The 144,179-nt window shown below is 33.0% G+C and overlaps 2 protein-coding genes and 1 pseudogene across 3 annotated transcripts; all 3 read left to right on the forward strand.

Moving 5' to 3' along the window:
* Positions 1 to 10,487: 10,487 nt before the first annotated feature.
* Positions 10,488 to 10,629, forward strand: LOC145278587 (U2 spliceosomal RNA; annotated as a pseudogene).
* Positions 10,630 to 11,032: 403 nt separating this feature from the next.
* Positions 11,033 to 37,072, forward strand: LOC145278104 (ER membrane protein complex subunit 4-like). The gene is made up of 5 exons (XM_080130375.1): positions 11,033 to 11,167; positions 19,269 to 19,386; positions 31,200 to 31,353; positions 34,065 to 34,222; positions 36,947 to 37,072. The coding sequence occupies exons 1-5, from the start codon at positions 11,118 to 11,120 to the stop codon at positions 36,980 to 36,982; spliced, it is 516 nt and encodes a 171-aa protein (XP_079986501.1). The 5' UTR covers positions 11,033 to 11,117; the 3' UTR covers positions 36,983 to 37,072.
* Positions 37,073 to 46,474: 9,402 nt separating this feature from the next.
* LOC145278103 (neuroguidin-like) lies at positions 46,475 to 110,374 on the forward strand. 2 transcript variants are annotated; one of them, XM_080130373.1, is made up of 14 exons: positions 46,580 to 46,611; positions 47,967 to 48,037; positions 56,376 to 56,510; positions 63,019 to 63,156; positions 63,411 to 63,492; positions 67,491 to 67,543; positions 71,061 to 71,154; positions 73,587 to 73,711; positions 80,711 to 80,766; positions 89,194 to 89,242; positions 92,094 to 92,183; positions 99,140 to 99,181; positions 103,337 to 103,355; positions 110,317 to 110,374. In XM_080130373.1, the coding sequence occupies exons 2-14, from the start codon at positions 48,011 to 48,013 to the stop codon at positions 110,337 to 110,339; spliced, it is 933 nt and encodes a 310-aa protein (XP_079986499.1). In that variant the 5' UTR covers positions 46,580 to 46,611; positions 47,967 to 48,010; the 3' UTR covers positions 110,340 to 110,374. The 2 variants fall into 2 exon arrangements, with proteins under 2 accessions (XP_079986500.1, XP_079986499.1); XM_080130374.1 differs by lacking the exon at positions 47,967 to 48,037 and having other exon boundaries at positions 46,475 to 46,611.
* The last annotated feature ends 33,805 nt before the right edge of the window (positions 110,375 to 144,179 follow it).

Here is a 144,179-nt window from a genome sequence, read left to right on the forward strand (position 1 = left end):
TGCAAAAAAGTAAGAGCCTTCTCATTAGAGGAACTTCGCTGGTCTGTATTTTTAATATATAGAAATCTATATACATACAGGGCAGTGAAAGAAAAAAAAATTATGCAGTCGAATTCACCAACAAGTTTGGAGAAAAAACGTTGTAGCTTTATCCGTGTCGCCGGTTTCGTAAATACATCAGCGATATTTTGTTCTGATGATATGTAATTCAAAATAATGGATTCCTTTTTTATCTCGTTTTTTATGAAATGGTATTTTATATCTATATGCTTAGATCTTTGGTTGATTATCGTGTTCTGTGCTAAGACTATACTGGCTTGATTATCACAATTAATTACTACGGGGCTTGTAATCAATTCTGGCTCTAAAATAGTCTTCAGGATATTTTTAAGGTAGAGTGCTTCCTGGGTCGTGTGTGTGAGCGCGATAAATTCTGCTCCACACGTAGAGAGAGATACAATCTGTTGCTTTTTAGATTTTCATGAAATAATAGGCCCATTTTCTGAGAGTCTGAAACAATATCCAGATACACTCTTGCGATCTTCGTCGTTTGCCCAGTCTGAATCCAAAAAACCTTCTAATTTTAGGGGATTTCTTGATTTTCTAAATACTAACTTCTGTTCTTTGGTTCCTTTTAAATAACGTAGGACTTGTTTAGCTCTGTTTAAATCCTTCATTGTCGGTCGTGATAATTTTTGTGACAGTTTTGTTACTGTATAGCATATGTCGTTAGGTTTGTGGTCGGTGAAAACGTAGAAAAGTATTCTTTACCGTAAATCTGAGAGCACCCCTTAGCAACAAATCTTGCTTTGTACTGTTCTACGCCTGATGCTGTACTCTTTTTTGTAAAGACCCATCTGGTAGAAATAACATGTTTATCTCTTGGGAGAGGCACTACCGTATAGGTATCATTTTCGGTTAAGGCATCTATTTCTTTTTTCATGGCAATTTTCCATTCATCACAATGTTCTGAATTAATTGCTTCGTTGAAGCTTTTTGGCGCATTTTCCATTGAATAGCAATAGTCGATTTGATAATCTTTTATATTGTCGACCACAAAAAAATCGGGTCGTCTTCTATTTCTTTTGGGATATCTCTCGACTTTATCATCATCATCATCATCATCATCATGGACACTCTCATCTCCGTCATTTTTATTGTTTTCGCTTGTTCTAATTATTTGAGGTAATATAATTTCATCCTCTTCATATGACGGGTTTTCTTCTTTAAAATTAAACGTGTCTGTGAATTTTACACACCGGATTCTTTTTATTTTATTTTTTTCGGGAAAAAATATTAAATTGGCTGGACTGTTTTTATCGTATCCAAGAAATATACCTCTGTCGGCTTTAATATTCAATTTACTCTTTTTCTCTATATAGCGAAGCAAGTTGAACCAAATATATGCATTCTGCTTAAATTTGGTTTTTTACCGCAGAAAGATTCATATGGAGTTTTAGATAGTGTTTTGTTAAAGCACCTGTTGTGTATATAGGCTGCCGCCATAAGTGCATACGTCCAGAGGTTTTTAGGGAGTTTTGATTCAATGAGTAGGCATCTTGCCATTTCAAAAAGTGTCCGCCACGCACGTTCAGCAGTCCCGTTTTGGTGTGGCGATCTAGGAGCTGATGTTTCATGCCTGATATGATGGTTAATTAGTAAAAGTTCAAAGTCTTTATTGGTGAATTCCGTACCGTTGTCAGAGCGAATACACTTGATTTCACCGTAGGGGGCCATGTCGGCTAGATATTTCTTAGTTGCTAGCAGGGTATCAGATTTGTTCTTTAAAAAGTAAACCATTATTAAACCTGAATGGTCATCTACGAAATTCAACACATATCTATAATGTTCTCTGGCCATCGGTTCTACGGGACCGTTCAAGTCACAATACACCATTGATAGGATTTTTTTGGCCTTTTTGTCTGGTATCTTATTTTGATAGTTTGTCATTTTCCCTTGCATACAGACGTCGCAGTTGAAGGTTTTTGATGTTTGTATTTGCATTCCATCAACTACAGTCGGCAACTTTTTGATATCAGGAATATTGCAGTGTCCAAGAATTTTATGTCATGTCTGTAGATCATGGCAGGCGGTTTTTGATGGGACTACGCTATTTAAATAATATAGTCTTCCATTTTCTTTAATGTCGAATACAGTTCCATTCGAGTATACCAGTTTTGATTTATTGGGGCTAAAGTTTATATTTGCACCTTGTTTTGTGGCAGCTTGTACAGAAAATATATTTTGTTTAAATTTTGGGATTAGAAGAGCGTTTTCTAGAATACAGAAACACAGTTCACCTTTATTGTTCTTTAGCGAGATTTTCGCATTGCCTCTTTTCAAAACGATATCATTTACTCGACTCCCGTCAGCTAGTTCTACAAAATGATTTTGTGGCTTAAAGTTGGGATCAAAATTAATAAAATCAGATTCCTTTGTAATCACATGTGCCGTGGCCCCACAATCGACAAGAAAATTATTATTGTTTGTTGAAGCATCAAATGTACACGAAAATAAAAATGTATATTCGCTAACAGAGCTCTCTACATTTTTAATGTAGTCGCCATTTTGAGTCCTGTATCTACATTGGAAACTCTTGTGATTAGGTTGTCCACAATTATAGCAAATAATTTTTGTACTTTTCTTAGGAAAAAACCTGCTTTTGGCAAAGTTGCGTTTTTTTTATTCCTGGCATGGGTATAATTCAATTTTGGTGTTTTTATGTGTGTATTTTTAAATTTCATGATATTTGTGGATTCGTTTTTTTCTGTGATCATTTTTTCAGTTTCTTCGTAACTTCTGAGTGCTACCTTGAATTGGCTAAAAGTCATGGGTTTTTCTTTCTGGGTTATCACGGTGGTAAATGACTTGAAATCACTCAGTAATCCCTTAAGGACCATGGAAATTAACAGACTGTCACTTATAACTTCACCAGACATTTTTAAAGAATTTGCAGTTGTCTCAGCTCTTATAATATAATCAGTAATAGTTTCGGCTTCCATTCGTTTTAGAGAGGTCAGTTCCATGTATAAAGAAATAATTTTGGGTTTTCCTTTCGATAAATAATGCTCTCTCAATATGTTTAATACTTTGCAGCCATCGTCCAGGGCTTCTCTCATTATCAGTGATAGACTTCGGTCATCTAAACACTGTATTAATTCTGCAAAGACAGTTGCGTTCTTTTCAATGAAGTCGGGGTCGTTTCTGTTTTCAGGTTGTGTTTGTAGTACTTTGTGTAGCTTTTGGATTCGTAGATATTCCAGAAATTTAACTTGCTACCATTCGAATTTTGATTCGGATCCATCGAAATAAAGACGCACGCTGGGCCCATAACCTCTAGAAGTGTAAGCCATTTTGAGTTTCAGAACAGTTTCAGATGGTTCGCTGTTACACACAAGTCCTGGGAGGTGACTTGTTTGTAGTAGACAGTTCCACAGAACAAAATATTCTTACCGTGTCGAAACCCAGGAAAAGAACATGTGAAATTGCTCCAGAAAAGTTTTAATATTTATGAAGCAATTCTGGTTTCTGATTAGTTGGTAGCAGAACGTGAATTAATTTGATTTGTCAGTTCTTATCAGCATCGTTTATAAATACAATCGTCCGACTGTGTGGGATCATACCCCATTATAAGCCCAAAATATTGCAACAGATATGACTAACACACATTCATGACAACACACCGAAGTCTTTGCCCTTTATTTCTTTTAACTGGCTTCCTTTGTACCGACGGCTACTAGCTATAAGCACTATTGTCTCCCTCAACATGCCAGCAATATATTACTTCTATCTTTAAATACATGAAACACTTTTCTCTCTATCAACGAACTCTTCACTATTATAATACAAGTGCATACGAACACTGAACTCTCGTACTAATACGTTTCTCTCTTGTACTCTTCTAATAAAGCTACTAACGAAGATAACAAATAAAGTTTATTAATATAGAATGAAATTTCCATTTTGTCGTTGTCTCATTCCTATACCCTTCTCTTGAGACATGCTTTCAATCTGTCAGAAGATGGAGTTTACCTTCACTTCAGATCAGATGCCTTTTCAATATTAACCGCTTTTGGTCCAGGACCAAAGTCCAACAAGTTAACATCAGGAATCTGTTATTTGCTGATGATGCGGATGTAGCATCTCACACTGAAGAAGGACTTCAAAAACTCATGGACAGGTTTTCCAATGCGTGCAAAGAATTCAGCCTCACCATCACTCTGAAGAAAACCCAGATTATGAGCCAAAGAACCTCATCTTTTCTCATCATCACTATTAAACAACAATGCTTAGACGTAGTCCATTAATTCCAATGCCTCGGGTCTACAGTCTCAGACAACCAATCTCTTAATGTAGAACTTAACAAGCGCATCGAAAAGGCATCAACCACACTTGCAAAATTGACAATTACGGTGTGGGAAAATAAACATCTCACCATCTCCACAAAAGTGAACGTTTATATGACTTGTGTTATCGACACCCTTCTGTATGGCAGCGAAGCATGGGCAAGCTACAGCCACCAAGAACGAAAACTGAACACATTTCACATGTGTAGTCTACAGAGAATTCTTGGAATTTCTTGGAAAGACAACGTTACAAACAATGCTGTGCTCGTAAGGTCTGGTATCCCTTCCATGTTCACCGTCCTTTGCCAAAGACGCTTATGCTGGATAGGCCATGTGCCTCGCCGGTACAATGGGAGAATCCCAAAAGACATTCTCTACGATAAACTGGCAAAAGGAAAATTAGTCGTCCTTACCTCTGTTACGTCGACGTGTGTAAACGCAACATGAAAGCACTAGCTAGGAGCCCAAAGCTAAAATCTGCAACATCTGGAGACAAATGGTAACTAAAAGCCTGATCACTAGCAAAAGGTCTATCGCAGAATGGACGGAGACTAAAAGAATATTCAGGAAGGCCAGTCAACAAAATTCAACAAACTACCAATATGATTCACCGACCTACACCTGCAATGTCTGCAATCAACAATGTAGATCAAAAATAGGTTTATTCAGCCACAGAAGACAGTGTTTAACCAACTTTTAGAGGCACAACCCCATAGCCAACAAAAAAGTCTGTTTATTATACAAACATTATTCGTTACATATGATGTACATACATGTTTCAGTAGAATCCCAATTCAAGGAGACCATTTCATCAGACCAAATAAGGGGCGATATGTATATGGTACATTTATAAATAAACAACCTCAGCTAAATCACTCACTTCCCAAAAATGATCTTCACACATAATTGTTTAAAAAAAAATAGAATCTTTTTTTTAGTTTGAGAAAGATAGCTGAAGGTGTTAAGCTACAATAATATCGTGATAGAGTGTGGTTTAGTTCCTATGTGGGAAGTGGCTGCGTTGAGAAGGGTGAATTGGAGAGAACAGTAAGTCAGCTGTTTGGCAACTGAGGGGACAGTAACACCTCAAAGTTAAAAGATTGTCTGAATTACAGCATCAGTGAAGGCAAATACCTTCTAAATGGAGTACTGTTGTCACATCTGGGGAAATGTTTCCTGCCTTGACAGGGTACTAAACCACAACTATCGTAATAGATGGCCTATTAACTAATGTAATTTAGTTTGCTGACTTCATGAACCTTAGTTCTATGAAATCTAGTCAAATGTCCCACGGCTTAACCAGAAATAGGTAAATATATATATATATATATATATATATATATATATATATATATATATATATATATTGGTTAAATTTGCAACATACCATGACTAATATGACTCTGTGAACAATGTATTGTTCCAAATTGCAAAGGGAACTATGATAAGGGATCGAAAGTTACCGTTTTTTTTCATTTCCGAAAGACAAGGAATTAAATTACATACGGATGAATGCGATAAAAAAAAACTTTCTTATTAGTACATATTTTTTTTTCAGGACATATTTAAAAAAAAAAATGAAACTACGGATATAAAAAAAATCTTATGTTTATCACATCAGAGACGTCCCATGGGGAAATATCTTTTCTCTTTCAGCAGAACAGCATGCAAATAAGATTACTGAATGGTTCAAAGCAGCAATTGAAGCACATGTTTCTACACGGAAGTTCTTTAGCAAACCCCATTCTCCCCAATGTTTTACTTCTACTTGCGCAGCTTCCATTGCTCAGAGGCAACATGCATACCATAGATTTATCCAACATTAGTCCTGTACAAACAGACAAAAGCATATAGAAGCAAGAAATAATTGCAAGAAAGAAGTAGCAACAGCTGAAAGTGAATATACTGAAACCACCATGAAACGCATTGAAGTGCAGAAATTAAGAACTCGTGATTTCAAGAAAATCTACAATAGTAATAGATGGTAACATTCAACGCTGCCAAAACAAAGCTCGTTTCCTTTAATAATTACATGAAACCTGCTACCAATAGCTATGGCTAGAGATACTTTATCTGAGAGCACTTCATTCAAGCTCCTTGGCTTAACATTCACAGGAAATATGAGTTGGAATAGATACATCGAGATCATTGCTAAGGCTGCTGCAAAGAAGATGGGCTCTCTCTATTGTACTAGGAAGTTACTTATGCCTGAAAGTATCCTGTACCTCTACAAAGCCACCATTCGCCATGTATGGAGTATTGTTGTAACATTTGGGCTCGTGCATCTACTACTAGTCTTTCGCTCCTGGACAAGGTTCAAAAGAGAGTCACCAACCTAATAGGTCCTGAACTGTTATCTAAGCTTCAGCCCCTGTCCCATCAGTGAAATGTTGCATTCCTCTGCCTGTTCTACAAGTATTTTAATGGTGGATGCTCTGACAAACTACAAGCCCTTGTACCCCCTCGACAAAAATACTCCCGACAAACCCAACAAGCAGTAAAATCCCACCCTTACACGGTAGAGATCCCTAGATGTAAGAAAGCCTTTTCATCTAATAGCTTCTTCCACAGAACTGCTAGACTTTGGAATTCTCTTCCGGTTTCCTGCTTCCCCAACTGTACTGACATGCAGAAGTTCAAGTGTAATGTGAACAGACATCTTGCTGCTAAACTCCCTATATAGTACGCCTGCAACTTAGGTCCCTGATAATAGCCCCCTACATCAAAATGGCAATGTACCTTGTTTGGGGTGAAAATGTAATAAAAAAAAGTAAAAAAAAGTATATATTTAGGTTACAAGCTAACAAGAAAATAAAGTTGATGCAACTAGTTGCGATTACATTGAAAGAAAAAGAAAAGGGATTAAGTTGATGCTGTGATTTGAAGAATTGCTTATATAATTTGAGAGTCGAGCTTTTAGAAGGTCCATAATTTGGGGGATCCTCAGTTTTGGAAGGTTTCTTTAAGGATTTCAATTTTGTCGAAGTAATTTTGGGATGAGCTGGTTTCAGAGAAATATTTTCAGGTTCATAATTAAATTTGAGAAAGCAAGAAATATGATAAACAATAAACAAACAAAATAATGCATTCAAAGGCAAACATTCACAAAAGAGATGTTTTACATATGTTTAAAATGGAAGTTTACAGCAATAGGAAAACATAGAATGTTTGTGAATATTTCAAAGTCTTTGTAAAGCAAGCAAGATTCTTTAGCTGAGATATCGAAGAAGTTAGAATCGATAATTGCGCAGGTTTGATATCGTCATCAAAACTTCTCCATTCAATAATACTGTAATCGAAAGGCGTTAAAAAAGATTAGTAAACACCTCTTTCTTGTGTGGCTCCATGCAGACAAAAGAAAAGAAAAAAATGGCTGCCTTTCCGGTTTTATGCTAATCCAACCAATCGCTTTATGCAAATGAGATGCTGCTGGCTGATTGTAGTATAAAAGCCCGACTATTATAGAGACTCAGGGATTTAGGATTTGGTAACAGAAGGAGCGAGCCTCGTGAGCAGAGAGTTGTGTTTTTGCAGTTGGAAGAAATTAGACAGCCAATGTTATTTGTTTTCATATTATAAAGAAAGTTCAGTGAGAAAGGTTGGGAATATTTCAATGAGTAAGTTTATACACATTGGTAGACGATAATGAATTAATGAATTGTGTGTCAGTGTGTTTGCTAATTTTGTGGGTGATTTTTGTATGAGTTGATTCAAGGCTCAAAGGAGGGGTGCTGAGGGATGTCGGTTAGGGGATTCTGGTTCATTGACTTAAGTGAAGAAAAATCTGGCTTTTAAAGGATTGAGGTGGCTCCCAGAAAGGCCATTTCGAATAAATTCAGAAAATCCTTTGATTGGTCGGAAATTTAATTACTGGTATTTAATTGCTTCCCTATGAAAGCAATATATGACACAGGATCGTTTTTAATGTGGGAGAAAACCAGCTCCCCAAAATGAGGCGATTTGGAAGTATGTGAAAAATAAAAATTGATTTAGTATAGAAGGGTTTCCCTTATATTGACTAAGGACAGATAAATTTAGGTGTAGCATCAGAACACATACTACACTCAAATTCAGGTGGATGCCTGTGCAAATTCGGTTGCAAAGAAATGCATTTAAGCATTTTCATTTTGAACGCTGAGTTGTAAACTTTGCTGCCATAAGCTTTTTAAAAGTTGGCATCATGTTTTAGGGAATTGTTTATTATTATTTGAGAGTCAGACTTTTTGAGAGTTGGTTAATTATGCCTGCCCATGTATGAAGTGCTAATTATGTTTGGTTGTGTATGAAGCATTAATTATGTCTGGTCATGTATGAAGCGGTAATTATGTCTGGTCGTTTATGAACTGCTAATTATGTGTGAATTGAGTGTCGAAGTGTTGCAGGAGCTGGTTACCTGGGTGATCTGTCTTTGAACTAAGAAAGGAGACATAGGCAATAACATTTTAAAGAATGCAGAAAGGACAAATGCAGGTAAACAGTTTAAAAAATTGTGCGTATTACACCAGAAAGAATTACGGAGAAGAAGTGGGGGAATTGGTTTGGTGATGTCTCTGAAATCTGGAAGGCAGGAAAGGTTTAATGGACAGCAATGATGTAGAGTTGGTGAAGTTTACTCTCTGACGTCTAAAATGAAACTACATAAACACATTTCTGAGCAACTGGTTCAACGCATGCACAAACCTAAATTAATAAAAACAAATAAAACATTCCGAGCCAATCAAATGCATTTCTTAGAATGTATAAAAATTGTTATTTTAATCAATCCTAAATGCATAAAAAGCCAGATTTTTCTTCAATAAACTGTTGAGCTAAAATCATGATAGAGCTAACATCTATTTTGCCACAGCTCTCCCTCGTCCCTCTGTTGAACTGAGGGTTACTATCTTAACTCACACATACACACGTAAGTATAAGCATGTAGACACTGTCGACTAACAGAATAGTCCATCAGGCATGTGTACATAATAGAACATGTATGGAAGTTAAATCTGGCTAGTGAGAGTTGAGTACATGCGTTGCATGAAGAGAAATGATATGAGAATGATACAATCAATGTGTTATGTGAGTCTTAAAGGTAGGCTAAGTTTTAATGATGTGAAAGAAAGATTAGATTTGAACAGTATTGAGAAATGTGTGCATAAAAATAGACTTTAATGGTATGGCAATTAAAAAAATGGGTGTCATTGCCTTAGGACAGTTGAGTTTATTGCCTTAACAGATGTAGAACAGTTAAGTTTATTGCATTAAAAGATGAAGGACAGTTAAGTTTATTGCATTAAAAGATGTAGAACAGTTAAGTTTATTGCATTAAAAGATGTAGGACAGTTAAGATCGCAGGTTTAGTTCACAGAAAAGCCAAGAAAAACATTGGGAGAAAGTGATAAAAATGGAATTAAGGAAAAGAGGGATAAGTAAAGACCTGGGCAGAGATAGGTTGCTTTAGAAGCCAATTTCTTAAAGTTTTCCAATGTATGCTAGAATCTAAAATGAACGTAGGTATTTACTTTCTTTTCACCACAGGAAGATGTGACACAAGGTCGGAACGAGGGGAAAATCAAGCTAGCATCTCTAAAAGAGTAGAATTGTCTTTTAAAAATTGTCTGAGCAGCCCTGTCAACATTTCCCGGTAGGGGTGCATCAGATAGTAAGCAATAATCTTACTCTACCCAAAAGACCGGAGGCAACAACCTAGGAGAGTGGACCTCCTAGGACTACTCAGAACCACACCTCAATCCTACAAGAAGAAGAAGAAGAAGAAGAAGAAGAAGAAGACGGTATTTGTTTCTCATCCCACATGAAAAATGTGACACAAGGGTCGGAAAGTAAAGTCAGAATCCCCAAGGAGGAGCTTTCTGACTTGCAAAAGATGCCTGGGCACCCCTGTCAGCATTCCCCGGTAGAGGCGCCTCAGGCAATTAACAATAAACTGACTCCTTTTCAAAGAGAGATGGCAAAGCCTGAGAGAGTGACCTCCTAGAACTGCACAATACCAGCAATATGCCACAAACAACAGGGAAAACCATCTCAGAAATTGCACGGACTGTGTTGATTTTAATGCAAGGGGGAAAAAATCCCTGGAAAAAAAACCCGCTCGGCTATCATAGGTCGTGACCCCATATGCGACAGTAATGACCACATAACAGCACTTGGCCTTTTGGCTAGAAACAAAGTGTAGTATCTGTTCTGATTCTACACTTAATTTTTCCTGTACTCAGTCAATGAAGGGGAAATCCTTCTAGACTGAGACAATTTTTAGATTTGTTCTTATCCAGAGTGCCCCTTTTTAGAGAGTTGAATTTTCTCCTCATAAAAAACCGAGGTAAAACTATACAAACACCGTGACAGCGAATTAACCCTACCCCTAACCCTAACCCTAACCCCTAACCCTAACCCTAACCCTAACCCTAAACCTAACCTTAACCCTAACCCTAACCCTAACCCTAACCCTAAACCCTAACCCTAACCCTAACCCTAACCCTAACCCTAACCCTAACGCTGTCACGGTGTTTGTATAATAATACCAAAACGGACCTTGTGTCTTACTCTGCCCTCGGAGGGAGACAAGTAAATAGGAATAGCACTGTGAGTGAGAGAGAGAGAAAGCGAAGGAGAAACGAGAGAAAGAGAGAGAGAAAGAGAAAGAGATAGATAGAGAGAGCAACAGAGAGAGAGAGAGAGAGAGAGAGAGAGAGAGAGAAAGGGATGCAACTTCCAAGGGAGATAATTCAATGTAACTCTTTTTAGTTGACTTTCTTCTTCATTCAACCAGCAATGGCGTCTAGAACTAAACGACACAAATGGGCTTTAGATTTTTCTGGAAGGTAATCTCAATTTTTTTGTTTTTTTTCTAATAATTTTTCGAGAAAACTTATTCATAAACTGAACTATCTTGACAAATTATTCAAATGTTTCTTTTTCTACTTTCTTTTCTGTTGACGAATCCTGAAATTAAGTTCGTACACCATGTTGAAGTTCCTTTTCGCTTTTGAAAACAAAAATAAAGAATTTTCGGTAATTAAATATTTAAACGATTTTTTTTTACCCTAAACTAACCTCAACCTAAGTTTAATTTGGCAAAAAGTCGGTTTAGTTTGCTTAGTATTGTATAGAAGCACCAATCTTTACTATTACCGACTTGCGGAATGTTTTTTAATTAAATCGTTAGGTGAAAGTACAGAATAGTTACAAAACACCCTCCCCATATTAAAAATGGCTTTCTAAAGAATAACGTTATTATATCAGCACGGTAACAGATACACAAGTACCAAAACATTCTGACAAACCTGAAGAATCTTGCTCCCTTCCTTTTTTTTTTTTTTTTTTTTTAATTTTTCCCGTCTTTTCAATTTTTTTCAGTGGATTCTAAATTGAATGGACACTAGTCCATCAGATTATCAAAAAAAAAACAAAAAAAAAAGTCAATATTAAAATATTTGTAAGGGTGCTTAATGCAATGTTCTACTTAAATCGATGACCCATTTTAGAACCATTCGACGTTTTTAGGCAAAATTTCGCGAATTTACCCTTTTTTTTTCTCCAAACAAAAGGCTAAACTACTTAAAAAAAAAAAAAAAAAAAAAAAAACCTGGTAAATTCACAAAATTTGGCCTAAAAACGTCGTGTGGTTTTAAAAGGGTGGTCGATTTACTGGAACGTTGCATTAGAAACTGAGTACCCCTACCATATTTACTTTTTTTTTTTTTTTTGTTTAATAATCCGCTGAAAAAAATTGAAAAGCAAAAAACGAAAATAGAAGAGGGGGCAAGATTCTTCCGGTCCGCCTATATTGTTTTTTTTTTATTTTGACTTAATGCACAACTGTATTTCTGGTAAATGTGTAGTTTAGCGGCGTAAATTATTTGACAGACAAAAAATTATAAAATTTATTTATTTTATGTAAAACACATTAGATCCTAAGGTTGAAATAAAAGCAGAGGGGAGGTTGTAAATAAGGGTGCTAGTACACTTACTGATTCGCGCTATTTTTAAAATCGTATTTCCAAGTTTAATTAAAGTTTTATGTTTTTTTATTCAATTGTAAGGCTAAAGTATAGAGTAGGCTCAAAACACCCTCCCCTCCCCATGTTAAGAATGGCTTTTTAAATAATAACGTTATTATTTCAGCACGGATCAATAAGTGCACTAGTACCAAAATAAGAAAATGCCTTTCAGAATAAATACATCCCCCCAACACCCCCCATTTTAAGAACGGCTTTCGAAATTGCACTGAAAAAAAATTGAGGGTTTGCCGCTTTCATATACCACCTGCTCAAACATGGCCACCAGTGATTTACATTTCAAAATATAGGTATTTATATCGCGAAAAGTATTTGTCTGCGCTAATTTCTCGTGCAGTATTCCTTTCAGGATATCCAGAAACCAACAAAAGTCGTCGATTTATCGAAAAATGTTGAGGTGTTTTTACTTGGTGTAACGGAGTACATTGACCAAAATGATGAAAAAATAATACAAATGAAATTTTTTTTTCTGGTTTTTATTTCAGTTTTTGAGTCTAATAATGTTTTCTATAAAAATAGTTTTTATAATTTTTTAATAGTTTATGTTGATATTAGTAATGAGGCAATGTCGCATATTTTCTTTTCTTTTCTTTTTTTTTTCAATTTTCACCCCAAACAAGGCACAGTGCCACTTTGAAGCAGGGGGCTACTATTAGGGACTTAATTAGCGGGGTCATTATGAAGGGAGATGAGTAGAAAGATGTTTGTTAACATTACACTTGAACTTCTGCATATCATTGCAGTTGGGAAAGCAGAATCCCGGAAGGGAGTTCCAAAGACCCGCAGTTCTGGAGAAGAAACTATTGGAGTAAAAGGCTTTCTTGCATCTAGGGATCTCTACTGTAAAGGGATGAGACTTAGTAGCTTGTCGGGTTTGTCACATCGGGGAGGTACAAGTGTTTGCAGTTCGTCAGAGCATTCACCATTAAAGTATTTGTAGAACAGGCAGAGGGATGCAACATTTCGTCGATGGGACAGAGGCTGAAGCCTAGATGACAGTTCAGGACCTATCAGGTTGGCGACTCTCTTTTGAACCCTGTCCAGGAGCGAGAGACAAGCAGCAGATGCACCAGCCCAGATGTGACAACAGTACTCCATACATGGGCGAATGGTTGCCTTATAGAGGTATAGGATACTGTCAGGCGTAAGTAGTTTTCTAGCACGGTAGAGGGAGCCAACCTTCCTTGCAGCAGCCCTGGCAATGCTCTCAATGTATCTATTCCAGTTCATATTCCCTGTAAACGTTAGGCCGAGGAGTTTAAAAGAAGTAGTTTCAGGCAATGTGTTCTTGGCCATTGCTATTGGTGGTAGAGAAGGTTTCTTGTAGTTATTGAAGGAAACAAGCTTAGTCTTAGCAGCATTGAATGTGACCAACCATTTTTGTCCCCATTCCACTACGGATTGGAGGTCATCCTCTAGAGTTACTGCCATTTCCTTGGATATATGTTCATTTGTTTTCCCCTCATATCTGTTATAGAGAGTGGTGTCATCGGCAAATATACCCATCTCCGAAACAATTTTATCAGGGAGGTCATTTATGAATATCAGGAATAATAGAGGTCCAAGGATAGACCCCTGAGGTACTCCCGCATTTATGTCATATTGTTTGGATGTACGACCGTCGAGGACAACTTTGATTTTTCTATTACTTAAGAAGGATTTAATTACATTATGAATTCTTCCAGTGATTCCATATGATCTAATTTTCCTTAGAAGACCATCGTGCCATACCCTGTCAAAAGCCTTAGATATATCAAGGGCCCGCTCTACCCTCCCCTGTTTTATCCAATGAACGGTATATACATTCAGAAACTACAGTTAAGATATCTGTTGTTGAACGGGCTTGCCTGAATCCATATTGTTTGTCAGTCAGGAGTTTAGCAGCTGTTAGGTGCTGGACTAGGGCTTGATTAACTAAGGACTCAAATATTTTGGCGAAAAGCGGGAGGAGGCTAATGGGGCGATAATTTAGTGGATCAGTTCTTTCACCACAATTCTTGAAGACTGGTACCACAGAGGCGGTTTTCCAGCAGTCGGGAAAACAAGGTTCGTTGAGGCATTTATTGTAAAGTTTGGAGAGAACTGGAGCAACCTCGGCAGAGCATTTTTTTAATAGCACAGCCGGGATGAGATCTGGTCCACATGCTTTTGAAGTGTCTAGGTTTTTTATAATAGCATGTACCTGAGAAGGGGTGATTTTCAAATCGTCTAGTGTGGCGTCTGTTCGCAGAGGAAAATCAGGGAGTGAGTGGTGTACCGAGTTCAGTGTGGAGTTTGAGGCAAACCGACTGGCAAGCAGATTAGCCTTGTCAGTTGCCGTGCAAGCAACCTCATGATTGTTTAATAGTGGGGGAATAGCTGACTGTCCATTATTTACTACGCTGTTATAGATTTTCCAAAAATCCCAGGTTCCTAATTTCTGTGCTTCGATGCGTTTTCTGGTGGTTTCAGAGTAATCTGTCTTAGCTGTCTCTATCACTCTCTTACAATTATTTCTAGCTTCTATAAACTTCTGTTTATTTGAGCTGGACTTATGTCGGTTGAATCTGCGGAACGCATGCTGCCTTTGACAAATGGCAGCTGCACAAGCAGAAGTAAACCATTGGGGAGAGTGGGGCTTGCTATAGAATTTCTGTGCGGGAACATGTGCTTCAATAGCAGTTTTGAACCATTCAGTGATCTCATTTGCACACTGTTCCGCTGGAAGAGTAAAGATATTTTGCCATGAGGCATCTCTGATGAGCTCCCTGATGGCTTCCCAATCAGCCTTTTTGTAATACCTCGTTGTTTTGAGTAGTGGGTATTCAGTTTCAGTTCATTCCCGAGTGGGCTGTGGGCATTTGTTGTACAGTCATTGGGAACCGTTGTCAGAAAGAGATCTAGAAGTGAGGCATGTTGATCTTGCTGGTCTGGGAAACGTGTCGGAAATGTAACCAACTGAGATAGGGAATGGGATATAGAGAAGCTATGTGTTGCGCTACCAGCTACGTCTGTGTGATTAGAGAATCCTAGCCAGTTACTGTGGTGGACATTGAAGTCACCAAATACATGTATTTGTGCGCTAGTATCGAGGGAGAGTGCTATATCTATGCTGTCTGAGACTTTGTTTATTAGGGTACAGTCTTGGTTTGAGGGAGAGCGGTAGAGAAAATACAAGTAGCTAATATTGTGTTGCATATTTAGTCTGAAGCACATAAAGGCCTGGTCCTCTGATTCTAGTTTTATTTCTCTAGTCAGGGGGAGGGTGTTACGAATATAGACTCCAAGCTCATGCATATGTCTGTCCGAGTCCTTACGGTAGAGTGGGAGATAAGCAGGCATGTTAAAGTGGTTAGAGGGAATGGAGGAGTGAAGGTTAGTTTCACTTAATGCTAAGATATCCGGGGTGTTTACAAGGAGAAATGACTCAACATCATCTAAGTTAGTTCTAAGCCCGCGGATATTAGTAAATGCAAGCCTCAAGGGAGGAGGCAGATTGGTTTTCTTTGAGTTTGGTCCTGGTTTAAACGTAACTTTTGCTTGAGCTGTCATTATTAACTCATTCACGTCATTGCTCCATAACACTTCATGGGAAATAAACGGTAGCAGCATATTTCGCAACGGAAAAAGGTTTCACAAATTTTTGTTTGACAATCTCGAAACAAACAATGGTAAATTTTTACTTTCTTTCCGCCTTAATAATCATCTTTAAAATGACAACATATATGGTTTTCAAGTATGCTGATAATGAATATCACAAATTTTTCACAGACAAGTTTTCTGGTTCTTAAATGTTTCCAATGTATTGCTGAATAAATGCCAATGGCGTTCACCATTATTAGCATGGGGAGGAGCGGGTGTTTTGTGACACGCATGTGCATTAGTGCTTTTCAGTTGGAAAAAAACATGGCTACCAGTAAAAGTAATAGTTTACAGTGGATAATAAGTCTTAATATCCAGAAAGCTACTTGTTTGTGCAAAATTTAAATGATATTCGTTTTCAGCATACTCAAAAACCTACAAAGCTCATCATTATAAAGGCGAGTGGTAATGTGAAAAAAATAATCTTTTAAATACTCAAACAAGTGTTATCTTGACAATCATAGGTTGTATTTTGAAACATTGATAACATAGCTGCAAATTATTGTCTGAAGAAAAAAAAGGAACATTTGAACATTCAATTTCAGGCGGATTGCTATTAGACGAAAATGTTTCAAACTGGTTGCTATTTACATCAAACGGTAAGATGAGAAGTAGATTAACAAATGGATTAAAAGGACGTTGGATGAAGAGTGAACCTCAGCAGATTAACTCGTAGAGCTCCTCTTATTGACAAGTAAAGAAGCTTATGTTGATAAAAGCCCATGAAATTAACATGAAAAATTTTAATTGATTTGTAAAACAAAACAAAAACTAACGGGTACTTGTTCAGAGATATGGCAACATTAGTTACGGGTGACAGGGGATCGCATGTGAATTTAATGTCTCCTTGTGTGAGGGAAAGGGTGTCTATAAATATAGCGTGTCAATATTTGCTTTTATGGCACATCAGCCCTCTTGAGGAGTTTATAAAAATGAAGCAGAACGTACCTTTTATATCCTCTTAGCATCTCTTGACCGTGTCTCGACGTTGGCGCACCTGGAACAAAAGCTCTCTCATGCATAGAAACAGATGCAAATCTCATTTCTCTGGACGATTGGATCTTTATTCAGTTTCATGGCCGAAATTACATCCCTGTTTCTCTGCTCATCCTTAGGAGGAGGGTGGGAATTTTTCTATTAATTTATCTGCCATTCATCCCCCATCTCTCATCACCCCCACGAAAAGTCTTTCATCATCTCAGAATCGTGAAAGACTAGCTGTCTACGATTAACTAACTCTCCGACTCTAGATTGTCGAACTGATTAGAAAAACGCATGTGCATCCCTATTTAAAGTGTGTATGAGGGTGGTAACACCCCATTAACCGGTTTGCACTGTAAATGTATCAACCTGCCTCGTGACCTTTGCTAGCATGCAGGTGCATGCGTTGTCAATGAGTTTGAAGCCTGTCGGCCTCAACTTCTCGATCTCTCAGCACTTAACTTGACATAAGCAAGTGGTTCAAACCAGTACCATGTTATTGACACACAACACTTCCTCCTTCAGAGGAAGTTGGTTCAACCCACCTAGGGTGAATAACATACAACAAACAAAAACACAAATATTTCTTTAAATGAGTTACACGAACAGCCAAAAATCGACGATATACAAGAATCGTCTAACAAAGCGAAAACTGCGAATATGCTAAAAGACATATTTGGATTCTTCAGATGACTGTTCTCATCTTGAGTTTTCGTTTCACAATGCTTTAATCTATGTAACCTCCAACCTTCTTCAGGTGTCTCTTGTTGAACTCTGGAATCCACACATGATTTTGATCAGAACTCTTTATTTAATCCACGAGTGTTGCGTGCACTTGTTCCATCAACCATGACTGAATAGAAATTCTAAGTAAGTCACAATTATATTTTCCAGTGTTACCCACATTGAACCTCTAACTTCCAAAAGAGTTTAATTTAAAACTGAATTTTACTTTATCCATTATGCCGCAGTCCTGATCTCAAAACTTGAGAAATACTAAAAGACCCCAAATTCTGAAACAGTCCATCGTGGGTATAACATAATTAACATTTTAAATAAATACGATTCACAGCGATTGCCTTTATAAACATGTAATGTTGCATGTTTATTATCGTGCATCTTGTGGACGACAGGCTGGTGATGAAGAAGGGGGGAATATCTGAGACTTTTTGCAAATGGTGTGTTCATACCAGATAATAAACCTCCATAGTCAGTTTTTGTGTCTGTAGATTAACAGCTGATAAATCTCAAGTGGTCTTGTAACGTGGTCCCATTGATGTCTTTATCTATTACAAGTGTAAAGTAAGGTAGAATTTAATTGAATCTAAGGAAGCACTTATCAAAATGTAGTATGAATTAGTATAAGGATAGCAATAAAATAAGCAGTTATGCAAAAATAATTTTACTTTTTAAAGAAGTTTGAAGTGAGGAGAGTCAGAGGACAATGGCTTGAGTAAAACTGTTTGCTACTTTTTTTTTTTTTTTTTTTTTTTTTTTTTTCTAGAATATGTATTTGAGTGTTGCAGTGTGTTTGGAATAAGTGTAATAATTTTCAAGTGGAGTTGTAATGTACACAGCATTTAGCGGAACTCGCTTTTGTAAGTGGTGGATGTGAAAAGTTTGTTTAGAAAATGTTCTGGTTATTTTCCTGTTGAAACTGTAAATGGGAGGAGTATCAGAATGGACAGGTGTCTCAGTTTGATTTTATGTGAGATTGGTCTTAAGCTGATCATATTTTTGTATTTGGTTGGAAGATATGTTTTTCCTGATTTGCAAGACTGTAGTTCACTTGCGAAAGTAAATGTCATCGTAACCTCCAAATAAAACATTTTTGCAAGTTGTAGTCTTATTTAGTTAGAAAATCAGTTATAGCAGTAATAGAGCCCACATGACTGACACTACGACTATTGTCAGAATCAAGCATTGAATTTAGTTGAAGATAATGAATGAAGGATCACAGCCTGTGCGATCAACGTGCACAAATGCAACATTGTGTGATTCAATTTTTGGTTCATTCTTATAAGATATTCGCAGTGATTTGACGTGAAAAATCGTTGATCAGTCGGATTGGGAAAGGGAATTCTAAAATTGTGGCATTAGATTCTAATGTTATTTTGATATGAGACACAGACAACTTTATATATATATATATATATATATATGATTTTGAATTGAAAGCCATGTTCAATTTTTAAAGAATCATACTCACATTGTATAAAACATTATTGATTTCACGATTTGTTGAGCACAATTAAGCACTTGGAAATAAGCAAATGCACGGTTATTTCTTTTTCTCTTTCAGGTCGAAGGTGGATCGCCAAGTGAGTTTGGTCACTGATTTGCGTCCACCCGTTGGCTACAGTGAAACTGCCATGGTTTCAGATCGGGTTAAAGATATTGATCCAGATTTAATAGTAAAGGTAAAATAATCAAAATATTTGTTTTTAAACCAACAAAATTTTCTGCTATAAACTTAATACTTTTCTCTTTTTTTTTTTTTTTTTTTTTTTTTCATTTTCAACCACCTGCCCCCCCCCACCTTCTAGTGTTTCTTGAATTGTGCTGTTAACTTTCTTAGATTTGAATTAAGAAAACTGAACCTCATATCTAAAAATGTCAGAAATTCACAAAAATGTAAAACAAAAAGACAAAATTAATGTTAGGTATTTATTGAATTCAGTTGAATTTAATATATAGAGACATTGCAAGCCTATCTCTGCTCTATTGTTATTTTCATGGCAAGTGCTCGTCTGAGCTCCAATCTGTGATGGCACCCTCCCTTGCCAAACAAAATACAATTGACTAGCTACAACTACTATCAATAATTTTCCCCCCACTCTGTATCTGTGCCTAAATCTAAATGCAGGCTCTCTGAACAAAGCTTATTTTCTAGAACCACCTACCTGTGTCACACGGTTCCACTGGCCTGCTTCCCAGTCGATTACAACCTGATAGCCTTCAAGTCCAATGTAAACAAGTTTTTGGTGAGCCGTCCCCGATAAATAATCAAATTCTATCCAATTTACACCATTAACGATTACTAAACTACAACCTTACATTCATTAACCCTTATTCTTGAGTGACCTTCAGGTCTTGGTAAGTGGTGACGCCTTTTTAAAAAAATAAATGAATAAAATAAGATTTGATTCAAAATTCCATGTACATTACCAAGTTCAATAGAAAGATTCCAAAGTTTAACCAGATACATCTGAAACGTTGTGCAAATAACACTCAATATGAGAACAGATGTCCAAAGAATCCAAATATGAGCTTAAATGCTATTTAGGTTTAACTTTTAAAATTTCACAATAAAATTTTATGTTAGACTAGTGGGGGAGGGCAGAGGCGTCTGGCTTTGGTCATAAAATACACTTAGATATTTTAATTTGTCCAGATTTTGTATAGATTATTATAGACATAATTTCAAAAGTAAAAAAAAAAAAAAAAAAAAATTAAAAAAGTACTTGAGTTCCATCAGCTAGAATTGAAACTGAAACCCAAACTGTAGCATTCAAAGCTGGTGACGTTACCACTGTACCAACGTGACGTGCATATCAACTGATTAATAAGATAAATATACAAAATTATATAACAATTTTTTTTTTTTTTTAGTTTTGACCCATTTTTGACCCCTTAAAAACTATTTTAACCAGCTAAAGACCCATAAAAGAACGGTCTGTTAATCCAATCATTTGAGGCCCCTAATGCCGCTTTGCGACTCTTAGTTTCGGAGGCGATAGAGTTTGAAAATATGGAGACAGATAGACCTATAGCCTTTTCTATATTCGATGTAATTCTACTTTGCACAAAAGAATATTGTCTCAACTTCAATTGTTAAATTTATCTAAAATAGTTATTAAAATGACTTGATATTTCTCAACAGACTCCATGTTTACACTTGGAAAAAAACTTTTTTCTTCTTCCAGTTCATGCCAGAAATAAAGTTTTTAAATTTAATCAACTTTAAATGCTTCTTCCTATGATGAAAATAATAATATAAAAAATTGCTGGATAAAATAAAATTACTAATATTATAATGTGTTAGCTTTTGTGTTGGGACGATTAATCGGAATCGTTAATCGTAAGAATCGTGTATTTTGGGAGGTATTGGAATCACATCGTTAAAAAATACCTTAATTTTCCGATTCTTTCATTACGATTCTTTTAGTCTGATGTTGAAAAAAAGAAAAAAATTTCCTGATATTCCTAACCGCAAGAGAGAAATGTAGCATGTTATAAAAAGAAAGAAATTCATTATTAACAGGGCAATGCTTAGTGCCCCCTCTCTTACAAGGTTCATTCATTCAGATCTATTGTAATCAAAACTACAAAAGAGTTAACTTGAAAAGAAGTATGCAGGGCTCTACATTGCGAGTAAAAATAAAAAAAAAACGCTCATCTCTTTGACAACTGTTTTTTTTACTGACAAATTTTCTAATAGTGAATAAAAATGCTTTTTCAATTTATATTTTAAAATAAAACGAGCAAAGTCAAATTATTTAAACAGTAAAAGGTTTAGAACAATATACTTTTTTTTTCTTTTTTTAAAAGAAGGCTTTTGAAAGAAATATCTCTAAAATGAAATTGATCACGTATTATTTCGCAAAATTTTGACAGTAGTCGGCTTCTTTTGAAGTTTCAAAAAGAATATCATTGGAATAACATTAGAACTACACATGCTAAATGGTGGTTTGCGGTTAAGGTAGTAATACACACGGACGAAAAAACGCTTTGGATCATCACAGATTTCAAGGTAGTTCTACTAAAATAGCCATATTTTTTAAACCAAAGCACTTCAAGTCTTCAAATTACTACTGTTTTGTTCGGAAATGAATATACTTTCAAATGAATTAATAAATATGAATGTACATTATATATTTTAAGAGTTTTAAGCAAATAAAGTGATAAAAATGTGAACGTCATAAAATGGCGTTTTCGGTAAGGTTTTGTAATGACCCCCCCTTTTCTAAAGGTCCGTACCGTGATTGTATGAAGAATTTCGTCATGCAATTTGGGAACCAATTAAAAGAGGTGTTAATCTTAATACTGTCAAGTGTCCGAAATATTTTTGACCATTTCTTTTTTTGTCGTGTTAAAAATAAGACTTTAATATGACGAGTATTGAACATTTTTAAAAAAACATTCTTCGGACACCCAGTAGTAAGTAAATCAATCTTTTTACTATCTTTATCAATTAAAAGTATTATTTTATGTTGAGTAGGACCACGGTAATTGATAATTTAAAAGGACCTACCCGAAAAAAAAAATTGTTTCTATTTCTCGAATTTGGTCAAATGAAGTTAGTATTACTAGAAGCAGCAGCAGCAGCAGCAGCTCCAGCCTGTAGAATCAACAATAGCACAGTGTATAAACAACATGCGTTCTGTAATTTTTATTCGAGAATGAATTAAGAAAAACATGAAAATATGAATATAAATGTTCTTATATGTTTAATGAGAGCTATTTTGTTATCAGAATAACATTAGTTTAGAACTATTCGGTTTTCAGAATGTATAATAACAACAATCCCAACCAATTCGGCATTATGAATCTGTTGCAATTTCTCACATTGCTCATCAAATTTAAAAACATGGTTAAAAAAACAAAAACTTTTGTAGATATATAGCTTGCATGCACTTTTATTCTTTAAATTAGTTTTGAACAGCGAATTAAAACAATGTTTTACTGCGAACAGCCACAAATGTTTTTTTTTCAAAATCAAAATAAGTATCAAAATCTCGTTTATACATAGATTCGAAAAAGTTGTCAAAAAACAAATATATAACAAATAAATGTTATCAAAGGCAAGATAAGTTACTTTTCTACCAAACTGGATATATTTTTTGTGTTTTTATTTAATGTAACATGTTTATTCAGCTCGAAAAACATACAGTGTTTACCGATGTATTGGAAAATTAAAAATGGCGCCGGGCCCGACTCTCTTTGACACGGTAAGTTTGAGAAAAGGAGTTAAAAATAAAAAAAACTATACAAAATACTGTTAAAAACTCACCGAATATATGTCAGCCTATGTCACGGTAACATATATTGAGTGAGTTTCTAGCAGTATTTTGTCTACTTTTTTATTTTTAACTCTTTTCCCCAAAGTTACCGTTTCAAGAGAGTCGGGCGCCATTTTAAATTTTCCAAAACATCGGTAAACACTGTTTTCAAGCTGAATAAACATGTTACATTAAATAAAAACACTAAAAAATTATCCAGTTAGGTAGAAAAGTAACTTGCTTTTGATAACATTTATTTGTTATATATTTGTTTTTTTGACAACTTTTTCGAATCTATGTGTATAGTAATACAAACCCTCAAAATCTATATCAATATTCTTGAAATTTTAAAAGCAGTTAGAAAACACATCAAACTACAATTAGAAAGCTTTTTATTTCGTTATTTTTTTTTCTACTTATTAAGCGAAAGATATTTTTACAACCTGCTCCAGCGTAGTATAAACGGCCTATGGAATTAACACCTTCAACCTCGAAAATAGAAATCAACAAATTTTTGAACGCTCTCTTTGAAAAAAAGCTCTCTTAACTTCACCTCTAATACAAATTATGTGTGGCAAGTCTCCTCCTAAAACACTCTTTAACCCTAACAATAACACTAAGTTCGAGTGGCAAGCCCCCCCCCCCCAACAAAATACCTCTGTAAGCCACATACAAGCATCTAAAACAAACAAACAAAAGATAGATCCTTCCTTAAAGAAAAATACACATAAAAATAAATTGGTTAACTGTCCTAAAATGCTAGAATGGCCAGGAAATGGTGAATTATTTTACATTAAATTTTTGTGAAACTAACCGCTCCCCCCTCTAATATTGTTTTTGTTAGCTTTGTCTCTGTCAAGTTTTCAGTATGTTCACACATAATTTTCCTTAGCCCCTACAATTAATTCAAAGTCCGAATGGCAACCCTCCCCATATTCTCATTGCATAGAAACCCTCTTAAAACTACACATAATCATCTTAAAAAAAAAAAAAAAAAAAGCATGCATATTTTCCCATAGAAAAAAAAACCGTTAACTGCCCTAAAATGCTAGAATGACCTGTAATAGGAAATTATTTTACATTCAATTCTAAAATAATTTGTTTATCTTTCATTAAAGTTTTTCATGGCATTTTATACATAATTTCCTAAAAAGGTAGAATCACATTTTGGAGGGGTGGTCAGAAGGAGTTGAGTGGGGTTAAACAGAAGGTGTTAATCTACAATAATACCAAAGAAATATTGTAATATATTCATTTTTAAATGGTCTTATGTTTAGATTTAAGTTTTTTGTACATAAAGCACATTACAATTCAACTTTGAGTTCTCCAACTTCTTTTCTGTTTATGGATACATGGCATTTTTAAGGAATTGCTGCATATTTATGCACATTTACTGCAGATTATTTGGAAACCATAAACTTTGGGAGATTTTCAGTTGCATATTCTGATTCCTTGTACAAAAATACACTTATATGGTAAATTTCATTTCTTAGTCTTGTGTTTTAACAAAGATATGACATTTTTACTGAAAAAGTAGTGTAAAAAATATGACGAAACGCATATGGTCTTAAAGAGGGAAAAATATCCAAACGTGTGAGGCACAAAAATAGCCATAACTTCCTTAATTTTAATCAGATTTTAAAAATTTAAAAAGATTCTTTCTTAGCTCATCAAGCTCTTTCTATGCATACCAATATTGAAATATTTCAAGCTATTTCAATTTTTTCATGTGTATTGCTAGGTTAAGGTCTTCAGAAAATGAAAAAACAAAAACAATTATTTTGCTATCTCTTAAATATAACTTTATATTTAATTTAAGCTTTCACAAGAAACACTCGTCTAGCTGTAAACACTATCAATAATTTCCCCCACTCTTTATCTGTGCCTAAACCTAAACGTAGATTCCATGAACAAAGCTTCTTTCTTAGAACTGCTCGCCTGTGGAATTGTCTTCCGTTTTCCTGCTTTCCGGCTGACTACAATATGGTTGTGTTCAAGTCTAAAGTAAATAAGTTCTTGATGAGCCATTCCATATAAGTTATTAAATTTACCAAATTTTCATTACTAATGATTACTATATTGACCAATTTCTACTGTACACTCTTTAACCCTTATCCTTGAGTGGCCTCTGGGCCTTGATAATGTGGTGATTCCTTTGTAAAAAAAAAAAAAAAAAAAAAAAGCTACTACTGGGTAAGTCAATTTTCAAATATTTTTTTTTTTTTAAATTTACATTCTATTAAAATATTCAGCTCATGAAAACGCCACCCCATTCTCGAGTAACTCTTTATAAAATACCTATTTCAAATTTTCTTTTTATCCCGAAAAAAAAAAAAAAAAACTTATTCTAAAAAAGACATGGGGCCTATGTTTTTTGTACCCCCCCCCCCAAAAAAAAAACACGATGAACTTTATAAACAAACAAAAACACGCGTTAGATGCTTCCTTCCATATTTTAAAAACTATTTGCCGGCCCCAATTTTGAATGCAATATTTGTTTATAACACACCCGAAATTATATGAAAATTAAGATTTTAAAGGCAAGTCATGGTAGTGTATTATCGACATTTACAAAAAAAAAAAACAATTGCCTTTCCAAAATTATCCGCAATTTTTAAAAATTAATTTCCATCTAATTTTAAATTGTCCGCGAAAGATTACTACGCTTATGTCACTTTAATACAAGTGTGGGTGCACATATGGCACACAAATAGCCTTAGTGTGCACTTGAGCGTACCTTAACGAAAGCTGTAAAATGGCCGAAAATAGTCTGAGGGTTCAGGGGCTCATACCCACTAGCGTAGCTGCGGGCGGTCAGCCCCGGGTGACAGCCATAGAGGGGTGCCAATCCTCCCCCCCCCCCCAACAAAAAAAATTTTTCAGCCAAGCTTAGGTGCGAAAATAGTCGGAAATAGAATTTAGTTATCATATATTATGGAATTTTTAAGTTTTAATTTAAAATCTTTTTTAGAATATTATAAACTCTTAAAAAAGTTAGTCATTGCAAAATCTTTTGCCGATTTTTATTGAAAACTTTAGTTCTTTTGAAATCATTTGATGACATTTCATTTTTTTAACTGTGGAAAAATGAGAAAGAAACGAGAGATATATATATATATATCTCCGGGGGGGGGGGGTCACCTAGCAAGCATTGGCAAGCCAATGGTAACAAAGTGTGAAAAAATCTAACAATTTCAAAGTGTTATGGACAAGTAAAGTGGACATTAAAGGGATTAATGAATTCAAAAGTTTTCACACCTTTATGCAAAAACACTGCTGTATGGAGCAATAAATAGCCATAAATCCCAAACTACAGATAGAAATTATTTCTGCTAATTGGTATCTTTCATATCGTTTGACAATTTAGTTTTCACATTTCTCAGCTACTGACAAGACACACAAAAGACAGTGTAAATTTTCCAAGATAAAAATGTAATGTGTTTCATGAATTGAAAATTAATTTAATTTTAACTAGTCTGTGCTTGTAATGAATATGCTAATTATGAAATGAAATAACTAAAATTGTTTTTGTGGTTTCAACTATATTCTAGTTCTAATAACTTTTTAATCTTCAAATATAAAAATATATTTATTGAATAAATAAGATAGTTTCTTATAATAATTGCACGATACGTTCACGTTTCTTTTGAATAATCTTTGAGAATAATAATGGCAAAAAAATGGGTGAAACAATAAATAAACAAAAAAGCAAATGTTATTAAAGACAAACTAAGTTACTTTTTTACCCAATTAGATATATTTTTTGGAGTATACCCGAACGAGCATCATCCCGTCTATATTTTTTTCTGTTTGTTTTTTTTGCAATTTTGAAAAATTGTAAGAAACCGAACAGAACAGTGGATTATTATTGATTGGACACTTACCAGATTATCTCACAAAAAACAAGCAAAAGTATTTTGACATTTGAAAGGGGTGCTAGTTTTTAGTTACGTTATAGCAAACCGATCCCATATTGGAACCACTCGACGAGAATTGGGATTTTACTTTGGTGCTTGTGCAGTGTACGTACCGTGTTATATTTTAGATGGGATTTCCAAGTTGAATTAAATTTTTATGGTATGTTTTATTAAATTGTTAGGTGACAGTGCAGAACAGTTAAGGAATAGCTTTTTCAATAATAACATTATTTCAGCATGGTTCGTATTTCTCGCAATATCAAAAATGTGGTGCTCGGTAAAAATGGCACAAGTGAATAGTAGGTAAAAATGGCAACAAAAGGTCCTACTGAAGCGATGGGGTCCCAAATTCTAATCTCATTTTGGGTTTTGTAAAATAAAATTTTTTTTTTTTTTTTTTTTTTTTAACTTTTTTAGGCGGACGTTGGCGTTCACCGCCTGCCCTTATAAATTCTATAATTTTCACTTTTTGGAACTTTTTTTTTGTTAATATCCTCCAATAGAGACTTCTGTATCAGATAATTAAAAAAAAAATTTTTTTAAACATTTTTTATGACTTTTCACGCCTTGTTCAATATTCTTTTACAATGTAGTAGTAAACGGGACCCGCATTAAAAATCCATGCGGAAGTCAGCCTTTTTACCGGACCTGCCTTAAAAATCCATGTGGAAGTTGCCCTTTTTTTTCTCTCTATAGAGAAACGTTCAACTTAATAGCCAGTCACCAATTTTCAATAAAAACAACTTGATTAAGAAACGGGGAAAAAAAAGCAGTTTTACAATACACACATTTAAAACTATGGCGGACGTTTAATTCCCCCAGTTCCATTCTTCTACCAACGAATTATGCAGATAAATTGCAAAGTAACTTTTATTGACAATGTTAACATTTATTTGTTGTATATTTGCTTTTAACTACTTTTTTTCGAGGGTCTGTGTATTGTAAAACGTACCCTGTTTTTTTTTTTTCCTGTTTCTTAATCATGATTAAAATGTAAATGTCTCGTGTAAAATAGCTAACGAAAAATTCACTACCGTCTCCTCCATTTTCCCCAAACTCAAACGAAGCTGATATGTGCTTTCATTACAGACTGTCGACATTTTATCATGGCAAAGTTTAAAATGCCATAGAAAGAGTTAATACTTGAAATGTAATAAAAAGCATTTAAAACTACGTAAAATACCAACTTTCTTCAAAGAAAACCAATTAAAAAAATATTGCATTTTTATTTTCAATTTAAAAATCTATCAAAATTTTTCTGAAAAAAAATGGAGAATGGAAACTGGGGGAATTCAACGTCCACCGTAGTTTTAAATGCGTGTATTGTAAAACTGTTTGTTTTTTTCTGTTTCTTTATCAAGTTGTTTTTATTGAAAATTGGTGACTGGCTATTAAGTTGAACGTTTCTCTATAGAGAGAAAAAAAAAGGGCAACTTCTGCATGGATTTTTAATGCGGGTCCGGTTTACTACTACGTTGTAATAGAATATTGAACAAGGCGTGAAAAGTCATAAAAAATGTTTAAAAATTTTTATTTTATTTTTTTTAATTATCTGATACATAAGTCTCTATTGGATGATATTAACAAGAAAAAAGTTCCAAAAAGTGAAAATTATAGAATTTATAAGGGCAGGCGGTGAAAGCCAATGTCCGCCCTTTTTTATATTTGTTTGTTTTTATGAAAATAAAGTATCGATTTTTTTTTTTTTTAAAACAAAAGTTTCGTACCACATGATAGCAGACAAGGGGATGGAGAATTTCCAAACATTTCTCCAACATATTAGTGAAATGTATAGTACTTAAAATCATTAACAAAAAAACAAACTAAGTTAAAAAAAATCGAAACTTTATTTTCATAAAAACAAACATAAAATAAAAAGGTTAAAAAAATATTTTCATTCATTGTTATAAAAAAAAAATCGATACTTTATTTTCATAAAAAAATATAACAATAAAAAGTTAAAACAAATATTTTCATTCATTGTTTTCTTTTTCCTTCATTTTTTAATCATTAGTTACCAAATGGGTGACTGATTTACCAGAACGTTGTAAGTAAAAAGTGAGCACCCCCTCCAAATGTCGAAATAATGATAAAAAAATTTTTTTTGTTCATAATCTGATAGATTGGTATCTAATCAATAAAAATCCATCGAAATAATTAATTAAAACTATCGGTATAAAATATTATTATAACCGAATTCCTGTATGAAGACTGGATCTACTTTATTGGACGTTAATTTGTGAGATAAGTAATTTTTCAATGTTTAATGTTTTTAAAATTTCAATTATCAATTAAATTTTTTTTAATTGCGTTTTTTTTTTTTTTCAATTTATTTAAAAAAAAAAACGGTTTAAAATGTATTTTTCAACGCAACAAGCTTCGAAAGAAGTCTAATTAAAAAAAAAAAATCATTTAATTTTTAATTTCGACAACCCTGAGAATTTAATTATTAAAAAAATATTGAAACGTGACATTTTTTTATTTAACATTTCTATTAGTTCAATTAATTTTCTTTCAATAATTCATTTCACTCAACAAACTTCACCATTTTTTTTTTTTTTTTTTTTTTTAAATCTTTTTTCTGTAATTTTGGTAATTATTTTTGCTCAATTTTATCTAGTATTTCATTTGTTTTTTACAGTGGTATCATTTTTATATGTGTTCCTTTGATATACCCTATTTCAAAATTAGTTTGGCTAAACTTATTCTTCACGTTAGAAACAACGTGTAAAAGCAATGAAAAAGTAAGAAAAAACAATAGGTGTTAACTACTCTTTGTGAATTATGGAGGTCTGAAGAACTGCCGTCACAAATACAACTATCTATAGCCAAACAAAAAATCGTTTTTGAAATTCCTTTAATTGTAACTTTTCGTTATACCTACCTTTTGGTATAAAACACAAAAACTTTCGATTAATGGTATTTCTCAAATATGGTCGTTAACTTTGGAAGGGTTATTTTGTATCTACAGTGCCATGTCATGTGGTATATTGTTTTTTTCATTACGCACGTTCATTTATAAATTATTAAATTAAATATTTATCTTTTTTATATTTAATTAGTATATTTCTTTCTCTTCCACTATATTTTTTTATTTAATTCATTAAATCTGTTAATTATGAGGACCAAAATAATGAATCGTGTTAATTTATTCTCTAATTTTCTTGTTTTTGTTCTGTTATATAAATTCTATTTTATTTGTTTTTGCTCTGAAGGATAAATTCTATTTTCTTTGTTTTTTTTTTTCTGTATTCCAATTAAGTAAAATAAATTTTCTCTAAAATAAATTTTGCTAATTTTTCCATTTAGTTTACTATATAATAATTTTATTTAAACCAAAACACAACGGTATAGACATAAAATATCTCTTCCAAAGTTAGAGAACATTTTTGGGAACTACCCGACCATAAGTATAAAACTACCTGGTATATTTCAAAACAATAATTCCCTAGGAATCGGAATCGTACTTGGTATCGGAATCGTTAATCAATATTTTCCTGGAATCGGAATCGTATAAAAATTAGGAATCGTCCCAACACTAGTTAGCTTTTCTATGAACAAAATTGCATGACAATGTCACAATGCGATTAAGTTAACTACTTGCACTAGTTTTGAGGTGAACACCAAAACTGTTGGGCCAACTCCATCCGCACAATTTATTGGATTCTGAATAAATGCTGACTAGTTGTGATGGTCCACTGCAGTAACAGAAATAGGTATTACCCAATGACAGTTTCAGCAGCAAACCCCATAAAGCAAAGATCCAGGATCAACTCAGTATCATGTTTCATTGTTCTGAATCTGGGTTTCAGCGGAACTCCACATCGTTTTTTTTTTTTTTTTTTTTTTTTTTTTTTTTTTTTTTTTTTTTTCCAACCTTGAGGAGAGGCTGGTTCGATGGCTTTACTGATGACGAAGAATGTGATCAAACCAGCGAAGACGTGTCAAGAGGAGAGCTAGTTGTAGAGAGGGTACGTTGTAGTGAGAATAAACACCTTCATTAGAGATGAACTGCTCGCAACAAACACAAAGGATGTGACGCGAACAATAATGACCGCACACCTCAAGCTTTTGCACGTCGCTTGCATTGGCCAAATTGCACAGCCATGCAGTAAAATGGTGCGGACGAGAACTTGATATATGCAAATTTTAGAATTAAGATTGATATCGACATTTCTAATTTCCAATGAGATTAGAATTAAATATTTTAACAAATCCAACATGTTTTAAACAATCAACAGTAAATGATTTTTTGTAATTTTAAAGTTAACACATGACAAATGATGTTGACATTCAAATGTTTCTGTGTTTCAGCGCTCATGGGATGTTGCTCTTGGTCCTGTCAAACAAGTGCCAATGAACATCATCATCATGTGGATGGCCGGCAATTCAATTTCCATCTTCCCGATCATGATGGTTGGCATGATGTTCTTTCGACCGATCCAGGCCCTCATCAGTATACAAAACAGTGAGTATCACAGCACAAAACGCTTTTATTTTTGTTTCCTCATAATTATTTGCGACTAAAATCTTTTGACGATGATGACGACGACGATAATGATGACAAAAATAAAAACATCTTTTTTCTCTACTTCATCAATTGTTGATCTAACAACACACAATTTTTAAAGTCTTTATGTTCATTCCTGTCATTGTTTATTGATCCAATATTATTATCGATATTATTTAAATATCGATTATATAAATTATGGTTGTTTGTCTGTCCAGCTAAAAGTCAAAAGCTACAAAACAAAGAACCATAACAACGTTGCGCTGGATAAATTTAATTTATAAAACTCACTATGTCTGCCTATCTGTCAACATTTTTTTTTTTTTTCCAAAGCGCATCTCTTCAGAGACCCAATGTTATAGTGTGGTGCAAGGCAGGTCAAATGATTGCATATTTTGGTTTAGCGTTTTTTTTTTTTTAGCCAGTTGAAATACCTGCTAAGGGATCAAAATTGTCAAAAAATTGGAACTTGGCAGTTGTTAGTCAACTAAACATGTTATTTGTACGCATGAACAAATACATTTAAATGTTAAAGTTCATTATTTCTTATCCATTTGATGATAGCTCAAACAGTAACAACTAGGGCTGGAGTGCTATATGTTTTGGTTTGAATTCCAGCTGATGGCACACAATTTAAAAAAAATTTTTTTATATATATATAAATCACTATTATATATATATTGGGTATAATATAATAAGTGATAGAGAATTTACTATAATAATAAATACAAAATCTGCATAAATTATATTTAAGAGTATTTTATGACTGGGCAACATTGGGCGGCCAGCTAGTAATATCCAAAATTTATCAACTCTGCCAGATTATTATGTACTAATTGGGAAGAAAATTCTGACTCCTTGTCTGTGTGTGTGTGTATTTATATATATATATATATATATATATATAGACATATATTTATATCCAGCTACAGAGGAATAAGCTGAGAGGAGGTTGGGAAGAGGAAAAAGAGAAAGACTAATACAACGTTGAGTATCCTTGCTAGTTTTGAATAAATCTCTTCACATCTCTAATCATTTCCGACTCTCTTGTGTCCGTGACTATACTGACATACTCCACATAAGTAATGCCTCATCATGATATTAAATAAAACTCTTTTAATGAAATTAGAGACCCACAGCCTGTCGGGTTATTGGAGTATAGGTGACATTATTCTTACGTTTCACATCATGTGTGACAACTGTGCCTCTTGACCTCTTCTTCACCTGCCGAAATGGCTCTAGGGTAACACACAGTAACTGTGATTTCAGATGAATAATTTTGGGTTGTGGGGTGTTGTACTAATTTGGGGTCTTTATTTTTCTTCTCCAGTGTGTGTATATATCGGTTTAATAAAATATATTGAGAAACATTTTAGTAAGAGTTAAAAACATTTATTATTCAGAAAGGAAATGCAAATAGAGGTGATAGTCCTGAATCTGCAGAGTTTCAAAGAAATACTTTCCTTCTCATTAGAGCAGTTAGCAAAATGTGTAAGGAAATTTTGCTTGTAAAGCATTTAATAAAACTAGATATGAACTTATTTTGATACATATATACAATACCCCCTAATCTATACCCTATATGCAGGTGGGAGTAGTTGTCTCAAAATCAAACACTCTTTTTTGTGTTCCATCCACTACATGTCACTGCTGATTTCCTGCTTGTAATGCAATATTCTGACACATATCTCTAATCATGTCCGCTAATGGAAAAATCCATTTTCTTTTTTAAACTAACCTTACATAGAATTTCCTTTTATTTTCACTTTTTCTGTGCTATCATCTAACCTTGTTACTTGTTCACCTGCAAATGATGACCAATTATTAAAAATATCCAGAAAAATCATGGTTTATAAAAAAAAAATTTTGATTATTCAAATTTCTCATTTTGAACATTTTCTCGCATAACGTTTCAACTGATGTAACCTCTGACCTTCTTCAGGTGTGTATTGTCGAACTTTGGAAATCCATACAAGATTTCAAATAGAACCTTTTATTTAACTCCAGAGGTAGCATATTCTCGTTCTATCAGCGAAGACTTGATAGAAGTTTGAAGTAATTTGCAATCGTATTTTTAATATCGACGCACTTCCCACCTATTACAGATGTAAGATTCAATTTAAATTTATTCATTAAAAAAAAAATGCTTTTCAAACTGAAGCGTGACATGCAGACAGATGTTTATATTTTGATGCATTTATGAACAAATCATTTTGATTATTTTGTTTACTCTACATGGAATATTGCTGCTAAAAAGAAAATAGAACAATATGTATTTACCTGTTAGGGTAAAAAAAAAAAGGTAGTACATCAAAATTCATATTTTGTTTTTTAAACAAATTAAATATTTTGTTTAACACTTCATTTCGGCATTATTAAGATGAAGGGAGATAATTCAGATTTAAATTCAACTTTAATTGGTTTTAAACTTCACATAAACATTGTAATAATGGCAGCTATAAAGCGATTACCAATAAAACTTGGATTTATTTTTTAAAAACAAAAATACTGAATGAATTTTTATGTACTGTATTGTTTTACCATAACAAGTAAGTACAACAGTTTTGTGTTTATATTTTAACAGTAACATTCTGTATAATTGTTCATTTGGTGAATCATAGCGTTTTCTCTTCCCTCTCATCACTTTCCATCTTGATTCTGTGTTTCAGCTTTTAAAATGATCGAAGGCTACCAAGGTCCTTTGCAGAAAATTGTCTATTTGATTGGCAATGTCTTTTGTTTGGCTCTGGCTGTTTACAAATGTCAGGTGATGGGCTTGTTACCAACGCAGCCGTCTGATTGGTTGGCCTTTGTTGAACCACAAAAGGTGAGTTAGCAATACTGAATCTAGTTAAAAATAAACTAGATGGATTTAGAAATAATGGGAGAAAATTAAGATGCTTGTCTAGAATTTCCTCCTTTATTAAAAATGTAAGACAAATGTATATGCTGTATGTATCCATAATGAAACGAAAATATCATATTCCAAAAATCAGATAAATTGAATAGTTTTATTTATAAATAAGAAAATCAGATTTTATGAGTAACAGAAGAGCAGCTGCCATTTTGAAAACAATCTAAAAAATAAAAGGTAGATAACTCAACGATTCAAACTTGCGAGATTTATGTTGTAAAGCATGTGAATTTCCATTAATCACTTAATGATTTTCTTTATCAAAAATAAAATTAATTTTACATGATTTTTTTCGGAATATATTTTTGTTTCAGCACGGATATCTATATCATACAGATTTGTTTTTTTAATATTGGAGGAATTCTGTACAAGAGATAAAAATTTGTAAGAGTTTTTGTCCGTTATTCGATGTTGATTGAAACAAGCTCATTTGTCTGTTCATCTATTCCACACAGTGGAACGATAAAATTGTTGCTATGAAAAAGAAAAAAACACTACAGCTTTATTTTAAACTTTTATTGAAAACAATCAATTCATTTAACTTGATTATGTAGTAGGACTGACATCTATTTATGTAGCCAACTTCAGCCTCAATCACTGCCTCGATACAAGTCCAGAACTGCGAACATACCTTTTCCATAAGAGTTGATTGGAGCTCGGTGGCTTTGATGTTGTGGGAGAACATGTTCTCTACGTATGACCAAACAAAGTAGTCCAGCGGGTTCAGGTTGGTGGGGGGGGGGGGGCAGTGAGAGAAGGTTACAAAGTTGTTGCACTCCCTCTGAAATCCAGCCTGGGTTTCTTGGGACTTGTGGGCTGGCACTAAGTCCAGCTACCACACCCAAGATCTGCCAGCGGCCACCTGATTGCACCAGGGGATAACCACACTCTTCAGCACATCCAGGTACACTTTGGTGTTGACTTTCAAGCCAACTTTGAAAATGTGAGGTGACATGATGTGACCCTCACTTGAAACCACATCAAAGACCATAACCGTGGCCGGAAACTTTGTTGAGCTGTGCTGAGTTGAACTGTCCGGATTTGCATTTTGAGGATGCTGGCAATGGTCCTGTTGCCATAACTTGCATCGGTAGAGAACATGAGTTGTACAGTGGCGCATCTTCAACCTCACTCATTTAACAGTCACTTTCAAACATGATAGAAGGCTTCTAATGTTTTTCGGATTCGTACACAATTGTCCAACTAGCAGATGGTCTGCAACAAAAAAAGAAAACTGGTTTTTATCAAACAGAAATGGAATCATGTCTTTTTTAGGGCAACAATTTTATTGTTACGCCTTGTATATAATATTCTGCATGTTCCTTAGTCTGTACGTTACACTTTGAAAAAAATATATATATAATTTTTTAAGGCCAAATTGCTTTAAAAAAGGCTAAATTTTCAAGATTTAGCTTTAAAAGTATCAATCTGGCAACCTTTCAGTGAAACTACATAAAAAGGAAACATTTGAAAGAAAAAAAAGAAGCATTGTCTGCCAAGAAGTGCTGAACTGAAGAAAGTAAATTAAAAATTGTCTCTTAGAATGTGATTTCATTATTTGTATTTATTAGTACTTATTAATTTATCTCATTTGGCTCAGTTTTATGTTTAAAATAATGGAAACTATTTTCTTAGAAATGTTGTTAAACTCATGTGCTGCGTATTACTTTTTTTTTTTTTTTTTTTTTTTTCACAAAACCATTTTTTTTTTTTTTTTTTTTTTTTGCGTTATCCAGAAAAGTATCAGCTTTATCAAAACATATTTTGTTAATTAAATATATTTCTTGTTCCGTGAAATTTCAATGGTTTTTTCTTTTTGTAAGAAAATATTATAACAAGGTAATTCATATATGTTATCACCTTTCACATGTATTAAAAGGATGAGATATTGATTGGTGATGATTTTGATGTCATTAAGGTAAAAAAAAAATGATTTTAAACCATTTTAAAATGAATTGTTCCAATATCATATGTCGTTCTAACAATTAAAACTATAATTTTAAGTACATTTCAAAAAGTAACTTTTTCTTTTTCACTCAAAAAATATTGAACGCACAACAATTGTTTTATGAAGAACTAAATTTTTACAATTTTAGATAAAGAGATTTGTATGCTTAATCTAAATAAAATTGATAAAACAAATTTATTAAATAACTACTTGCATATTTTTAATCGCAGTCACAAAATCTTTATTATAATAAGATATATATTATAGATATTGTCTATTATTAAAGAGAGAGGAAGGCTTGTTTAGTCAAGAATTTCATGTTTTCTTCATCCTTGCTCAACTGCAAAATATTTCATCCATTAAAAATTGTTTTTTTTTAAATTTTTTTTTTCATCAAATTCTATAATCCAAATGTGTGAAGAATTTTTTAAAAGTATGGTTTTAGAATTTATAAATTGACTTTTAATTATGATAGTCTTCTACCTCTGTCCTGAATATGATATTGAACTGGAGAACTTGAGGGGGGGGGGGGGGGCTTGTTATTGGTCTCGAAGCCAGAATAATAATACCTATTAGTCTCTTTCTTTTTTTTTTTCCTTTTTAAATAATGCATCATCATTCGTCAAGGGTAAAGGATATACAAGAATCTTTTATTTCTGCTTTAATTATTTCATTTTCTTTCTTTCCAGAGAATGGAATGGTCCGGTGGTGGCATCTTTTTATGAAAATAATCCTCTACATTAATCAAACTTCCCATGTTCCTTTTCACTCTTTCAAACATGTTAACAAATTATTAATAAAAATTTTTATCCAAACTTTTTCTTTGTTGTTAATGCTTTTCTTATATATACACGCATACACAGAACTGATTAATTTAAGCTATCTTATGTAAATCAAAATTTGTTAAATAAAAATTTGCTGTACTTAAACAAATTATGGCAGAAACATACAAGAGGGTTGTATGTTTTTTTAGTAACAAATATAAACATGCACCATGCTACATGTTTATCGGGATGCATAACTACATGTTTATCGGGATGCATAACTACATGTTTATCGGGATGCATAACTACATGTTTATCGGGATGCATAGCTGCATGTTTGTCAGGATGCATAGCTACATGTTTGTCAGGATGCATAGCTGCATGTTATGAATGACAGGCGTGGGGAGGGGAGGTAGCTGAGTCTAGATTGCAACACCCAGAAAATTAAATGCAAAAAAAAAAAAAAAACGTAATTGACTCTTAAAAACAACGTTCTATGCTGAGATAATGAGACACTTGAGATCCAACAAAAGTTATGTCCATTTCAGATTTCTTTTATTGTTCACCCCAAACAAGGTATATTGCCACTTGGACATAAGGAGTTAATATTTAGGACTATGCCTACAGGAATAGTGTAGGGAGTTGAGTAGCGAGATCTCTGTTCGCATTACATTTAAACTTTTGTATGTTAGTAGTCAGGGAAGCAGGAGACTAAGAAGAAATTCCAATAGTCTATTAGTCCAAGAGAAGAAGCTATTAAAATCTAGAAACCTCTACAGTGAAGGGGTGAGATCTTGCTGCTTAACAGGTTAGTTGGGTATTTATGTCGAGGAGGCACAATTGTTAAGACGGCTTAGTTCGTTTTTATGTCCATGGATTAAGAGTCTTATTAGTGGTCTAATTTATTTATTTATATATATATATATATATTTATTTATTTAGAGAGTGACATATAGAAGAAAAATTTCTGTAGTCCCAATAAATAATAATAAAAAAATGTTTTGGTAGGTGAGTATGAGAATCGAACCCGTACCCTTGAGTTTGAAATTAATGTGTGAAAAAAAAAAGTGCGATGTTAACATCGGGCCACCGCGACATACAGCGTAGACATGTTTGAATTTATTTATCTAACTATAAAAACAGGCGTACGTAATAAAAGTTAACTTTGCTACTTCCATTTGACCTAATTAAGAAGGTCAAATAGAAGTCACGCAGCGTCAGCGTCTGAGTTTGTTTATCGAAATTTGACTATCTGATATACAAGATTGATCAAAGCTGATTGCTTCTGGACGTTTTTCCCGGTGCAATGCCGAGAAGACATCATTTGAGTTTAGTTTCACATATTTATACTAAAAAGCCCAATCAACACGCGAGAAGCCAAAATAGCAATAATTTTGTAAAAGTCGACATAAATAAATCTATAAGCTACATGCGTTACCAAATCCTACATATTATTATCTAGGACCTATATACACAGTTTTAAGCGATAGTAACGACCCTGTGAGCGTGTGCTCGAAAAGCCTTTTGAAGACATACACGAAATGGTCGCACACATTTTGCCTTTTATATATATAGATTTAAAGTTTTATCTTATTTGTGTATAAGGATTTTATTCTGTCTGTCACTTCAGCAGCTTATTTTGATGTACGTTGTTTTATTGACGTTTGGTGTGTTACTATTTGTCGCCTCCCCTCCTAAGCCTTTTTTGATTTAGGTGGTAAACTGGAAAGAGTTATTTTTTTTTAATTATGACGGTTGGGTCTGCTTTCAGATTCTCTTTTAGAAACAATGGACATACAATGAATCTTTATTTCTTTATATTTTGTGAAAGTGATATTTTAGTAATGTCATTGGTTGAAATGAAAAAGTCAGTCCAGAATGGTGGAATTCATAAAGATTGCATACATTTTCATATTTAGCTTCATGCAACAAAAAAAATAAATAAATAAATAAACTAGGTGGGATTTATTTATTTTTTACTTGGGAGTCACCACTTATCAAGGCCTAAAGGCCACTCAAGGATAAGGGTTAATGAATGTAAAGTAATAGTGTAGTAATCGTTCATGGTATAAATTAGGTAGAATTTGATTATTTATGGGGACGGCTTAGCAAGAACTTGTTTACATTGGATATGAAGATTACCGTGTTGTATTCAACTGGAAAGCAAGACAGCGGAACCATGTTCCACAGACGGCAGTTCTTGGAAAGAAGCTTCGTTTATGGAATCTGTGTTTAGATTTAGGCACTGGAGGAAACCGGTTATAGTGGTTGTAGCTAATCAAGTGCTTTTTTTTTTTTTTTTTGTGTGTGAAAGTTTGGCAAGAGGGAACGATATATTATAGTTCAGTTGAGCATTTGTCATGCAAATAATGGTAGACCAAAGATAGGCTCACAATGTTTCTTCTGTGGTTCAACCATTTTTCAAGCAATCTTGTCAACGGATTTGATGCATGTGTAGGAGTGAAGATCAGTCCCAGAAGCTTGTCCGGATATGAAGCTTCTCTAAGACGAGAGCCATTCTATTCAATTTTGATACTATTGCCCCTCCCCACCCCCCAAATAAGTGTGTTAGGAATTAAAAATCTATAACAAAAAAGAAACTAAGTTGATCAGCAGAACATAAGTATAGAAATGAAGTTAGTAGAAAAACAATGGGGAGAAAATTGTTCACCAACAAACACAAAAGGAAGCTGAAATAGAATTGTTAATCAAGGTGTGGCAAGTGACTGGAACAAAACAGAACATATTTAGGATTATTGTGAATTTTGTGACAGAGACAATTTTTAACGTAGCATAAATAGGTCCGACAATTCTACTCATTTTCTCTTAAACATGTCAATTGGACTTATTATAAATACAATACTTACTATTTATTTATTTTTTAAAATGAAAAGTAGACAATGCATTTTGGATGTGTTATCGGCAGCTCCCGTAACTCTTGCTTCTCCTAATTTGTTCCTCAGTCCTCATTTATGGGTGATTTTTTTGATAAAGGGAGAAGAAAAGTTGTATTCTAGTTCAGCAGTATTTTTGCATGAACAGTAGCCTGAGATGTCGGAAATTTTCTCTTTCTATGTCTGTCCTTGTGGCCATGTCGCTAGTAAGAGTGCTGGAAATAAACATTTTATCTGGGCTGACATCTGGCTGATAGACAGGGACCCGAACCTGGGATTAACTATGAAGGAGGCTGTCCTATCAGCAGGTGCAAAGTACTGGGGCTGCTGTATTGGCATTTGATGAATGGATTCTGGACCATGCAGTAGCTTCTGGTGGGGCCTCTCGATGCCATATTAGTGGGTAATTGTTACAGCTTTACCGTTTAAATATGCTATAAAAAATGTTTCTTTGTTTCTTTTTCTCTATTACTTTCCCTCTCTTCCCTTGCTTTAACCAAGTCTGTCGACCTGTTCCACAAATCCCAAAACTCCATCATGAAAAGTCTCCAGAAAGAACAAATCTGAGAACATTGACCGCAACCTATCTGCTCATCCTTCAGCCAACATTCACATCTGTGGAGACTTCAATGTTCACAATATGGAATGGTTAACCCACTCAAACAAGACAGATGATGAGGGGAGGTTCTGTCACGATTTCTCTATTACTTATGACCTACTCAGATTGTTCAAGAACCCAATGTTGAAATTTTTAATAGAGAAATAATTTTTATTTATTTTTTTATTGGTACACATTCAACATCTCGCCATTTGGGTCAAGGAACGCACTCCTTGACCGGCATGTCACTTCCATCATCATCAGCATCGGTATAGAGGGGAGGAGTAGGAGGAAAGGGCTTTTTGCCCAATTTTCGTCAGTTCGAACCTAGCCGGCCAAGAAGAAGGACACTATTCGGCTCCGTCAAAAAAGGATTCTTGACGTTAAATTCTACGTTTTTTTTTTTCTCTCCTCCTTTGGAGAAAGACGTTTGTTTAGAACTCCATTGGGTGGTACTAAACTGTTAACGTTAGTTTATTCTCAGTCATTATAAGACAACTAGGTCTTACAACTGGAAGATTAATACCGGTTATTAAAAGACAAACGAGTCTTACAACTGGTAAATTATTCTCAAAGGATTAACGAAGAAACAGCCGTGTGTTGTGGAGTTCTTTTCTAAGAAGAACAAAAATTAATTTCGCCGACGAGACGAGCAGAATATCGCACCTAGAAAGGAAATCCCCTCTTTGAAAGATTTTTCAACCGAAGTTTCCTTCAGAAATGAAATCTTCCATAATTCAGGAATTTACCTCGTATTTGTACACATAAAGCCTACCAAAGCGACTTTATGGTCTTTTCTCCCCTTTGAATTAAAAGGCATATGAGCCTTCACAAAGGGAAAATAATTCTTTCTCCCATTTTAGGTCGAAACTTTTTGGTTGTGATTCCTTTCGGAAAAGAAAAAAGAAAGAACATTTTGTCAAAGAAAGACTGAACATTTCATTAAAAGGACTGAATTCAAAACAAGGACTGTTTTCTGTTTTTTTTTATATGTTCTTTTGTTTCCGCCTTTCTTGCAAGTAAGGGTTGACGCCTTTTTTTTGTATTTTTTTTTAATGTATTTTTAAATGTTTCCTTAAGGGTTTTTTTAACCCAAACCTTCTATCATCACTTGAATCTTCCGACTACTTGGTTGTATCAGTTGGTTTTTTTTTTTTTTACACAGTGATCACCACTTATCAAGGCCCGGAAGCCACTCAGGGATAAGGGTTATTGCAAGTACATTACGTTAGTGTCGAGATTTGATGAAGTGTTTACTTAAGGGGGCGGTTCATTAGGAATTTGTTAACGTTGGACTTGAACACATTCAAGTTGTAGTCAGGTGGGAAGCAGGCAGACGGAACAGAGTTCCACAGGCATGCAGTTCTAAGAAAGAAGCTTTGTTCATGGAATCCACGTTTTGATTTAGGCACAGATAAAAAGTGGGGTAAATTTTTCACAGTGGATTCAGCTAGACGGGTGTTTTTGTGAAAGATTGGCGAGGGGGGACCAGAGATTGGAGTTCAGACGAGCACCTGCCATGGAAATAACGATAAAACAAGGATAGGCTTGCAACGTCTCTTCTGTGGGAGAGAGGTTGCAGGGTAGAGAAAAGGGCATCCCCCACTAAGCCACGAAGTCTATTTCGTACTCTGTCAAGGCAGGATAGGCTGTTTTTTGCAGCTCCTGGCCAGATATGGCAGCAGTATTACATCCTTGGACGTACTTGGCTTTTATATAGATAGAGAATTGCATCAGTAGTGAGATATCTTCTGGAGCGGTAGAAAGATCCCACCATCTTTCCAGCGACCTTAGCAACAGACTTGATGTACATGTTCCATTTCAGATCAGGAGTAAAGGTCAAACCCAGAAGCTTGTCAAAACACGGGGCCTCTCCCAGATGAGAGCCATCCATCACAATTGATGCCAGATGGGGATCAGCGTTGATGATGTAAGGATAGGAGTTTGGTTTTAGATGCATTAAAGGTAACCAGCCACATCTTCCCTCACTGAACCACACGCTCAAGATCAGAGGAGAGAGAATCAGAGAGAGCTTTGTCATTTACAGCCTTTGATGTGTTGCCATAGATGGTCGTGTCATCAGCATAGATATCAACGAATGATTTAAGTATGTGTTTAGGGAGGTCATTGATGTAGATCAGGAAGAGAGTTGGGCCCAGTATTGACCCCTGAGGGACTCCAGCATTTATATTGCAGGCCTCCGATTTTTGTCCATCTACCACTACTCTTATGAGCCTATCGGAGAGAAATGATTTAATGATTGAGAAAACATTTCCAGTTATACTGTAGCTGGAAATCTTGTGAAGTAGACCCTTATGCCATACCTTGTCGAAGGCCTTTGATATGTCAAGAGCAATTGCCCTAGAAAGGAAGCCTTTGTCAAGAGATTCACTAATCCTGTGGGATATAACCGTTAGTACATCTGCGGTAGATCTTGCAGAGCGGAAACCATATTGTGTGTCACTAAGAAGGTTATTCCTGCTGAGGTGGTTGACTATTTCTCTATTTAATATGGATTCCAGCAACTTATTCATAACACACAGGAGACATATTGGTCTGTCCCGAGAGGGAGATGACTTATCACCTAAATTCTTAAATACAGGGCAAACTGATGAGGTCTTCCAGGGAGTCGAAAAGCACTTCTCCTTAAGGCAGCGCTTAAACAGTTTTGTAAGTATGGGAGCAAGTTCTGGGTGAAGCTTTTTTAACACTATAATTGGGATGCCATCAGGGCCAGTTGCTTTACTGGAATCTAGGTTCTTGATTAGCTTGGCGACCTCATGCATGGATATTTGTATGTTACCTAGCTTGTTCTGTGTTATAGGAGGAAATATGGGGAGTTGATGGCCTTCGTCGCATAGGGTAGAATTAGCTGCAAAGTTCTTTGCAAATAGTTTGGCCTTGTCTGACACTGACGAGATGACCTCTGGTCCATTGATAATGGTTGGGATAGAACGCACACTTCTGTTCAGGATCCTATTTGTTATTTGCCAAAACTGGTGAGAACCAAGCCGCTGATCAGCTACCTTGGATTTAACAGACTGGGCATATAGCTCTCTTGCATTTTTTATTACTCTTTTACAGTGGTTGCTGGCAGTCCTGAAAGCAGCTTTAGTCTCAGTGCATCTATTACGTTGGTAGCTATGGAAAAGTAATTTCTGTGCGCGATAGCAGCAGCACATTCTGGGGAGAACCATGGCTGGCTGTTGGAATTTTTTAGATGGTATGAATTGGTCTATGCCTACAATTAACCATTCAGTCAAATCTGATACTATAGAGGACACTTCCTTTTTAAACATGGAGTGCAGAGGTAAATCAGATATGAATGTACGGAAGCTATCCCAGTCAGCCATAGAGTATCGTCTGGAGGCTTCTTACATTTCGTTTTTATCTTAACTGATATGACAGAGTGGTCGGAGGATCCTAGAGGAGAATGAACGGAACATGAACATAGCTCAGGGGAAGTTGAGAGAAAAAGGTCTAGGAGGCTTGCATATTGACCGGGTGTATCAGGCACATGGGTGGGTTCATGAACAATCTGAGTGAGGTCATAAGCAATGGCAAAATCATGACAAAACCTCCCCTCATCATCTGTCTTATTTGAATGGGTCAGCCATTCCACGCTATGGACGTTGAAGTCATCACAGATGTGGATGTTAGCCGAGGGATGTGAAGACAGTATGTGGTCTATTTTCTCAGATATGCTCTTAAAGATAGTAACTCCGCTGTTGTGGGGCCTATAGAGGGCAAATATAAATGCAGTGGTGTTAGCAAGTGCAAGCCTGAAGCACATATAAGGTAAATTAGGATCTTCTCTAGAGATATCCCTGCCACACGGGAAGCCATCCTTAATGTAGGCACATATTCCATGCCCATGGTGATCTTGGGTGTCAGATTTAGCTGTTAAATTAGAGTATCCGGTAATTATGAACTCATCTAGGGAAATGGTCGGCCCTATTCCAGTTAAGATAAAAACAAAATGTAATAAGTCCTCAGACATACCTCTCCATCGTACTGTATATTGATACTCTATGGCTGACTGGGATAGTTTTCGTACATTTATGTAAAAAAAAAAAAAAACAAAAAAAAAACTACTTGATGAAATTAAGTGAAATTTCTTTTCAGAGAACTTCATTCCAAAACAGATACGTATAATATAACCTTTTTTCGATATTTTCATTTTTTAATGTCTTGATTCAACTGTGCAAGTATCCTAATTTCAACTGTTCATTAGGATATCAACACTTGTATAAAAAAAAAATTGGTACTTCTACACTTTATTGCTGAAACTGAGAGACGCCATTTTATTTCACGCACCTGCCATTAAAATCCAAGGGAGAAATCAGTATTTTCAACTATGGCCGAAGCATGAAATAAATAACAAAAAAATTAAACTTGTAGAGGACCAGGATATATAAATCTTAATCCCGTTACAAAAGAAAATAATGAAACGAATGGAATGAAGGAAACATAAACTCAATTGATGGATAAGATAAACGTGTCGTTTATTTACTGTTGAAAAGTGAATGTTTTATGTGTAACACGTGTTCATGTCCGCGTTCGGGTGTAACCATCGTTTGTTGCGGGACTTGCAGTATAGAAGGAAAAAGGAAATGTGTGTTCATCTCACGTTCGGGTCACTATCGTTTGTTCGCGCGTCGGAAGAGAAGTGAGTAATGTGGTGTAAAATGGGAATGATAGTCCAGCGTGTAGACAAAGAAAAGGGTAGAGGGTTGAGATCAGTTAAACTGCGCGCCATGTTAGCAGTCAGCTACGTGAAGATATTCTCAGGGACAAGTTGTATATATATAGAGAGAAAGAGTGAGAATGTCAATCCAGTTCATGGAGAGAGAAAGTGTACGTACTGTCTGTTAGCTTTTTGTCCCACATAGTAGCAAGTGGCATAAGGCACACGCCTCCCTTTCAGGAGGCGGCTGGTTTATCGAACTTCTCAGCTCGAGAGCTGGTCCGAAAAGAGGGCTGGAAACAGCTTGTCTCTTGCTTTTATAATTGTTTCCGGTGGTCTTTTGCGGATGTGTGGATTTCCTTTGAAAGGGGAAGTGACGTCGTCCATGTGTGTGTACGTTAGCGTGTGTGTGTGTGTGTATACACGTGAATGTGAGTGTATGTACGCGAACGTGAATATATGTACGTGTGTGGACGTGGTTGCGTATGTTTGTGTGCGTGTATGTATATGACAAGTAATATGGTTTGAAATGTGGACGCATGCTTTTGTGTGAGACTAGAAAAGGCTCGCGCAAACTGGATAACGATTGCTTCCGGAAAGAATAAATTAACCTAAAATTAAATGAAAAACTTTCCCGTTTTCATTTAATCAAAACATTTCCAATTAAACAATTATGGATATATGTTCGCTTTCACTTTCTTTATTTACTTTTTTTCATAGTTCTTTCCGGAAATTTATCTAGTTTATTTTTTTTTAGTTATTTATTTCTAACTCCGGACATAGTTTAAAATACTGATTTCTCCCTAGGATTTGAACGACAAGTGCGCACGATAAAACGGCGCCTCCAGTTTCGACGATAAAGTGTAGAAGCACCAAAAAAATTTTACGTTTATTCTTTTTGTTTGTTTAATGTAAAATAATTGTAAAAGATCATTTTTTTTTAAGTGCTTAAAATTTTGAATTAAAGTCATATTTATTTTTAAAACATTAAAAATAAAATTTCATATCATGACTAAAAATAAGGGTAAAACTATACAAACACCGTGACAGCGAATTACCCCTACCCCTAACCCTAACCCCTAACCCTAACCCTAACCCTAAACCTAACCCTAACCCCAACCCTAACCCTAACCCTAAACCCTAACCCTAACCCTAACCCTAACCCTAATCCTAACCCTAACCCTAACCCTAACGCTGTCACGGTGTTTGTATAATAATACCAAAATAAGTAAGACTAACCGAAACTTTCTGCGAAAAACAAGCGAAATAGATTAAATTGTTCCACGGTTCTTATGATTTTTGTGACCTTGTGTGAGTTGTAGACTCATCGATGTAATACTATATATTTTTTCCTAAGGAAGCCAAAGCGAGTTATCTCCCTTGATTCAAAATGGACGACTCAAACAGCGTGGTAAGTTTGATTTCTTTTCTTGTCTAATTTTTCATCTTAAACAATAAATAATTACCATTCTAGTCATTACGATATTTATGTTAGTGTTTAGAATTATCTAAAAAAAAAATGAACTTGCATATTTTATTTAAAGAATAAGTGTTTACATCTTAGATAGCATTAAAAATTCGCTAAGAAAAAAATCAGCACGTGTCATTTGAAACCAATCATTGTTATTTTTTTATTGTAAAATTTTCAGTGCTTATTAAGAATTGCACACATTAAGTAAAACACAAAAATCCAGAAATAATTTTCATATTCCTAAAATCATGTAAATTGATAAAGTAGTTTTTGTTATGTTTTTTTAACTAATAAAATCCCAGAGTGATCCGGACGTAAATAATAACGTTATTATTTAAAAAGCCATTCTTAACACGGGGAAGGTGTTTTGTACCTATTCTATACTTCAACCTTACAATTGAATAAAAAAAAAACATATCATAAAACTTTAATTAAACTTGGAAATACGATTTAAAAAATAGCGCGGCAACGCGGCAGTGCGGCACTCTCTGCCTGCACTAGCACCGACATTGCGAGCCTGTCTCTGCTCTATCGTTATTTTCATGGTAAGGGCTCGACTGAGTTCCGATCTATGCCCCCCCCCTGCCAAACTTTCACCAAAAACACTTGACTAGCTACAACCACTATAAACGATTTCCACCACTATCTGTGCCTAAATTTTAACGCAGATTCCATGAACAAATTTTCGGTATTATTATACAAACACCGTGACAGCGTTAGGGTTAGGGTTGGGGTTAATTCGCTGTCACGGTGTTTGTATAGTTTTACCAAATTTTCTTTCTTAGAACTGCCCGCCTGTAGAACACTGTTCGGTACTCATTGGGCGTTGTGTTCCATGGCGACCAGCAGAAAAATTTAATGAGTAAATATTTACTTTAACTACAACAGAACACCGACCAATAAATTTTTTTTTTTTTTTTTTTATATTGTTTTTCGGGGTCGCTGACAACGAATCTGATATTCAAACCCGTCGCAAATTTATCGTTTGCATGGTATTAACCCCTGAACCCTCGCACTATTTTGTGCCAACTCATCGCCTACTATTCTTACGTTGGCGCAAGGTACGCGCGTAGTAAGATGACTTGTCACATCGCGGAAGAATTTTTTAGCAGGCATTTAAAATAAAGTGTTCAAAAGCAAATGTTGGGGTTTGTATTACTGTACACATAGATTCGAAAAAATTGTCAAAAAACAAATATATAACAAATAAATGTTATCAAAGGCAAGATAAGTTACTTTTCTACCCAACTGGATATGTTTTTCGTGTTTTTATTCTATGTAACATGTTTATTCAGCTTGAAAAGCATACAGTGTTCACCGATGTATTGGAAAATTCAAAATGGCGCCGGACTCTCTGTTTAACACGGTAAGTTCGGGAAAAAGTGTTATAAATAATAAACTAGACAAAATACTGTTATAAATTCGCTCAATATATGTTACCGTGACATAGGTTGACTTCCAAATCACATCCTTACATAATTCATAGACATTTATGCTGATGACACTACTATCTATGGTAGCACATCTAAGACCGTAAACGACCAAGTTCTCTCTCCTCTAATCTTGAGCAGGTGGTACACTGGGGAAAGAAGTGGCTTGATACTTTTAATACATCTAAAACCAAGCTTCTGTCTTTACATCATCAATGCTCTAATCCCCATCTAGCATCAATGGAAAGCTTCTGGGCTTGACCTTTACTCCTGATCTTAAATGGAACACATACATTAAACCTGTTGCCAAGGCCGCTGGAAAAATGGTGGGATCCTTCTATCGATACAGTAGATATCTCACTGCTGATGCAATTCTCTATCTATATAAGAGCCAGGTATGTCCAAGGATGGAGTACTGTTGCCACATCTGGGCAGGAGCTGCTAGAGAAAGGACTTATCCTGCCTTGATTGAGTTCAAAGTAGACTTTGTAGCCTCGTAGGGGATGTCCTTTTCTCTTTCCTGTAACCTTTTCCTCACAGAAGAGATGTTGCGAGTTTGTCTTTGCTTATCGTTATTTTCATGGCAAGTACTCGATTGAGCTCCAATCTATGGTCCCCCCCCTTGTCAAACTTTCGCAAGAAACACCTGTCTAGTAGAAAAGATTATCAACAATTTCCCCCACTCTTTATCTGTGCCTAAACCTAAACGTAGATTCCATGAACAAAGCTTCTTTCTTAGAACTGCATGCCTATGGAATTGTCTTCCGTTTTCCTGCTTTCCAGCTGACTACAATATGGTTGTCTTCAAGTCTAACGTAAACAAGTTTTTGATGAGCCGTTCCATATAAGTTAACAAATTTACCAAATTTCCATTACTAACGATTACTATATTGTCCACTTTAACCCTTATCCTCGGGTGGCCTCTTGGACTTGATAAGTGGTGATGCCTTTCTCTTTCTACCTCGCCTACTTCCTTACTGGTTTCCTAACTTAAAATGTACCAAACATTAATACTGTAACTCTTTTCCGTCTCTCATTGCAAAACTCATTCATGTTCTGCAGGGCAGGGAACAAAAACGATAAAACCACTTTAAAACAACCCTTCCTGATCTACTTCTTAATCTACATTAATGATCTTCCAAATCACATCCTTAGATCATTCGTAGACATTTATGCTGACGACACTACCATCTATGGCAGCACATCAAAGGTCATAAACGACCAAGTTCTCTCTAATTCTCTCTCCTCTGATCTTGAGCATGTGGTACAATGGGGAAAAAAGTGGCTGGTTACTTTTAATGCATCTAAAACCAAGCTTCTATTTTTACATTATCAACGTTCTGATCCCTATCTGGCATCAATTGAAATGGATGGCTCTTGTCTTGCGAGGCTCCATGTTTTGATAAGCTTCTGGGCTTGATCTTTACTCCTGATCTAAAAAGGAATGCGTATATAAAATCCATTGCCAAAAAAAAATGGTGGGATCCTTCTATCGATCCAGTAGATATCTCACTGCTGATGCAATTCTCTACCTATATAAGAGCCAGGTACGTCCAAGGATGAAGTATTGTTGCCATATCTGGACAGGAGCTAATAGAAAGATCTTATTCTGCTTTGACAGTTCAAAATAGACTTCGTAGCCTAGTGGGGGGGGGGGCTTTTCTTTTTCCTGCAACCACTTTCTCACAGAAGAAACGTTGCAAGCCTGTCTCTGCTTTATCATTATTGTCATAGCAAGTGCTCATCTGAGCTCCAATCTATGGTTCCTCCTCGCCAGACATTTACAAGAAACATGCGTCTAGCTGAAAACATTATCAATAATTTCCCGCCCACTCTTTATCTATGCCTAAAAATGTAGATTCCATGAACAAAGCCTCTTTCTTAGAACTGCACACCTGTAGAACTTTTCCGATTGCCTGCTTTCCAGCTGACTATAATATCGTTGTCTTCAAGTCTAACGTAAACAAGTTCTTGATGAGCCATTTTTCTTAAGTAATTTAATTTATCAAGTTTATTATCTTTTTAACTACTGTAGACTTTTTAACCCTTATTTTCGTGTGGCCTCTAGGTCTTGATTCCTTTGAAAAACAAAAAACACTAAAAAACTGGATGCAACATGAAAACTATTTAAAAAATAACTGGATTTAGTATTAAATAACCCAAAAAGGGTTGATATGCTGTAAAACAACCAAACCAAAACTCAACAAAAACAAGATTACTTGTCATGTCGAAAATAGTTAAGACAAAATACACAAACCATCAGAAAACGCATCGAAGCACAGAAATTAGGAACCCGTAATTTTTGGAAAATCTACAACAGTGTAGTGATGGGCAGTCAACGATTCTCCCACTATCAAACAATCATGAGGTTGTTTGCATGGCAACTGAGAAGGCTAACCTGCTTGCCAGTCGGTTTGCCTTAAACTCTACATTGGACCCGGCACACCACACCCTCCCTGACTTTCCTTTGCAGACACCACACTATATGATTTGAAAATCACCCCTTCTCAGGTACATGGTATCATAAAAAACCTAGACACCTCAAAAGCATGTGGACTCAATCTCATCCCGGCTATGCTATTAAAAAAATGCTCCACCGTGGTTGCTCCAGTTCTCTCCAAACTTTACAACAAATGCCTTAACGAATCTTGCTTTCCTGCCTGCTGGAAAACTGCTTCTATGGTACCAATTTTCAAGAATTGTGGTGAAAGAACTGACCCAGTATGTTATCGCCCCATTAACTTTCTCTCACTTTTTGCTCAAATATTAGAGTCCTTAATTAATCAAGCTCTAGTCCATCACCTTACAGCTGCTAAACTCCTGACCGACAATCAATATGATTGAGGCAAGCCCATTCCACAGCAGACATCCTAACTGTAATCTCTGAACGTATATACCATTCACTGGACAAAAGAGGGGAGGGTAGAGCAGTAGCCCTCGCTATATCTAAGGCTTTTGACAGGGTATGGCACGATGGTCTTCTAAGGAAAATTAGATCATATGGTATCACTGGAAGAATACATAATGTAATTAAATCCTTCTTAAGTAACAGAAAAATCCAGGTTGTCCTCGACGGTCGTACATCTAAACAATATGATATAAATGTGGGAGTACCTCAGAGGTCTACCTTTATTATTCTTGATATTCATAAATGACCTCCCTGATAAAATTGTTTCTGAGATGGGTATATTTGCTGATGACAACGAGAGGAAAACAAATTAAGGAAATGGCAGAAACACTAGAGGAAAACCTCCATTCTGGAATGGAATGGGGACAAAAATGGATGGTCACATTCAATGCTGCCAAGATTTAGCTTGTTTCCTTCAATAATTTCAAGAAACCTTCTCTACCACCAATAGCAATGACCAAGAACACATTATCCGAAAGTACTTCCTTTAAACTCCTTGGCCTAAAGTTTGAACTGGAATATATACATTGAGAGCATTGCCAAGGTTGCTGCAAAGAAGGTGGGCTCTCTCTATCATGCTAGAAAGCTACTTACGCCTGAAAGTATCCTATCCCTCTATAAGGCCACCATTCACCCATGTATGGAGTATTGTTGTCATACTTGGGCTGGTACATCTGCTACTTGTCTCTCGCTCCTGGACAGGGTTCAAAAGAAAGTTGTCAACCTGATAAGCCCTGAACTGTCATCTAGGCTTCAGCCTCTGTCCCATCGACGAAATGTTGTATCCCTCTGCCTGTTCTACAAATACTTTAATGGTGAATGCCCTGACGAACTGCAAGCACTTGTACCCCCTCGATGTGAATACCTCTGAAAAACCCGACAAGCAGCTAAATCCCACCCCTTCACAGTAGAGATCCCTAGGTGTAAGAAAGACTTCTATTCCAATAGTTTCTTCTCTAGAACTGCTAGACTTTGAAACTCCCTTCCGGGATTCTGCTTTCCCAACTGTACTGACATGCAGAAGTTCAAGTGTAATGTGAACAAACATCTTTCTACTCATCTCCTTTCATAATACCCCTTCAACTTATGTCCCTGATAGTAGCCACCCTACTTCAAAGTGGCCCTGTGCCTTGTTTGGAGTGAAAATTAAATACAAAATCCCAAAATTATGAAAATTCATCAGGTAGAACAACTGTTGTGTTTAGTAAACAAAAAAAGTTTTTTCGTTAAGGTAAACAGATGGGGTCCGAAAACCGCCTCGTTCCGAGTTGGGGAAAGGTGGGTTACATGGTACCCTGTCACCAGCATCGAGGCAGAACCTAGCCCTTTTGAATAAAGTGCCGAGTTGTTAACTTTGAACAACAGAAAAACGGAAAAGGTGTAATATATAACAAATAAATGCTACCAAAGGCAAGATAAGTTAAAAGAAAAACAAGAAGAAATCCAAAGAATTTTCACGCATTTATTACTATAGACAAGAATATAGAATTAGATATTTTTTAATTAAACATTTCAAATAATTAGAATTTTTTTTGTATTTTTTTACGAGAGTACCCAGTGTAGTATAAACACCCCAACCTCCTCATGTTAAGAACGGCTTTCGAGGATGGGGGTATTTATTTTCAAAGCCGTTCTTAATATGAGGAGGTTGGGGGTGTTTATTCTGAAAGCCGTTCTTAACATGGGGAGGTTGGGGGGTGTTTATTCTGAAAGCCGTTCTTAACATGGGGAAGTTGAGGGGTGTTTATTCTGAAAGCCATTCTTAACATGGGGAGGTTGGGGGTGTTTATTCCGAAAGCTCTTAACATTTTTAAAGAAAATTGTGGAAGTGGATCTATTTGTTTATCACACATGCATACAAACATGGCCGCCAGTAAATTACAGTGCATAATACAGGTCTTTGTATCTCGAAAATTGTTTATCTTTGCCAAATTTAAATGAGATTTTTTTTATTCCACATAGTCGAAAACCTATGGAAGTCATCATTTTAAAGAAAATTGTGGAGGTGGACCTAATGTAAAAAATTACAGAACTGCTTGTTTTTGTTTTAACTTATCTTTGCCAAATTGGTAACATTTATTTGTTGTATATTATACCTTTTCTGTTTTTCTGGTGTTCAAAGTTTACAGCTTGCCACTTTATTCAAAGGGGCTAGGTTCTAAGGAAAGCAAGAGGTTTTTTTTTTTCTTGGGAGTCACCACTTATCAAGACCTGAAGGCCACTAGAGGATAAGGGTTAATGAATGTAAGGTTGTGTAGTAATCATAAATGGTATAAATTGGGTAGAATTTGATTGTTTATGGGAATCATCAGGTTAGGGTGATGCAAACTTGTTGCGCTTTTGTATTTAGATGAGCAGATGTTTGTACGACAAAATATTGGAATAGGATGAAAAAGAAAAGTAGCAAGCGTATCTCCTCGCAAGACTTTTGCAATAATGGTGAAGAATTCAGTATCAAACCATCGATTGAGGATTGTTATGCAGAATTGTGATAACCTGTGGCATCCTGTACGCTAATACGATCTAGTTGAGTTTGCCATGATGGCAGGAGTCAAAGTTGCTAAAAAAAATTGACAAAAAACATAGTTTTGAGGTTTTTGGCTTTTACGTCTCAATTATTTAACAGATTTGTTAAAATTTTCATTTTGTTTAGTTTATTGTTTTGCTATCTTCAGTTCAACCACTGACACAAGCAGTATCATGACAGTTTCCTGAACCTTACTACTTCCGGGTTGGCTTATGATAAACTGGAAGTGGGTGTTTTGTTTTGTGATATCATTAGGTTTCTGTACACGGCCAACTGATTTCCTTTATCCAATAAAGAAGAGATTGGACCTAGTAATTCATGTCCATTCGATACTCCGCACTTTTCTCAATAACTATGCCTTGAATTTTTTTTTACTTTTGCACAAACATTAGTCATGGTTAAAGTAAATTTTTGCCAGAACGGATTTTCCGGGATACCTCTGGTTGCCCCCTTAGGAACCATTACACAAAATTGTTAGTCTGTTCATTTATTCACACTTTTCTCAATGATCCAAGCTTTGGATTTTTTAAAATTTTGCACAAACATTAGTCATGGTGAAAGTAAATTTTTGCCAGAACAGATTATTTTCAATTGAGCCTTCCTTTATTAGATATATTGCTATCACGACGGCTGTGGAACACCATCTATTTTTCGTAAGGTAAAACTCCAGAATATCAGAGGGAGACTAACAGGTGCTGCACCTTGCCCAACGATGAGCTGGAACTGTGCAAGGCAAGGGCATTTATTTTCCTGTGATATTATACATATCTGCTTATCTAATTGTAACCTTAAATTACCACATGGACTTGTGACCAACAGATAATGCATTAATTGATAACCTTGTGACAGTCTTTTGGAGGTTGAATGTTTAATCCTCGCTATAGGCAATATTAAGAATATAAAGGTTTATTTAAGACTTCTACACAGTCATGTCTGATGGAACGAGAATGATCTACCTCCGTGTTCAGTTTGAAAATCTGTATAAGTTCCCATGTTCGACAGGATGTATTTGAAGATTGGTGTTTACATTGGCCAAAAGATGCAAATAACATCCAAGATGAGAATATTTATTATTATTTAAAAGATTCTAATAATCGTTTAGCAATTTACTGTACTGCAATATTTGGCTTCATATTTTTAAACATAAACAGAGTTTGTACAGTCTTGAAAAATCCTTGAATTTTAACTTTCGCCTTGAAAATGCCTTATTTCTATTATTACCTTGAAAAAATCCTTGAAAATATGGAAAATGCCTTGAAAATTTCCTGAAAGGGCCTTGACAATTGTATTCTTTATGTACAGTAAAATTTTGTGTCGGAATATTAAAAATAAAATCGAAATAAATATTATAAAATTATTTTTTAAGTATTAATAAATTAACATATTTTTTAAATATTAAAAATAAAATCGAAATAAATACTATTAAATTATTTTTTAAGTATTAATAAATTAACATATTTTTTAAATATTAAAAATAAAATCGAAATAAATACTATTAAATTATTTTTTAAGTATTAATAAATTAACATATTTTTTAAATATTAAAAATAAAATCGAAATAAATACTATTAAATTATTTTTTTAAGTATTAATAAATTAAAATGTTTTTAAAATATTAAAAATAAAATCGAAATAAATACTATTAAATTATTTTTTAAGTATTAATAAATAAAAATATTTTTTAAATATTTAAATAAAATCGAAATAAATACTATTAAATTATTTTTAAAGTATCAATAAATTAAAATGTTTTTAAAATATTAAAAATAAAATCAAAATACTATTAAATTATTTTTTAGGTATCAATAAATTAAAATGTTTTAAAAAATTTTTAAATAAAATCAAACATTACTCTGAAATCGTATTTTTGTGGATACATGAGTTACGTCCCTTTATTACAAAATTCGTAGTATTGTAATAAAGATTCAAATCTCCGTCTATTTTTGTTCTCATTTATAATTTAATTTTTTGTTGCTTAGAAACACTAGGGGGGGAGGAGTAGTGGCAGCCGCCATAAATAAAATTACCCCCTCTCTAAAAATACTTCCCTTGCACTGACAGAACTCTTAAATAGCGAATCCCCCATTTAAAAAAAAAATTATGATAATTTAAAATTAGGCCAGCCTGGCAAAAAAAAAAAAAAAAAAATGGACAAGATGATAGTCATCTTGGTTGGAAATTTAAAAGCCATAAATTAGTATTTTGAGATGAAATAAAAAGCATTTAAAACTACTTAAAATACAAAAAATGATACAGGTTGGTTGCAAAGTAACTTTTATTGGCTATGGTAACGTTTATTTGTTGTACATTTGAATTTTGACCGCTTTTTTGAATTGCTGTGGATTGTAAAACAACCCCCAAATTTTGTGCTGAAAACTTGAATTTTGTTTGAAGAAGGTCTTGAAAAACTTTCAGAAATCCTTGAAAATGGACACTGAAAATTTTTACAAACTCTGATAAAAAAATGTTACATATTAAAGATTTGTTTTCCTAAACGTAAATTTTTGTATAAATTTGAATTTCTAAGCCACAATGCAGAATTTTTTTTTTTTTTTATATTAAAATCAACTCCGTTACGTGATATACATCATCTTAAAATATAAAGAAACAGTTTGTTTGTTTTATTTTTCTTCATGACATAAAGTCACTGGAAATTTAGTCTGTGTTTTTTTAATATTCTAATCGGATTGATCACAGTTGAGTATGTGTGTAATGAATTAAACATTTGCTTTCCTCGGTGTAAGTTTTTGTGTAAAGAAAGAAGTTTTATATTTAAAAAAAAAAATGTTTTTTTAATTTTCCTGTTAAACTTTTTTTTTTTTCTTTTTTTTTTTTCCAGTTGGATGTCGTCAAGGCAGATTTTGCTGCAGCTGTGAAACATTTACAGAATCTTCCACAACAAATCGATGATACAAACAGTTTTATTCAATCGGTTATCAAAAAAATCAGCAAAGATGATTTTAGTACTTCAAAGGTAAGAATTCTACATCAAACTCCCATTCCTCACGCTTAATTTACTTGTTTTTTTTTTCTTCTGAGATGTTGCCCTACATGATAGCATCTAACAAGTTTCTCAAGTGTAATTTTTTTTTTTTTACATAGGAGTCATCACTTATCAAGGCCCAAAGGCCACTTGAGGATAAGGGTTAATGAGTGTATGGTAGTCACCGTCACAACAGCATGTTAATAGTTAGTGGTGGAAATGGAGTAGAAATGGATTATTTAGAGAACTTGTTTACATTGACTTTAAGGCTACTATGTTGTAGTTAGCCAGAAAGCAGGCCAGCAGAACAGTTTCACAGGCAGACAGTTCTAGGAAAAATAGTTTTATTCATGGAATTTGCGTTTAGATTTAGGCACAGATAGGGGGAAACTGTTGATGATTGCTGTAGCTTGACAAATGTTTTTTGTGAATGCTTGGCAATGGGGTTCATAGATTGAAACTCAGACGAGAACTTGCCATGAAAATGATGATAGTGGAGGAGACTTTTGGATAGCAACGCGTCTCAGTAGAACAAGACACACACACACATATATATATTAGCCGGTCGTAAAATATGCTTAAATATATTTTAATTTATTCAGATTTCATCTTTATTATTATAGAGACAATTCTGTATTTATCATTATATTGTACCTAATATGTAGAAATGATTTTAAAAGTTAAAAAATGACTTGGGTGCCATCAGCTAAAATCAAAACCAAAACGTGTAACTCTCCAGCATTATTCGTTATCGTCTGATCTAAATCCATATTCAAAAGCTTAAAAAACCGTTAAAAATATAAATCTATATTTGCACATGTATACGAATATCACACGCAAAGTTCCACAAAAATGAACAGTAGTTTTGGTACAGACTTTTCCTCACAGACGGACAAAGTCACTTTTATATATATACTAGCAAGCTGCTCAGTGTTGCTCCATTGTAAAATAGGTTTAAATATGATTAGTAATACACACAGGCGATAAAATGCTTTGGATAATTACAGATTTCAAAGGGGTTCTGCTAAAATCGTCATATTTTAAAAACCAAAGCACCTTAAGTCCTCAAAATATCACCATTTTGTTCAAAAATGAATGTACTTTCAAATAAATTAATAATGATGTACATTTATATATTTTAAGAGTTTTAAGCAAATAAAGGGCTAAAAATGTTAATATCATAAAACAACATTTTCGGTAAGAATTTGTATATTCGAAGAAATCGCTATTTAAATCCGACTATTAATGACAAAGCATGTCTGCATAGCATGCCCGCTGGCGGTAGATCACTTTTTGCAAATTAGCAGTGTGTTCACATAAATACTAGGAACGGAAGTCGTACTCGTATGTTTCTAGTTGTTTTAGCTAATCAGGGAAAAGAATTGTCTTTGCTAAGGAATTCGAACATAACACGTACATCTTTCCAGTCAAAAGTTAGGATATCTCAAAGTTGACATTTTGAAATACAAAGATAATTAAAGATAGAAACTGTGTTCAAATAATATTTAATAGCGAATATATTAATTTCTTTTGTCGTAAAATTTGAAAAAAATTGGATAAAAACTTTGTATGCACGAGTCAATATAAATAGTGACAAACGCATATAAATATGAGAATTGTTGTGCGTAACGTGCACAAAAAAATTTGTAAACAAGTGTTCATCAATTAACTTATGAACATCAATTATTCATTTTAACTTTTTAATTAAGGACAGGAAAAGAATATTTTAAAAAAATTCTTTGAGAAAGAATAACCAACCAACAATGTTTTTCCTCCTATAACAGACAACACGCTATGGAACATACAAATATCTGTGCATGAGGTCGCCAAGCTAATCAAGAACCTTGATTCCAGTAAAGCAACTGGCCCTCACGGCATTCCAGTTATAGTGCTGAAAAAGCTCCAACCAGAACTTGCCCCCATACTTACAAAACTGTTTAAACGTTGCCTTAAGGAGAAGTGCTTCCCAACACCTTGAAAAACCTCATCAATATGCCCTGTATTTAAGAATTCAAGTGAAAAGTCATCTCCCTCTCAGTACAGACCAATAAGTCTCCTGTGTGTCATGAGTAAGTTGCTGGAATCCATATTAAATAAAGAAGTAGTCAACCACCTCAACAGAAATAACCTTCTTAGTGACATGCAATATGTTTTTTTTTGTTTTTTTTACACAGTGGTCACCACTTATCAAGGCCCGGAAGCCACTCAGGGATAAGGGTTATTGCAAGTACAGTACGTTAGTGTGGAGATTTGATGAAGTGTTTACTTAAGGTGGCGGTTCATTAGGAATTTGTTAACATTGGACTTGAAGACATCCAAGTTGTAGTCAGATGGGAAGCAGGCAGACGGAACAGAGTTCCACAAGCGTGCAGTTCTAAGAAAGAAGCTTTGTTCATGGAATCCACGTTTTGATTTAGGTATAGATAAAGAGTGGGGGAAAGTTTTTTTGGATTCAGCTAGACGGGTGTTTTTCGTGAAAGATTGACGAGGGGGGACCAGAGATTGGAGTTCAGACGAGCACCTGCCATGGGAATAATGATAGAACAAGGATAGGCTCGCAACGTCTCTTCTGTGGGAGAGAGGTTGCAGGGTAGAGAAAATGGCATCCCCCACTAAGCCACAAAGTCTATTTTGTACTCTGTCAAGGCAGGATAGGCTGTTTTTAGCAGCTCCTGCCCAGATATGGCAGCAGTATTCCATCCTTGGACGGTTTCCACTCTGCAAGATCTACAGCAGATGTGCTAACGGTTATATCACATAGGATTAGTGAATCTCTTGACAAAGGTTTCCTTTCCAGGGCACTTGCTCTTGACATATCGAAGGCCTTCGATAAGGTATGGCATAAAGGCCTACTTCACAAGATTTCCAGCTACGGTATTACTGGAAATGTTTTCTCAATCATTAAATCATTTCTCTCTGATAGGTTCATAAGAGTAATGGTTGATGGGCAGAAATCAGAGGCCCACAGTATTAATGCTGGAGTCCCCCAGGGGTTCATCTTAGGCCCAACTCTCTTCCTGATCTACATCAATGATCTCCCAAAACACATACTTAAATCATTCGTTGACATCTATGCTGATGACACGACCATCTATGGCAACACATCAAAGGCCGTAAAATACAAAGTTCTCTCCAATTCTCTCTCCTCTGATCTTGAGCACGTAGTACAATGGGGAAAGGAGTGGCTGGTTACCTTTAATGCATCTAAAACCAAGCTTCTCTCTTTACATCATCAACATTCTGATCCTCATCTGCCATCAATTGAAATGGATGGCTCTCGTCTTGACAAGCTTCTGGGTTTGACCTTTACTCCTGATCTGAAATGGAACACGTACATCAGGTCTGTTGCCAGGAACGCTGGAAAAATGGTGGGATCCTTCTACCGCTCCAGAAGATATCTCACTAATGATGCAATTCTCTATCTGTATAAAAGGCAAGTACATCCAAGGATGGAGTACTGCTGCCACATCTGGGCAGGAGCTGCTAAAAACAGCCTATCCTGCCTTGACAGAGTACAAAATAGACTTCGGGGTTTGGTGGGGGATGCCCTTTTCTTTTCCCTGCAGCCTCTCTCCCACAGAAGAGACGTTGCGAGCCTGTCTTTGTTTTATTGTTATTTCCATGGAAAGTGCCCGTCTGAGCTCCAATCTCTAGTCCCCCCCTCGCCAATCTTTTACGAGGAACACCCGTCTGGCTTAAACTACTGTTAATAATTTTCCCCACTCTTTATCTGTGCCTAAATCCAAACGTAGATTCCATGAGCAGAGCTTCTTTCTCAGAAGTGCTCTACTGTGGAACTCTCTTCCGTTTGCCTGTTTCCCACCTGACTACAACTTGGATGTCTTCAAGTCAAACATAAACAAATTCCTGACAAACCGCCCTCTTAAGTAAGACACTCTATCAAATCTCCAATACTAATGATTACTACAATACTATCTCATTTGATTACTGTACACGCAATAACCCTTATCCCTGAGTGGCCTCTGGGCCTTGATAAGTGGTGACCCCCATGTAAAAAGAAAAAGAACTTTTTTTTTGTTCTTAGCTTTCAAGACACAAATAAAACATCTCAAAATTAACACTTTGAAGTACAAAGATAATTAAACAGAAACTGTGTTCAAATGCTGTTTAATTTCGAATATATTAATTTCTTTTGTCCTAAAATTTAAAAAGAATAAAAAAAAACTTTTTATGCGCGATTCGATAGGAGTGACAAACATGAGATTTTTTGCCGAGACGCGCACACAAAAAATCTGTAAACAAATCGTTCGTCAACTAATTTACGAACATAAAGTATTCATTTTATTTTTTTTATTAGAAAACATCAGTTTTTAATTATGGGGAGGAAAAGAATATTTTTAAAAAGGAAATTCTTTGAAAAATAATAACTGACAATGACCATGTTTTTAAGTGAGTTAAAACACACAAATCACTTATCCAATTAAGTAAAAGAATAACTTTTATTGGGTTCGTTTTACAATTCACAGAGGTATGAAAAAGTGGTCAAAAAACAAATATATAACAAATTAATGTTACCAAAGGCAAGTTCTTCTTTTACCTACCTCAATAAATTTTTGGTGTTGTAAATGTTTATTCTGTTCAAAAAACAAGTAGTGTCGAGCGTTAACAAGGAAAAATGGCTACAATGTCTCTTGAAATCTCAACAATGACTTAAAAATAAACAAAATTATGCAAAATAGTAATGGAAACTCACCGGATAATTGTCACGGTAACTTAAAGCCGTTAAATTTAATTATCCTAATTAGTTTAATGAACTTAAAAACATAATTTTAATCTATGCAAAATTTCCTTTCTTTTGATATGCTACAAGCCATATTTTATTAATTTCTTTGAATTGTGTCGTGGTGGCCATCTTGGATTTCCTGGTTGCCATCTTGGATTTTTCACAGTGTAATGATGACAAATGAACATTTCGCATGATGATAAAACCTTACCTCCTATTTTTTTTAACTGTTTTGCATGATGCTTCTACTTAAAGGCGTTAAAATGAAACTAAATTATGCTAATTTGTTTAATGTTCTTGAAAACATAATTCTGATCTCTACAAAATTTCCTTTAATCTGATATGCTACAAGCCATATTTTGCTAATAATTTCTTTGAATCGTGTCATGGAGGCTATTTTGGATTTCTCTGTCACCATTTTAGATTTCTTGGTCGCCTTCTTGGATCTTTCATGATGTTATAATGACAAATGCTAATGTCCATCAGAATAATACTTTCTATGATGATAAAGCCTTATTTACCATTTTTCTTAGCTGTTTTTATGATGTTTCTACTTAAAACCTTTAAAATGAAACTGGAATATGCTAATTAGTATGCTAAGTTACCAAGTGAGATGGTCGTAAATAGAGCCAACTCAACCTTCATGGTATTAGGATATGTTCAAAATTTCAGCATAATACCTTAAAAGATCTGAAGATAGTTTTTTTAAGATGGGTTGGTTTGTAAATTGTGCAAATGTTTTACCATTTTCAGTCAGAAGCTTATATGCATTTGAATAAGACTGACTCGAGTCAAAATGTCCAGTGAACCATGCATTTTTTTATACTTTGAATGGTCATAACTCCAGTTTTAATGACTGATTTTAAAAAACTAAAGATAATATTGCTTTGTTTTTTTATACTCTTTTCAATAATACTTAATTTGAGTTTATTTGATCTAAATAAAAAAAAAATTGTGATATTGCTACTAATAGGTGCCGAGCTGTCACTTAGGTTTCAGCCACTGTTCCATCAGCGAAATATTGCATTACTCTGTCTGTTTAACAAGTATTTTATTGGTAGATACTTCAACTACAAGGCCGTGTACCTCCTCTACATAAATACCCCCAACAAGCAGCAAAATCTCACCCCTATACAGCAGAGATCTTCAGATGCCAGAAAGCCTTCTACTCTAATAGTTTCTTTCCTAGGACTGTTAGAATTTGGAATTCCCTTCCACGTTCCTGCTTCCCTGACTGTACGGACATGCAGAAGTTCAAGTGTAATGTAAACAGACATCTTGCTTCTCAACTCCCTGCATAGTATCTCTGCAATTTATGTCCCAGATAGTAGCCCCCTAGATCAAAGTGGCACTGTGCCTTGTTTGGGGTGACAATACAATAAAAAAAAAAGTTGCACTCTTTTGGAGGTTGAAGGTTCAATCCTCAGCGATGGCAATGATCAAAAATACAATTGTGAATTACTTTGGATTTCTACCCAGTCATGGCTGATGGAACAAGAAGGTGCTACCCTGTGGATTAAATAAAGGTTTGTTTGAAATTCCATGCAAATTCCTGAGTTTGATGGAAACACATCCAGAGGTTACGTTGCAAAAATAACAATCAAGATGAGGACAATAGTTTGAAGAATCCAAATAATTTTTTATCAAAAAAAAGTTTTTAACATGAAATTTTTTATTGTCTATTTTTTATTGTCTTTGTAAAATGGAATGCATTAAATTATTTGCTAATCTTTTTTTTTTTTTTTTTTTAAATAGGGCATCGGTTTTCTCAATGTGAAATGCAATGTTTTATTGAATTATATTTTGGATTTGGCATTGGTTATGCTTACGAAGGCAAAAGGAAATTCTTTAGAAAACAGTGATGCTATCAAAAGACTTGTGGAAAATAGAACGGTAATGATTGTCATTTTTTGTCAAATTTTTTTTTTTTTTTTTTTGAAAACAAATGATTTTTTTTAAGTTTGCATTTTTTTTGTAAAATTTTGTTCTTATTTTGTTTTTTTTTAAACAAATTCATGAATTTTTTCAAATTTTGTTTTTCATTTTCTTTTTTATTAAACAAATTCATGAATTTCTTGTTAAAATTTTGAATTACTTTGTTTTGTTTTTTGTTATTTTTAATATTTTGTTTTTTTTTGTCTTTTTAGATTTGGGAGAAAATCCAACCAATCGATCAGAAGCTTCGATATCAGATTGACAAAGTTGTTCAGTCAGCAATCACGGGTCAAGGTAAGAAAGGCAATGACCACGCCCCAACTCTTCATACATCCTGACGACAGTTTTGATTTATGTATGACAAATTGCTCTTGCTGTTTTGTTTTTTTCATTAAAAATCTTTTAAAAAAAGTAAACTTTGATTTTTGCAGTAAAAAGTAAACTTTGATTTTTTCAGACTTGGATGAAATATAAAAAAAAAATATTTTTTTACTTTTTTTTAAAACCATAAGTTTTTTTTTTAAGTATCAAAAAAAATGACATTGAAAAGTGTAGTAATATGCAAATTAAGTATAATTTACACATGAGCAGATAGCTCATTTTTATAAACTGACACCAACTAGAACAGGTGGTTGTTGAACGCTTGCTTTATACACGACATATCAATGGCGTCGCGAATACAATATTCTCGGGTTTTTGAAAACCCAGAATACGTAGATACGTGGATTCGCTGCAAATGCGAGATGCAAAAAGTTGAAAGACAACAAAAACAGAGGAGGGGAAAATGAAATCACCAACTTGTTCATGGCTAACGCTGGTTGTGAAGCAGTTATGAAGGTTGCTACAATAGTTTACCCTCGAGAACTAGAAGAAATGACTTTCGAAGAAATAAGTCAGGTTATCAAGGGAAACATGAGGCCAATGAAAAGACTGGTGATTGCAGAAAGGACCAAGTTTATGGCAATGAAGCTGGAAGTGGATGAACCGATAATAAAATATTTACACCGGTTAAGAAATGCAAGTAAATACTGTGACTTTGAAAAACTAGGAACAGAAGAAGAGTTAATCCAACTAAAATTGATTGAAGGTATGCATAATTCGGCACGTAGATATAAACTAATGGAACAGTTACAACTTACAAACATGCCCTTGAATATGTGTCTATAAATTATACAACACCAGGATTTAATACATACAACCAAGATAAAAATAACTCCTACAAAGAAATAATGGCTGACACATACATGGTAAAAACAAAACAAAAAAAAATGTACATACTGTAGAGAAATTCATGAAAGGGAAAAAGAAAAATGCCTAGCATTTGGAAAAACATGTTTAAAGTGTTTAAAAAAGAATCGCTTCAAAGAAGTGTGCAAAACGAAAAATGTGGGAAGAATAGAGGATGAAAATAGACAAATTTTATGTAAAGAAGGATAATATACAAAATACTGGATCTGAGAACAGAGATCCAAAAATAAAAATAAAAATTAACGATTATGTTGTTGAGATGCAAATAAACACTGGCAGTGAAATGATTATAATACCCAAAAACTTGTGAGGAAAAAAATGGGAAAACCATTTTAAACAAAAAGCAACGTACAATTGCGTCAGTTTGATGGCTCAATTATAGCAATTATGGGTTACATGGAAGGTTCAATAGAACTAAAAGAAAAAAGTTACAAATTGCCAAAAAACAATGATTATTGGGGAATGACATATTAAAAATAAATTCAATGAAGTTGATTAATGAGATAGAAATGGAAAAAAAAAACAGGAAAATTAAACAATTACGAAGCTAGCCTAAAATTAAGAGAAAGCGTTCCCCCCTCCTACTACGAAGCAAGAAAAGTACCAGTGCATTTATTACCGTTAGTAGTAGCTAAGTTGAAAAAGTTAATAAAGGAGGACTTGTTAGAACCTGTCCTAAACCTGCCATAAAGTTTGCGCCCGACTCATACCCTATTCCAAATATAGAAGTAGCTTTACATAAACTATATAAAAGTATTTTCGAAGATAAACCTAAAATCAGCTTACCACCAAATACCCATAGATGAAAATTTTAAACAAGTGACAACCATAAACACACCTATAGGCCTGTTAAGGTGGAAAAGGATGCTGTATGGCATAAAAACGGCAAGTGCAATTTTTCAAAAAGCTATTGAAAAAGTAATAGGAAATGTTGAAAATACCATCTGTTATCAAGACGATATTTGTGTTGGAGATTTAAATGAAGATGATTTAAAGAAAAAAACTGAAATATACTGAACCGGCTAAGAGATGCTGGTATGACAGTAAATACAAAACAGTGTGTAACCAACAGTAATGAAATATCATTTTTGGGTTACTCAATATCAAAGGAAGGGATTTCTTCAGATGAAGCGCTAATAGAGAAGATTCTAAAAGTGGCTACACCAAAAAATAAAGAGTTGGAGTCTTTCTTAGGTTTGGTAAATTTTTATAGAAAATATGTACCAAAATATAATGAGTTGACTAAACCATTTGCGAAGTTTTAAAAAATGCAGAATTCATTTGGTTAGAACATTAACAGAAAGCCTTTGAAAACTTAAAACAGATTTTAACAAAAAAGGCAATAGTATAAATTTTTTACCTTAAAAAGGATATAACTCTAACTAATGACGCTAGTGAGCATTCCGTATCCGGTATTTTGTCACACTGACAAAGGCCAGAGGAATAGTTAGTCGAAACGTCATGAAACAACAACTAAGAAAGATGAGGATAATAATCTGCAATAAATAAATCTATAATATAAAGCTGAATGTTTGTGTGTGTGTCTGATCACGAATAGGCTCCTATATGGTTGACTATTTTAAAAAACTGATTACATATAATGATAGAAGATGTATAGAGACACAGGAATGGGTATGTTTGATCTGGCAGAACGGTAGTTCATTAAAATGGTGGGGTCTGCGTTCGCGCCTGGTCCACAAAGTATGGAAATAAAAAATTTTAAAATTAAAAAACGTTTACAAGTGTTTTTCATATAGATGTACATAGAATACTTTGATAAGTATGTTTTAACTTAAATAGGGATGGTATAATAAAATTGTGAGGTCTGCGTTCGTGCCTGGTCTCCATAGAATGGAAATAGGCACAAACTTTAATAAAGACTTTTCATATCTATCTGCGTAAGTATATTTTGATAATTATGTTTCAGTTTGAAGAAATATGGTATAATAAAATTATGGGGTCTTCGTTCGAGCCTGACCTCCATAGAATGGAAATATGTCACAAAGTTTAACAAGGTTTTTTAATATAGATCCACAGAATATTGTGATAAGTGTTTCAGTGTGAACAGGTATGGTATAATAAATTATGGGGTTTATCGATTTTATTTTTACTTTCATCATATTTTGCTTTGGTTTTGATACCCCCAAATTCGAAGCTATCTCTTTACAACGACGAGTACTTTTGCTAGTTAATAAATAATACTCATCTCAATAATGAATTCCAATTAAAAAATATAAACAACTCTATAGTTAAATATTTAGAGATTTATAAAGAGTTGGAAATTTAGAACAGAATCGTGAAAAATGTAGGAATTGTCGCATTACTAATAATAACAATCAAATATTAACCCGACTTGTCATAAATAGTTCAGTCAAAATACAGTTTGACCGTGTACAAATTTCAAGAAAGCGTTTTATGATTTTAACCTTGAACAAATTCAAGAAAGCGTTTTATTTATTTCTTTTTTTATTACTATTACATGTGGGTATAACAACTTGCTAAAAGTTTACCAAAATCTAATCACCACAAAGGTCATAACTATGACGTCATAAAACTATGACAGTCATTGCACTAAAAATAACCAATGTTTCCATATCTTAAAGTTGTAGCTGTTGCTTACAGAAGAGTTTTCATTTTTTTATACTATATATTTTGATATAAAAATATACAAAGTTTTATACTGTAACTACATGGACAGACATTGTGAAAATACGAGTGAGAAGGTTGTGTCTATTGTTGAAAATAGTGACAATTGAACTGACACATTTATTCAGTGATGAGATATGTCTTAAAATGCACTGTGTATTCTATAATCTTGAGAAATGTACATTTCTGCTTGCATCTGATGATAAAAAATTTCAATCGATGAAAAAGAAAAAAACAATGTAATTCAAAAAGTATTTCATAATGAAAAATGAATTTGAAGTTAAAAATAAATGAAAGAAAAACAAAAGCTAATTTTTATTTTTTTTTTATCCATTTTGATTTTTAAATTAAAAAATGTTTTTTTTATTGAATGATTTTAAGATTTCGTTTTATTTCAGATGGTGATAATCCACTGAAATACAGGGCTCGGCCAGAAAGAATGAAATCTAAAGTGAGTTCAACTTTTACTTAGAAAAATAAAATTGAAATATACAGAAATGTCTATAAATAAATGCATGAAGGAAGAACAGATGTACACAAATCTAAGACAATGGCTTAGAAAATGACCTCCAGACCGTAGTGGAATGAGGCCACAAATGGACGATAGCATTAAATGCTAGTAAGACTAAGCTGTTCTCCTTTAACAATTACAAGAAGCCTCTCCAACTACCGATATCCACGACAAATAACTCCGTACCTGACAATTCTTCCTTCAAACTCCTTTACTTAACATTCACAAGAAATGTGAATTGGAACAAATACATGGAGGACATTGCCAAGCTGTTGCAATGAAGCTGGGTTCCGTCTATCGTGCTAGAAAACTATTCACTCCTGAGAGTATTCGATACCTTTACAAGGCCACCATTTGCCCATACATGGACTGTTGTTGCCATATCTGGGTTGGTGCATCTACCACTAGTCCCTCCTTCTTGGATAAGGTCCAAAAAGGGGTCTCCAATCTAATCAGTCCCACTTTGTCAACTAAGCTCCAACCTCTGTCCCATCACCACAATGTTGCATCCCTCTGCTTGTTTTTTTTTTTTACACAGTCATCACCACTTATCAAGGCCCAGAAGCCACTCAGGGATAAGGGTTATTGCAAGTACATTACGTTAGTGTGGAGATTTGATGAAGTGTTTACTTAAGGGGGCGGTTCATTAGGAATTTGTTAACGTTGGACTTGAAGACATCAATATAATGGGACCAGATATAAACAGAGGATAAAGAGAATTCAATATTTTTTTTTACTATAAACTCGCCCCCTTGTATGGAATTAAAACCAATGGTACTATGGGGAGGAGGTCATTAGTTTTTAAGGATGTTTTCACAACAGATTTTTTTGGTTTTACTTTAGGGTGCTTTGTAAGGAAGGAAATATTTTGTTTGAGCCATATTCAGAGAAATATTTTCAGTCAGAAAGGTTCTCAGAGTTTTATAATCAGTACGGTAAAAAAAACAAAATAAAATGAGATAAGAAGCCATATTTTCATACGAGAGATTTTTAAAATGGAAAGTTTACAGCAATAGGAAAAACACTGAATATTTTTAGAGTTCTTTTTTTTGTAAAAACAAGGGGGTTCATTAGTTGAGACATTAGAAGAAGCCTGGATCGATTAAGAGCCGTGAGTTTCAGGGACCAGGAAAATCATATTCCAAACTTCTCTACTCAATAAAATAAATTATAATTCATTGAAAGTTGTTTTTAAGAGTTAATGTTCTTTTATTTTTGTAAAATATTTCAGTCAGAAGAATTGGAAATATTTTAACAGTTTGACAATAAATTGATGAGTTGTGTGTGTCTGTTCATTAATGTTTGTACGTGAGTGGAGAGAAATGTTGCAGAAATTAGCGCTCATAGTTAGGCAACCATACGACAACGGTCTGTGGACTCAGGTCAACTGGGTTCCACTGTTTTATTGAAAGAAATTCCTACCCTTTTAAAGGGTTTAGATGGCTCTAACATCATTTCAAATAAATTCTAACAAAGATCATTTCAAATAAATTCTAACAAAGATCATTTCAAAAAAATTCTAACAAAGATCATTTCAAAAAAATTCTAACAAAGATCATTTCAAAAAAATTCTAACAAAGATCATTTCAAATAAATTCTAACAAAGATCATTTCAAATAAATTCAGAAAGTTTTCTGATTGATCCAAATATTATTTGTTTTTATTTAGGATAATGTATGCGCAGACAATATGCGTACATACGCATTTATTTTATTATTTTGTACGCCAATGTATTAACACCGACTACAGTACCAATGTTTTTCTGACTTTCTGTAAATTTTAAAATAAATATTATGCTCTTATATTGAATTCTTTATAATTGAGCACTTTGCTGGGGTTCTTCATACACAACGCAGGGTAATGCTGTTTCCATACTCCATGGCGTAAGGAAATAATTGTGTATTCTTTGTGTGAACAATAAAAATTATAAATCATAATTTGCAAATATTTTAAATCCTTTCAAATATATATATATATATATAATTATTTTTTACTATAATAATTAAATACCTACAGACACTAGTGTTTCATCCTTTCGGGATTCTTCAGTGCAGGGTGTCATGATTAACACCAGCCGAACGATTCGAACCCCGCAACACGAGACATCTCTGGCTCGATTAGCGGAGAGTCATGCACACACAGTACTGTTTTGTTGTATCACAACTCATCAGTGTGGCTAGATCAAACCTACAATCATCGCATTTACAGTCAGCATCTCTGACCACAGTACTATAGATTGGTGCTCGCAAATAGTTCATCAAATATTAAAAAAGCATTTGCGCGTCGCTTAACAGTGCTTAAGAATAAAACAATCATTTTTTATTAATTTTTTTCACTTCTGGTCAAACAAGTCACATTGCCACTGAGGCATAAGGAGTTACTGTGAATTAGGGGCCAGATTTATTGGGGCATGCTAAGTGGGGAGTTGTGAGACAAAGCTGATTAATAGCCGACCACTGAAGTTAAATCTTACATTACTTCAAATTTTGTTTCAATTAATAATTACTCACCTGCTGCCTGAAATATCGGCTATTTAATATGTTACGCATGATATAACATCCTTGTTATATTGTTTTTGTCTTTTTAATTTGTAAATGTGAAAATATCTACGTGTTCTGACGTTGATATGTTGTGCTGAATTAAATAATACATTGTGACATTTTTAAACAGACATATCGTTTTAAGAAAACATTTGTTTTTTGTTAAGTAATTAAAATGAAAGCATAAAAATTAAAACTAAAATTTAAACAAGATCAATTACAGATGAAACTGATTAACAGATGAAACTGAAGTTAAACGTCATCACTTCAAGTTTTTAATTAATGTTGAGATGATTATTCAGAATTGGAAGCTAAAAAATCTTAACTATTTGGAGTATCAGAAGTTGTATTGGAACTGAAAAAATTGTGTTTATTTTTCAATACCAAAAATAATTTTTTTTTGTTTTTTTTTTTGCTTTAAATTCATTTTTGCATCGATGATGCTAATTATAAAACAAATATTTATTGATTTTTAAAGCTACTAGTAAAACTGCAGATCGAACCCTCTCAAATAAGATTTTTTCATTTACAATATATGCATGTATTACATGGATTTTTTGTAGTAATCTGAAAATTAAAAGAAAAAACCAGCAACTTTGTAGCTAAATATTTAAAGACTTTAAAAGAATCAGAATGAGAAATTAGAAAAAATATTGGAATCATTCCATCATTAGTTTTAATCAATAATTCCGTTTGCTTGAGTAAAATGGCTGTTGCCCAAAGTATCAACCAATTAAAGATGTTATAGGTAATATCATACCATCTTTGCTATTATAACCTTGTGTTATTGTTTTTTCTTTTTACTTTGTAAATGTAAACATAATTGCATGTTCCCACGTTAATATCGAATGCGGATTTAAAATATTACATTGTATTATCTTTGAACATGGTTCTAAAAAAATTTTTTTTCTTCTCAGTTGAAAGAGAAAACGGATGAAAATGATGAAGATGAAGATGGCAACCAAAAACGAAATGTTTATATTCCTCCCAAACTTGCTGCCACCCATAGCGGTAAGTTCTTTGATGGCTTCGGGTTTTGGTAGTTTGAATGAATTTGTCCACCACCCAACCAATAATTAATACATAAAAAAGAAAAACAAATCCTTTCTAAAATTATCTTAATTTTATTTTATGCTAATAAAACCCATGTCCTAGTGTTACCCATGAAAATTGAGAAAATCAAAAATTGCAGCCCCGAGAAGTAAATTGATTGGAAAGAACCAGAAAAACTCTTTTCACCCCAAATTCTAAGCCTTTATCTATGATCCAAAAATATTTGTTAATCGAACAATAGTAAAATGAAAACGATAATTGAATTGTTAATTAATAAGATGTTGTTTTGCAATACAATATGAAAATTTGGTAATCTGATGTCATTCACATAATCAGTCGGGTTAGGAATTTATTGTTTTTCTATTGTGAATATGAAATTAGCATTTTAATCTCATTGATCCAACTTATAATATTAAATGATATTATTTATTAAATGATATTATTATTATTAAATGATATTATTTATTAAATGATATTATTATTAAATGATATTATTTGTTAAATGATATTATTTATTAATAATATTATACTAGTGGGACCATTGGAAATTCCACAGTGGACTCTTTCATATGTAATATTTTGATGTTGGCATTTTGTAGATGTTCCGCATAAATGGAGACGCCCTGATATTATTGTAGCTCTTTTGTTAAAACTGTAAAAATATTTATCTAAGCTAGCAGGGACGCCTAGTGTAGCCCCGTAAAATGTGCTTAAATATGATATTTAAGTTTATGCAGATTGCGTATATATTATTATAGTCAAATTTTTATCAATTCTTATATATAAAGTTGTGATTTCAAAAATAAAAAAATATATCCATATGACTTGGGTGCATCAGCTTGAATTTAGACCAAAACCAAAACTTATGAAAAAAAAACAAACATGTATATAACTTGAGTTCCTTCAGCTATAATCAAAACCAACACTTATGAAGAATTCTTGGTAAAATTATTTATTACAAGAATTGGAAGGTCATAACAATTAAATGACAGTCACTCAGAAGAAAAAAGATGTAAGCTTGACACACAAAATAACACACACGTTATCATATTAATATATATAGATTTATTAATATACAGATGTTTTGTTAGATGGAAAAATCAGTGGGAGTTCAGTGCAAAACATTAATTACCTGCAAATCTGGTTATTTGACCAACCGGGAAAATCGAATACACCTCTTAATTTGGCATCCAATTTTTTGTTATGATTCCAATTTGAGCCAACCATAAATAAATGTGGAGAGAAGGACTACACAATACTGTTCTGTCTTATCTATGCAACTAGTGCAGCTTGAAAGATTTTGCAGAATACAACTAGTAATGCGAAAAAAAAAAAAAAAAAAAAATGGATGCCAAATCCATAGGTGGATCCGATTTTTCTGGTTGGTCAAATAACCAAATTTGTTTTATTGTGAAAATCCAGAATTCACAAACTTCAAATGGCCATATCTGGGAAAGTATTAAGGTTTAGAAGACAAATAAAACCATTTTTTATACTGCAAAAATTGAACTCTTAAAATATCTAAGTTTTAAAGTCATTTGAGAAAGTTGCAAAAAATCCAAATGTCGGTTTGGGAGCCCACTGTACCCAGGTGACTTCATCCATGAAATCTTCAATCCACCTCCAGACTGAAGGAATCTCGCAGTAGTCAACTTAAAACCTGGCTCAAGACAGTGAAGCAGGATGCTGAGCTGATTCTGATCCCTTATCCTTTAAAGAATCCATCGCTGGTGTGCACTTATAATAGAAGCAGCCTTGAATCGCCATGTCAGTGTTACAGACGTGGTGAACTTGTTGAAAATAACGCAAACAACTCAGAGTGAATGCTGAAACTATGATCATAACCGAACAGTTTATAATTAATGAAATTCAAAACAAATTTTTCATCTGGTCCTACTAGATTAGGCTTCCTGACTAAAATGCATCAAACATTGATGTTATTAATGTCAAGTGTGTGAGTTCCATTATAGAAGCGTTGATTTAATTTGAATAAAATATGCATCAATTATTTTACTTGCTTATTTTCGTAATATTGCATTGTAATTTGGCTTTCAAGCACACCTGATGCATATTTTATTTTTTTTTCATTCCTTTGAAAAACTCAATCATGTTCTGCAAAGTGAAAAACAATTTTTCTCTACAAAACAACCAAACAAAACATCATCGATAAATATTTGAAGATAGAAACAATTTGAAGTATAAAAAAATGACTGGATTCGTCATTAACCCAAAATGAATTGATTTGCTGCAAAACATGATAAAAAACTTTTTCCCCAAAATTACCAAATTTGTCGTTAAATTAACTCGAAAAGTGTTGATATGCCGTAAAACAAAACAACAAAGCCAATTTTTCACTTGCTTTTATATTTTTTTTTTTTCTTTTTTAACAGAGGCTTACTTAACTGCAAAAGAAAGAAAAGAGAAATTAATAAATCGAGTCCGTAAACGAGCCTTGGGAAGTTCATTATTGAAAGATTTGAAAAGAGAATATGATGATGCACCCGAAGAAGTTGGGGTAAATTTTTTTTTTTTTTTTTTTTTTTGCATTTATTTTGAAATTCTTTTCATTTAAATTTTTTCTTTTGCATGGCATAAAATAAGTTTCAAATTAATAAATGTGTGTGTAGGGAGGGGGGGTACTAAAAATGTACGACCAAAACTATGCCCGATTAATGTACAACTGACTGCTCCTGCTGCTTGTCATATAGAAACAACATGTAAAGTTGCTTGAATCAGCAGGAGCCAAATCGGACATTTTAGTCGTACATAAAGAGCTTTACTAAAAATGTATGCTGATTTGCTCCTGCTGCTGATTTGCTATTAAAGCAATTTCGACACAGATGAACTACTAGGTTTGTCAGCGTAAAATATTGTAAAAATCTGTTGTGGTATTATTAAAATAAACAATAAAATGAATTTACTCACAAGTTTCAGTCAAGAGATTATTTTTTTGGCAAATATATTTTTAGATTTGTATAAAAAGTATTTACAAAAAATTATTTTTTAAAATATTCTCTCTTAAGGCAGATAACAAATAGATACATAAGTATTTATTTATATAATGGACTCCTTAAAAACTGAAACAATTATTTCTTTTCCAATTCTGTCTGCCATTTTTTTCCCGTTAATAATCTTTGTAAAAAAATAAACAAGTTTATTTTTTAGATTAGTCGTGTCGTGATTTCACTAATTACGCACGACTAAAAATTAAACATGATTTTATGTATGTTTAATTAAATCCTAAAAAACTGAGACAATTATTTGGCACACTGTATTGGAAAAAAATAATTCTCAGTCATTAAGGGTTCAATTAGTCAAAGCAACTTTGACAATTTCAAGTGTAATTTAAAAAACAAAACAAACAAAAAACAAGCAATAGTTGATAATAACTTTTAAAAAATGTTTGAGAAAACTTTAAAAAATGACTTTCCTTTGCTTTTTTTTTTTTTTTTTACAAATTTTATGCAATATTATTTAAAAAAAGTAAAAATAAAAAAAAATTTTTTTAAATATTTATTTACTTGCCTCCTTACGAGGGCAGTTAAGACGCAAATGTTTTATAAATGTGAGGAAGACTAATTCCCCCAAAAGAGGCATATGGAATTGAAACATTGCCCCTGTCTTTAAGGATTTCTTCTACTTATTACAAAGATTTTCTTGTGTTATATTGTTATTGGATTGAAAAAAAAAGTCTCAGTCTTTAAGGATTTGCAAAAAATAATCACGACTGAATAAAGTTGTTTTATCATCTTTTTTAATAATACAAGATTTTTTGCTTTATCAAACTCTTACCGAAAATGCCGTTTTATGATGTTCACATTTTTATCACTTTATTTGCTTAAAACTCTAAAAATATATAATGTATGTCATTATTTACTAATTCATTTGAAAGTATATTCATTTCTGAACAAAACGGTGGTATTTGGAAGACTTAAAAGTGCTTTGGTTTTTAAAATATGACTAATTTAGCAGAAACCCCTTGAAATCTGTGATTATCCAAAACGTTTTAACGGCCATGTGTATTGCTAATGTAAGAAGGAATATTTAATAAAACTCAGGAGTTTTCTTTAGTAAATATCTTTTGAGGTATGGACTTAAAAAAATATTTGTCAAAAATAACATCTCAACACTTCTGAGTAAATTTGTTTTGTTTATTACAAAATTGTTTTATGATATTTTTACGCTGACAAACTCAGCCGATCGCCTGTGTCAAAGTTGCTTTAATTAGCAGCAGCAGAAATTAGTCGTACAGTGATCGTGCTTAATTTTTAGGCATACGTTTTTAGTAAAACTGATCCTCGCCTTTTATGTTTAATTTATCACTGAGAAAATCATTTCAGAATTTTCTTATTGGAGTGTTACAGACAAAATATTAAATATTAAATCATTTCAGAATTTTCTTAATGAAGTGTTACGGACAAAATATTAAATCATTTCAGAATTTTCTTATTGGAGTGTTACAGACAAAACATTAAATATTAAATAATTTCAGAATTTTCTTATTGAAGTGTTACAGACAAAATATTAAATCATTTCAGAATTTTCTTATTGAAGTGTTACAGACAAAATATTAAATATTAAATCATTTCAGAATTTTCTTATTGAAGTGTTACAGACAAAATATTAAATAATTTCAGAATTTTCTTATTGAAGTGTTACAGACAAAATATTAAATATTAAATCATTTCAGAATTTTCTTATTGAAGTGTTACAGACAAAATATTAAATAATTTCAGAATTTTCTTATTGAAGTGTTACAGACAAAATATTAAATATTAAATCATTTCAGAATTTTCTTATTGAAGTGTTACAGACAAAATATTAAATCATTTCAGAATTTTCTTATTGAAGTGTTACAGACAAAATATTAAATATTAAATAATTTCAGAATTTTCTTATTGGAGTGTTACAGACAAAATATTAAATATTAAATCATTTCAGAATTTTCTTATTGAAGTGTTACAGACAAAATATTAAATATTAAATCATTTCAGAATTTTCTTATTGAAGTGTTACAGACAAAATATTAAATATTAAATCATTTCCTTATTGGAGTGTTACAGACAAAATATTAAATATTAAATCATTTCAGAATTTTCTTATTGAAGTGTTACAGACAAAATATTAAATATTAAATCATTTCAGAATTTTCTTATTGAAGTGTTACAGACAAAATATTAAATATTAAATAATTTCAGAATTTTCTTATTGGAGTGTTACAGACAAAATATTAAATATTAAATAATTTCAGAATTTTCTTATTGAAGTGTTACAGACAAAATATTAAATATTAAATCATTTCAGAATTTTCTTATTGAAGTGTTACAGACAAAATATTAAATAATTTCAGAATTTTCTTATTGAAGTGTTACAGACAAAATATTAAATATTAAATCATTTCAGAATTTTCTTATTGAAGTGTTACAGACAAAATATTAAATAATTTCAGAATTTTCTTATTGAAGTGTTACAGACAAAATATTAAATATTAAATCATTTCAGAATTTTCTTATTGAAGTGTTACAGACAAAATATTAAATCATTTCAGAATTTTCTTATTGAAGTGTTACAGACAAAATATTAAATATTAAATCATTTCAGAATTTTCTTATTGAAGTGTTACAGACAAAATATTAAATAATTTCAGAATTTTCTTATTGAAGTGTTACAGACAAAATATTAAATATTAAATAATTTCAGAATTTTCTTATTGAAGTGTTACAGACAAAATATTAAATAATTTCAGAATTTTCTTATTGAAGTGTTACAGACAAAATATTAAATATTAAATAATTTCAGAATTTTCTTATTGAAGTGTTACAGACAAAATATTAAATAATTTCAGAATTTTCTTATTGGAGTGTTACAGACAAAATATTAAATATTAAATCATTTCAGAATTTTCTTATTGAAGTGTTACAGACAAAATATTAAATAATTTCAGAATTTTCTTATTGAAGTGTTACAGACAAAATATTAAATATTAAATCATTTCAGAATTTTCTTATTGAAGTGTTACAGACAAAATATTAAATAATTTCAGAATTTTCTTATTGAAGTGTTACAGACAAAATATTAAATATTAAATCATTTCAGAATTTTCTTATTGAAGTGTTACAGACAAAATATTAAATAATTTCAGAATTTTCTTATTGAAGTGTTACAGACAAAATATTAAATATTAAATCATTTCAGAATTTTCTTATTGAAGTGTTACAGACAAAATATTAAATATTAAATCATTTCAGAATTTTCTTATTGAAGTGTTACAGACAAAATATTAAATAATTTCAGAATTTTCTTATTGAAGTGTTACAGACAAAATATTAAATATTAAATCATTTCAGAATTTTCTTATTGAAGTGTTACAGACAAAATATTAAATAATTTCAGAATTTTCTTATTGAAGTGTTACAGACAAAATATTAAATATTAAATCATTTCAGAATTTTCTTATTGAAGTGTTACAGACAAAATATTAAATCATTTCAGAATTTTCTTATTGAAGTGTTACAGACAAAATATTAAATATTAAATAATTTCAGAATTTTCTTATTGGAGTGTTACAGACAAAATATTAAATATTAAATCATTTCAGAATTTTCTTATTGAAGTGTTACAGACAAAATATTAAATAATTTCAGAATTTTCTTATTGAAGTGTTACAGACAAAATATTAAATATTAAATCATTTCAGAATTTTCTTATTGAAGTGTTACAGACAAAATATTAAATTATTTCAGAATTTTCTTATTGAAGTGTTACAGACAAAATATTAAATATTAAATCATTTCAGAATTTTCTTATTGAAGTGTTACAGACAAAATATTAAATAATTTCAGAATTTTCTTATTGAAGTGTTACAGACAAAATATTAAATATTAAATCATTTCAGAATTTTCTTATTGAAGTGTTACAGACAAAATATTAAATATTAAATCATTTCAGAATTTTCTTATTGAAGTGTTACAGACAAAATATTAAATCATTTCAGAATTTTCTTATTGAAGTGTTACAGACAAAATATTAAATATTAAATAATTTCAGAATTTTCTTATTGAAGTGTTACAGACAAAATATTAAATCATTTCAGAATTTTCTTATTGGAGTGTTACAGACAAAATATTAAATATTAAATCATTTCAGAATTTTCTTATTGAAGTGTTACAGACAAAATATTAAATAATTTCAGAATTTTCTTATTGAAGTGTTACAGACAAAATATTAAATATTAAATCATTTCAGAATTTTCTTATTGAAGTGTTACAGACAAAATATTAAATCATTTCAGAATTTTCTTATTGAAGTGTTACAGACAAAATATTAAATAATTTCAGAATTTTCTTATTGAAGTGTTACAGACAAAATATTAAATATTAAATCATTTCAGAATTTTCTTATTGAAGTGTTACAGACAAAATATTAAATATTAAATAATTTCAGAATTTTCTTATTGAAGTGTTACAGACAAAATATTAAATAATTTCAGAATTTTCTTATTGAAGTGTTACAGACAAAATATTAAATATTAAATCATTTCAGAATTTTCTTATTGAAGTGTTACAGACAAAATATTAAATAATTTCAGAATTTTCTTATTGAAGTGTTACAGACAAAATATTAAATATTAAATCATTTCAGAATTTTCTTATTGAAGTGTTACAGACAAAATATTAAATATTAAATAATTTCAGAATTTTCTTATTGAAGTGTTACAGACAAAATATTAAATCATTTCAGAATTTTCTTATTGGAGTGTTACAGACAAAATATTAAATATTAAATCATTTCAGAATTTTCTTATTGAAGTGTTACAGACAAAATATTAAATAATTTCAGAATTTTCTTATTGGAGTGTTACAGACAAAATATTAAATATTAAATCATTTCAGAATTTTCTTATTGAAGTGTTACAGACAAAATATTAAATAATTTCAGAATTTTCTTATTGAAGTGTTACAGACAAAATATTAAATATTAAATCATTTCAGAATTTTCTTATTGAAGTGTTACAGACAAAATATTAAATCATTTCAGAATTTTCTTATTGAAGTGTTACAGACAAAATATTAAATAATTTCAGAATTTTCTTATTGAAGTGTTACAGACAAAATATTAAATATTAAATCATTTCAGAATTTTCTTATTGAAGTGTTACAGACAAAATATTAAATCATTTCAGAATTTTCTTATTGAAGTGTTACAGACAAAATATTAAATCATTTCAGAATTTTCTTATTGAAGTGTTACAGACAAAATCTAATATATCGAGATCTGCACAAAGCTCAAATTCTTTGCTGATCGATGACATCATTTTAAAGAAAGGAGGAGATTGGGTGTTTCGCAACACTTTTTCTCCAAGAAATTTATTTTTAAAGATTTAATTTTAAAATTTATTTTATTTATTAAAATTTAACTTTTTGTTTTACTTGTGTTTATTGATAGAATCTCACAAAATGAATTGTAAATCTTTTCCTTTTTCATAAATCATCTCTGTCTCTCGTATGTACAGGGCAGAACGATAAAATGTTGCCCTAAAGAAAACAACACTACGGCTTTATTTTAAAACTTTTATTAAAAAAATCAATTCAGGTAACTTGATTATGTAGTAGAGCTGACATCTATTCAATGTAGCCGCCTTCAGCCTCAATCACTGTCTCAATATGGGTCCGAAACTGGGAGCATGCCTTTTCTACAAGCGCCTGCGGGAGCTAAGCGAATACTCGGCAGATGGCGGCGATCAGGCTGGCTTTGGTGTTGTGGGAGGTCATGTTGGTGATGTTCTCGATGTATGACAAAACAAAGTAGTCTAACCGGTTCAGATCAGGAGGTGGCAGTGAGAGAAGAGTAATAGTATTGAATTGAAGCCACACCCAGTGTTTGCCAGCAGCCACCTGATTGCACCAGGGGATCACCACACTCTTCAGCACATCCAGGTACACTTTGGTGTTGACTTTAAAGATGTGAGGTGGCATGATGACCCTTACTTGGAACCGCATCAAAGACCATAACCGTGGCCAGAAACTTTGTTCTCATCACCCTGAGTACGTCCCTGTTATTTGTGGCAATCCAGATTTGCATTTTGAGGGTGCTGGCAATGGTCCTGTTGTCATAACTTGGATCGGTAGAGAGCGTGAGTTGTACAGCAGCGCATCTCCAATCTCGCTCATTGAACATTGTGTCACTTTCAGACGTGATAGAAGGCTCCTATCGCTCTTGGAATTTGTATACAACTGGCCAATTGATAAGAAACAAAATAAGAAAACTGTTTTTCATCAAACGGAAATGGAATCATGTTTTCTTTTCTAGTGCGAAAATCTTATCGTTCCACCTTGTATATGAAATAAATGAACCTGAAAAAGATATCTTTAACATAGCAAACTGTTTGTAGATTGTTTTCTCTCTATAGATATATAGGGCACCCACATCATAAAAGGTTGGGAGTAATTTGAAGAAATTTTGAAATTGAATTGAGATGGAAATGTTTTTTTAAAAATAATCGTTTTCTTTTCAGGAAAATCAGAATTTACATCAAATCAAAGAACATTCTAGCACAAACGAAAGAATACAGTAAGAATTTTTTTTTCTCTTTCAAAATTGACATTTTTATTTTTTTCTTACATTTGTTGGGAATTTTTTTCACATTTAAAAACAAGAAACAAGAACACTTATTTGGAATCTCAAATTAAAAAAAAAATTTTTATTTATTAAAACACTAAATGAATAGCCGTCCAAAGACTGGTAAAATTAATTTCCAGAACCTTTTTACAACTTTTGTGTCCCATTACAAAGATTAAAATCAAAATATAATGATATTAAATCTTATGTCTAGAATCCTTATTCCGATTTTAATCCAAATTCTTAACATGATTTTGATTCTACGCTTCAGGGTCCTATTATATAGAAATGTTTTATTGTTTATTGGATATCATTCAAATTCAATGTAAATCCGAAATATTTGAAAGCAACTGAAATTTTTGCAATAGTTGTTGATTGCACAAGCTTGAAAAGTCTTATTTCTATTATTTGAAAAATCCTTGAAAATATAGAAATGTTTTGAAAATACCTTGAAAATATAGAAATGTTTTGAAAATCATACTTTATGTCAATAAATTTTGTGTTGCAATATTAAAAATAAAATGGAAATAAGTACTATTAAATTTTAAGTATTAATAAAAATAAACTATTTTTTTAGATATTGAAAATAAAATCAGAAAAGTACATTGTTCTGAAATTACATTGTAGATACAAGGGTAACATCTCTTTATCACAAAACCATCTGATCTTTCCATCTAACATAGTTGAGTAGTTTGGTGATTAAGGGACATAACTCCTCAATACTAGAAATTCTAAATTTAAAAGTAAAATAAACAGCGTCGATCAATCTACAAATGGGGAAATAACATAATTGGACAAATGTAAGCGAAGGAATGAAAATATTATTCTAGACTGGCACACTGTTTTGAAATGAAAATGACTTTTCTTGTTGTCAATTAAGTTCTTTGGTTTATTACATCATTGTTTATATATCAAATTTTCTTTTGAAAACTTGAATTTTGTTGGAAGAAGGCCTTGAAAAACTTTGAAAAGTTCTTAAAAATGAACATTGAAAATCTGTACAAACCCTGATTGATATTTCAAGGTATTGTTACAATTTTATAAAAGTTCGAGGTATCTGAAAAATTTTCATAAAAGACTTCTCCCTTTTAACTCTTTTGCATAACATTAAAATTAAATATAAACCACATTATCACCACTTATCTCAAGCAGCTCTGTTCACCAATTCATAATGATTGGTTAAAGCTCAACACAAAGGTCAGGATCTACCAGGCCTCGGTTCGCACTTTATGGCTGCGAAACTTGGCGTATGCGTACAAATGACCTTCGCAAGCTGGACATGTTCAACCGTCATTGCTTATACCGCATCCTACGTGTTTTCTGGCAACAATTCATCCAGGCACACTGCAAGATATGTTCCCTTCAACAATACCTCCTAGCCAGACACCTTCATTGGTTCAGCCATGTGCTTTGTCAAAATTTAGATGACATTCATGAAGCTATCAACCAAGCACCACCACCAGACTGGAAGAAGCGCCATGGTGGCCAACACAAAACCTTACTCAGGAAGGTGGAACAGGATGCTGAAATGATCCTTTCCCCTGCCTCTACAAATTCACCGATAGAACCACGAATGGCTTACGTTCGTCACGAAAACGGCCTCAAACCTCCACGCCTGGTCAGCCATTGAAGTGATGTGGTGAACTTGATGAATGGAGCCAGCTCAAGCGATCGAGGGTGAACACCGCAACAAGTAAGATTGGTCGATTAGTTTAGGATCGAATCTTATAAACATACGCACATCCGAACTTTGTATAGATATGGTACATTTTTAACAAATAATCATGAAATCTATTCATTCTTTATGAATATGCTTGTTCGATGATTATAAATTTTTCACACGTGAAAATAATTAGGAACGATATATTTGCAAAGGTAAAGCATTTTCTTTTTTACAAACCAAATGATATTCAGAGCAAACGTGCGACAAAAACAACAAATGTGAAGAGTTTAGGATTATTAAGATTTTTCAGACAAATATCTATGAACCATTTATACAGGATGACCCCAAAAAACGGGCCCCAACTCTACTTAGGCCTCGTTTCTTAGTGTTTTGTCCGAATGAAATGAAACTTTGGTCATAACTAGTTTATTATATTCAAAACATCACATCAAAACACTAGGGTGTTTGGCCTTTTTTTCTCCGTTCTACAGCATATGTTCTAGATGGTCTTCATTTAGCTTTTGTTTTTTTGGGGTCACCCTGTACATCCACACATCTTAAACCATCATACATTTCTGAAAATGATAGAAATTGACAATTTTCCCTTTTCATTGATGCTGTGATCCGCTCGACCTTCTAAACTAATTTGCACCGTCTCTTGCCTTTACTGCATTCTTTTTTTTCTTTTTTACAAGCAAGTCACCACTTATAAATGCCCAAAGGCCAATCGAGGATAAAGGTTAATGAATGTAAGGAGGTAGTGTAATAATCGTTAATGGTGTAAGTTGGGTAGAATTTGATTATTTATGGGGACGGCTTAACAAGAACTTGTTTACATTGGACTTGAAGGGTACCATGTTTGTTTTTTTTGGGTCACCCTGTACATCCACACATCTTAAACCATCATACATTTCTGAAAATGATAGAAATTGACAATTTTCCCTTTTCATTGATGCTGTGATCCGCTCGACCTTCTAAACTAATTTGCACTGTATAACTGGAAATGTTTTCTCAATCATTAAATCATTTCTCTCCGATAGGCTCATAAGAGTAGTGGTAGATGGACAAAAATCGGAGGCCTGCAATATAAATGCTGGAGTCCCTCGGGTCAATCCTCGGCCCAACTCTCTTCCTGATCTACATCAATGACCTCCCTAAACACATACTTAAATCATTCGTTGACATCTATGCTGATGACACTACCATCTACGGCAACACATCAAAGGCTGTAAATGACGAAGTTCTCTCGGATTCTCTCTCCTCTGATCTCGAGCGCGTGATTCAGTGGGGGAAGATGTGGCTAGTTACCTTTAATGCATCTAAAACCAAACTCCTATCCTTACATCATCAACGCTCTGATCCCCAGCTGGCATCAATTGTGATGGATGGCTCTCGTCTGGGTGAGGCCCCATGTTTTGACAAGCTTCTGGGTTTGACCTTTACTCCTGATCTGAAATGGAACACGTACATCAAGTCTGTTGCCAAGGTCGCAGGAAAGATGGTGGGATCCTTCTACCGCTCCAGAAGATATCTCACTACTGATGCAATTCTCTATCTATATAAAAGCCAAGTACGGCCAAGGATTGAATACTGTTGCCATATCTGGGCAGGAGCTGCCAAAAACAGCCTATCATGCCTTGACAGAGTACAAAATAGACTTCGTGGTTTAGTGGGGGATGCCCTTTTCTCTACCCTGCAACCCCTCTCCCACAGAAGAGACGTTGCGAGCCTGTCCTTGTTTTATCGTTATTTTCATGGCAGGTGCTCGTCTGAGCTCCAATCCCTGGTCCCCCCTCGCCAAACTTTCACGAGAAACACCCGTCTAGCTGAATCGACTGTGAAAAATTTCCCCCACTCTATATCTGTGCCTAAATCAAAACGCGGATTTCATGAGCAAAGCTTCTTTCTTAGAACTGCACGCCTGTGGAACTCTGTTCTGTCTGCCTGCTTCCCTCCTGACTACAACTTGGATGTCTTCAAGTCTAATGTTAACAAATTCCTTATGAACCGCCCCCCTAATTAAACACTTCATAAAATCTCCTCACTAACGTGATGTACTTGCAATAACCCTTATCCCTGAGTGGCTTCCGGGCCTTGATAAGTGGTGATCACTGTGTAAAAAAAAAAAAAAAAAAATGTTGCATTCAACTGGGAAGGAGGCCACAGGCAGGCAATTCTAGGAAAGAAGCTTTATATAGATTTAGATTTAGGCACGGATAGAAGGAAATCATTTATAGTGGTTGTAGCTACTCAATTGTTGTTTTTTTTTTGTTTTTTGTTTTTTTGTGAAAGTTCAGCAAGGAGGAACCATAGATTAGAGCTCAGACGAGCACTTGCCATGAAAATAATGATGAAGCAAATACAGGTTTGCAAGGTCTCTTCTGTGGCAAAAAAGTTGCAGGGAACTGAAAAGGGCATCACCTGTTAGGTTTGAAACTGGTTTTGAACTCTATCAAGACAGGATATGGCGCATCAAACAGCTCCTGCCCAGATGTGGCAACAGTACTCATTTTAGGATGTACTTGGCTCTTATGGAGGATTGCATTGAAAGTGAGATAGATACCTACTGGAGCGTTAGAATGATCCAACCATTTTTTTAGTAAAAATTTTCTTTAACAAAATGAATTGTGTTATATAAAGTAAAATTCTATATAAAGTTGAATTCTATATCTATTGGAAATCAAGGAGAGTTTTTCTGCTCGTTATTAAAACTTTAGAATGTTCGTTTGTCAAAAATGGAGAAATGTAACATTATTTGAGCAAATAAATCAAGCATTGCAGCAAAAATATGGGAAACGTTTTTATTATCCAAACAAGTAATTATATCGTATGCATCCAAATTTTCTCATCTTCTCTCAGCTGCCAATGTTTCTCAACATAATACGTCATGTCGCAACATTGAAATGTGGCATATTATTAGCAGCACACTTGTCTTTTTCTTCTTAAAAAAACTGCTCTTGTTCTTGCTTATATACAACCGAAGATTGTCTAATCTGTATACGATCAGTGAAGATTTGGCATTAGTTGAAGATAGATTCAACTGGTCATCACCGTTTTGGTTTCTTCTAACATTCAGCAGATGAATCCTACAAAATGTGCGCATTTTTTTAGGGAAGTAATTTTAGCACTCATTACAATTTTCTCCACAATTTTGATCAGATTTGTAGAGGATGAACCAATATCAAAGAATGACAAAATTTGTACATAAACATATCAATTTTATTTAAAACTCGTGACAACCAATAGTAAAAAAGTTAAAAAAAAATTTTGGAACATTTTTGGCAAAGAATTATTTTGTCTGTAAGAAGAAATTGCACAAACATGTTTGTTTTGGCTGTTGCCATGTGAGATTGTATGTGCAATTGATGGGTAGATTAGATTATGTTATGATTTTTGTTTAGTCATTGTGTGAATTTCTTGATGAAAACGTTCAGCTCAGCCGTTAAGACTGGACTTGAGTTCACCCACAAGAAGTGTAGTAGTAATTGTGTATGCGGAGTTGCTATTGTCATAAGCAACAAAGATTTGTAAATTATTTGTAAACAATTTGACATATTAATCTTTATCTATAAAATTCATAAATAAATTTTAAGGTCGATATAGAATATTTAAAACAAAATGAATAAAAAGTTGAAATCTTTAAAAAATCACACAAAAAAAGATGAGCATAAAATGAAGCTACTTCCATTTGTAGTTTTAATCAAAATTAGATTATAGCATTTCTAATTTATAGTGCCGCTCATAAGTCATAAAGGATTACAACCCACACAAACTCAAAGACTAAGATTATGTTTGAGTACATAAAAATTGGTCAGTCGTCTCATAAGATGCATAGCAATAACATACTGAATTTTCAAGAGTCTATGGCAATTTTTAATGTTTGTACAAAAAAAGTCTGGAAACTTATTCAATGCATCTTGTAAATCTAATAAGTATGAATTATTGTTCTTATTTATTTGCCTCCCCATGAGGGCAGAGTTAGACACAAGGTCGGTTTTTAATGTGGGATAAATCCAACTCCCCAAAAAAGGGCACTCTGGATAGGAACAAAGATAAAAATTGCCTCGATCTAGAAGGATTTCTCCTCCACTGATCGAGGCCAGAAAAGGCAAAGCGCAGTATCAGAACAGATACTTTTGTTCGAAAAAGCCAAGGAAAATATGAATTATTAAGAAAATATCCAAATCATAAACTGATCAAATAGTTTTAAAACAGCGTTATATCTAGTAATTGTCTGTATTTTTGAGATGAGGTATTTTCATTGATTGATACAACATCTAGGACCACTCGGCCATGTCCTAGTGACATATGGCTGAGTGGTCCTAGACGTTGTATCAAAGTTTACAGTTACCCAAAGGTGCTGAGTTTCAATCCTGAACGAAGGCAGTGAAAAAGTAACATTCAAAACGGAGAATCAGCAACTATGTCCCACAGCCTAGCTGGAGTCCGAACACGGTACCCCCGTAATAATAATAAAGGGTTGGGTTCGAGACTCCTAACAATTTCGATGCAAAACACCTGACGAAGGCCGGAGGGCAAAACGGCCGAAATGTTGTGACAATGACAACCAAGATGAGGAAGTCAGTCCGTCAATCTCAAGCGTTATATCTTTTTAGATTTTTTTTTAATTTCTGGAGAGACAGTTACTCTTTGGATACTCATAAAAATTGATTTTCTTATTTAAAAATAAAACTATTTGATCAGTTTATGAGTTTTAGAATATGATATTTTCTTTTCATCATGGGTATGTACATTCAATTTTAAAAAGACATTGATTTTATTCAGATTTTAAAGTTATATAGAATATTATTATTTTTTTTTAATTCGAAAAAAAAAAAAGTGATTGTAAAATTTAAAAAAAAAATTTTTTTTAATTTAAAAAAAAAAAAAATATTGATGGTAAAATAAAATTCCACACTTTTTAAAATAATTGTTTAATTTGCATTGGAAGATTTTCAACATAGAAAAAATATTTTTTGGAATAAATTATCACCTGTCGTTAGATATTGTGCCGGAGTGACGTCGATAAAATCAGTAGTGTGCACACATGCACATTCCAGATGGATTTTTATCTACATTCTTTTGTTCTATATAAAATGACTGAATTGTAATAATCACAAAAACAAGGGCTTACATTCAAGATCGGGAAGTTAGAATTGTGCAACGCAAAATAAAAAAGGAACAATGGAATAGTTTTAATATTTACGTTTCAGTTTTACATTTCATGTTGTTGCTTTATATAAGACAGTTAATGAAACAACCAAAAAAATACCGACAATCTTTAAGTGTGATTGACATTTTTCCACCGTCGCCTGCTAGAATTAAGGACATTATGATTAATAGTTAAACATTAAAATAAAGAATGACATTAAATTGTTATAAGTGCTTCATTTTTTAGGCGGTGATTTTTTAGGCAGTATTACATGGTGATGTTTTAGGCAGTATTACATGGTGATTTTTTAGGCAGTATTACATGGTGATTTTTAAACCAGTATGTAAAAAACTTGAATAAAATAGGCGTGAAATATGATACCAATATAAATTCACACACATACATATATAAATATAAACGATAATACAAACACATACAAATACATACACACATATTAATATGTGCAGAATATAACAGTACAAATATAGGAATAAATTAATAAATTTAAACTTGTATATATTCTAATATATATAAAAGACTATATGTCTGTCTGTCTCTATATTTTCAAACTCTATCTCTTCTGAAACTAAAAGTTGCAGAGCAGCGTTAGGGCCTCAAATGATATATTTTTATGGACCATTCTTTTATGGATCTTTAGCCGTTAAAATAATTTTTAAGGAGTCAGAAAATCGGTCAAAATTGAAAACAATCCTTATACATTTTGTACATTCATCTTTGTTTATTTTTAATCAGTTCATATGAGTATCACGTCGTTACAGGGGTAACATCACCAGCTTTGAATGCTGAAGTTTTGCTTTCAGTTTCAATTCTAGCTGATGGCATCCAAATATTTTTTTTTTTACTTTTGAAATCATAACTCTATAATGATAGTTATGAAATCTGGACAAATTAAAATATCATATTTAAGCGTATTTTACGAACTTATACTTTCAATAACACAACACTGTTAGGATATTTAATAATTTTGTTGATATGTGACAGCCACATGTTACCCTACTCGACATCTGATGGTTCCAAGACTGTTTCCATAATCCTTTTCATCTTCTTGTTCTGACTGTGTCGTCATCTCCCACATATTGGCAACTGCCGAGTGAGCTGATGCAGGCGCCAAAGTATAAAAAATTAAAAAAACAAACAACCAGCAACTCAAATACAGACTTCAACACATTCTGCACTCTGGATGTGTGGGTGACACCATCGACTTTCTGAACACTAACGTCAACACATTTTAGTTTTTCTATCGAGGCCATCAGTCAATTAATTCATCGCCTAAAATTAACTTTAAAATATATTCCTTTATTGCACAATTCTTTTGTTCCACACTTCGATTAACAATCCTATTTTGGTTTTCTTTTGTGTTCCTTTGTAAACAACTTCATTTATCTTTGTTCTGCCAACAAACCTATTTCCTCTTTTTGTCATTTTTTTTACTTTCCAACATTTGGGTGTCGATAAAATCACAGATATATTTTAAAATTAATTCTTTGTTATTATTATTTAATGTTTTTTGGTTTTTTTATTTATTTATTATTTTCTTTTTCAGATATGAAGAAGAGAATTTTGTTCGACTTCCAATTACAAAGAAAGAAAGGGTGAATATTTTTATCCGTAATTCATCGATAGTCCGTGCATGAAGACACATACTTTGCAACATTGAAATGGGAGGGGGTTCTTCGATCCCCATGTTTGTCATCATTTTTTTTTTTGTTGTTGACAGAAACAGCTGTTTATCACCCTGACATATCAGTAGCTGCTCAATGAATAGTGATGTTTCTCTATATGTAACGTTGTTGCCTCAAGCCGCAAAGTAGTCAAACAATAGGGGAAAACTTCACTTTTTTTTGTTGCACAACGACATTTACTTCCTCATTCTCCCACCATGAGTGACGTTTAGTTATGTCTGTAACGTCTCACATGATCGCCTTAGTTAACATGCTCTCTCACATGATCGCCTTACTTGACATGCTCTCTCACATGATCGTCTTCTCTAACATGCTCTCACCTTTTTATAGTCTTCTTTTTATTTACCGTGACTTTATTTCACTCATGGCTTGGTATTTGCGTAGAGCCATCCGCATTATGTTACATATAGTTATGACAGCAGTAAACATGCACTAGGGACTTGCACATTTGCAAGGCATGTATTAGATTTGCTGCAAGTGAGAAGTATTTAACCAAGAAAAGAGAAACCCACAAAGATATAGGAAATATCTCTAATTTGATACGGACCACACAGAATTTGATTTTGAAAAAAAAAGTGTGATGATTCTACAAATATGAGGTTATCAGTTGACGTTATGCAGCATGTACATCATCATTCAAAGAGAGATATCAATCATATCAGTTATTATAGGTGCCACAGGGCTTATGAAGAAGAACCTGAAGTCCTACCTAACTAATATTCCTGGTGAACTAAGTGCAAAAGAGATCCAGACAATTGCACTTAAGAGAACAATGAGGATACTAAAAAGATCTCTCGGTTGGTTTCAATAAAAAGCAGGGCAATGTTGGCAGCTGGTTTGGCTGCCCCCTACCCAGTCTTACAATCTTCAAAGGAAGAAAAATTAAAAAAAAAAAAAATTTGAAAATGGTATCGAAAAACTCGAGCGTTTCCTATCTTTCCTGTGCATTCCTCATATTTATCTCTTCTAAAACTCGTAGCACTGGTGCTCTCACGACGTCAATACTACCTAACCCAACAATCAGCAAAATTCCATGCCTTCACTGTAGAAGTGTCCTGATCCCAAAGAGTCTTCTACTCTGAAAGTTTCTTCGCTCAAACTGTGCTTGACTTTGGAATTCCCAACCTGTATCTTGCTTCCCCAACTGTACAGACTGGAACTCAGTAGGCATCCAAGGCATATGTCAGTGAATTGCTTATCATCTGTATCAATACATCGATCAATGTTGTAACAAAGCCTCTAGCACTTGTGTCAGCAACAAACACATGACGCATGCAAATGAGCTGTGCGTGAAGTGATGTCGCAGTGGTGAAAGAGAGGGGGGGGGGGGAAACACGTACACAGAAAAGCATGTGTTTGAGTTTTGTCAAATACATAGCAAAATAAGAGACTTGAAACAATATGTATTGTTGGAAAGTACCGGTAATAAATGCCTTTTGTTAGCACTAAAAAAAGTAAAGTCAAATTTTTTTCCTATTTTGTTTCTTTGCGACTGTCTCAGACACAACGTGTTGGGTCCAAGTGTTAACATGTAACAACACCGTTGACAAAGATTAATGAGCACGTTACATATGTGACATGACACAAGATATTACGCATACCTATAAACAAAATGTAACTGCTAAGTCACACCTGTCTTAAGTTTTTAGCTGATAAAAAGCACTGTTGTGTTGGGGGAATGGGTGTGTGCTTATTTTGCATCAATGTTTATATTTACGGCACATCAGCCCTTTTAGAATAACTGATAACTGTGTGTCTCTCTCTGACTCGAACCGTCAACTCTAAACTCTGACTGAATTCTGTCTACGCACGTATGCTCCCTCATTTTTATATTAAGATGTTTGTGTGTCGTTATCTTTCACATTGATGGTTGCAGAGGGGAGTGTGTGCAGGTTCACACATATAAAGAAATAAAACAAAAAGACACAAACTCCTTGATTTTCTGCAAATATCAATTGCACTCTGGGTGTGTAAGCGTTGTGTGCTGTGGTTTTCCTTTTCTTCTTTTCTAACCATATCATCATCCCACGCATCGGTGAATGTCGATGGGGCGCGCACAGGTTCACAAGTATAAAATTAAAAATAAAACACAAAAAAAGCACAAACTCCGACAAATTCTGCGAATATCAGTTGCACTTTGGGTGGGTGTGTGACGCCATCAACCCTCTAAGGGCTACATCTACGTTCTGTTGAGGCCGTGTTCATTAGTTGATGCTAGTCCAAGCCATAACCTGCCTTCAACAGTGTCCAACTTGCAATAGGGCATTGTCGCAAACCCAAGACTGTCCATAAACTGTTCCTCACTATCACAAACCATCGCAAAACTCATTGGTATTCCTAAAGCTGCCTATAAAACTTAACTCTAATCATATTGACCTATTATCAGATCGTTTTGGTCCAATTCATTGCCACACTTTGATTAACAATCCTATTTTTTACTTTCTTTTGTGTGCATTTGTGAACAACTTCCTATATTTTTATTGTGCTGATAAACCTATTAATCCCTCTTTTTTTTCTTTTTTACATCTTTTTTCTGTGATATTTTCCCCCTCTTCTTTTGTGATATTTTTTTTTTTTTTTTTTTGTGATATTTTTTCTGTTTCTTGTGTGATACTTTTTTCTCTCTTTCTTAAATTTTTTTCTTTTGTTTTTTGTTAGATTTCTCCTCTTTTAATTCCTAACACTTGGGGGAAGGAGTTGATAGTATCACACCTCAAAATGAGATTCTTTATCTTTTAAGTTATTTTTATTTTTTTCGCAGACCGCTTCCAAGCTGATGTCCACAATGGGTGCTGTTGGCAAATTGGCTCATTTTGAAAATATCAGTGCACTTTACAATGAAATGGAAATGGTAAGTTGTTCATTTTATTAGTTTGAGAACTGCAAATCATAATAGGCAAGCTTGTGTAAATCTTTTAAACCAACACACTTCAGGTGAAAACATTATTACATACTTACGTGTCATGTAGAAATTAGTATAAATTTTTAAAAATTACGAAAAATTCTGTCCACATCAAATTTTTAAAGTTCTTCGGCCATTTAATGCAAACGGACGGCTTGGAAAAAGAGCAATGAAAGGCAATGGACAAATGCATTAACAGTCTCAACAAGGTCATTGAAAACGTGACTACAGATCTCATCAGAAAGATCGAATGCAGAGTGGATTCAAGAGCCATGATGATTGATGTGTGCAATAACAGGCAGAAGAAGTTATCAGAGTTCTTGCTGTGAATGTCTTATGACAGAAGAACCAGAGATTGGAGTTCAATCAAGTACCTTTCTTGAAAATAATTTTAGAGAAATATTAATAAATTCTCTTTTGTGAGAAAACATCTGTAGAAAAGAAATGTTCTCCCACTAGATTTCAAATTGATTTTATATTCTGTCAACCCAAGAAAATGCGCTCAGTAGTCTGGTATTTCTTGGAGTAGGAAAAGGTGCAACAGCCTCTTTCATCTCCTCAATTATTTCATAACGACAACCTCTAAATAGAATAACCAAAAGTCACAAAAGGAACAAAATCTGGACGATAGGGAAGTTGAGCAACTGATGCTCATCTTCGTCAATTAGTTTGTGACAAGGATGTGGACTGGTGCATTCATTCAAGTTTCAAACAAAATTTTATTGCATATCATTCTTTTTTTTTTCTTTTTCTTTCTTTTTTTCTTTTTTTTTATTGTATTACATTTTCACCCCAAACAATGCACGTTGCCACTTTGATGTAGGGAGCTACTATTAGGGAGTTGGGCAGCAAGATGTCTGTTCACATTACACTTGAACTTCTGCATGTCAGTACAGTTGGGAAAGCAAGGACCCGGAAGGGAATTCCAAAGTCTAGCAGTTCTGGGGAAGAAGCTATTGGAGTAGAAGGCTCTTTTACATCTAGGGATCTCTATTGTGAAGGGGTGGGATTTAGCTGCTTGTCGGGTTTGTTGGAGGTATTTACGTCGAGGAGGTACAAGTACTTGCAGTCCGTCAGAGCATTCACCGTTAAAGTACTTGTAGAACAGGCAGAGGGATGCAACATTTCGTCGATATGACAGAGGCTGAAGCTTAGATGACAGTTCAGGACCTATTAGGTTGGCGACTCTCTTTTGAACTTTATCTAGAAGCGAGAGACTAGCATCAGATGCACCAGCCCAAGTATGACAACAATACTCCATACATGGGCGAATGGTGGCCTTATAGAGGGATAGGATACTATCAGGCGTTAATAGCTTTCTAGCACGGTAGAAAGAACCTACCTTCTTCGCAGCGGTCTTGGCAATATTCTCAATGTAATTGTTCCAACTCATGTTTCCTGTGAACGTTAGGCCGAGGAGTTTAAAAGATGTACTTTCAGATAAAGAGTCTTTGGCCATTGCTATTGGTGGTAGAAAAGGTTTCTTGTAGTTATTGAAGGAAACAAGTTTAGTCTTGGCAGCATTGAATGGGACCATCCATTTTTGTCCTCATTCCACTACAGATTGGAGGTCAACCTCTAGTGTTTCTGCCATTTCTTTAGATATGTGTTCATTTGTTTTCCTGTCGTCTGTTAAAGAGCGTGGTGTCATTAGCATATATACCCATCTCACAGAAAATTTTGTCAGGGAGATCATTTATGAATATTAGGAATAATAGAGGTCCAAGGATGGACTCCTGAGGCACTCCCGCATTTATATCATATTGTTTAGATGTACAACCATTGAGGACAGAGTGGATTTTTTTCTTATCTAAGAAGGATTTAATTATGTTAAGTATTTTTCCAGTGATACCGTATGATCTGATTTTCCTTAGAAGACCCTCATGCCATACCCTGTCAAAAGCCTCAGATATATCTAGAGCTACCACTCTACCCACCCCTTGTCCAGTTAATGGTATATATGTTCAGAGATTACAGTTAGGATGTCTGCTGTGGAACAGGCTTACCTTAATCCATATTGTTGGTTGGTCAGAAGTTTAGCATCTGTAAGGTGATGGACTAGAGCTTGGTTAATTATGGACTCAAATATTTTTTGGCGAAAAGTGGGAGGAGGCTAATGGAGCGATAATTTACTGCATCAGTTTTTTCGCCAGAATTCTTTAAAACTGCGACCACAGAAGCAGTTTTCCAGCATTCTGGAAAGCAAAATTCATTAAGGCATTTGTTGTAAAGTTTGGAGAGAACTGGAGCTACTTTGGCCGAGCACTTTTTTAATAGAACAGCTTGGATGAGATCAGGTCCACATGCTTTTGAGATGTCAAGATTTTTTATGATAGCATGCACCAGAGAAGAGATGATTTTCAGATCATTTAGTGTGACGTCTGCCCGCAAAGAAAAGTCAGGGAGGGGGTGGTTAGCAGGGTTCAGTGTGGAGTTGGAGGCAAACTGACTGGCAAGCAGGTTAGCCTTCTCGATTGCTGAGCAAACCTCATGATTGTTGGATAGTGGGGGAATTGTTGATTGCCGATTATTTACTACACTGTTGTAGATTTTCCAGAAGTCACGGGTTCCTAATTTCTGAGCTTCAATGCATTTTTTGGTGGTTTCAGTAAATTCTCTCTTAGCTGTCACTATTTCTTTCTTACAGTTACTTCTGGCTTCTATATACTTCTGTCTGTTTCAACTAGACTTATGTCAGTTAAATCTACAGTACGCATGCAGCCTTTGAGCAATAGCAGTTGCGCAAGTAGAAGCAAACCATTTGGAAGAGTGGGGCTTGCTATAAAATTTCTGCGTGAGAACATGTGCTTCGATTGCAGTTTTGAACCATTCAGTGGTCTCATTTACGCACTGTTCAGAAGGAAGTGAAAAGATATTTTGCCATGGGGCGTCTCTGATGAGATCCTTGATGGCTTCCCAGTCAGCCTTTTTATGATATCTCGTAGTTTTGAGCAGTGGCTCTTCGGTTTTGGCTCTAAAGTTTAGGGCTATTTCAACCATTACCACTGCATGATCAGCGTTCCCAAGTTGGCTGTGGGCATTAGTTACACAGTCATCGGGAACTGTGGTCAGAAACAGATCTAGAAGTAATGCGTGTTGTTCTTGCTGGTCTGGGAAATGGGTTGGAAACGTAACTATCTGTGATGGGGAATGAGATATAGAGAAGCTATGTGTTGTGGTACCTGCTGCGTCTGTGTAAGTAGAGAATTCAAGGCAGTTGCTGTGGGGGACATTGAAGTCACCAAATACATGCACTTGTGCGCTAGTGTCAAGGGAAAGTGCTGTATCTATGCTATTAGAGACTTTGTTTATTAGGGTACAGTCCTGGGTCGAGGGAGAACGGTAGAGAAAATAAAATTAGCTAATGTTATGTTGCATGTTAAGTCTACAGCACATAAAGGCTTAATCGTCCGATTCTAGTTTTGTTTCTTTAGTCAAGAGGAAGGTGTTTCGAGTATAGACTCCAAGCCCGTGCATATGTCTATCCGAGTCCTTACGGCAGAGTGGGAGATATCCAGGCATGTTAAAGTAGTTAGAGGGGATGGAGGAGTGTAGGTTAGCCTCACTTAGTGCTAAGATACCCGGGGTTTTTGTTCAACATCATTTAAATTCTTCTAACATGTCTTCACATCCAGATTGCATTTTCAAAATTCACCAGTGACAATCAGGCTATAATAAGTTGTATTCCAATTCCTGCTATAGCTGTTCATTGGAACCTGAAATCATAAAAGTTGGTCAGTCATTTCATAAGATGTATATAGCGATAGCATACTGAATTTTCAAGAGTCGACGTCAATTAAAAATGCGTGTATGAAAAACGTCTGGAAACTTATTGAAGGCATCTTCTATCTATCTATACTCCTATAAATTCGTTTTTCTTTTGTGTGTATTGATATTCAGATTAAAAACCCTCTTTTCTATTTATTTAAAAAGAAAATACAATTTTCTTATATATGGCTTGTGGATTTGCATTCACTAGCAAAAGATCTAGCTAATTTGCATATTCTTTTAAAACATCATTTTAATTAATTCCCTATTAGTTGCTTCGGTTTTCTAATAGGATAATCATCTTTAGTTCACTATTACGTGTAATTATATTCATGCAGATATTCTACATGATTTATACTTGCATAATATTTGCGTAAAAAGTTTATAGTAAACACAAAATTGTTTCCATATATATTTATGTATGCGTATATATTTTTGTTTAACAAATTTTGCCTATTAAATCGTGAGCTGAACGTTTTGGTTTTGATTCTCGGTGGTGGCGCATGAGTGATTTTTTTATACTTTTTAAATCATTACTATATATTGCATCCAATCTATCTATCTATAAAAATGAAAATGTCTCTGTCTTTTCTCTATGATAATTTAGGAAGAATATTATACAGGAAGGCATTACTTTACATAGTCACACTTTTTAATATATGCATATGCACATAACCTTATGAACAGTACGTAGGGCCCAAACAAAACCGTGCGGAACTGCTAGTGTATCTATAAAAGTGAAGGTGTCTATGTGTGTGTCTGTGTGTCTACATTTCCCTATACAATAACTCTGTCAATTGTCAGTCTACAGACTCGAAATTTGATATACAGGGTACTGAGATTTGGGAAAATCTTTGTAATTCATTTTCAGCCAGAAATTTTGCTGTTAAGGGGTCAAAGTTCAACAATTTGACCTTTTGAGAACCTTACCAAACTCCTCCGTCAATTTTGGATATAAACAAGTGAAATTTTAGATATAGGTTCTTTGGACATAATAATATTAATAACTTGACTTGAACCCTAAACAATAAAAGTTAAGGGGTCATAATAGGGGTCCAAGTTTTAAAAAATTACCCTTTTTTTTTTTTTTGCTCCACATACACCTCCAGCCAAGCTGAAATACTAGTGTATATATACTACAGTGTGACCCATAAAAAACGGGCCCTAGCTATAATTGGGCCCTGTTTCTTATTGTTTTGTCTGAATGAAATGAAACTTTGGTCATAACTATATTCAAAACATCACATCAAAACACTAGGGTCTTTGGCCTTTTTTTCTTTTTTTTTTTCCATTCTACAGCATATGTTCTAGATTGCCTCTTTTGTTTTTTTTGGGTCACCCTGTAAATATATATATATATATATATATATATATATATATATATATATATTTCACTTAATGATTAGAAAAAATAAAACTCTGTGACAATCCAGGCATCTTTGTTTGAATCTTGAAAATTTTGATTTTGATTTTGATTCTAGTTGATAAGCACCCAAGTTATATTTTTTTTTTTTTGAAACCACGACTATAAATTGGGTACAATATAATATGAAATAATCAATAAATAATTGACTTTATAATAATAAGTACGAAATGTGCACAAATTGAAATATCGTAATTTCATATTTAAGCATATTTTACAACTGGGCAACACCGGGCGTTCCTGCTAATTTGTTTATAAAATGCCATTAAAATTATGAGAGTCGTTTCCAAAGTATACCCTCATATTTTTTTAACTCAAAAATTGACATGTTGAAATGATACAAAGATGGAAGTGGTACCATTAAAATGAACAATCTTTTGTGCTCCCAATTGTTTTTTTACATAGCCACCACCACCACCATCTCCATAATTTTTTGCCTCTTTTGATAACGCTTTGTCATATTTGTTGCCACTCAGACAATTGCACTTAAGGGAACAACGAGGATACTAAAAAGAGCTCTCGGTTGGTTTCAATAAAAAGCGGGGCAATGTTGGCAGCTGGTTTGGCTGCCCCATACCCAGCATTACAATCTTCAAAGGAAGAAAAAAAAAAAAAATGTTCAGTCATCACAAACAATGCAATTTGCAATCCTCTCTCATCTGTTTTGGCTAAATAAGCAATACAAACGTTCCTCATAATAGTAAAAATGTTGTTTTTTTTTCATAAAAAAAAACCGTGTTCCTATGAAAATAAAAAAGAGTCACTAATTTTGATTGACAAATCTGTTTCAATATAAAATACAAACAGATAATATAATTGGTTCTTATTTTCTTTCTGAGGATCATCACTATGAATTGTACTTTGGAAATGAACACGATTATCACTACTATCCAGTCATCCTACTTGTGTGGACACATCTGCATGACATTTCAGATTAAACAAAAGATATTGAGTTTCAAAATTTTTAAAACACGGATTCATAATTTATATTATTTGAACTGTGGTGCAATGTATAAAAGTGTTGATTAATAATCCATTTTAAGTGAGAGTAGAAAGTACTTTTAGCAGCCACATAGCTTTCGCTTCTCTTATTTTGTCCTTTAGTCTTCACGTTCCAAAACTGATGTTCCTGACAAAGGGGAAAGAATTACTGTTTTCTGGTCATTCACTGCTTTTTTTTTTTCTTTCTTAGTTTCTTACATCAGTTGGCTTCATACCTTGTTTGAAGTGATTTCCAAACAAAAAAAAAATTAACCCTTACCCTCGAATGGCCTTTGTGCCTTGATCAGCAGTGACTCCTCTCAAAAAAAAGTCTTCTGAAGTGTTCAGTCTTTACTACAGATGATAATAACTAAGAATAATAATTAATAATTCTACCTGGTCATGGCTGACAGAACAAAACAATCTACCTCTATAGATTAAATACATGGTTCCATTCAAAATTTTGGTTTTTGTGCTTGACATAAAGATTCCAAAATTTAAAAATCCGCTTGAAAAAGTTTGCAGATTAGATTGGCAAAATGTGAAAATAACAATTATGATAGTTGTTGGAATGATCCAAATAATAAAATAACTGAGAAAATTGATTTTGCCTCAAATTTCAAAGAATCAGTTGTAGAAAACTGTTTTTTTTTTTTTTTTTTTTCAACAAAAAATAATAAAAACGTTTGATTTCAATTCATAAATAAATTTTTTATGTTTCGTTTCTTTCCAGGGTCAACCAAAAAAGAAGAAAAAGAAAATTACTGGAAAAAAGGTAACAATAAAATAATAGTAGCCCCTTGCGTCCAAGTGACAACATGCTTTGTTTGGAGTGAAAAGCAACTGTGCATCCAATAAATTTTGATTAATCAAACTAAAATTTTGGATATTAAACAAAAATATCCAAGCTTTGCATAGATCACACTTGGATAATACATTCTATAGAGGAAAGCAGTGTGGAAGTTTGAGAAAAATCAGAAACTACACTAGATAAGCTTAAAATCATCAAATTTAGTATGGCTTCAATTTGGTTTTGGTAAAACCAGAATATGGTAATATTCATTGTCTTGGGGCATTTTTTGGTCCGTTGACAAAAGAGAGATTGTTCTTAGTAATTCACTCTCATTCGTCTGTTTGTTCGCACTTTTCTCAATAACCATGCCTTGAATTTTTTTTTTGAAATTTTGCACAAACATTAGTCATGGTGAAAGTAAATTTTTGCCAGAACGGATTTTCCGGGATAACTCTGGTTGCTCCTCTAGGTGGCATTATAAGGGGTAAAATTGCACCAAAATCGTTTGTCCGTTTACACTTTTCTCAAACCCCTTGAATTTTTAAAAAATTTTGCACAAACATTAGTCATGGTGGAAGTAAATTTTTCATCCATGGAAGGGGACCTTGCATACTCAGCTTGATCCTGTAAAAATAAGTCGTTACTTATCAAGGCTGAAATGCTGCTTGAAGATGAGGGTTATTAAGTTTATCGGATGGACAATGAAACAACGCCTTGACGATTAATTTCATTGTTTAAGATGACGACTCAGCAAGAATTTGTTAACATTAACTTTGAAAACAACCATGTTGTAGTCAACTGGGAAATGGTCTTATTTCTTGGAAAGAAACTTTGTTCATGGAAGTTCTGTTTGGTTTTAGTTACACGGAGGGATGAAGGAAAACTGGTTGCAATTAGACAAGTTTTTTGTTGTAAATGTTTTGCAGGGAGTAACCACAGAAGAGACGTTGCGAGCCTATCTCTGCTTTATTATTATATTCATGGCAAATACTCGTCAGTCTATGATCCTCCTTGTCCTTACTTTCATGAAAAACACTCGTCTAGCTGAAACCACAAATTACATGGTTACGACAATAACAAAGCCGCTGTTTCTGTCAATGATGACCTTCATTATGTATCTTAAACTTCCGATTTCATAGCGACATGGAAAATGAAAACACCTCGTTCAAATAAAAAATATAGACAACATGAGATAACAAAACATCCGTTCCGTGTTTTTGACAAACAAAAGTCAAATATATTGAATTGATTTCATAATCAAACTAGTGACAGCAATACTTCAGTCGAGTGATGTTCGTGTTTGTTTGAATCTGTACCTAATTGCTTCCCTTGGTGTTCAATATACCAGATGAAAACTGGGACACACTGAGCGTATTATTATATTAAAGATGTCTTCTTTTTTTTTTTTTCTGCAAAAAAAATTAACTGTGAGAAAAAGATAAAACATTATTGAGAGTGAGTTGAGAAAGAATTTTACATTCAGAAATTTTAAAATCAGAAATCTCAAAAAAAAAAAAAAAAAAAAAATGAGAAACTGACCGAAATAAAGAAAGATGTTAATTGACAAACATTGTGATTTGATGCAAGTTGAAATTCCAGAATGTTTGTTGTTTTTAACAATAATTTAATTTTGTTCTCCAACAATACGTTCGCGTTTGGGAATCAAATTTCTGTTTATTTTATTTAATGTCTTTTATGATTGAACGCCCACTTGGCATGCATTGCCTCCCCCCCCTCCCTCTCTCCTTTTTTCTTTCACACACACTCTTTCTTTTGTTCCCCCTCTGACTCTCTATTCACTCTCTTATGCTCTCCCCTTCTCTCTTCCTTTGCCATTCTTTTTTTTTGTTTTTAGAAAAAAACAAAAAAGAATAGATCACATGATTGTTTTTTGTTTTTTTGTTTTTTTTTATTTTTTTCACAAAATAAATTTATTTTTTATCTTTTTTTTTCCTTGTTTCATTTTCTATGGCATTTTATTTCTTTTTGGTCCCCCCCCCCCCCGACAAAAGGAGGGTGGACCTGTAAATTCACCCTTGCCCGTTTTTCTGTCCACACTTTTTTCAATAACTACGCCTTGGGATTTTTAAAAATTAAATCACAAACATTAAACATGATATGAGTAAAAAGTAACAGAGCAGATTTTTCGGGAAAACTTCAGTTGCCCCCCCCCCCCAGGGGTGTCTTTCAGGTTAAAATGGCTAAAATTGACAGTTTTGTGCTTATTAAAAACAAATGATACCTTAGATTTTTATAAAACTTTTTGAAAAGTTGTAACTAACTGATTTCTATATAATTTTGTTTGTCTATACTTCGCCATAACTCTTGGGTGTGCCCTAGGGGCTCTTTTAGGGCTAATAAAAACACTCTATTTTTGGGACTATTTTACCATATTTGTCCAAAATTTTCTGTGTACGTCTATTTAGCAGTTTTGCATGGTGCTGAACTCAAATTAAAATATGTTACGGCATTGGGAACTTTGGGGACTAAATGGGGGGGGGGAAGCAAATGATGAACTTAGTCATTTCTTTTTTTTACATGGTGCAGAACTCAAATTTACATATGCTAAGTCCTAAAACTGCACCGTTTGTTCATTTTCACCAGGATTTGATGTCTCCTGGGGACTTTTGGGGCTAAATGGGGGGGGGGGGCTGAACTTAGTCATTTTTTTTTTTATGCCTCGTTCACTGTGCACTCACGCACTCACGGGGGACCATGCATGCTTCACTTGTTTTACATAATTTTCCATTATTTTATTAAATTATTTTATTAACTTATTTTTCTGTTTTCAAAAACAAAATCTAAAAGTTAATTCATGAAACAATATTTAAAAAAAACTTTTTATTCAATAATATACAAGATGCTTTTAATAAGTTTTCAAACTTTTTTTATATGTTCACTTTTTTTGATAGTACACACATGAAACTCTAGTCCCCTTCAAAGTAATCTCCTCTGGCTGCAATGCATTTGTTATATCGTTCTAACAATTTCTGGAAGGCCCCATGGAGGTCCTCTTGTGTGAGCGTGTCAGTGACCTTTGTCACAACCTCTTTCATCCCCTCAATTGTCTCATCACGAAAACCTCTGAGGTTTTCCTTGAGTTTAGGGAATAAACAAAAGTCACAGAAAGCAAGTGCTGTATTATTGGGATTAGGCTGAGGAACTGTCTTGATGCCAATCTTGCTCAAATAGTCTGTAATCTTCTTTAAGCACCCTTGAAACAAACTTTATGCAAATCTTTCACATTTCAGTTCCTCGCAAATAATTGTGTGTACAGTTTCCATACATGAAACTGAACTTATTGTTTCGACACACGACGGTCTTTATCCATGAAATTCTTTATTTCGTCAATTCTGGTGTTCTGACTTCCTTACTCCTCCCACACCTTATCATCCTTCCAACTCCTTGCCTTCCTTGAATCTCTTATGCCACTCAAAAACTAATGTCGATTCATGCAAGATGGTCCAAAAGCAGTCTGAAGCATTCCATACGTTCTTGTGGCATTTTTTTAAGTTTAAAACAGAATTTTATTGCATATCATTCTTCTAAAGTGTTATCACGTCCAAATTGCATTTTTGAAATATACCAGCTGTGACAATCAGGCTTTAGTAGAATGTATTCCAATTCCTGCTGTAGCTGTTCATTTGAACTTGAAATCATAAAAATTGGTCAGTTATCTCATAAGATGTATAGCAGTAACATGCTGAATTTTCAAGAGTTACCGATAATTTTTAAATGCCTGTACAAAAAAGTCTGGAACCTTATTGAAGGTGCCTCATATAGTTCTTATTTGTCTACATTGAACAAAAGTAGTAAACAAAATTCTAATTTAAAAAAAAAAAAAAAAAAAAAAATCCGTGGGTGCTAAAACTTTTGTAGAATGTCATTCAGCACACAAACACAGACAAACGTCCATTAAAAAAGAAAAAACACACATTAGTTTTGACTTGTGTCAGCAAGGTTATTGTCTTAATAAACCTTTCCATATGAAAATCCATTTGTATGACCTTCAAAGCTTTTATTTGTTTGTTTTTTTACTGAAAGTAAGTGAAATTTATTTCAGAAAAATTTTTTTTTTATTTCAAATTTATTTTAAACAATTAAATGTAGATATTAAGTATTTTTTGTTTTTTTTAGGGAAAAGGAAAGAAAAAGGGTAAGTTTTTGAAAAAATATTTCTTTAAAAAAAAAGTAAATATTAAACTGTGAGAATGGATCAACTTACTATTTTATATTGTCTATTTACTCTAATCAAAATGGCCAGTCTATGGTGATGATGACCTGGTCCAATTACAACTGTTACCCACACCAAAATTACATGCTTTGTTAAAATCTCTTTTTTGTTTTCAAAGACAAAAGTCAAAAATAAAATCTGATTTTTTTTTTATAAATATTAGGCACTTATGGAAAGAAGGTGTTACAGGGTTGAACGATAAATTTGTCGCTCTAAAGAAAACAACACTAAAGATTTATTTTAAAACTTTTATTGAAAAAATCAATTCAGGTAACTTGATTATGTAGTAGAGCTGACATCTATTCAATGTAGCCGCCTTCCTGTCTCAATCACTGTTTCAGTACAGGTCCTTAACTGGGAGCATGCCTGTTCCGCAATCACCAGTGGAAGTTCGGCGAATACTTGGCGATCAGGCTGGCTTTGGTGTTGTGGGAGGTCATGTTGGTGATGTTCTCGATGTATGACCAAACGAAGTAGTCCATCGGGTTCAGATTAGGGGAAGGGGAGGTGGGGGCAGTGAGAGAAGCGTACAAAGTTGTAGCATTCCTTCTGAAGCCGAGCCTGGGTCTTTTTGGACTTGGCCGGCGCTGAGTCCTGCTGCCACACCCATGGTCTGCCAGCAGCCACCTGATTGCACCGGGGGATCACTACACTCTTTAGCACATCCAGGTACATTTTGGTGTTGACAAAAACCATAACCATAGCTGGAAACTTTTTCATCACCCTGGGCACGTCCCTGTTATTCGTGGCAATCCAGTGATGCATTTTGAGGGTGATGGCAATGGTCCTGTTCTCATAACTTGGACCAGTTGAGAGCATGACAATTTTATCATTTCACCCTATGCTATTTAGAAACACATTCCTAACATGGGGAGAGGAGGGTGTTTTGTAACTATTCTGTACTTTCATCTAACAACTTAATAAACAAAAGATACTGTAAATCTTGAAAATATTATTAAAAAAAATAGTATGATACCTTCTCTATGTAAGCACCAAAATTAGAAATGTAAGATTTTGTAGAGGGGTCATTTGTGAGTTGTAGAAAAGTTGTATATTACTCAGCTTCCCATGTTGATAGCCTTTTCTAGAGGAGGTGATCAGTTTGTCCATCCACAAGGGCTCATGTCACTCAATCCAGCCTTCATTCTGTCTTCATTTATTACTAAGAACAATATTTTCCCCGTAAAAATGTGGATGAGAAAGCAGCAAAAAAAATCTGTTATCATTTTTACGAAGATCATAATTTAATAAATTCATCACATCAAGAACGTTCAACATGCTGCAATGTCCTTCTGTGATCAAAAGAAGAGATCAAGTGATCATTTAAAATTTAAATCACTAATCAAGTCGACTTCCTATACAGGTGGAAAACCTGGACAGTTTGAGCTTGATTTGATAGAGGTCCTCTGAATTCAGTCGGCTGATCACGTCAGAGACATGGCTGCTCACCACAGGATAAATCTTGGTCGAGTCACAAAAGATGGACTTGACGATGACTCACATCTTCTAATACATGACGTAATAGCTCTGAAGTCTACAATCACTTCAAACAGGATCGGAAGGATCAGCTAAAGATGTAGCGCTATTTTCAAAGCAGATCTTTTAATTTTTTTACATGCATATCTATATTTCTCTTTGTTCATTCCATTTTTTTCTCTGAAACTATTGGGTCAATCTGGTTGAAATCTTGTATGGACCTTTGTTATGAAAAGGTGTAGTGAACTAAGTATTATGGTATCCATTGCACAGTTGGGGATTTTTTTATTTTTTTATTACATTTTCACCCCAAACGAGGCACATTGCCACTGTGGTGTAGGGGGCTACTATCAGGGGCAGCAGCTACTGGGGTACTATGTAGAGAGTTAGGCAGCAAGATGTCGGTTCACGTTACACTTGAACTTCTGCATGTCAGTACAGTTGAGGAAGCAGGGACCTGGAATGGAATTCCAGAGTCTAGCGGTTCTGGGGAAGAAACTACTGGAGTAGAAAGATCTTTTACATCTAGGGATATCTACTGTGTGGGGATGGGATTTAGCTGCCTGTCGGGTTTGTCGAGGGTGTCTACGTCGTGGGGGCACAAGTGTCTGCAGTTCCTCAGAGCATTCACCATTGAAATACTTGTAGAACAGGCAGAAGAATGCAACGTTTCGTCGATGGGACAGAGGCTGAAGCTTAGATGCCAGTTCAGGGCCTATCAGATTGGCGACTCTTTTTTTAACCTTGTCTAGGAGCGAGAGACTAGTAGCCGATGCACCAGCCCAAATATGACAGCAATACTCCATACATGGGCGAATGGTTGCCTTATAGAGGTACAGAATACTTTCGGGTGTTAGTAGTTTTCTAGCACGGTAGAGAGAACCTACCTTCTTTGCAGCGGCCCTGCCAATGCTTTCAATGTAATTGTTCCAACTCATGTTTCCTGTGAACGTTAGGCCAAGGAGTTTGAAAGATGTACTCTCAGACAGGGAGTCACTGGCCATTGCTATAGGTGGCAGAGAAGGTTTCTGGTAATTATTGAAGGAAACAAGCTTAGTCTTGGCAGCATGGAATGTGACCATCCATTTTTGTCCCCATTCCACTACGGATTGGAGGTCATCCTCTAGTGTTTTTTGCCATTTCTTTAGTTATGTATTCATTTGTTCAATATTTGATTATTATTTAATGCAGAAACAAATTTATTCATATTCAACCATCAATTTAACAAGTTCTCATTCGAAATCAACGGCTATAACTTTTGCCCCATTTTTACTGAGCTAGAAAATCTAGTGCGCACACACACACACACACACACACACACACAAACTGTGTTTTAATCCTGACTGAAAAGATTGGGTAAATATAGAATCCCAATTCCCAGAAGTAAATTGACCAAAAAGATTTCTTTTCATGTAGCATGCTAACAAAAAATTTGTAAAATGAACCATGCATTAAAATAGCAATGAAAAACATGAAAAAATTGAAATGGCTTAAAAATATTTCAAACATAGAAAGGTCTTGATGAGCTAAAAATGAATCTTTTTAAATTTTTTAAATCCAATTAAAATCAAGGAAGTTATGACCATTTTTGTGCCCTGCATGTTTGGATATTTTCCCCTCTTTAAGACCATATATGTTTTGTCACATTTTTTACACTACTTTTTCAGTAAAAAATGTTAAATCTTTGTTAAAACACAAGATTAAGCAATGAAATTTGCCATAAAAGTGTATTTTCGTGCAAGGAATCTGAATATGCTACTGAAAATCTCCAGCAATTAATGGGTTGATGATAAAACTAACGGAAATTGTGTGAACACCCTGAAGACTTAATAGAAACAATACAATTTTAGAATTTAGAGTGGGAGTTTGTTTCACATAAATTGGATGTAAAATAATTTACCATTTCAAGACCATTCTAGCGTTTTAGGACAGTTAACCTATTTTTTTATGGGAAATAAATCGTGCACTTTTCTTTAAGGAAGGATATTTTTTGTTTGTTTTTTTTTTTTTTAGATGCTTATATGTAGCTTACTGAGCAAGTCTGTTTGGTGGGGAGCTTGCCACTCGAACTTAGCATTATCATTAGGGCTAAAGAAGGTTTTAGGAGGGGGAGGAGGAGGTTGCCACTTGTACCTAAGGTTAGAGGTAGGATTAAGGGAGTTTTTTTTTTGTTTTTTTAAAGAGGGCATTTGACATCCATATTTACGGTTAGTGGTTCATAATTATTGGCTTTTGAAAATGTTATGCCTTAGATTTCGACTATCAAATTACATTTAAATATCAAATTACATTTAAATATCAAATTACATTTAAATATGCAAACTTATATGAATGAAAGATGTGAAACTTTACAAAAATTAAGACAAAAATAAATTTAATTCAAAATAAGTTGCGTCACTCTAACAGAAAACATTTGGAAAAGTATTGAGTATTTTTTGCACACCTATTTAAATACCCAAAAAACTTTTTGTTACGGGTGACAAATTGTTCACAAATTTTGGATGAATTTGATTTTTATTGTCAATTACATTTCTTGTCCGAGTGACACATTATTTAGTTAAACTTTTCAGTTTAAGAAGCTTTTTTATATCTCAACTTTACTAGAAATTGAGCACTCCCTAAAATATTTAAATATTGATTTTGCATTTTTTTTTTATTATATATAATTGGGTAGGTTAGTGTCCATTCTATTATAATCCGTTGAAAAAAATGTAAAAAAGACAGAAAAAAAAAATTGGGGGTGGGGATGGAATGTACTGTTCGCACACGTGAAGCAAATAAATCATATTTCACATTTTTGGTTGTTCAAAACAAAACACTGTTTAATTTACTGTTAAAAAAACTAATGCAATGGATAAAAGTGCACACAAGTTACATATTTACTTATTTATTTTCTTGTTTGTTTTTATTTATTTATTTAATTTTTTTTTCAACCATATAAATATTTTTAAAATTTGACCAGAAATAACGCCGAACTGGTTGGAATTGCTTTAACTATATATTTGATAACTGAATAGCTCTAATTAAGCTAATTATGTTCTGATAACAAAATAGCTCCAACTAAATATGTAAAAACATTTTTTATATTCATATTTTATTTATTTTTAAAAATGTTAACAAAAATCGTCTGTTTACAGCCATGCTATCGCTGATAGTATTGCTGCTACAAATAGTTTTTTTTTAAAATAAACAGTTTTTTTTTCCTGGTATCATATTAAATTGCGAGTTGCTACAAGAGAAAACAACATACAATTATATTTTTAATGGTTTAAAACAGTAAAAAGATTTAAATTAAAAAGATTGTAAATAAGAAGAAAAAAGTAAAAAGATTTATTTAACAGTGGGGGTTTGTGGGAATTTTTTTTCAAAATTTTCAATACTCATCATGTTGACGTTTTTTGTTTTTTTTTACACAGCAAAAAAAACAAGTGGTCAAAACTATTAAAAGTACCATTTATTCTGATTAGTTTCCAAATTTCATGACAAAATTCTTAATACAAGTATTTACAAATCGGGTGGGAGTGGGGGGGGGGTCATTATAAAATCTGTTTTATAACATTTTTATCACTTTATTTACTTAAAATTCTTGAAATATATAAAATATGTTATTATTTATTAATTCATTTGAAAGCACATTCATTTCCGAACAAAATGGGATTATTTTCAGGACTTAAATTGCTTTGGTTTTTAAAATATGACTATTTTAGCAGAACCTCCTTGAAATCTGATTATCCAAAATGTTTTATCATCCGTGTGTATTGCTACATTAAAATGAAAATAGCCATGGTATTAGAAAAGCAATAAAAACGAATAGTTAATTAATGAGATCACCTTTTGCAAAGCAATATGCAGATTAGTTCATTCTATTATGGTGATTGTATACGCATGATCAGTATATTAGGAAGTTATTGTGAACATGAATTTAGCGTTTTAATCTTACTGTCAGTGTTATAATTGGTCGAACTTAATAGAGATAATCGATTAAATAATGAAAATCTGTTTTTTTGTGTTTTTTTTTTTTAAACTTCTGTGTAAAAACTTGAATCATAAAAAAATGTTTATTTTTCACAGTTGTGCATATATCAATACGTATATAAATGACACGCAGATCAGCAAGATAGATTTAGATTGTGACAAAATAATGTGCTGACGTTCATCGTCAGTGTGCTCTTACAAAAACAAAGCCAACGTATGCTAATGAGATCGGAAACTCCAGTTCAATCCACAGTTAAGTCCATCGCAAAGATTCAGAAAATGCTAATTGATCCTCACTAAACACATTCGGATGATCCCAACAATTCATAAGGATTGGATCTAACCAAACGTGTGAAGGTTGGCAAGACAATAAAACATCAAAATAGCGGATTTATAGCAGCATGGACACAATTTCTCTGAATACGGAAAGCATGAAAAATGTAATTTGAACCTGAAATCATCATCATCATCATCATCCTGGAAAAAACTGTCGATATGAAGTCATAAATTGACATGTTCTTTCATTTTCAGTGACGTTGTATAGTGATGTGACAATATTTTGTCTTCTGTATCTTCTGCACATTTGCAAATTTACTGCAAATAATTCATTAAATTTCTCAAAGGCAGAAACAGATGCAAGTCCAGAATTCACCCCAATTAAAAAACAAAAATACAGAAAAAATTTTCTGATGTACATCACTCAACGGAAAATGTCATGTTCCAAAAATTATGTAAATTAATCAAGTTAGGTTATTTTTTTTTTAATTAAGAAAATGTTATGATGAAGTGAGAACGATGTGTCTTGATCTGCCATATCTAATAAAGGGAGTCAACTTAAAAATCTGTTTTTTAATGTCTATAATATACTATTAATCACTAAAAATGGCTAAAAAAACATGATTTTATATCAAAGTATTTTTTTTTTTTTATGTGATTTTTGGAATATGACATTTTCGTTCCGTGATGGGTGTGTACATAATAAAAAATTTTCTGTATTTGTTTTTTTTAATTAGGTTGAATTCTGGATAAGAACCCCAAAATGTGATTTTTTTTGTTCTTTTGTTCTGATTATTGTGGTTCTTGAATGACCTCTTGACTTTTTCAAGTTTTCTTTTTTCTTTTTTTTTTTTTTTTTTTCAAAGTAAAAATTTGTGGCTTTGTTTGCCAGATATTCTTAATCCGCAAAAAAATATCGCATTTCCAACTTGTTTTCAAAAATGAACAAATGAGATTCTTGACAAGTTGTTATGAGAATTTATGTTGCGTTTGTCTTTTGTTTCTTATGATCCATTAATTTACTTTGGTTGACATTTAAAGATTTTCTCACCTGTGAAAAAGGACACAAATGCCCCAACACCTGCATGCACCTTCCAATCCATGACCCAATTATTGAATCATTTTTTGTTCATTTTTCTTTTTCTTTTTTTTCCAGGCAAAAGGAAAGTAAAATGGTGAATTTTTTTTACTTTTAATAAATTATAACCAAATCATTTCATTGAGTTCGTTTGTTTTTTAATTGTGCATGTTTGTAACAATTTCTTTCCATTGAAATAAAAACATGAGGTTTTTGTATTCTAACAAGGGGGGGGGGGTTATTCCTTGAGAAAAATGTATAAATTTAAATAAAACTTAGCATAACTTTTAGTGTACTCCAAGAGAATTAAAAAAAAAACAATCATTTAAAATGTTTCTGAATTTTTGAGATGATGATTTGATTCTTCATATTTTTGTTCTCATCTTGAGTGCTATTTTCACAATGTTTCATCCAGTGTACGGTCTTTTCATCACACGACTATTAATCACTAGACATTTAATCTCATGTTTTTTTCATCACGTGGACACTTTATCACATCGAGACATTTAATCACTTGGGGATTTCCTTGAAGCCTGTTTATAGTCGTCTATTTTCCGGAATCCTTTAAGATGATTCTTCATAATCTGTAAATCTATTTTTGCAAACTATTGTCCTCCTCTTCATTTTTTTTTTTTTTTATTTTACAACAAAAAAACAAGTACAAGTTTTGCTCTATAGATTTTAAACTCTCAGTAAAATAACCCCAAAATTGTCAAAGGAGCTAAGAATTTAACATAATAAAACATAATCATGTAAATAACATTATTACATAAATATTTCTTTTTCCTTGGGAAGTGATTAATTCTCTCTGTGTTAAGTGATTAAGTGTCCACGTTATGAAACCGTCATGTGATTAAATGTCAGGTGATGAAATGTCAGTTCGGTAAACTGTTTCAGCCAATGTAACTTCCCACCTTCTTTAGGTGTATCTTGTTAAACACAAATCTTTCTGTTTAACTTGGAAATCTGCACAGAATTTTGAACGAAACCTTTTATTAAATCTGCAAGAGTAAGCTGATGGAATGAAAGTATGCTACACCTTTAGAATTAATACAGGGTACCATTCGAAATTCTGTGTAGATTCCAGAGTTTGACAAGATGCACCTGGGAGGTTACATGGACTCAAGATGAGAACAGTAGTTTGAAGAATCCAAATATGATACGAATGATTTGGATATTCAGTGTTTTTAAGCAACAAAAATCTATATAATTATAAAACTCAAATGACCTTGTAACAAGTGATCTAACCTACTTCCTGGTTTACAACATCTGGTTGTGCATGCGCGCATAAACATTAACCCATAACAACATAAACAAATAAACACAAATTGCTTGCAAATTTTGACCTGCACACTGAAATATTAACGTTATTAGTTCAAAATTATTATTTAACATGGGAAGAGTGGGGGTGTTTGGCAACTATTCTTTATTAGAACTATACTGTCGCTATTTTCTTACAACTAAATAACTTTAACCCGTTGACAAACATAAGAACAATTGTAGTAAAGCCAAGACTACTACTCTCTTTCTGTCCTTTTTCCTTCCTTCCTTCCTTCCTTCTTTTTTTATTTTTTGTTTGCATTTCTAGATACAAAATAGTTGTGTGAGAACGGTGAATTTGTTGACACATTTACTAATCTGTTTCAATATTAGTTTATTTTATTTTATTTAGGTTTTATTTTTTGCTTCAGGTTTTATTAATTATTTTTTTTTTAGATTTTAAGTTTCTATAACTTGGTTGAAGGATTCCAATATGGGTTTTTCATTCTTATATTTATCATTGGTAGGTTCATGTGCGTTTTTTGCTGCTAAATGACTTTTGTCTGCGTTTGATTCGTAGGAAAATTGTTTAATTTTCGATTTTTGAGCGATTATTCGGAAAAATAGGTAACTTTACACAAATAGGGAGGATTTTTTTTTCATGTTTGAGTGATCCGTCCATGATTTTTCATTTTAATATACTTTCATAGAAATGTTTCTGTTACGTAAAAAAAACAAACTATTTTCTTTACGTCAAAAGTGTCACACTTATACATGAATTCCATAGCTAATACAACATACTGACCCAACGGGTCACGGGTAGTCTAGTATTCTATACTAATTTTCTTAAAGGTTTCTACTTTAAACAAAGGTTTAGAATTTAGAATTTGCTGAAATTGAATGTTTAATTGCTGTTGTAATAGTTTCTTTTTGTCCTACCAAAGATGCCATTTTCAAAAAAAGAAAAAAAAACAATTATTAAAATGAACAACAAAATTTGTTATCACATTTTGCAGTGTATTAGCATTGATAGACTCGATTAATTCTTAAACTTTATTTTTCAATTGGTCAGTGTTGCATACTTTTTCCTTTTACAAAACCTCAAAGAAAAAGTCTAAAGTGGACAGATCAGGTAACCAGGTTGGCCGAGGAAAATCAGTCTTGTATGGAAGTAGTTATTGCCAAGATATGGTTTTACATGAGGTGTGGGCTGTTGCTCCATCCCGTTTAAACCATTCATCAGGATACGCATTATTAGAAAACGTTGTTGGCAGCTTTTCCCGATCTAATATCACTATTAACTGTTCACGTTCAAAAAAGTATGGGCCATAAAAAATATATTATCATCAACCCTAACACCATTTTATGTATGATTCCAAATAAAATGATTCCAAATCAAACTTTAAACTTTGCTCTTTTCAATAAAACTACTTCAGTTTTTCAGCCGTAATAGTTTATAAATTACAGCATTTATAAATTGGTTACTTTTTTAACTGACATAATTTTTGTTTTTATTATTTTGTTGCAAAATAGCTTTATGAGTAGAAAATATTTATTTTTGTGATATGTATGCTGCAAAAACTTAAAAAAACAAAAACAAAACTCAATAGTATGCTGCCATGTAAAAAATGTTGGGAACTACCGATATATCGCATCTAAGAACAGCATCTCTGAATCTGTTTTGGCTACCGTGGATTATACCAGATATCTTTAGCTTTCCAAATCTATCGGTATTACTACTATCAGCAGGAGATGACAGTGGTCATCAAGTGGTTAACGGCGGACTGACAACCTGTATGTTCCAAGTTCGAATCCAGTTTGTTCTACAAAAATCACTTTCACTTAGGATGTTGGCAACCTTCATGTGGCCCATCCCATAAGAAACTGATGTTTTTCTAGAAATAATTCTGACGAGAAAAATATTGGGGAAACTGATAGCAAGACAATGTTCGGATTCACGTGATGATGATGACCATCATCATCATCATAATCAATTCAGTAATTATAAGTCTATGCACAAACAAAACGTAAAAAAAAAAAAAGACAACCCAAAAAACTTCTTTAAATCTAAATTTTCGGTGGTAAATTCTTCTCTTTTTATTGAAAACAATTCAATTACTTCATGATTAGATACACCCAAATATTCGATCAATGATTTCGCCAGAATTCTACACAGAAAATTATTTTGGGATACGATTTTCTATAAACCTACTTTAGCAAATTGGTCAGTGTTGCATGCTGCACCACGAAATACTTTTTCCTTTTACAAAACCTCAAAGAAAAAGTCTAAAGGGGATAGATCAGGTAACCAGGCTGGCCGAGGAAAATCAGTCTTGTATGAAAGTAGTTATTAAGAGAGATGATCTTGCACTGCACCCAGATTTTTGTATTGGAGAGAAAATGGTGCCAGCAGACGTGCAGAATTTGGTGGGAGAAAAAAAGACAATCCAAAAAACATGTAGGTCAAACACTACAACCTTTTGAGATCCACAGCTGTCATTGGCTAGATCTTACAGCCATAGAGAAGTATATTTTGATCTTAACAAGTGCCTGATAAATCCAGACTTTTGTGATCTTGGGAAGAGACAATAGATAGAGTTGTAGGTTCAATATATGTCGTGCAAGTGATATGTCAAACGTTAGAGATTAAACTCTTGCCAAACACGTTTCTCTTCTGATGATGATGCTCTACAAGATGCTTTAGTTCTCCTCTTTAAATTTTTGGTTCCATTTATTTCTCTTTTAATCCATTGAAGACATTGTCCCATTTTTTCTAATTGTGTGTGTGAGCATATTCCAAGACGCAAAATAACATGGCTCAGCTGGAACAAAAAATTTAAATCTATATATCTATAAAAGTGAAAATGTGTGTGAGGACACTTCTCAACCTATATACTCAGCAAATTTTTTATCTACATACTTGAAATTCGGTATTTAGGATATTCAGATATGTGGAAAAATTTTTAATTGGTTTTCATCTGGAAAAAAAAGGACTGTTCGGGGGCGGGGGGGGATCAAAATCAAAAAATTAGTACTTGGGAATGTGCGGATTTTTATTTGTTTGCTAACTTTTCCACGAATGTGCATGTGTGAATGGTTCACATGACAGATTTATTATGTTAAAAATAAGTAGTTTGAAAAAAATACCTTTTAAAGATTGTGTCAGGCTGGCCTAATGGTTATCGTACTTGACTCACTGTCTTTAAGTTTTGGTTTTGATCTCAGCTTAAGTATTTTTTTTTTTTTCTTTTACTTACAAGAAGTGAACTGTTTAGAAAAAAAAACATAATGCTCTCCTGCACATGTCTCAGTTTCTGTATGAATTAAAATATAATATTTATGCATATTTTACAACCGGGCAATGTTGGGTGGCCTGCTAGTATCAAATATAAAATTATAAACTCTTGATCTGGTTCTAAAGCCTCTTATAAGGTCTGGAATGAAGGTTTTCTCATGAAAATGAAATCCTATGGTATTTTTAGATGAATACTTAACATAATCAGATTCTTCGTAGACACGAGAAAAATCCCTGCTGCCTTCCATGGCCACACTCTAAACCACATGATATTAATGCAGGCATGTCTCAGGGGTCGATTGTTGAACCATTATTATTCTTGCTGTTCATAAATGACCTCCCTGATAAAATTGTGCCCGAGATGGGTGCATGTGCTGATGACAACACGCTTTATAACAGACATGAGGATAAAACGAATGTACACATATCCAAAGCAATGACAGAAATCGTAGGAAACCACCTGAAGTGGAATGGCTGAAAATATTTAATGCTACTAAGACTAGGCTTCTTTCCTTTAACAACTACAAAAAAGTTTCTCAACTACCAATTGTTATAACAAATAACACCCTATGCGAGAGCTCATTGTTCAAACTCCTCGGCTTAACACTCACAGGCAACATGAATTGGAACAAATATATTTCAAAGAAGGTAAGCTCTCTCTCTCTCTCTCTCTCTCTCTCTCTCTCTCTCTCTACCATGCTACTAGAAAATAACTCACACCAGAGACTAATCTTGAATGTTTACAAAGTCATCATTCGCCCATGCATCGAGTATTACTACCACATCTGGAGTATCTGCCACTTGTCTCTTGTGCTTAGACAAAAATAGAATTCATTCCCCTCCTTTTCCTCCCCTCTTACTGTAATATACTTATGACAATTGGCAAAGCTGTTCACTAGAAGGACAAAATAACTGCAAAAACAATTTGTGTGTAGAGAGAGAGAGAGGAACAATGCCGGATCAATGATATTAAAATGACATGGTGATTTGGGAGTTAAAAACAAAATGTCATGCGCTTCCATGAGCACAGGTGACATACTTTTTCAATTCACCCCCCCCCCCTCCACCTCCAACTGATATTTGTTGACATTTTATTCCCATGAAGACAGTCAAGGTGAGAAAGGCCGACATCATGGCCGACACCCAATCGACAGCTTTTATCCATTCTAAACATTCCATTCAATTCCCTTTTTCCCCCTTTACTGAAAAAGAATTTTAAAAAAAAAAAAAAGCCCATTACTTGGGGCAAAAATATTCAATTAAATTTGCTTTTATATATTTTTTATTTGATTTTATTTTATTTGACAAATTTTTTTAGATGCGACCGTTTATTTTGGTAAGAGGCTTTGTATGTCCATTTGTTATGCGTTAGTTTTAAACGGCACAAGACATTGCGTCAGGATTTGGCACAAATGCAGTTTAGCATAGCAAAGCAAATTATTCAGTTTAATTTTATAAGAGTTGCATTCAGGATAAAGGAAGTTAAATTTATTAGAGATGTGATGAGCTAAAACGTGAAATGATTCTGATGAACGTTAATAAGCAAATGGCTTTAATTGCAACCCTCTTTTCTTTTTTGTATGAATTCACCTTTTCCTTCACTAACCAATGCAAGTAAGTTTTCACAGAAAAGTGTTGACTCAAAGTATTTTCAACCAATAGAAATTGTTCCAAACCCCCAAACGTAACATGTCTATGTGAAAACAGGAAGCCCAAGCAAAGTTAGAAACTTCTATAAAACAAACATTCAAAATTTAGAGACACGGAGAATTCTCAAGCCGAATAAGTACTGAATAATCGAAACTTTTATTGTTTAAATAATTGAACTTTTTTTTTTATAAAACGAACAAAGTTGAAAAGATATTTTTCACTCAGTCGTGAGCTTTGGAAGATTATCAGTGAAAGAAGTGCAATCGCCAAAAGAGAAGCGTTTCATTATTTCTAGTCGCCATTTTGAAAAATCACTCGCAATGTAGAGCCCTGTTTAGTAAGTTATGAATGTATATATATATATATATATATATATATATATATATATATGTGTGTGTGGGTGTATATTTAGTAAGTTATGAAAAAAAAAATATATATATATATATTTAGTAAGTCATGAAAAAAAATATATATATATATATATTTTGTAAGTTATGACAAAAAATATATTTTGTAAGTTATGACAAAAAATATATTTAGTAAGTTATGAAAAAAAAAATGTATTTAGTAAGTTATGAATATATATATATATATATATATATATTTAGGAAGTTATGAATATAAATATTTAGTAAGCTATGAAAATATATATATACATATACAGTAAGTTATTAAAATATATATTTAATAAGTAATGAAAAATATATATTTAGTAAGCTATGAAAATATTATGTATATAATATATAAATTATTATAGTAATAATTATCTCAGCCCCTTTAAGAACTCGTTTCTTGTTATTGAGCACTTTACAGTTGAAATAAAGTCGGTCACATGCACAGATCATGATGTTATAATAATTAGATCACTCTGGATGGAGGTTTCAACATTTAAAAAAAAAAAATAAATAATTAAATTTTAACGATATTTCTCGTGGTTTTTTCCTTGCTCGTTATATATATATATATACATATATATTATACATGGAAGTGGAAAGTCTCTGTTTAGTCTTGAATGACAATGGATACCCCCCCCTGTAAGAGCAGCTGATTATGAGACAAAGGTTGCACAATCCTCAACCACACTTCTTAATTTGCACTGCTTGAGTCCTGTGACAAAGAGAAGTCAAGGACGACTGGAAGCAATGCTTAGATAAGCGGAGAGTACAAACAGACCTGGAATTTTAAAATGATCACCCATTTTAGTACTGACCGAGCTCAACATTGCTTAACTTTTGTGATCTAATGGGAACCAGTGTGCCAATATTATTATGCCGTATGTGTGTGTGTCTGTGTGTAAATATATATATATATATAAGCTGAATGTTTGTGTGTGTGTGTCTGGTCATAAATAGGCTCCTATATGGTTGACTATTTTAAAAAACTGATTACATATAATTATAGAAGATTTATCGAGACACAGGAATGGGTATGTTTGATCTGGCAGAACGGTGGTTCATTGAAATTGTAATAAAGTATGGAAATAAAAAGATTTAAAAAAAAACATTTACAAGTGTTTTGGATATAGATGTACATAATAATACTTTTGATAAGTATGTTTTAACTTAAATAGGGATGGTATAATAAAATTGTGGGGTCTGCGTTCGCGCCTGGCCTCCATAGAATGGAGATAGGCACAAACTTTAATGAAGACTTTTCATATCTATCTGCGTAAGTATACTTTGATAATTATGTTTCAGTTTGAAGAAATATGGTATAATAAAATTATGGGATGTTCGTTCGCACATGACCTCAATAGAATGGAAATATGTCACAAAGGTTAACAAGGTTTTTTAATATAGATCCACAGAATATTGTGATAAGTGTTTCAGTGTGAACAGGTATGGTATAATAAATTATGGGGTTTATCTATCTTATTTTTATTTTCATCATATTTTGCTTTGGTTTTGATATCCCCAAATTCAATCCAAATTTACAATCCTTCCTTTTCATAACCTATCATAATTTCATAAATCAGAGTCCATTTTCTGTAGGCTGTTTTGAACCCGGTCAACGACGGATACTTTTGCTAGTATATATATATATATATATATATATATATATATAAATAATTATGCTATCAAAGAGAGAATTTTTAACAAAGCAAAACTTGTCAAGATAAAAATGCTCAACACTATCAATGGGAGCAAAAACAATAAAATGAAAATGAAAGATGGGGAATAATTATAACTTTATTATATCATCAGGAAAAGTTAAGGCGAAACGTAAGAAAAAAAAACTCTTTAGCCCTTGGTATTTTGAAGCTAAATGCTCTCATCAGAAGAGGAAAAGGGCCTGAATTATGCAAATCTAATTTATAAAACTAATATAATATAATAAATAATAACAGTGCTACAAATCATTTACAAGTAATAACAGTGCTACAAATCATTTAAAAGTAATAACAGTGCTACAAATCATTTAAAAGTAAGACCAGTGTTACAAATCATATATAAGTAATAACAGTGCTACAAATGATTTAAAAGTAATAATAGTGCTACAAATAATTCAAAAGTAACAACAGTGCTACAAATCATTTAAAAGTAACAACAGTGCTACAAATCATTTAAAAGTAATAACAGTGCGACAAATCATTTAAAAGTAATAACAGTGCTACAAATCATTCAAAAGTAACAACAGTGCTACAAATCATTTAAAAGTAACAACAGTGCTACAAATCATTTAAAAGTAATAACAGTGCTACAAATCATTTAAAAGTAATAACAGTGCTGCAAATCATTTAACAGTAACAACAGTGCTACAAATCATTTAAAAGTAACAACAGTGCTACAAATCATTTAAAAGTGACAACAGTGCTACAAATCATTTAAAAGTAACAACAGTGTTACAAATCATTTAAAAGTAATAACAGTGCTACAAATCATTTAAAAGTAATAACAGTGCTGCAAATCATTTAACAGTAACAACAGTGCTACAAATCATTTAAAAGTAATAACAGTGCTGCAAATCATTTAACAGTAACAACAGTGCTACAAATCATTTAAAAGTAATAACAGTGCTGCAAATCATTTAACAGTAACAACAGTGCTACAAATCATTTAAAAGTAATAACAGTGCTGCAAATCATTTAACAGTAACAACAGTGCTACAAATCATTTAAAAGTAATAACGGTGCTACAAATAATAACAGTGCTACAAATAATTCAAAAGTAACAACAGTGCTACAAATCATTTAAAAGTAACAACAGTGCTACAAATCATTTAAAAGTAATAACAGTGCGACAAATCATTTAAAAGTAACAACAGTGCTACAAATCATTTAAAAGTAATAACAGTGCTACAAATCAATTAAAAGTAACAACAGTGCTACAAATCATTTAAAAGTAACAGCAGTGCTACAAATCATTTAAAAGTAACAACAGTGCTACAAATCATTTAAAAGTAACAACAGTGCTACAAATCATTTAAAAGTAATAACAGTGCTACAAATCATTTAAAAGTAACAACAGTGCTACAAATCATTTAAAAGTAACAACAGTGCTACAAATCATTTAAAAGTAACAACAGTGCTACAAATCATTTAAAAGTAACAACAGTGCTACAAATCATTTAAAAGTAACAACAGTGCTACAAATCATTTAAAAGTAATAACAGTGCTACAAATCATTTAAAAGTAACAACAGTGCTACAAATCATTTAAAAGTAACAACAGTGCTACAAATCATTTAAAAGTAACAACAGTGCTACAAATCATTTAAAAGTAACAACAGTGCTACAAATCATTTAAAAGTAACAACAGTGCTACAAATCATTTAAAAGTAATAACAGTGCTACAAATCATTTAAAAGTAACAACAGTGCTACAAATCATTTAAAAGTAATAACAGTGCTACAAATCATTTAAAAGTAACAACAGTGCTACAAATAATTCAAAAGTAACAACAGTGCTACAAATCATTTAAAAGTAACAACAGTGCTACAAATCATTTAAAAGTAATAATAATGCTACAAATAATTCAAAAGTAACAACAGTGCTACAAATCATTTAAAAGTAATAATAGTGCTACAAATCATTTAAAAGTAACAACAGTGCTACAAATCATTTAAAAGTAACAACAGTGCTACAAATCATTTAAAAGTAATAACGGTGCTACAAATCATTTAAAAGTAATAACGGTGCTACAAATAACAATAGTGCTACAAATCATTTAAAAGTAATAACAGTGCTACAAATCATTTAAAAGTAACAACAGTGCTACAAATCATTTAAAAGTAACAACAGTGCTACAAATCATTTAAAAGTAATAACGGTGCTACAAATAATAACAGTGCTACAAATAATTCAAAAGTAACAACAGTGCTAGAAATCATTTAAAAGTAATAACAGTGCTACAAATCATTTAAAAGTAACAACAGTGCTACAAATCATTTAAAAGTAATAACAGTGCTACAAATCATTTAAAAGTAATAACAGTGCTACAAATTATTTAAAAGTAATAACAGTGCTACAAATCATTTAAAAGTAATAACAGTGCTACAAATCATTTAAAAGTAACAACAGTGCTACAAATCATTCAAAAGTAACAACAGTGCTACAAATCATTTAAAAGTGACAACAGTGCTACAAATCATTTAAAAGTAACAACAGTGCTACAAATCATTTAAAAGTAATAACAGTGCTACAAATCATTTAAAAGTAATAACGGTACTACAAATCATTTAAAAGTAACAACAGTGCTACAAATCATTTAAAAGTAACAACAGTGCTACAAATCATTTAAAAGTAATAACAGTGCTACAAATCATTTAAAAGTAACAACAGTGCTACAAATCATTTAAAAGTAATAACAGTGCTACAAATCATTTAAAAGTAACAACAGTGCTACAAATCATTTAAAAGTAACAACAGTGCTACAAATCATTTAAAAGTAATAACAGTGCTACAAATCATTTAAAAGTAATAACAGTGCTACAAATCATTTAAAAGTAACAACAGTGCTACAAATCATTTAAAAGTAACAACAGTGCTACAAATCATTTAAAAGTAACAACAGTGCAACAAATCATTTAAAAGTAACAACAGTGCTACAAATCATTTAAAAGTAAAACAGTGCTACAAATCATTCAAAAGTAACAACAGTGCTACAAATCATTTAAAAGTAAAACAGTGCTACAAATCATTCAAAAGTAACAACAGTGCTACAAATCATTTAAAAGTAACAACAGTGCTACAAATCATTCAAAAGTAACAACAGTGCTACAAATCATTTAAAAGTAATAACAGTGCTACAAATCATTCAAAAGTAACAACAGTGCTACAAATCATTTAAAAGTAACAACAGTGCTACAAATCAGTTAAAAGTAACAACAGTGTTACAAATCATTTAAAAGTAACAACAGTGCTACAAATCATTTAAAAGTAATAACGGTGCTACAAATCATTTAAAAGTAATAACAGTGCTACAAATCATTTAAAAGTAACAACAGTGCTACAAATCATTTAAAAGTAACAACAGTGCTACAAATCATTTAAAAGTAATAACAGTGCTACAAATCATTTAAAATTAACAACAGTGCTACAAATAATTCAAACGTAATAATAGTGCTACAAATCATTTAAAAGTAATAACAGTGCTACAAATCATTCAAAAGTAACAACAGTGCTACAAATCATTTAAAAGTAATAACAGTGCTACAAATCATTCAAAAGTAACAACAGTGCTACAAATAATTTAAAAGTAACAACAGTGCTACAAATCATTTAAAAGTAACAACAGTGCTACAAATCATTTAAAAGTAACAACAGTGCTACAAATCATTTAAAAGTAACAACAGTGCTACAAATCATTTAAAAGTAATAACGGTGCTACAAATAACAATAGTGCTACAAATCATTTAAAAGTAATAACAGTGCTACAAATCATTTAAAAGTAACAACAGTGCTACAAATCATTTAAAAGTAATAACAGTGCTACAAATCATTTAAAAGTAACAACAGTGCTACAAATCATTTAAAAGTAATAACGGTGCTACAAATAATAACAGTGCTACAAATAATTCAAAAGTAACAACAGTGCTACAAATCATTTAAAAGTAACAACAGTGCTACAAATCATTTGAAAGTAATAACAGTGCGACAAATCATTTAAAAGTAACAACAGTGCTACAAATCATTTAAAAGTAACAACAGTGCTACAAATCATTTAAAAGTAATAACAGTGCTACAAATCATTTAAAAGTAACAACAGTGCTACAAATCATTTAAAAGTAATAACAGTGCTACAAATCATTTAACAGTAACAACAGTGCTACAAATCATTTAAAAGTAATAACGGTGCTACAAATAATAACAGTGCTACAAATCATTCAAAAGTAACAACAGTGCTACAAATCATTTAAAAGTAACAACAGTGCTACAAATCATTTAAAAGTAATAACAGTGCTACAAATCATTTAACAGTAACAACAGTGCTACAAATCATTTAAAAGTAATAACGGTGCTACAAATAATAACAGTGCTACAAATCATTTAAAAGTAACAACAGTGCTACAAATCATTCAAAAGTAACAACAGTGCTACAAATCATTTAAAAGTAATAACAGTGCTACAAATCATTTAAAAGTAACAACAGTGCTACAAATCATTTAAAAGTAACAACAGTGCTACAAATCATTTAAAAGTAACAACAGTGCTACAAATAATTCAAACGTAATAATAGTGCTACAAATAATTTAAAAGTAATAACAGTGCTACAAATAATTCAAAAGTAACAACAGTGCTACAAATCATTTAAAAGTAATAACAGTGCTACAAATCATTCAAAAGTAACAACAGTGCTACAAATAATTCAAAAGTAACAACAGTGCTACAAATCATTTAAAAGTAATAACAGTGCTACAAATCATTGAAAAGTAACAACAGTGCTACAAATCATGCAAAAGTAACAACAGTGCTACAAATAATTCAAACGTAATAATAGTGCTACAAATCATTTAAAAGTAATAATAGTGCTACAAATCATTTAAAAGTAACAACAGTGCTACAAATAATTCAAAAGTAACAACAGTGCTACAAATCATTTAAAAGTAATAACAGTGCTACAAATCATTTAAAAGTAACAACAGTGCTACAAATCATTTAAAAGTAACAACAGTGCTACAAATCATTCAAAAGTAACAACAGTGCTACAAATAATTCAAAAGTAACAACAGTGCTACAAATCATTTAAAAGTAACAACAGTGCTGCAAATAATTCAAAAGTAACAACAGTGCTACAAATCATTTAACAGTAACAACAGTGCTACAAATAATTCAAAAGTAACAACAGTGCTACAAATCATTCAAAAGTAACAACAGTGCTACAAATCATTCAAAAGTAACAACAGTGCTACAAATCATTCAAAAGTAACAACAGTGCTACAAATAATTCAAAAGTAACAACAGTGCTACAAATCATTTAAAAGTAACAACAGTGCTACAAATCATTCAAAAGTAACAACAGTGCTACAAATCATTCAAAAGTAACAACAGTGCTACAAATCATTTAAAAGTAACAACAGTGCTACAAATCATTTAAAAGTAATAACAGTGCTACAAATCATTTAAAAGTAACAACAGTGCTACAAATCATTCAAAAGTAACAACAGTGCTACAAATCATTTAAAAGTAATAACGGTGCTACAAATCATTTAAAAGTAATAACAGTGCTACAAATCATTTAAAAGTAACAACAGTGCTACAAATCATTCAAAAGTAACAACAGTGCTACAAATCATTTAAAAGTAATAACAGTGCTACAAATCATTTAAAAGTAACAACAGTGCTACAAATCATTCAAAAGTAATAACAGTGCTACAAATCATTTAAAAGTAACAACAGTGCTACAAATCATTTAAAAGTAACAACAGTGCTACAAATCATTTAAAAGTAATAACAGTGCTACAAATCATTTAAAAGTAATAACGGTGCTACGAATCATTTAAAAGTAACAACAGTGCTACAAATAATTCAAACGTAATAATAGTGCTACAAATCATTTAAAAGTAATAACAGTGCTACAAATCATTCAAAAGTAACAACAGTGCTACAAATCATTTAAAAGTAACAACAGTGCTACAAATCATTTAAAAGTAATAACAGTGCTACAAATCATTTAAAAGTAACAACAGTGCTACAAATCATTTAAAAGTAATAACAGTGCTACAAATCATTTAAAAGTAACAACAGTGCTACAAATCATTTAAAAGTAACAACAGTGCTACAAATCATTTAAAAGTAATAACAGTGCTACAAATCATTTAAAAGTAATAACAGTGCTACAAATAATTCAAACGTAATAATAGTGCTACAAATCATTTAAAAGTAATAACAGTGCTACAAATCATTTAAAAGTAATAACAGTGCTACAAATCATTTAAAAGTAATAACAGTGCTACAAATAATTCAAACGTAATAATAGTGCTACAAATCATTTAAAAGTAATAACGGTGCTACAAATCATTTAAAAGTAACAACAGTGCTACAAATCATTTAAAAGTAACAACAGTGCTACAAATCATTCAAAAGTAACAACAGTGCTACAAATCATTTAAAAGTAATAACAGTGCTACAAATCATTTAAAAGTAACAACAGTGCTACAAATCATTTAAAAGTAATAACAGTGCTACAAATCATTTAAAAGTAACAACAGTGCTACAAATCATTTAAAAGTAATAACGGTGCTACAAGTCATTTAAAAGTAATAACAGTGCTACAAATCATTTAAAAGTAACAACAGTGCTACAAATAATTTAAATGTAACAACAGTGCTACAAATCATTTAAAAGTAATAACAGTGCTACAAATCATTTAAAAGTAACAACAGTGCTACAAATAATTCAAACGTAATAATAGTGCTACAAATCATTTAAAAGTAATAACAGTGCTACAAATCATTTAAAAGTAACAACAGTGCTACAAATCATTTAAAAGTAATAACGGTGCTACAAATCATTTAAAAGTAATAACAGTGCTACAAATCATTTAAAAGTAACAACAGTGCTACAAATCATTTAAAAGTAACAACAGTGCTACAAATCATTTAAAAGTAATAACAGTGCTACAAATCATTTAAAATTAACAACAGTGCTACAAATAATTCAAACGTAATAATAGTGCTACAAATCATTTAAAAGTAATAACAGTGCTACAAATCATTCAAAAGTAACAACAGTGCTACAAATCATTTAAAAGTAATAACAGTGCTACAAATCATTCAAAAGTAACAACAGTGCTACAAATAATTTAAAAGTAACAACAGTGCTACAAATCATTTAAAAGTAACAACAGTGCTACAAATCATTTAAAAGTAACAACAGTGCTACAAATCATTTAAAAGTAACAACAGTGCTACAAATCATTTAAAAGTAATAACGGTGCTACAAATAACAATAGTGCTACAAATCATTTAAAAGTAATAACAGTGCTACAAATCATTTAAAAGTAACAACAGTGCTACAAATCATTTAAAAGTAATAACAGTGCTACAAATCATTTAAAAGTAACAACAGTGCTACAAATCATTTAAAAGTAATAACGGTGCTACAAATAATAACAGTGCTACAAATAATTCAAAAGTAACAACAGTGCTACAAATCATTTAAAAGTAACAACAGTGCTACAAATCATTTGAAAGTAATAACAGTGCGACAAATCATTTAAAAGTAACAACAGTGCTACAAATCATTTAAAAGTAACAACAGTGCTACAAATCATTTAAAAGTAATAACAGTGCTACAAATCATTTAAAAGTAACAACAGTGCTACAAATCATTTAAAAGTAATAACAGTGCTACAAATCATTTAACAGTAACAACAGTGCTACAAATCATTTAAAAGTAATAACGGTGCTACAAATAATAACAGTGCTACAAATCATTCAAAAGTAACAACAGTGCTACAAATCATTTAAAAGTAACAACAGTGCTACAAATCATTTAAAAGTAATAACAGTGCTACAAATCATTTAACAGTAACAACAGTGCTACAAATCATTTAAAAGTAATAACGGTGCTACAAATAATAACAGTGCTACAAATCATTTAAAAGTAACAACAGTGCTACAAATCATTCAAAAGTAACAACAGTGCTACAAATCATTTAAAAGTAATAACAGTGCTACAAATCATTTAAAAGTAACAACAGTGCTACAAATCATTTAAAAGTAACAACAGTGCTACAAATCATTTAAAAGTAACAACAGTGCTACAAATAATTCAAACGTAATAATAGTGCTACAAATAATTTAAAAGTAATAACAGTGCTACAAATAATTCAAAAGTAACAACAGTGCTACAAATCATTTAAAAGTAATAACAGTGCTACAAATCATTCAAAAGTAACAACAGTGCTACAAATAATTCAAAAGTAACAACAGTGCTACAAATCATTTAAAAGTAATAACAGTGCTACAAATCATTGAAAAGTAACAACAGTGCTACAAATCATGCAAAAGTAACAACAGTGCTACAAATAATTCAAACGTAATAATAGTGCTACAAATCATTTAAAAGTAATAATAGTGCTACAAATCATTTAAAAGTAACAACAGTGCTACAAATAATTCAAAAGTAACAACAGTGCTACAAATCATTTAAAAGTAATAACAGTGCTACAAATCATTTAAAAGTAACAACAGTGCTACAAATCATTTAAAAGTAACAACAGTGCTACAAATCATTCAAAAGTAACAACAGTGCTACAAATAATTCAAAAGTAACAACAGTGCTACAAATCATTTAAAAGTAACAACAGTGCTGCAAATAATTCAAAAGTAACAACAGTGCTACAAATCATTTAACAGTAACAACAGTGCTACAAATAATTCAAAAGTAACAACAGTGCTACAAATCATTCAAAAGTAACAACAGTGCTACAAATCATTCAAAAGTAACAACAGTGCTACAAATCATTCAAAAGTAACAACAGTGCTACAAATAATTCAAAAGTAACAACAGTGCTACAAATCATTTAAAAGTAACAACAGTGCTACAAATCATTCAAAAGTAACAACAGTGCTACAAATCATTCAAAAGTAACAACAGTGCTACAAATCATTTAAAAGTAACAACAGTGCTACAAATCATTTAAAAGTAATAACAGTGCTACAAATCATTTAAAAGTAACAACAGTGCTACAAATCATTCAAAAGTAACAACAGTGCTACAAATCATTTAAAAGTAATAACGGTGCTACAAATCATTTAAAAGTAATAACAGTGCTACAAATCATTTAAAAGTAACAACAGTGCTACAAATCATTCAAAAGTAACAACAGTGCTACAAATCATTTAAAAGTAATAACAGTGCTACAAATCATTTAAAAGTAACAACAGTGCTACAAATCATTCAAAAGTAATAACAGTGCTACAAATCATTTAAAAGTAACAACAGTGCTACAAATCATTTAAAAGTAACAACAGTGCTACAAATCATTTAAAAGTAATAACAGTGCTACAAATCATTTAAAAGTAATAACGGTGCTACGAATCATTTAAAAGTAACAACAGTGCTACAAATAATTCAAACGTAATAATAGTGCTACAAATCATTTAAAAGTAATAACAGTGCTACAAATCATTCAAAAGTAACAACAGTGCTACAAATCATTTAAAAGTAACAACAGTGCTACAAATCATTTAAAAGTAATAACAGTGCTACAAATCATTTAAAAGTAACAACAGTGCTACAAATCATTTAAAAGTAATAACAGTGCTACAAATCATTTAAAAGTAACAACAGTGCTACAAATCATTTAAAAGTAACAACAGTGCTACAAATCATTTAAAAGTAATAACAGTGCTACAAATCATTTAAAAGTAATAACAGTGCTACAAATAATTCAAACGTAATAATAGTGCTACAAATCATTTAAAAGTAATAACAGTGCTACAAATCATTTAAAAGTAATAACAGTGCTACAAATCATTTAAAAGTAATAACAGTGCTACAAATAATTCAAACGTAATAATAGTGCTACAAATCATTTAAAAGTAATAACGGTGCTACAAATCATTTAAAAGTAACAACAGTGCTACAAATCATTTAAAAGTAACAACAGTGCTACAAATCATTCAAAAGTAACAACAGTGCTACAAATCATTTAAAAGTAATAACAGTGCTACAAATCATTTAAAAGTAACAACAGTGCTACAAATCATTTAAAAGTAATAACAGTGCTACAAATCATTTAAAAGTAACAACAGTGCTACAAATCATTTAAAAGTAATAACGGTGCTACAAGTCATTTAAAAGTAATAACAGTGCTACAAATCATTTAAAAGTAACAACAGTGCTACAAATAATTTAAATGTAACAACAGTGCTACAAATCATTTAAAAGTAATAACAGTGCTACAAATCATTTAAAAGTAACAACAGTGCTACAAATAATTCAAACGTAATAATAGTGCTACAAATCATTTAAAAGTAATAACAGTGCTACAAATCATTCAAAAGTAACAACAGTGCTACAAATCATTTAAAAGTAATAACAGTGCTACAAATCATTCAAAAGTAACAACAGTGCTACAAATAATTCAAAAGTAACAACAGTGCTACAAATCATTTAAAAGTTATAACGGTGCTACAAATCATTCAAAAGTAACAACAGTGCTACAAATCATTCAAAAGTAACAACAGTGCTACAAATAATTCAAACGTAATAATAGTGCTACAAATCATTTAGAAGTAATAATAGTGCTACAAATCATTCAAAAGTAACAACAGTGCTACAAATAATTTAAAAGTAATAACAGTGCTACAAATCATTCAAAAGTAACAACAGTGCTACAAATAATTCAAACGTAATAATAGTGCTACAAATCATTCAAAAGTAACAACAGTGCTACAAATCATTCAAAAGTAACAACAGTGCTACAAATAATTTAAAAGTAATAATAGTGCTACAAATAATTCAAAAGTAACAACAGTGCTACAAATCATTCAAAAGTAACAACAGTGCTACAAATAATTCAAAAGTAACAACAGTGCTACAAATCATTTAAAAGTAATAACAGTGCTACAAATCATTTAAAAGTAACAACAGTGCTACAAATCATTTAAAAGTAACAACAGTGCTACAAATCATTTAAAAGTAACAACAGTGCTACAAATCATTCAAAAGTAACAACAGTGCTACAAATCATTTAAAAGTAACAACAGTGCTACAAATAATTCAAAAGTAACAACAGTGCTACAAATCATTTAAAAGTAACAACAGTGCTACAAATGATTCAAAAGTAACAACAGTGCTACAAATCATTTAAAAGTAACAACAGTGCTACAAATCATTTAAAAGTAACAACAGTACTACAAATCGTTTAAAAGTAACAACAGTGCTACAAATCATTTAAAAGTAACAACAGTGCTACAAATCATTCAAAAGTAATAACAGCGCTACAATCATTTAAAAGTAATAACAGTGCTACAAATCATTGAAAAGTAATAACAGTGCTACAAATCTTGCTTCCAATACACCACGATGGATTCCTGGTTAGAGTAGGTAATCAATCGATTTGATTGAAAACTGAGCGACTTTACTGATTTCAATGACAATAAAAAATATGTGAGGGGAGTCGTTGATCCTCATTCAATCTCGGGCAACGTCAAGTCTCCCTGCTAGTTTTATATAGAAGAGTGTGAGGAAATGGTTGTATCCGGATTGTAACACAAATTAAATTGATGAAAATTCCTTTTGGGTTTTCTACATCTTCTTTGTAAACCAACCTGCGGTAGATTTGCATATGCACCCCCCCCCTGCCAACACCCGCCTCCAAATAATTGAAGGGTTAAACCCAAGACAGTGTGTAGAGAGAAAATACATTTGATTTGATGGAATGTGGCAAGAACAAAGTTGAATGGCAAACGATCGTTTTTCTTGGATGACAAATATTTATTTTTTTAGATTTGCTTTAGAATTGGCGGAAAGCCAGAATTATCTGAAATCTGGGATTTAACCGAAACAGTTTCTTCTTACTTCGAAGTAATTGTGGAATTGAAATCTTGGCTCATCTTCACAGAAAGTGTTCGTCTTCTTTTCCTCAATGACCCCCCCCCGTGTTCTAATTGGAAGATTGCCAAAAAAAAATCAAAACAAAAATAAAAATTAATTCAATAAAATAAAAAATTATGAGATATCCAATCTGATGATGAAATTATTTTCATCAGCATGACAGACCAACAAAATTATTTTCATCAGCATGACAGACCAACAACCTCTTATAAACATTCTTTAAACCTCACATTCTTTAGTCTCAGGTTAACATTCACAGGAAGCATGACTTGAAATAGATACATTGAAGATATTGCCAAGGCTGCTGCAAAGAACGTGTGCTAGAAAATTACAGCTAACAGCATCCTGTATCTCTACAAAGTTCGCCCATGCATAGAGCATTGTTGCCATATCTGGGCTGGTGTATCTACCACTAGTCTATCTTAGACAGGATCCTAACCTCATAGGTCCTGCACTCTCAACCAAGATCCAACCACTGGCCCATCACTGCAGTGTCGCACCCTGTGTTTGTTTTACAAGTTCTTTAATGGAATATACTCTGACAAATTCATAGCACTTGTGCTTCCCTTGGCATAAATATTCCTGATAAATCGTACAATCAGCAAAATCACACCCCTTCACTAATAAGGTCCTTAACTGCCAGACAGCTTTTTACTCTAATAGTGTCTTTCCTTGAATTGCTAGACTTTGGAATTCCTTTCCTGTTTTCTGCTTTCCTGGCTGTGTTAACATGTTGACGTTTAAATAGAATGCACAACAATAATTTCACTGCTCAACTCCCTACTTAGCGTGTCCCTCTTGGCATGGCCCCACATGGTAGCCCCAAGTGTTAATATACCTTGTCTGAAGGTGAGTAAGATTTTTTTAATAAAAAACATGACATGTTTGCCTATTTTTTTCAAGTTTTCTATTTACTAATGTGTTTCTGCTTAGCAATGATAAGAATTCATGAGATTCATAGATTCCCAATCGAATGACGAAGAATATTATGAGAGGAGTGAAACTGATGAATGGAATTTAAAAAATCGGATTATATATGATTAGAGTTAATGAAAAATGTTTATTGACATTGGATTTGAAGATGAACATGTTATGGCCTGAAGGGAAGCAATCCTGCAGTAACATGTTCCTCCCTCATCTCACCCACTCTCAAGACCTTGCAGCCTCTGACTTTCATCTCTTCCCAGCCATGAAGTTGCTTTTTGAAAGGAAAGCGTTTCCCAGATGATGCAGCCTTGATTTCCGAAGTCATGTCCTTGTTAAACAGCCAACCTGGTTTCCAGAGTTGCATTAAACAAGAAAAATGTGTAACTTTGGGTGGTTAGGAAGGCTAATAACTATACTAAGTTTGTTTTTTTTACATGGGGGTCACCAATTATCAAGGCCCAGAGGCCACTCGGGGATAAGGGTTCTTGCGTGTACAGTAATCAATGAGATAGTATTATAGTAATCATTAGTATTGGAGATTTGATAGAATGTCTTACTTAAGAGGGCAGTTTGTCAGGAATTTGTTTATGTTGGACTTGAAGACGTCCAAGTTGTAGTCAGGTGGGAAACAGGCAAACGGAAGAGAGTTCCACAGTCGTGCACTTCTGAGAAAGAAACTCTGCTCATGGAATCTACGTTTGGATTTAGGCACAGATAAAGAGTGGGGAAAATTATTGACAGTAGTTTCAGCTAGACGGGTGTTTCTCATGAAAGATTGGTTAGGGGGGACGAGAGATTGCCATGAAAATAACAATAAAACAAAGACAGGCTTGCAAAATCTCTTCTGCGGGAGAGAGGCTGCAGGGAAGAGAAAAGGGCATCTCCTACTAAGCTACAAAGTCTATTTTGTACTCTGTCAAGGCAGGATAGGCTGTTTTTAGCAGCTCCTGCCCAGATATGGCAACAGTATTCCATCCTTGGACGTACTTGGCTTTTATATAGATAGAGAATTGCATCAGTAGTGAGATATCTTCTGGAGCGGTAGAAGGATCCCACCATCTTTCCAGCGACCTTGGCAATGATGTACGTGTTCCATTTCAGATCAGGAGTAAAGGTCAAACCCAGAAGCTTGTCAAAACACGGGGCCTCACCCAGACGAGAGCTATCCATCACAATTGATGTCAGATGGGGATCAGAGCGTTGATGATGTAAGGATAGGAGTTTGGTTTTGGATGCATTAAAGGTAACCAGCCACGTCTTCCCCCACTGTACCACGCGCTCGAGATCAGAGGAGAGAGAATCAGAGATAACTTTGTCATTTACAGCCTTTGACATGTTGCCGTAGATGGTCGTATCATCAGCATAGATGTCAACGAATGATTTAAGTATGTGTTTAGGGAGGTCATTGATGTAGATCAGGAAGAGAGTTGGGCCCAGGATTGACCCCTGAGGGACTCCAGCATTTATATTGCAGGCCTCCGATTTTTGTCCATCTACCACTACTCTTATGAGCCTATCGGAGAGAAATGATTTAATGATTGAGAAAACATTTCCAGTTATACCGTAGCTGGAAATCTTGTGAAGTAGACCCTTATGCCATACCTTGTCGAAGGCCTTTGATATGTCGAGAGCAATTGCCCTAGAAAGGAAGCCTTTGTCAAGAGATTCACTAATCCTGTGGGATATAACCGTCAGCACATCTGCGGTAGATCTTGCAGAGCGGAAACCATATTGTGTGTCACTAAGAAGGTTGTTCCTGCTGAGGTGGTTAACTATTTCTCTATTTAATATGGATTCCAGCAACATACTCATAACACACAGGAGACTTATTGGTCTGTACTGAGAGGGAGATGACTTTTCACCTGAATTCTTAAATACAGGGCAAACTGATGAGGTTCTTGATTAGCTTGGCGACCTATATATATGATGTTCACTCTTACTCCAATAATAATGTTAAATTTAACAGCCATAAAATGTATCATTTTTTGTGTTCATTCATCTATAGAAGAAATGGTGACACAAAAATTCATTTATTGAAAAAAAAATGACAAACAAAATGGCGATCAAAATTGGGAATCTGTTTGTATGTGGTTTTTTTTTTTTTTTTCATTCATTCATTCTTTTCTTCGCCTTCTGTTTTAAAAGAAAATCCTGTCAATGGATAAAAGCACCCTCCCAGCTCCCGCCTCCCCCACGTCCTCCTCACCAACTTGAAGATCGTGTCAACAAAACAATACAAGACGCAAGTCACTGGTCTTTCCAGTTCTACGAGTTTCCTAGTTAAACAGGAACAAATCAATTCTAAAGATGCGTCCATTCAATCTATTCTGAAGATACGCCTAATCAATCTGCACTCTTTATGATGAAAGATGTTGCTTTTATAAAAGGAAATACAATATTCAGATCTAATCAGATGTAAAAGATTGATGTAGTTTGCTTGAAGCATTGTTTAGTGTGTGTGTATACAAAGATGGTTTGTTTAGCTGTTACATATAACTTGCAGCAGCAGTGACACTTTGCGGTTTGAGATTTTAAATATCTTTGATTTGTAAACTTTATGCTGATTCGTGCTCGCAGTTAACTTCTCTTCTGGCTTGCCCAATCAGAGGTCATCTCTCAGGCGAGCTGAGCACGTGAGAAAGTTCATAAAACGGTTAGATCCTGACAACTCTCTCTTTCTCTCTCTCTCTCTCTCTCTCTCTCTCTCTCTCTCTCTCTCTCTCTCTCTCTCTCCATTCCAGTTTTTGGTGCCAACAAACTTCTCTTTTAGGACACTACAGTTCCACACAAACAATGAGATAAATAAGCCAAGATGGCGACCATTAGACTTTAATTTCAACACACGTACGTGAACTCTTTTCACTTCCAACAGGACTGTGTAACGAACATAATTTGTTCTCTGCGTTCTTCCAGTTGATTTAGGATGAATCTGATGCACTGAATCCAAAAATCATATTCATTTTGCTCAATAAGGTCAAGTTGTTCAACTATGGCCATATGTTGTTTTTTTACGTTTTGTACGCATGTATGAAGATTTTAGAAGAAGTTGGTGGAGGTAAAATGTCAGGTTGATCAATTGTTTTGATTGGAAATGATTTTTTTGATGACAATATTCAAGTCTGATAGTTCTGGGTGATTATGCCGAAAAGGGATCAGCTTGAAGTCATAAAACCTCAAAATCTTCCAAAAATTGGTGCGGCATTACATAAAGAACGACTGGCCTGTGCGGGAGGAATTGTTGCTTTTCAAAGAAAGGAATGTCATCAACGAACCTTTGGTGAACAGAGATGGAATACTGCTGCCCATCAAGCTCAGCTTAATCCAACAGTTCACCAAGATTCTGGACAAGGATAGTGACTGCTGCATTTATCACTTAAGCTGACAAGAAATTAAAAGCTGGCATCTTTGACAGTTCTCATATCTGACATCAAATATTCAGAGTTCAAAAACTCAACAAGTGAACTGGAATCATGGAAGGCATTTGTTCTGGCATTGAAGAACTTTCTTGGCAACAGGCAAGCATATGCAGAACTTGTCAAGAACATGATTACTGCTTTCAGAAACCCAAGCTGTAGCATCAAGATGCACTATTTTCACATATGTTTGCTGATAACCTTGGGTCAATGAGTGACAAGAAGGGGGAGAGATTCTATCAAGACCTGAAAGAGATGGAGTCATTGGAATGCAGTCATGATGGCTGACTACTGTTGAAATCTGAAGAGAGACCTCCCTGCCTCTAAGGATTCCAGGAATTCAAGCCCACAAGTTTGAACAATGGTGAAGAACATGCAATTTACGTGTAATTACTTTTATCAATTCCCACCATTCAGTTTATGGTAATCGATGTTTCTATCAGGTAATCAATATATGTTGTTGGCAAATCATTTTTTCTCTTAAAAAACATATTTAGGATGAAATGTGTTGATATAAATCAGATGATAATGCCACTTTTTTTTTAACATGGAAGTCACCATTTATCAAGGCCCGGAAGCCACTGGGGGATAAGGGTTATTGCGTGTGCAGTAATAAATGGGAAAGTATTGGAGATTTGATAAAGTGTCTTACTTAAGGGGGGGTTGTCAGGAATTTGTTTATGTTGGACATGTAATCAGTTTTATTTCTGTTGGACTTGTAATCAGTTTTGTTTATATTGGACTTGTAATCAGTTTTGTTTATGTTGGACATGAAATCAGTTTTGTTTATGTTGGACATGTAATCAGTTTTGTTTATGTTGGACATGTAATCAGTTTTGTTTATGTCGGACATGTAATCAGTTTTGTTTATGTTGGACATGTAATCAGTTTTTCTTATGTCGGACATGTAATCAGTTTTCTTTATGTTGGACATGTAATCAGTTTTGTTTATGTTGGACATATAATCAGTTTTGTTTATGTTGGTCTTGTAATCAGTTTTCTTTATGTTGGACATGTAATTAGTTTTGTTTATGTTAGACATGTAATCAGTTTTGTTTATGTTGGACATGTAATCAGTTTTGTTTATGTTAGGCATGTAATCAGTTTTGTTTATGTTGGACATGTAATCAGTTTTGTTTATGTCGGACATGTAATCAGTTTTGTTTATGTTGGACATGTAATTAGTTTTGTTTATGTTGGACTTGTAATCAGTTTTGTTTATGTTAGACATGTAATCAGTTTTGTTTATGTTGAACATATAATTAGTTTTGTTTATGTTGGACATGTAATCAGTTTTCTTTATGTCGGACATGTAATCCGTTTTCTTTATGTCGGACATGTAATCAGTTTTGCTTATGTTGGACATGTAATCAGTTTTGTTTATTTTGGACATGTAATCAGTTTTGTTTATGTTGGACATGTAATCAGTTTTGTTTATGTTGGACATGTAATCAGTTTTGTTTATTTTGGACATGTAATCAGTTTTGTTTATGTTGGACATGTAATCAGTTTTCTTTATGTCGGACATGTAATCAGTTTTCTTTATGTCAGACATGTAATCAGTTTTGTTTATGTTGGAAATGTAATCAGTTTTGTTTATGTTGGACATGTAATCAGTTTTCTTTATGTTGGACATGTAATCAGTTTTCTTTATGTTGGACATGTAATCAGTTTTCTTTATGTTGGACATGTAATTAGTTTTTTTATGTTGGACATGTAATCAGTTTTGTTTATGTTGGACATGTAATCAGCTTTGTTTATGTCGGACATGTAATTAGTTTTGTTTATGTTGAATATGTAATCAGTTTTGTTTATGTTGGACATGTAATCAGTTTTGTTTATGTTGGACATGTAATCAGTTTTGTTTATGTTGGACATGTAATCAGTTTTGTTTGTGTTGAATATGTAATCAGTTTTGTTTATGTTGAACATGTAATCAGTTTTGTTTATGTTGGACATGTAATCAGTTTTGTTTACGTCGGACATGTAATCAGTTTTGTTTATGTTGGACATGTAATCAGTTTTCTTTATGTTAGACATGTAATCAGTTTTGTTTATGTTGGACATGTAATCAGTTTTGTTTATGTTGGATATGTAATCAGTTTTGTTTATGTCGGACATGTAATTAGTTTTGTTTATGTTAGACATGTAATCAGTTTTGTTTATGTTGGACATGTAATCAGTTTTGTTTATGTCGGACATGTAATCAGTTTTGTTTATGTTGGACATGTAATCAGTTTTGTTTATGTTGGACATGTAATTAGTTTTGTTTATGTTGGACATGTAATCAGTTTTGTTTATGTTGGACATGTAATTAGTTTTGTTTATGTTAGACATGTAATTAGTTTTGTTTATGTTGGACATGTAATCAGTTTTGTTTATGTCGGACATGTAATCAGTTTTGTTTATGTTGAACATATAATTAGTTTTGTTTATGTCGGACATGTAATTAGTTTTGTTTATGTTGAATATGTAATCAGTTTTGTTTATGTTGGACATGTAATCAGTTTTGTTTATGTTGGACATGTAATCAGTTTTGTTTATGTTGGACATGTAATCAGTTTTGTTTATGTTGAACATATAATTAGTTTTGTTTATGTCGGACATGTAATTAGTTTTGTTTATGTTGGACATGTAATCAGTTTTGTTTATGTTGAACATATAATTAGTTTTGTTAATGTTGGACATGTAATCAGTTTTGTTTATGTTGAACATATAATTAGTTTTGTTTATGTTGGACATGTAATCAGTTTTGTTTATGTTGGACATGTAATCAGTTTTGTTTATGTTGAATATGTAATCAGTTTTGTTTATGTTGGACATGTAATCAGTTTTGTTTATGTTGGACATGTAATCAGTTTTGTTTATGTTAGACATGTAATCAGTTTTGTTTATGTCGGACATGTAATCAGTTTTCTTTATGTCAGACATGTAATCAGTTTTGTTTATGTTGGACATGTAATCAGTTTTGTTTATGTTGGACATGTAATCAGTTTTGTTTATGTTAGACATGTAATCAGTTTTCTTTACGTTGGACATGTAATCAGTTTTCTTTATGTTAGACATGTAATCAGTTTTGTTTATGTTGGACATGTAATCAGTTTTGTTTTTGTTGGACATGTAATCAGTTTTGTTTACGTCGGACATGTAATCAGTTTTGCTTATGTTGAATATGTAATCAGTTTTGTTTATGTTGGACATGTAATCAGTTTTGTTTATGTTGGACATGTAATCAGTTTTGTTTATGTCAGACATGTAATCAGTTTTGCTTATGCTGAATATGCAATCAGTTTTCTCATGTCGGACATGTAATCAGTTTTGTCACATCACATTTTATCAAAGCAGCACAAAAACCTGATAAAAAGAAGCCGATGACATTTCTTAATTCAGCAATATTAGTGCAAAAATACCCTAAAATCTTAGTGCAAATATACCCTAAAATATAGTGCAAAAATACCCTAAAATATTAGTGCAAAAATACCGTAAAATATTAGTGCAAAAATACCCTAAAATATTAGTGCAAAAATACCGTAAAATATTAGTGCAAATATACCCTAAAATATTAGTACAAACATACCCTGAAATATTAGTGCAAAAGTGCCTTGAAATATTAGTGCAAATATACCCTAAAATATTAGTGCAAATATACCCTAAAATATTAGTACAAAAATACCCTGAAATATTAGTGCAAAAATACTCTAAAATATTTGTCCAAAAATACCGTAAAATATTAGTGCAAATATACCCTAAAATATTAGTACAAAAATACCCTGAAATATTAGTACAAAAATACCCTGAAATATTAGTGCAAAAATACCCTAAAATATTAGTGCAAAAATACCGTAAAATATTAGTGCAAATATACCCTAAAATATTAGTACAAAAATACCCTGAAATATTAGTGCAAAAATACCCTAAAATATTAGTGCAAAAATACCGTAAAATATTAGTGCAAATATAACCTAAAATATTAGTACAAAAATACCCTAAAATATTAATACAAAAATACCCTAAAATATTAGTGCAAATATACCCTAAAATATTAGTACAAAAATACTCTGAAATATTAGTGCAAATATACCCTAAAATATTAGTGCAAATATACCCTAAAATATTAGTACAAAAATACCCTGAAATATTAGTGCAAAAATACCCTAAAATATTAGTGCAAAAATACCCTGAAATATTATTGCAAATATACCCTAAAATATTAGTGCAAATATACCCTAAAATATTAGTACAAAAATACCCTGAAATATTAGTACAAAAATACCCTGAAATATTAGTGCAAAAATACCCTAAAATATTAGTGCAAATATACCCTAAAATATTAGTACAAAAATACCCTAAAATATTAGTGCAAAAATACACTAAAATATTAGTGCAAATATATTCTAAAATATTAGTGCAAATATACCCTAAAATATTAGTGCAAATATACCCTAAAATATTAGTACAAAAATACCCTAAAATATTAGTACAAAAATACCCTGAAATATTAGTGCAAAAATACCCTAAAATATTAGTGCAAATATATTCTAAAATATTAGTGCAAATATACCCTGAAATATTAGTGCAAAAATACCCTAAAATATTAGTACAAAAATACCCTGAAATATTAGTGCAAATATACCCTAAAATATTAGTACAAACATACCCTAAAATATTAATACAAAAATACCCTAAAATATTAGTGCAAATATACCCTAAAATATTTGTGCAAATATACCCTAAAATATTAGTACAAAAATACCCTGAAATATTAGTGCAAATATACCCTAAAATATTAGTGCAAATATACCCTAAAATATTAGTACAAAAATACCCTGAAATATTAGTGCAAAAATACCCTTAAATATTAGTACAAAAATACCCTGAAATATTAGTGCAAATATACCCTGAAATATTAGTGCAAATATACCCTAAAATATTAGTGCAAAAATACCCTGAAATATTAGTGCAAAAATACCCTAAAATATTAGTACAAAAATACCCTGAAATATTAGTGAAAATATACCCTAAAATATTAGTGCAAATATACCATAAAATATTAGTACAAAAATACCCTGAAATATTAGTGCAAAAATACCCTGAAATCTATAAATCTAGGCAATATTAAACAAGTAAAAAAAATAATTTATATAAAGGTAATGCATGTACAAACATAAAATGTGTTGTGTTTTTTAATTTTTTAGATGTGGATTGACAATTTGTATTGTTTGATTTATTCAGACTATTTTTCTCATCTTGGGTGTTTATTTTCACCAATTTTTTGTTTATGTTAAATTCTTTGAACATAATCATGTATTTAGATTTACAGTTTTGTAAAAATCATTAAATGTTGAAGTTTTCATCTGATTTGTAAAGTGCTCAAATGTTGCATCCCTGTGCCTGTTATCCAAACATTTTAATGGAATATGCTCTGATGAACTCGTTTTATTTGTACCCCCTCGACATACATATCCCCGACAAACCCGCTTAGCAACAAAATCACACCCCTTCACTGTTGAGGTCCTTAAATGCCAGAAAGCTTTCTACTCTAATAGTTTCTTCCTTCGAACAGCTAGACTTTGGAATTCCCTTCCTGCTACCTGCTTTCCTGGTTGTACTGGTATGCAGAATAAACCAACATCTTGTTTATTTTTTCTAGACATGGTCCCAAATAGTAACCTCTTACGTCAAAGTGGCGATATATCTTGTTATGGTTGAACGTGAGTTAAACAAAAAAAAAAAACACTTTTTGAAATGAGGATGAAAATAAAAAACTTATTCAGTGAATCAAATAAAATAAAAAAACTTATTCAGTGAATCAAATAAAGTTGTTTTTAAACGTTAAAATGGACGTTCATCATAACTTATTCTACAAACCACTAAAAAATAATCTTTTACAAAAATTTTAATAAGGAATTTCTTAGTAATGCCCAGTAATTAGATAGTGACTGTACATTAATTTGAAGTTATTTTTCTTTAAAACCGATTCACGATGGATAATGCCGAGTAAACACGTCTCAACTTGTTTGAAGGTGATTGTTTTTTACGTGTATCTAATGTTCTGTAATTAATTTCCTATTTGATGTTTTTAGGCAAAATCGAATTTTTATTCAATGTTTTATTAACAGCCATTCCTACAATTATAATCATTGCATTGTATTTTATAAATTAGCAAATTAAAACAACAAAATGCAACAAGCTGCGTACATTTATATTTCATCCGTTTTGTTTTCTTTTTTTTTAAGATGACTTTAATCCTGAATATGATAGACATTGTCATTATCTTTAATCAGCTTGTCGGATTAGTTGGGAGTGTATACGTCGAGGGGGCACAAGGGCGATAAGTTCATCAGAGCACATTCCATTGAAGTTTTTGTAAAACAGACTTAGTGATGCTATACTTTGATGATAGGACAGAGGTTAGTCAGATGTGACAACAATACTCCATGCATGGGCGAATAGTCGTTTTGGAGATTTTGTAATTGAGGTCTCTAGATGCCGGAAAACCTTCTACTCTAATGATTTCTCCCATTCGACTGTTAAACTTTGGAATTCCCTTCCTGTTACCTGCTTCCCTGACTGTACTAGCATGCAGAAACCTAAATGTAATGTGAAAAAACATCTAACTGCGCATCTCCTTGCATAATCCTCTAAAGTCATGACACGAAGTAGTAGCTCCTTATGTCCAAGTGCTCAAGTGGCAGTAAGTCATGTCTGGAGTGTAAAGGATTTTTTTGTAAAAATTACTGGAAAGACAATAGTATATTTGGAATTTAGCATTAAAAGATAATACATTTTCTATATATATAAAAGCGAAAATGTGTGTGTATGTATGTTCACTTTTGTGTATGTCCGCCAAAGGCTTTTTTCGCTGAACTTCTCGGTCGGCTCCCTCAGTCTTAAAACTTTTTATATCACGTCTAAATCATAATATCTACAAGTTAACAACAGGGATCGTCTGTCTATTTAATTTGCCCGACTTTGAAACGTTAGATATTCCACATTTTCAGATCGCTGCGTGTTGCTTTCGTTTTTCAGTATAAAAAAAGTGAAACTCAATTCTAATATCCAGCTCTCTGGCCAATGGCCAGTGGTCTCCAGAAAGCAATGTAACGTTTGGTCAATGTCGGCTTATTGTCATATCAGACAGTTGCTTTCATTTCAAGATACACTCTCCTATTAGACGGGGGAACTGCTTTTCATTCTCCAAAGTTCTGTAAAAGTTGTCCCACAGAAAATCTTAACTGCTGAACAGTCATTGCTACGTCATGTTTCAAGGTCAAACATCGCACGACTTAACTTCCTCGCACCTGTCAATTTCAATTTATAAACGTTAACTTAACATGCTTATCAATTCCTCTCCCCTCGTGGCCGAGATGGTTAGGTGTCTGGCTTTTTCCCCCCTTTCATTTCCACCTTCGCGTCAAGGCTTCGGGGTTCAATCTTACCTTCCTACTAAAATTTTTTTTTCCTTTTACACCTCCAAACACCCGGCCATGTTTTTATCTACCCCCTCCCCCAAAAACACACCTCCAAACACCCGGGCAACGCCGGGCACCCCCCACCAATTATATATGAAACTCACTATGTCTGCGTGTCTGTCTGTCTCCATTTTTACAAACTACATCTCCACTGAAACACAAGGTTGCAGAGTGGCGCATGGAGGGTCAAATGATCATATTTTTTCTGGACCGTTGTTACATATATATAAGTCAATAAAAATAATTGCTAAGGTGTCAAAATTGAAAGAAAATTGGAACTTGGCAGGCGTAAGTCAACTTAAATTGCTCTTCTATGCATACACAAATATACTTTTATACATTAAAGTCAGTTCACTTTTAACTATTTCTCATTTGTCAGACGATAGCTTAAACTGTAACGACTAAGGCTGGAGGGCTAAATGTTTTGGTTTCGATTCTAGATGATGGCATCCAAGTTATTTCTTTTTACTTTTGAAATCTCTAATATACACTGGGTACAATATAATAATCAATAGAGAATTGACTCTATAAAAATAAATACGAAATCTGTATAAATCAAAATATCATATTTAAGCATATTTTATGACTGGACAACGTCAGGCGCCATGCTAGTCTGATATAGTAAATTGAATTGAGCATTAAAAACTGTGAGTAGCAGTTTCGATTTCAGGCAGATACTAAATCTCTATTTTTCATATTTGTAAACATGATCCCAAATAGTAACTCCTTATGTCCAAATGGACAAGTGGCAATAAGCTGTGTCTGGAGTGAAAATGATGTAAATATAGACGTGTAAAGTTGGGAATATACTCATATGTGTGCATATAGGAGGTGTGTTTAGTATTTTACATAATTGTTGACCTGCAGGTCATCTGAAAAGAAAAGCAATCAGCTAACATGCAGACATTTAAATGTATGGTGAACAAACATTTTGCTTCTCAAATATCAACTATCCACTGTTCAAGCGGCAAAGAAAAGCTGTTCTCTGAAGCAGAATCAGCAGAATCTTATAAGACGAAAGTGACTGTGGTACACGACTTGGCACCAGGGTGAACGCCTTCTCAAGAGTTATATTTAAATTCTGCTTGGTGTTTTACGGCAGAAAAGTCTCCTACGCATCATCTGCTGTTCAAGTGGTAATTATCCAAAGAAAAATGTCAAAGTTTATCCATGTAAAATTAATTTTATTCAAGAACTTGTTCGAACATGTTTTTTTCCTCACATACGCACACCCACATGTACGCACGCACATACGCACAGACACGTACATATATTCACGTTCACGTACATACACTCACATTCATGTGCATACACACACACGCTAACGTACACACATGTACGCACACATGGGAAACGTCACTTCCTCTGAAAGGAAATCCAGACATGCGCAGTCAGAACACTGACCCCGGTATAAAAGTCAAGAACAAACATTCAACATCCTCTTTCTTCGCTTTTGCTTTGGTTCGTCAACCAGACAAGTTCGCGTCCACAGCTCTTGGCTTGAAGACTTTTCCACGTGGACGAGTACTACCATGTACGCGCGGCTTTACTGAGGTCAACCTTCTCTCTCTCTTTCTTTTCTACATGCGATTTCTCGTTCCTCTACTTCATTCCTTTTTTTTCATGCGCGTAGTCGTCAATGACTGAATGAACACGTGTTTCACCTAAACCCTTTATTTTCGACAGAAAATGAACGACATGTTATTTTATTCAACAATTGAGTTTTGTTTCCTTCTTTCCATTCATTTCATTATTTTCATTATTTTCTTTTGTGGCGAGTTAGGATTATTATAGCCTGGTCCGCAACAAACTTTTTAAAACAATGAAAATGACTGGTTGATAAAAATTATGAGTTCCAAATGTCCAAGTAAGGTTCAAGTGAAAACAAAAAAAAAAGATGTTTTATTTGTAAGAAGA

The sequence above is a fragment of the Euprymna scolopes genome, chromosome 6 (genome assembly GCF_053919585.1).
Source record: "Euprymna scolopes isolate OS-2025 chromosome 6, ASM5391958v1, whole genome shotgun sequence".
NCBI classification, from domain to species: domain Eukaryota; kingdom Metazoa; phylum Mollusca; class Cephalopoda; order Sepiida; family Sepiolidae; genus Euprymna; species Euprymna scolopes.

What these genes read in the sequence shown, in the direction of transcription:
- LOC145278103 (XM_080130373.1), top strand. Translation starts at nt 48,011, where the DNA reads ATGGCGCCGGACTCTCTGTTTAACACG. An exon ending in CAGAAAGAATGAAATCTAAA is followed by an intron (nt 67,544 to 71,060) that starts GTGAGTTCAACT and finishes TTTTCTTCTCAG; the next exon opens with TTGAAAGAGAAAACGGATGA. An exon ending in TTTACAATGAAATGGAAATG is followed by an intron (nt 92,184 to 99,139) that starts GTAAGTTGTTCA and finishes GTTTCTTTCCAG; the next exon opens with GGTCAACCAAAAAAGAAGAA.
- LOC145278104 (XM_080130375.1), top strand. Translation starts at nt 11,118, where the DNA reads ATGGCGTCTAGAACTAAACGACACAAATGGGCTTTAGATTTTTCTGGA. An exon ending in CCTCATCAGTATACAAAACA is followed by an intron (nt 31,354 to 34,064) that starts GTGAGTATCACA and finishes TCTGTGTTTCAG; the next exon opens with CTTTTAAAATGATCGAAGGC. An exon ending in CCTTTGTTGAACCACAAAAG is followed by an intron (nt 34,223 to 36,946) that starts GTGAGTTAGCAA and finishes CTTTCTTTCCAG; the next exon opens with AGAATGGAATGGTCCGGTGG.